Source organism: Hyperolius riggenbachi, chromosome 10 (assembly GCF_040937935.1).
Source record: "Hyperolius riggenbachi isolate aHypRig1 chromosome 10, aHypRig1.pri, whole genome shotgun sequence".
Lineage (NCBI taxonomy): Eukaryota > Metazoa > Chordata > Amphibia > Anura > Hyperoliidae > Hyperolius > Hyperolius riggenbachi.
Window position 1 is genome coordinate 195,151,105 of NC_090655.1, and position 136,111 is coordinate 195,287,215.

The following is a 136,111-nucleotide window of genomic DNA, read 5'->3' on the forward strand; positions in this document are numbered from 1 at the left end:
AATAGCTACCTATACTGGGGCAACTATACTACCTATACTGGGAGCAACTATACTAGCTACCTATACTGGTGGCAACTTTATTACATATACTGGGGCAACTATGCTACCTATACTGGGGCAATTGCCCTCCCCCCCCCCACACACACACAAAATCGGGCAACGGTCTCCCACAAAATACACATAATCTGACAGCAGTTTCCCACAAAATGCAATAGATTGGCAACTTTGACAAGATTCCCAGTCCCTGCCCTGGCCACACAGCCCCACATCATGATGGAACCACCACCATATGTTACTGTAGGTAGCAGGTGTTCTTCTTGGAATGCTGTGTTGTTTTTCTTCCATGCATAACACCCCTTGTTATGCCCAAATAACTCAATTTTAGTTTCATCAGTCCACAGCACCTTATTCCAAAATGAATCTGACTTGTCCAAATGTGCTTTAGCATACCTCAAGCGGCTGTGTTTGTGCTGTGGGCGGAGAAAAGGCTGAATGATGCACAGTGACTCCATCTGCAGCAAGATGATGTTGTAGGTCTTTGGTGCTGGTCTGTGGGTTGACTCCGACTGTTCTCACCATTTGTCGCTTCTGTCTATCCGCGATTTTTCTTGGTTTGCCACTTCAATCCTTAACTTGAATAGAGCCTGTGGTCTTCTATTTCCTCAATATGTCCCTAACTGTGGAAACAGACAGCTGAAATCTCTGAGACAGCTTTCTGTATCCTTCCCCTAAACCATGATGGTGAACAATCTTTGTCTTCAGGTCATTTGAGAGTTGTTTTGAGACCCCCATGTTGCTACTCTTCAGAGAAAATTAAAAGAGGAGGGAAACTTACAATTGACCCCCTTAAATACTTTTTCTCATAATTGGATTCACCTGTGTATGTAGGTCTGGGGTCATTGAGCTTACCAAGCCAACTTGAGTTCCAAAAATTAGTTCTAAAGGTTTTGGAATCAATAAAATGAAAACTGTGCCCACATTTATGCACCTGCCTCATTTTATTTAAACAATTATTGTGCACTTTCTGAAAATCCAATAAATGTCATTTCCAGGCATGCTCAGATGTACCAAAATTCGGTTCGGGTACATTCGAATTCGGGTCTGCATGACATTCGAATTCGCCTTCGACCACGAAATTCGGTTTGAGTTCATATTCGGTTCGAGGTTACGCCTAAAAATTCGTTAAAAATTCGTATTCGTGAATTCGGGGTTTTTTTGTGTGTTTTTTTAAAGTGAATTCACATTGAAATAGGTGTACTTAAAAAAACAAAACTGAAAACGTGATGTGTGGCACTGACAGCAGGCAATGCATAGTGTGGACCCTGGTGGTGGGACCACTGACAGCAGCAGGATAAATACAACAGCAGCAGGAGGAGGAGGAGGGACGTGTGGCACTGACAGCAGGCAATGCATAGTGTGGACCCTGGCGGTGGGACCTCTGACAGCAGTAGGATAAATACAACAGCAGCAGCAGGAGGAGGTGGAGTGACGTGTGGCACTGGCAGCAGGCAATGCATTGTGTGGGCGGTGGGACCACTGACAGCAGCAGGATGAAAATGAGCGCAGTGTAATATGTTGCCGCTTTAGAAATACAATAAATACATAAATAAATTGATAGGTAAATCAATGCAGCAGGCCAGCAGGAGGAGGAGGAGTCCGGTAGAAATACAATAAATAAATAAATAAATACATAAATAAATTCATAGGTAAATCAATGCAGCAGGCCTGCAGCAGCAGCAGGAGTCCGGTAGAAATACAATAAATAAATAAATACATAAATAAATTGATAGGTAAATCAATGCAGCAGGCCAGCAGGAGGAGGAGGAGTCCGGTAGAAATACAATAAATAAGTAAATACATAAATAAATTGATAGGTAAATCAATGCAGCAGGCCAGCAGGAGGAGGAGGAGTCCGGTAGAAATACAATAAATAAATAAATACATAAATCAATTCATAGGTAAATCAATGCAGCAGGCCTGCAGCAGCAGCAGGAGTCCGGTAGAAATACAATAAATAAATAAATACATAAATAAATTCATAGGTAGATCAATGCAGCAGGCCTGCAGCAGCAGCAGGAGTCCGGTAGAAATACAATAAATAAATAAATACATAAATAAATTCATAGGTAAATCAATGCAGCAGGCCAGCAGGAGGAGGAGGAGTCCGGTAGAAATACAATAAATAAATAAATACATAAATAAATTCATAGGTAAATCAATGCAGCAGGCCAGCAGGAGGAGGAGGAGTCCGGTAGAAATACAATAAATAAATAAATACATAAATAAATTCATAGGTAAATCAATGCAGCCGGCCAGCAGGAGGAGGAGGAGTCGTCACGTATGGCAGGCAGCAGGCAATGTATTGTAATTCCCAGGCAGGCACCTCATGTCCTCCTTTCGCCGACAACAGGTGCCAGGAACGTGCCTTCTATCCAGGCCTGGTTAATCTTCAAAAATGTCAGTCTGTCCACGCCCTCTGTGGACAGACGAGAGCGTTTCTCGGTGACCACGCCACCGGCCGCACTAAAGCACCTCTCAGACAGCACGCTGGAAGGGGGCAAGACAATACCTCCAGGGCGTACTGCGCAAGCTCCCTCCAGATGTGCAAGCGCTCCACCCAGTACTCCATGGGGTCCACAGGCTCTTCGCTGCCGGTGTCAAGCCCACTGAAGGACCCCATGTAGTCGGCCACCATCCGGATCATGGGCTGGCTGTGACTCTCACCGAAGAAGGCTGCTGCCCGCACCTCCTCTCTCGGCTGCTGTACCTTCATGTAGAACGCCTGCGTCAATGACAGAAGGTCTCCTGGGCGCCTGATGCTGCTGCTGGCCGCAGGCACCTGCTGCTGTGCTGCTGGCTGCTGGACAGGGACAGAGGGAGTGGAAGGCGGGGGGAAGGCTTCCTCCAGTCGCCGAACAAGGATCTCCTGCAACTCCCTTGCTCGCTGCTCACGGTCTCTGGCAGGCAGAAACTGATCCCACCTCCCCCTCAGCCATGGGTCCAGGATCATGCTGATGCAGGCGTCCTCCCTCGCTTGCATCCGCTTGACCCTGGGGTCTGTGCGCAGGCAGCGCAGCATGTGCACTGCCATGGGGAACAGGGTGGACCATCTAACAGAGACATCAGGGTCAGCGTCCTCCTCCTCCTCCTCTTGCCCCTGAGACTCTTCCTCCTCTCTCCACCCTCGCACCACTGCTGCTGCGCTCCGATGTTCCCCCACAGCAGCAACGTCCAGCACCTCCAACTCCTCCTCCTCCAGGGACTCAAATACCTGCGGAGCAGTGGACTGCACAGGCGGCTGCTGTTCCAGCTGCTTTAGGGCCTCCTCTCCCAAATCCACCAAATCGCCAAGTGCCCTGTCCAGCAGACAAACAAAAGGCACCCACTGGCAGAGGGATGCCCGTTGTTCACTCACCAGGTTGGTTCCCTGCAGGAAGGGAGCCAACACCAAGCAGACCTGCTCTGTGCAGTGGCTGTCTGGCTCTGACCACTGCCTGCACCACTTTGCATAAGCTTCTCCAACTCATTAAAGTCCTCAAAATGTCTGCTCTGTAAGTGGGTCTGCAGGCACGAGGTACTCAATTTGTGGATATCGCGACCTCTGCTGAGACTGAGATTGCAACTGTTGCAAATTGCACGGGTCGGGTCCACTGGGCACTTGGTGAAGTACCGCCAGACTGGGGACTTCAACCTGCTCTTTGCGCTTGAGGGCTGGGGTTTTTGGGTGCCCTTGGAGGATTGTGCTTTTTTGGTTGTAGTTAGAGGTTTGCTGCGAGTGGTGGTAGCGACTGAAGCAGTAGGCTGTGGCTCCTGCCTTCCACGCCCTGTGCTGGCCGCCTTGCTGCTGCCGCGCCTCTGCGCCAGAGACGCCTCCTCCTCCGATGATGAGCTGCCTTCAACCAACTGTGCTGGTGGTACTGGTGGCACATAGGAAGGATCTATCAAGTCATCATCATCAACCCCAAACAAATACTGTGAGCCCGACTCAACCAACTCCTCTACCCCAACATCCCCTGCATCACGCCCCTCCTCCTCAGCGCCAACAACAAACTTCTGCACCTGTAACTCCTCCTCCTCCTTGCATGGCCCCATCATCTCCAACTCATACTTCTCCAAAACATCCCTGTACATGGTCACAGTCTCAGGGGAGAAGAGCGTGCTCTTTGAGGACAGGCTGGTTGATGGGGTCACCGTGACCATGGCCTCAAGCGCTGGTGGAGGCCTGCTGCGGACAGGAGTGCTGGTGGCACTCGTCTCGCTGCTGCTGGAGGCCTGGCTGGAAAAGGTGGCTTCCTGCCCCGCCATCATTTCCACCACAGCCTGCACCTGACTCTCCCCAATGGGCCGTGGGCGACGACCCGTCTCAAAGTGGGCGCAATACGCTGCTGTTGCGCCTCTGCTCCCTCCTCCCTGTGGTCAGTGGCTGGTGGCGCACCAGTCCCAGACCTGCTGCTGCTGGCAGTGGCTCCTGCAATGGCGCTTCCTCTCCTGGTGGTGCCTCTATACTATACAAATACAGTAAAAAAAAAATAAGTAGAAGAGGGCGGGAAAGGGTGTAAACTTTAATAAAAGTCTGTGTTGGTTTGGTGACTTGGTGGTGACTAGTACTACAGTAGTAGACACTAGTAGTATGCACGCACGCAGGTAACTAAGAAATACCTAGCGTAATAGGCTACAAGTAAGTCGTGCGGCAGACAATCGGTGACAATTACAAACGGTCACACACGGTTAGACGCAATCAATCAATAGGCTCGGGCAGGTGAGGTGATAGACAGTCACAGGTCACTCACAACGGATGCTGGTGTGGTGGCCTGTATGTGTTGTAAGTAACTCTTATTTATTACACACACTACGGATGATAATAAAATCACACAGTTAAATTGAAAAAAAAATTAGTGAACGGGTACTAGACTAGTAGTGTAGACAGTAGACACTAGTAGTATGCACGCAGGTAACTAAGAAACACCTAGCGTAATAGGCTACAAGTAAGTCGTGCGGCAGACAATCGGTGACAATTACAAACGGTCACACACAGTCAGACGCAATCAATCAATAGGCTCGGGCAGGTGAGGTGGCAGACAGTCACAGGTCACTCACAACGGATGCTGGTGTGGTGGCCTGTATGTGTTGTAACTCTTATTTATTACACACACTACGGATGATAATAAAATCACACAGTAAAATTGAAAAAAAAATTAGTGAACGGGTACTAGTCTAGACTAGTAGACTAATAGTATAGTAGTAGACACTAGAAGTATGCACGCACGCAGGTAACTAAGAAACACCTAGCGTACTACGCTACAAGTAAGTCGTGCGGCAGACAATCGATGACAATTAATAACGGTCACACACGGTCAGACGCAATCAATCAATAGGCTCGGGCAGGTGAGGTGACAGACAGTCACAGGTCACTCACAACGGATGCTGGTGTGGTGGCTAGAGTTGGGCCGAACGGTTCGCCTGTGAACGGTTCCATGCGAAGTTCAGTGGTTCGCGTTCGCGTCCCGCAGGCGAACCTTTGCGGAAGTTCGGTTCGCCCCATAATGCACATGGAGGGTCAACTTTGACCCTCTACATCACAGTCAGCAGGCCCAGTGTAGCCAATTAGGCTACACTAGCCCCTGGAGCCCCACCCCCCCTTATATAAAGCAGGCAGCGGCGGCCATTACGGTCACTCGTGTGCTGCCTGCGTTAGTGAGAGTAGGGCGAGCTGCTGCAGACTGTCTCTCAGGGAAAGATTAGTTAGGCTTAACTTGTTCCTGTCTGGCTGCATACCTGTTCAGTGAACCCACCACTGCATACCTGTGCTGTGAACCCACCACTGCATACCTGTGCTGTGAACCCACCACTGCATACCTGTGCTGTGAACCCACCACTGCATACCTGTGCTGTGAACCCACCACTGCATACCTGTTCAGTGAACCCACCACTGCATACCTGTGCTGTGAACCCACCACTGCATACCTGTTCAGTGAACCTGCCACTGCATACCTGTTCTGTTCAGTGGACCCGCCACTGTATACCTGTTCATTGAACCCACCACTGCATACCTGTGCTGTGAACCCACCACTGCATACCTGTTCTGTGAACCCACCACTGCATACCTGTGCTGTGAACTCACCACTGCATACCTGTTCAGTGAACCTGCCACTGCATACCTGTTCTGTTCAGTGGACCCGCCACTGTATACCTGTTCATTGAACCCACCACTGCATACCTGTGCTGTGAACCCACCACTGCATACCTGTTCTGTGAACCCACCACTGCATACCTGTGCTGTGAACCCACCACTGCATACCTGTTCAGTGAACCTGCCACTGCATACCTGTTCTGTTCAGTGGACCCGCCACTGCATACCTGTTCTGTGAACCCGCCACTGTATACCTGTTCTGTTTAGTGAACCCGCCACTGTATACCTGTTCTGTTTAGTGAACCCGCCACTGCATACCTGTTCTGTTCAGTGGACCCGCCACTGTATACCTGTTCAGTGAACCCGCCACTGCATACCTGTTCTGTTCAGTGGACCCGCCACTGTATACCTGTTCAGTGAACCCGCCACTGCATACCTGTTGTGTTCAGTGAACCTGCCACTGCATACCTGTTCTGTGAACCCGCCACTGTATACCTGTTCTGTTTAGTGAACCCGCCACTGTATACCTGTTCAGTGAACCCGCCACTGCATACCTGTTGTGTTCAGTGAACCTGCCACTGCATACCTGTTCTGTGAACCCGCCACTGTATACCTGTTCTGTTTAGTGAACCCGCCACTGTATACCTGTTCTGTTTAGTGAACCCGCCACTGCATACCTGTTCTGTTCAGTGGACCCGCCACTGTATACCTGTTCAGTGAACCCGCCACTGCATACCTGTTCTGTTCAGTGGACCCGCCACTGTATACCTGTTCAGTGAACCCGCCACTGCATACCTGTTCTGTGAACCCGCCACTGTATACCTGTTCTGTTTAGTGAACCCGCCACTGTATACCTGTTCTGTTTAGTGAACCCGCCACTGCATACCTGTTCTGTGAACCCGCCACTGTATACCTGTTCTGTTTAGTGAACCCGCCACTGCATACCTGTTCTGTTCAGTGGACCCGCCACTGTATACCTGTTCAGTGAACCCGCCACTGCATACCTGTTGTGTTCAGTGAACCTGCCACTGCATACCTGTTGTGTTCAGTGAACCTGCCACTGCATACCTGTTCTGTGAACCCGCCACTGTATACCTGTTCTGTTCAGTGAACCCACCGCATCAGTGCGCATACCTGTGCAGTTAAGTGAACCCACCTACCTACGGGAGTGCACGCAGTGTGATATACCACTCCGTGCATACCCGATATGGACAAAACAGGTAGAGGAAGAGGTAGTGCCAGAGCCAGAGGAAGGCCACCCGGCAGGTCTGCACGAGGTCGTGTAAATGTAATTTCGTGTGGACCTGGCCCACAGTACAGTGCTCGGAAGAAGGCATGTCCCATCACCTCCCAAGATTGTCAGGACGTGGTTGAGTATTTAGCGACACAGAACACCTCATCTTGCTCAGCCACCAGCGCTACTACTAGCACCACTTCCGCTGCATTTGACACTTCGCAAGAATTATTTAGTGGTGAAATCACTGATGCACAGCCATTGTTGTTACAGCCAGATGAATTTTCACCAGCTCATATGTCTGAGTTACGCGGCAACACTATGGATGTAACGTGTCAGGAGGATGAAGGACCTACTGATGGTGCAAGTTTGGATTTGTCTGAGGCAAGCGAAGCTGGGCAGGATGACTACGATGATGACGGTAATAGGGATCCTCTGTATGTTCCCAATAGAGGAGATGAAGAGGGGGACAGTTCAGAGGGGGAGTCAGAGAGTAGTAGGAGGAGAGAAGTTGCTGAAAGAAGCTGGGGCAGCTCTTTGTCAGAAACAGCTGGTGGCAGAGTCCGGCACCATGTATCGCCACCTATGTACAGCCAGCCAACTTGCCCTTCAGCATCAGCTGCTGAGGTCCCCATAGTGCCCACATCCCAGGGTGGCTCAGCGGTGTGGAAATTTTTTAATGTGTGTGCCTCAGATCGGACCAAAGCCATCTGTTCGCTCTGCCAACAAAAATTGAGCCGTGGAAAGGCCAACACTCACGTAGGGACAAGTGCCTTACGAAGGCACCTGGAGAAAAGGCACAAACAGCAATGGGATGGCCACCTGAGCAAAAGCAGCAGCAGCACACAAAAGCAAAGCCACCCTCCTTCTCCTCTTCCTCCTCCATCAGGTGCATTATCTGCTTCTGCCGCTTTCTCCCTTCCACCTTCACAGGCACCCTCCTCCACTCCGCCTCTGCCCTTGAGCGGTTCCTGCTCCTCTGCCCACAGCAGCAGTCAGGTGTCCGTGAAGGAAATGTTTGAGCGGAAGAAGCCAATTTCGGCCAGTCACCCCCTTGCCCAGCGTCTGACAGCTGGCGTGGCGGAACTGTTAGCTCGGCAGCTGTTACCATACCGGCTGGTGGACTCTGAGGCCTTCCGTAAATTTGTGGCCATCGGAACACCGCAGTGGAAGATGCCAGGCCGCACTTATTTTTCGAGAAAGGCCATACCCCAACTGCACCGTGAAGTTGAGAGGCAAGTGGTGTCATCTCTTGCGAAGAGCGTTGGGTCAAGGGTACACCTGACCACGGATGCCTGGTCTGCCAAGCACGGGCAGGGCCGCTACATTACCTACACAGCCCATTGGGTGAACCTGGTGGTGAACGATGGCAAGCAGGGCGCAGCGGACCAAATTGTGACACCTCCACGGCTTGCAGGCAGGCCTCCTGCCACCTCCTCTCCTCCTGCTACATGCTCTTCGCTGTCCTCCTCCTCCTTGGCTGAGTGGCAGTTCTCCTCTCCAGCTACACAGCCCCAGCTCCGCAGGGCCTATGCTGCATGCCAGGTAAGACGGTGTCACGCCATCTTAGACATGTCTTGTCTCAAAGCGGAGAGTGACACTGGAGCAGCTCTCCTGGCTGCTCTTAAGAAACAGGTGGATGAGTGGCTGACCCCGCACCACCTGGAGATAGGCAACGTGGTGTGCGACAACGGCAGCAATCTGCTTGCCGCTTTGCATATGGGGAAGCTGACACACATACCCTGCATGGCACATGTTATGAATCTAGTGGTTCAAAGATTTGTGGCAAAGTACCCTGGCTTAGCGAATGTCCTGAAGCAGGCCAGGAAGTTCTGTGGGCATTTGAGGCGGTCTTACACAGCCATGGCACGCTTTGCGGAAATTCAGCGCAAAAACAACATGCCGGTGAGACGCCTCATTTGCGATAGCCCGACTCGCTGGAACTCGACCCTGCTCATGTTCTCCCGCCTGCTAGAACAGAAGAAAGCCGTGACCCACTACCTCTACAACTACAGTAGAATGAAACAGTCTGGGAAGATGGGGATGTTCTGGCCCGACAACTGGACACTGATGAAAAATGCATGCAGGCTCATGCGGCCGTTTGAGGAGGTGACCAACCTGGTGAGCCGCAGTGAGGGCACCATCAGCGACTTAATTCCCTACGCTTACTTCTTGGAGCGTGCTGTGCGTAGAGTGGTGGATGAAGCTGTGAATGAGCGTGACCAGGAACCGTTACGTCAGGAACAGGCATGGGACCAATTTTCATCAGACCCAGCTGTTTCCTCAACACCTGCGGCAGCACAGAGGGGGGAGGAGGAGGAAGAAGAGAAGTCGTGTGCAGAAGACGAGTCAGACTCAGAGGATGATGAGCAAGGTGTTTCTTTGGGGGAGGAGGAGGAGGAGGAGGGGACAGCGGCAGGAGAACAACCTCAGCAGGCATCGCAAGGGGCTTGTGCTGCTCAACCTTCCCGTGGTATTGTTCGCGGCTGGGGGGAGGAGGTTGACTTACCTGACGTCACTGAGGAAGAGCAAGAGGAGATGGAGGGTACTGGATCCGACTTTGTGCAGATGTCGTCTTTTATGCTGTCCTGCCTGTTGAGGGACCCCCGTATAAAAAACCTCAAGGGGAATGACCTGTACTGGGTGGCCACACTACTAGACCCTCGGTACAGGCACAAAGTGGCGGACCTGTTACCAACTCACCGGAAGGTGGAAAGGATGCAGCACATGCAGAACCAGCTGTCAACTATGCTTTACAATGCCTTTAAGGGTGATGTGACGGCACAACGCCAGCAAGGTACCACTGCCACTAATCCTCCTCCCGTGTCCATGCAGTCAAAGACAGGACGCTCGAGCGATCTCATGGTGATGTCGGACATGCGGACGTTCTTTAGTCCAACGCCTCGCCGTAGCCCTTCCGGATCCACCCTCCACCAACGCCTGGAACGGCAGGTAGCCGACTACCTGGCCTTAAGTGTGGATGTAGACACTGCTGTGAACAGCGATGAGGAACCCTTGAACTACTGGGTGCGCAGGCTTGACCTGTGGCCAGAGCTGTCCCAATTTGCCATCCAACTTCTCTCCTGCCCTGCCGCAAGCGTCCTGTCAGAAAGGACCTTCAGCGCAGCTGGAGGCATTGTCACAGAGAAGAGAAGTCGCCTAAGTCACAAAAGTGTTAAGTACCTCACCTTTATCAAAATGAATGAGGCATGGATCCCGGAGGGCTGCTGCCCGCCCCAAGACTAAGTCAGTCCCCGCACACACAGCATCTCTGCCTGCACGCCGTGTGACTGGCTGCCTGGCCTGCCCCAAGAAGACTAAGTCGCTCCCAGTTCCTCCACACAGCATGTCTGCCTGCAGGCCGCTTGACTACCTTCTCCGCCACCACCAACAGGGTCCGGGACTCCAGGCGGATTGCTGAATTTTTTAGGCCGCTGCTAGCAGCGGCCGCTGTAATAATTTTTCTGGTGCGTGTACGTGACTGCCTAATTTTTCTGGCTGCACTGCGGGCAGCTGCAACAACAAAAGAAAAGGCATGTACATGCGCCCATTCCCCTTCGTGATCATTACCTTGCCGTGGTGAAGGGGCTTGCGTATCACAATGAAGCAATGACCGGCGCCTAGATGAGTGTCTCGGGGGGCACACCCACGATAATAAGGTCGTTGCCTCATTGTGGTCAGACCAAATTTGATCAGCTGGACAGTCACTGTTCTGTCATTCAGCTACATCAGCCAGGCGACCATATGGGCTGTAAAGCCACCAAAACCTGCACTCTCGCCATGGTGCGCACCAGTCCAGCACGGCCGTCACTACACAAACAGCTGTTTGCGGTGCGTTACACGGTGAGTTTGGTGTGTCAGTGTGAAGCAGTACCTTAATTACACTACCTGATTGATGTATACACATGCAAGATGTTTGAAAGCACTTTAGGCCTGTCATTTAGCATTCAATGTGATTTCTGCCCTTAAAACGCTGCTTTGCGTCAAATCCAGATTTTTCCCCGGGACTTTTGGCATGTATCCCACTCCGCCATGCCCCCCTCCAGGTGTTAGACCCCTTGAAACATCTTTTCCATCACTTTTGTGGCCAGCATAATTAATTTTTTTTTTCAAAGTTCGCATCCCCATTGAAGTCTATTGCGGTTCGCGAACTTTAACGCGAACCGAACCTTCCGCGGAAGTTCGCGAACCAGGTTCGCGAACCTAAAATCAGAGGTTCGGCCCAACTCTAGTGGTGGCCTGTATGTGTTGTAAGTAACTCTTATTTATTACACACACTACGGATGATAATAAAATCACACAGTAAAATTGAAAAAAAAATTAGTGAACGGGTACTAGACAAGTAGACTAGTAGTATAGTAGTAGACAGTAGACACTAGTAGTATGCACGCAGGTAACTAAGAAACACCTAGCGTAATAGGCTACAAGTAAGTCGTGCGGCAGACAATCGGTGACAATTACAAACGGTCACACACGGTCAGACGCAATCAGGCACGTGCACAGGGGGGTGCTCTGGGTGCCCAGGCACCCCCCTTTTTAAAATCTTAAAAAAAGCCCCTCTCGTCGCGCAAAATAAGCCCCGCCCCCGATCGCGATAAGCCCTGCCCACCCGCGGGAAGCTTTGCCCCCACCTGGAACACTTTCAAGTGAAGAGGCCCAGACAGAAATCCTAGTGTGGCATACTGACCTCTCCCTCCACCTAGGACCCATACTGACCTCTCCCTCCCCCAGCACCCATAGTGACCTCTCCCTCCACCTAGTACCCATATTGACCTTTCCCTCCCCAGTACCCATAGTGACCTCTTCCTCCACCTAGTACCCAGTGACCACTCCCTCCCCCAGCACTCACAGTGACCTCTCCCTCCACCTAGGACCCATAGTGACCTTTCCCTCCACCTAGTACCCAGTGACCTCTCCCTCCACCTAGGACCCATATTGACCTCTCCCCATTACCCATAGTGACCACTCCCTCCACCTAGTACCCAGTGACATCTCCCTTCACCTAGCAATCACCGTGACCTCTCCCTCCACCTAGGACCCATACTGACCTCTCCCTCCCCAGCACCCATAGTGACCTCTCCCTCCACCTAGTACCCATATTGACCTCTCTGCCCCCAGTACCCATAGTGACCTCTCCCTCCACCTAGGACCCATAGTGACCTCTCCCTCCACCTAGTACCCAGTGACCTCTCCCTCCACCTAGGACTAATATTGACCTCTCCCTCCCCAGTACCCACAGTGACATCTCCCTTCACCTAGCAATCACAGTGACCTCTCCTTCCACCTAGGACCCATACTGACCTCTCCCTCCCCAGTACCCACAGTGATATCTCCCTTCACCTTTCACCCACAGTGACCTCTCCCTCCACCTAGCACCTACAGTGACCTCTCCCTCCCCAGCACCCATAGTGACCTCTCCCTTTCCCAGCACCCACAGTGACCTTTCCCTCTATCTAGCACCCACAGTGACCTCTCCCTACCAAGCACCCACAGTGACCTTTCCTTCCATCTAGCACCCACAGTGACCTCTCCCTCCCCAACACCCACAGTGACTTCTTCCTCCACCTAGCACCCACAGTGACCTCTCCCTCCCCCAGCACACACCGTGACCTCTCCCTCCCCCAGCACCCACAGTGACCTCTCCCTCCACCTAGCACCTACAGTGACCTCTCCCTCCCCAGCACCCATAGTGACCTCTCCCTTTCCCAGCACCCACAGTGACCTCTCCCTCCACCTAGCATCCACAGTGACCTCTCCCTCCCCAGCTCTAGCAGTGATCCTGCCTACCCCAGCACCCACACTAACCTATCCCTCCCCCAGCACCCACAGTGATTTTTTTCCTCCCCCAGTGGCTACCCTCCTGTCCCCTGCAGCACCCACAGGGACGTACCGTCCCAAAAGCAGCACCTATAGTGACCTCTCCCATAGCCAGCTCCCACAGTGGCCTCTCCCAACACCCAGCATCCACTCCTTCCTCCAGTAACCACACTGACTTCTCCCAGCACCCACAGTGACCTCCCCTTCCTCCAGCACCCATACTGACCTCTACCTTCCAAAGCACCCACAGTTACTTCTCCCCCCAGCACCCACAGTGACCTACCCTTCCCTCAGCAACCACACTGACCTCTACCTCCCCTAGCAGCAACTATGCCATTCATAGCAGTACCCACAGTGATCTCCCACCCCTTGCACCCACAACAATCCCACCAATATTCAGCTCCCACACACATTACACTCAACCAGTAACCCCCACTATAGCAAGCACCCAGTACTTGCACCGAGCACCCTGCACCCAATACTCACATCCGGCCTCAATATGGCACTTAGTACTTTCATCAAACAGCCACATGACACCCAATACCTGCACCCCTTCACCCTATAGCTGGCACCCAGTACTCACACCTACATGGCACAGTACTTGCACCCAGCCCCAACATGGCACCCACTACTCACACCTGCACACAGCCTCCACATGGCACCCACTATCTGCACCCACATAACTAATACTAGCACCCAAAGTACCTACACTCAGAACCCACATGACACAATGCCCAACCATAGCTAGCACCCAGGCATGGCACCAAGTATTTGCACCTATGTGATACCCAACACCCACATGTTTCATCTGCAGTAGTTCCAGTTGCACTAAGCCTCCACCTGGTGCCCAGCACCCACACCAAGCACTCACATATGACATCCAGTACTTGCACCGAGAACTCACAAGGGACTGAGTACCTGCAATCAACACCTACATGATGGTTGATACACACCCATACTGCCAGAATCCACATGACACCCTGTGCCAGCACCCAGAACCCACATGGCACTCAGCATCTGCCTTTAGCACCCACATAACAACAAATATCCCACTAGCCAGCACCCATATGTCACCATGTACTCGCTCCCAGTACCCACTTGGCACTCAGTATTTGCACCTAAGACCCACATACCCCCATAATCAACACCCACATGGCACAGTACTCACGTCACCAAGTTTCAAAGCCATTATATGCACCTAGTACCCGTCCATGGCCAGCACCCAAATAGCACCCAGTACCCATCCTTGGTCCGAACCCATATGAGACACAGTACTCTCCCATGGCATACATCCAGACCACACATGGAACTCCCTACTCACTCATGTCCAACACTCACATGGCTCCCTGTACCAATTAGCACTCACATGGCACCCACTACGGTTTATCACCATCTGCTACTCATTCAGCACCCAATACAGCATAGCACCCACTGCAACTAAACACCCAATACAAACTGGACCTTGGTACCCAAAGCAGCTTGATACAGACTTTACTGCTAACTTGCTAACACTTAGCGCCGGTTAGTGAATCAAGCCCCAAGTATCTGCACCCAGGCCTAAAATTGCACCCAGTACACACACCTGCACACAGCTTCCACATGGCCCCCGCTATCTGCACCAAGCACCTACTTAACCAGTACCTGCACCCAAAGTACCTGCATTCAAAACCCATGTGATGCCCAAAGCCCACCCATAGCCAGCACCCAGTACAGGCATGGTGCCAAGTATTCACACCCATGTCACATCCAGTACCTGCACCTAGCATCCACATGACATCCAGTACATGCACCAAGATCTTACATGGCACTAAGTATTTGCAATCAACACCCGCATGAAACTCGATACCCAACCATAGCCAGAACCCACATGACACTCAGTACTTACACCCAGAACCCACATGGCACCCAGCATCTGCATTCAGCAGCATGACAATCAATACCCCTAGCCAAAAATGAGGTGTGGGGCATGCGGGGAAAGGCATTGACAGGCCCCTTTTTTTAAATTTGAGCACCCCCCACTTAAGGACCCTCTGCACGGCCCTGGACGCAATCAATCAATAGGCTCGGGCAGGTGAGGTGACAGACAGTCACAGGTCACTCACAACGGATGCTGGTGTGGTGGCCTGTATGTGTTGTAACTCTTATTTATTACACACACTACAGATGATAATAAAATCACACAGTAAAATTGAAAAAAAAATTAGTGAACGGGTACTAGTCTAGACTAGTAGACTAGTAGTATAGTAGTAGACACTAGAAGTATGCACGCACGCAGGTAACTAAGAAACACCTAGCGTACTACGCTACAAGTAAGTCGTGCGGCAGACAATTGGTGACAATTAATAACGGTCACACACGGTCAGACGCAATCAATCAATAGGCTCGGGCAGGTGAGGTGACAGACAGTCACAGGTCACTCACAACGGATGCTGGTGTGGTGGCCTGTATGTGTTGTAAGTAACTCTTATTTATTACACACACTACGGATGATAATAAAATCACACAGTAAAATTGAAAAAAAAATTAGTGAACGGGTACTAGTCTAGACTAGTAGACTAGTAGTATAGTAGTAGACACTAGAAGTATGCACGCACACAGGTAACTAAGAAACACCTAGCGTACTACGCTACAAGTAAGTCGTGCGGCAGACAATTGGTGACAATTAATAACGGTCACACACGGTCAGACGCAATCAATCAATAGGCTCGGGCAGGTGAGGTGACAGACAGTCACAGGTCACTCACAATGGATGCTGGTGTGGTGGCCTGTATGTGTTGTAAGTAACTCTTATTTATTACACACACTATGGATGATAATAAAATCACACAGTAAAATTGAAAAAAAAATTAGTGAACGGGTACTAGTCTAGACTAGTAGACTGGTAGTATAGTAGTAGACACTAGAAGTATGCACGCACGCAGGTAACTAAGAAACACCTAGCGTAATAGGCTACAAGTAAGTCGTGCGGCAGACAATCGGTGACAATTAAAAACGGTCACACACGGTCAGACGCAATCAATCAATAGGCTCGGGCAGGTGAGGTGACAGACAGTCACAGGTCAGGTCACTCACAATGGATACTGGTGGTGACCTGTCACTCACAGTCAGTAACTAACTAACACAGTACTGAAACTAATAAAGTAACAGACTACAGCAGTAATAATTAACTAAACTACTACTACTAGTACACAACTAACTAGAATCCCTAACCTACCTAAGCTAGTAGTAGTCTAAGGCTACCTAGGCTAGCAGGCCTAGCCTGCTCACAGACTAACACTAGCCTAGCACAGTATACACTATACACTAGCTGACTAAAAACAATCATAATACTAGCTAACTATATAAGACAACAATAAATGTGTTTAGGAGGTGTTTAGGAAGCAAAACTCTAGGTTTAGCAGTGAAAAGCACTTGCTCAGACACAGCACAGCACTGGAGAATCTCTCAGTACCAGCAGCAGTCACACAAGTGCGTGGCTCCGCAACATGGCCGCCGCCTTATATAGAGGAGGGGAGGGCCAGGCTCCCCTCCTCTGATTGGTTGCTAGGGTTGCCAGCTCCTCGGCAGGAGGACTTCTGATTGGCCCAATCGCGTCATCCCCGAATCCCGAAGCCGAAACCGAACCCACAGCTCCATCCGGCTGAATTCCAGCGCGCCCATTCGGCATGCTTCGTATTCGGGTTCGGCTTGGAATCGCAGCATTCGGGTTCAGATTCGCATGCGGTAAACCTAAAAAACACCCGAATTTTTCGGGGAAACTTCGCCATTCGGGGTCCTGCTGAGCAACCCTGGTCATTTCACTTCTCAAATATCACTGTGTATGTCTCCTGTATGATATATTTAACTGACATTTTTTATCATAACAACCAACAATTTATACAGGAAAATCATTATGATTAACAAGATTGCCCAAACTTTTGCGTGTGTGTGTGTGTGTGTGTGCGTGCGTGCGTGCGTGCGTGTGTGTGTGTGTGTGTGTGTGTGTGTGTGTGAATAAAACAATATATATGTATGTAGTTTACAGTGAAGGCTAGAAAGAACACTATCAGTGGGTCAAATGGACAGGAAGTGGGGTTACGCTTTTTAATGAGGGCACAAAGAAGTGTATAATGCTGTGACTGAAGGGGAGAAGGTTGCTTTATTTAGCAGCCTTTCTAAAAAAAAAATCATAACAGCAGTAACTAAGACTTCAAAACGAAACTGTTTGGCAGATTTTTTTTTCTGTTGGAAAGCTGGGGGAGGAACTTTTTAGCAATCACTGGATTTACGGGAATTTGGTAGAATGTTTATCTAACTGTCCTGGCCAATGAATATTTGCAAAATGTGCCTGGGTGTCACTGACACTGCTTGAAATGTACATTCTACATTTCCTGTAGAGATAAAATAGGGGAGATACGCCAGAGGACAATCTTTAGAAGATTTCTGGCTTAAGGCTATTTTTTATCTCTTTCATTTGTTGTTTTTCTTTAAGTTTCTGAGATGAAGTTTTTGAGCAGTATTCTTATTCTTCTAACTGCTACAAGCACAGCCAGCGGACTTCATGCATCTGAATTCGAGCTCACAGAAAAGGTCCATCAACCAGAAAAGGTCAGAAAACTAAGCTCATTGTTTAAAAAATGATAAATCTTTACAAGCAAAGAGTAATTGTGCCCTGGATTCTAGAAAGGTAAGTGCCAACATGCAAGCTCTTTTGTGGTTGCCCAAAGAGTGAGAACAGTGAGTACAAGGCCTGTTTCTAGCGGTGAGGTGGATGCCGCACCTCCAATATGCAGTGTGAAGCCAGCCTCAGAATAATTTTAGTAGTACTGTATATTCTGGCGTATAAGACTATTTTTCAACCCTTGAAAATCTTCTAAAAAGTTGGGGGTCATCTTATATGCCGGGTGTCATTGATGCCAGGTGATACGACGAGCGTACGTGATATGTTGATGTTTAATTACCAGGTGCTGGTCACTGTATATGCTGGAGGGAGCTCATTGCTCACCCTGCAAGGTCTGGGACACCCAGGGTATGGAAGAAAGAGATTGCGCTGTGCCCATAAAACACGCCTCTTCCACACGTCTGGCCCGCCCTATCCTGTTACCGCATGTGCGAGATCTGAGAGGCAGAGAAGGAGGTAAATAGGATATAAGGGAAGGCCAGAAGGGTGAAAGAGGCATGTTTTATGGGCACAGCTCAATCTATTCGTCCATACCGCTCTGATAAATAGGGAAAACTGACTACTCCTGTTGGAGACAGGTAGAGCTGACCGTGAACAATTCATTTAGGGAGAGTTGACCAATCCAACCAGTCAGTCACCTATATACTGTTATATACTGGGTACCACATACAGTGCAGCACCAGTATCTGTTCATACATAGAACCAGTACCATATATACTCGCAAGCAAGCCGAATTTTTGACCCCCCAAAAGTGGGCCAAAAGTTGGGGGGTCGGCTTGCTTGCGAGTGATGTGGTCCGTGGTCCCCTCCCCCATCTGCTCCCCCCCCCCCGCCCCGCTCCCCCCGCGGCCGCCGCTGCAATTAGCTTACCCGGCGGCTTCCTCTATTCCCGTCTCCGTGCAGGCATGTAAACAATTCACAGCAGCTCGCCCCACGACGGCTGCTGTGTGATGAGGGAGGAAGCTGTAGGGAGAGCGGTTCCCATAGTAACGGTGATACACATCGCCGCTACAGGAAGCCGCTCTCCTGCTTCCTCCCTCATCACACAGCAGCCGCCGTGGGGCGAGCTGCTGTGAATTGTTTACATGCCTGCACGGAGACAGGAATAGAGGAAGCCGCCGGGTAAGCTAATTGCAGCGGCGGCAGCAGCGGCCGCGGCGGGGGGACCACCTACACATACTGGGCACTACCTATACTGAGCACTATACTAGCTCTAATGGGGCACTATACTAGCTATACGGGGCACTATACTAGCTATAATGGGGCACTATACTAGCTATACTGGGGCACTATACTAGCAATAATGGGGCACTATGCTAGCTATACTGGGGCACTATACTAGCTATACTGGGGCACTATACTAGCTATACTGGGGCACTATACTAGCTATAATGGAGCACTATACTAGCTCTAATGGCTATAATGGGGCACTATACTAGCTCTAATGGGGCACTATACTAGCATACTGGGCACGATACTAGCTATGCTGGGCACTATACTAGCTATACTGGGGCACTTTACTAGCTATACTGGGCACTATACTAGCTATACTGGCCACTTTACTAGCTATACTGGGCACTTTACTAGCTGTACTGGGCACTTTACTAGCTGTACTGGACACTATACTAGCTATACTGGGCACTTTACTAGCTATACTGGGCACTTTACTAGCTATACTGAGCACTATACTAGCTATACCGGGACACACTGGGGGGATCACGTGGCCAGCATTTCCTACCCCCGGCTTATATGAGGGTCAATCATTTTTTCCTGTTTTTTCGGGTAAAAGTTGGGGGGTCGGCTTACATGCGGGTCGGCTTGCTTGCGAGTATATACGGTATATGTTTTTTAAATTTTTATTTGGTGTGCGTTGGAAAAGAGGGAATCTTATACGGCGAGTATATCCCAAAATCTACATTTTAACTGGAAAAGTTGGGGGGTCGTCTTATACGCCCAGTCGTCTTATACGCCGTAAAGTACAGTCTTTTTTCACCTACTTTTTGGTGCTTTTTCAATTGCAGAGTGCTGAAAATTTATTTGATACATAAGATGAATATGTATCTCCTAGGAGAAAACTTTGGAGAAAAACTAAATTGAATGAGGGCTTTGATGTAACACATGTATCTATTATATTTTGTCCCTTACAATTCAAATGAATGTTGTGTTTAATGAAATATATTGCCAAAAACACGTGTATTTGTTTGTACCAAGGAAAAAGTGTAAGTCTGGCTGCACAAACACAAAAAATCTCAGTTCAGACATTGCTCATAATATTTTAACTGTTTTAGAGTCAATAACACCAGAGAGATCATGAGCACAGGAAAATGTTGGGAATTTTCACAATCATGTATTGTGAAATATCTGCAAATGATTCACCACTGAAGGCTTTCAAAGCATACATGCAACTCAACATCACTTGGGTTGGGGGAGGACTTTGCAGTTTTCTGACAATACTAGTGACTAAATAAAAAGGATCAGTTGAAGCAGCAGGGACAGATATACTATCCCAGGGAAAAAACACAAATAAGTAGATAAATACTTGTTCTACTTACAAAACATATGTATTGTACTATCCACATATTTCACTGAATCATACTTAGTAAATAAAAAAAAAAAAAAACAGATTCAGGCATTTTACATTTTTTCTGCCTCTGACTGAAGTGAATCCTGATGTAATTTTCTCCCTCTTTTTTTCTCCTACAAACTGCACTGTTATATCTAGCTTGCATTGTAAACACATGTGAGCACAGCATAGATCATATTTCAGCAGCTTCTGCAAGGGGGTAAGGTGTATTTCCCTTCTCAGCCTCGTGTCACGCTGAACCGCCCTCAGCCAATCAGTGAGGAGCAGGAATGTGGGAGGGGAGATAACAAGCAACCATCTCCTCAGCAATCTACCAAATAGAGCCAGGCTGACTGAGATAAGTTTTATTACAGCAGAAACACTTATGATTATATTGGAATGCTTGCAATGCAGGCTCAGGTTGTAGACTGCATAATAAACACAGAGCAGTGGGTAAATGGAATTTGATTTTATGGCTGACAATCCCACATTAAAGCTGTCTTTTGACTTTGGTATATTGAAGGTAATAACAGAAAAGTTAGGGAAGGAGATGTAACAGTGATTTATTATGACAATATATTATACAAAATGTAATACAAAATTTATTTAAACAATATAAAACTTTTATTTGGTGAACAGTGTCACTTTCAACATGTATGCTGTGAATTTTGCCTATGTGTATTGTATAGCTCAGTTACTACAGTATGTGTCAGGCCAGCATACGTGGGGGCTGATTCATAAAACCCATATATTTTAGCTTACTGTATATTTATTTTTCACCTTATCTATGCCCTAACTATCTAAAAAATAAACAAACGAATAAATATTACTCTAAATAGGTTGTTCCTGGTTCCCTAAACTTAGATGTTGTTTATCTTGCCTTAATTTTAGTTCCTTTCAATTTGTTGGATGGTTTAAAGATTTTGTATAGCTGAGATACAAAACAAAAAACACATATGGGACTAGATTCACTATTAGTAACAAGCTGCAACAGCATGAGTTGCGTGTTCTTCCGCTTGCTAACCTGCCTGGCGTTCTATTAAAATCGCCAGGGAGGCTGCGGGAGGGTTTTTTTTTAATAAAAAAAAAACTATTTCATGCAGCCAACTGAAAGTTGGCTGCATGAAAGCCCACTAGAGGGCGCTCCGGAGGCGTTCTTCCGATCGCCTCCGGCGCCCAGAATAAACAAGGAAGGCCGCAATGAGCAGCCTTCCTTGTTTTGCTTACATCGTCGCCATAGCGACGAGCGGAGTGACGTCATCGACGTCAGCCGACGTCCTGACGTCAGCCGCCTCCGATCCAGCCCTTAGCGCTGGCCGGAACTTTTTGTTCCGGCTACGCTGGGCTCAGTCGGCTGGGGGGACCCTCTTTCGCCGCTGCTCGCGGCGGATCGCCGCAGAGCGGCGGCGATCAGGCAGCACACGCGGCTGGCAAAGTGCCGGCTACGTGTGCTGCTTTTTATTTGAGCCAAATCGTCCAGACCGCCCAGCAGGCTAATAAATCAGTGCGACTTAATGATCCCTTGAGGCCAGGGCACTCTATGCACGTTTGTGGAAGCGTAGCGTGTTACCTAGTAATGGCCGATACTTTCAATAGCCGTGCAGTGGTGACATATTGCTACTGTAAAACCTCACTAGCGCGGCCGGTACTACGTTAATTAATATACATCACTACGACGCGGGTATTGAAAGTAAACGGCTAGCTAGCGTGCATTACCTAGCTGTTACTAGGGATCATTAAAGGGATACTGTAGGGGGGTCGGGGGAAAATTAGTTGAACTTACCCAGGGCTTCTAATGGTCCCCCGCAGACATCCTGTGCCCGTGCAGCCACTTACAGATGCTCCGGCCCCACCTCCGGTTCACTTCTGGAATTTCAGACTTTAAAGTCTGAAAACCTCTGCGCCTACGTTGCAGTGTTCTCGCTCCTGCTGATGTCACCAGGAGCGTACTGCACAGTCGCAGACCATACTGGGCCCACGCAGTACGCTCCTGGTAACATCAGCGGGAGCGAGGTCATGGCAACGCAGGCACAGTGGTGTTCAGACTTTAACCTCCTTGCTGGTCTAAAAAATCCGGCAAGGAGGCAGCGCCGCACATTTTTTTAATTTTTTTTTTTTTTAAATCATGTAGCGAGCCCAGGGCGATCGGCGATCTCCGATCAGGAAATCCCGTTCAAAGAACGGGATTTCCTGGAGGGCTTCCCCCGTCGCCATGGCACGTCGGGACGTCATTGGGAGTCCCGGGCCTTCCCTCGGCGCTGCCTGGCACTGATTGGTCAGGCAGCGCACGGGGTCTGGGGGGGGGGGCCGCGCGCCGCACCGGATAGCGGCGATCGGGCGCGCGGCAGCGGCGATCGGGGTGCTGGGGCAGCTAGCAAAGTGCTAGCTGCGTCCAGCAAAAAAAAAATTAAACAAATCGGCCCAGCAGGGCCTGAGCGGCACCCTCCGGCGGCTTACCCCGAACGTAGTTCGGGATTACCGCCAAGGAGGTTAAAGTCTGAAATTCCAGAAGTGAACCGGAGGCGGGGCCGGAGCATCAGTGAGTGGCTGCATGGGCACAGGATGTCTGCGGGGGAACATTAGAAGCCCCGGGTAAGTTCAAGTCATTTTCCCCCGACCCCCCTACAGTATCCCTTTAAGTTGCGCTAATGTTTTAGTGTGCAGAAGAACAGGTAACTTGTGCTGTTACAGCACGTTACTAATAGTGAATCTACTCCATGGAGAGATAATCCATGAAAATCCATCCATTTCTGAATCAACTCCTTAGACACTTAGGGCTTGATTCACTAACCGGCGCTAAGCTGGTTAGTGTGCCCTAAGTGATAGTGTGCGCAAACCACGGCGTTAGGGCCAGCGGGTGCAACTTTCTTGTCGCACCGTGCACTAATATCGGCGCACCCGCGCTGCACGCGCACTGCACGGAACCATGTGCAAAGTAGGTTTTGCGCACACTAGCGGCCAAAAAGGGCTTTTCACACCGGCGCCAACACTTAGCACTGGTTAGTGAATCAAGCCCTTAAAGTGTATCATAGCTCCCCCCCCCCCCCCAAAAAAAAAAGATTTATACATACCTGAGAATTCCTCCAGCCCCATCAGCTTGGATCGCTCCCATGCCGCCGCCCTCTGGTGTCTGCAGCGCCGGTACCAGGTCCACGCACTTCAGTCAGTCGGAGCTAGTCTGGCGTAAGGGAAGTGTGCCCTCTATGTATCTCTCCAGCAGCTTCTGGAGAGATACGCAAAGAGCACACGTCTCCTGCATAGACTGGAGCCGACTGACGGAAGTGCGGGGACCTGGTACCGGCGCTGTAGACATTGGAGGACGGCAGCGTGGGAGCGATCCAAGCTGATGGGGTTCCAGGTAAGCTCCAGGTAAGTATAAATCTTTTTTTCTGGAGCTCTGAGTCCCTTTAAAGAACAAGTGACACCCATGTTAACCTAGCAATAAAAAACACATATATAAGTAGATAAATACTAGTTCTACTTACATAGCCGATGTATTGCACTGTCCATGTTATGATTCCTGTGAATTTCATAAAGGAAAAACAGAGAATCCTATTCTAGGCAGTTTCCATTTTTGTTTCTCCTGTTGCTAATTGTGTATTGGTTACCCGCCCTCCTCCCAGAGTCTTCAGACACTCCCACTGAGGTCTATACTAGGAAGTGCACTGTCTTGTAATTAGAAGGAGAGGGAAATAAAGGGAAGAGGAGGAATATATTATAGATAAAAAGATCCCCCAGCATGCAACTGTTTGGCAATGGCTATTAAAGGGCCAGTGCTCCTAAGGTTTGTGATAACTCCAAACCATAACAGCAGAAAAAGTTTTGAATACAGGATTAGCATCTGTATCACTCAATACATTCAGACCAGTTGCTGCTGAAATTTGATTTTTATGGTGACAATCCTGCTTTAAGGTGAAACGATAAAGAAGGGGGGGGGGGGGGGGGGGGAGACACTGAGAGTCCAATATAGTGTAGTAAGCAAAACAATGGGTTGGAAATGAAAAGTATATAGTATATATACTCACAAGTGTGGGTTACCACCTAGGTAACCACTGTACAGGCAGGTGAGGAGATTAGACCTGTCCTCACTCAGGATTAAAAGTCACTCTCTGTAGATAAGGAAAAAAAGATGGGGATCGACCCCTCCACCAGGGGTGGATATTGATAATGTAAGAGTGAACAGAGGCTCCAACAGGATAAAAAGTACTAAAAAGCTTAAAAATCTTCAGGAGGTGGTGGTGGACTCGCCTCCCCGAAGTAGACAGGATACCGTCAGTTTTTATAACAACAGATTTATTTATATACTCCAAAAACAAACAGTGCAACGTGTTTCACGGGTATATTCCCGCTTCCTCAGGCAATAAACAGATAGGAGTACACAGTATAGTCTCAAGGTCACGATAAGCGCCTCTGTCACCGACCATTTTCTGATTTGAATATTAAAGGGATACTTAAGTCTGGCCAAAAAAAATGAGTTTAACTCACCTGGGGCTTCCCTCAGCCCCCTGCAGCTGATCGGTGCCCTTGCAGCTCCACTCCGATGCTTCTGGACCCGCCGGCGACGACTTCCGGTTTTGCCGTCACCGGCCGACAGGCATGGGAACGCAAATGATTGTTCGCGTTCCCAGCCACAATAGCACCCCCTATACTACTATTGCGGCCTTCTTGCCGCAATAGTAGCCTAGGGGGTGCAATTGTGGCTAGGAACGCAAACAATCACTCGCGTTTCCATGCCTGTCGGCCGGTGACGGCAAAACCGGAAGTCGTCGCCAGCGGGTCCAGAAGCATCGGAGCGGAGCTGCGAGTGCACCGATCAGCTGCAGGGGGTTGAGGGAAGCCCCAGGTGAGTTAAACTCATTTTTTTGGCCAGACTTAAGTATCCCTTTAAGGGACTGAGTCTCCTATCAGGTCCGCTCTAGGACCCCGCCCACACTGGGTCGGAGTATTTAAAGGGGTATCTATCTCACTTTTTTATGGCTATCAGCAGCTTGATAAAGGTTTTGGGAACAGTCTGTCACTGCTGCCACTGAGTGGTATTAAAGAGCTTTCGTTACAGACAGCGGTGCCGGTCTTTTTTGTTTTACTTGGACTGTACTCCTCAGGAGGCACTGAGGAGAGACCTGGGCACACTGTTTTCTCCTATTGGAGCGGTGCTCCCTTCCTTCTGTTTTTGTGCTTGATCCCTTGTGTTACAGTTCAGGGCTGAGTGCAGCACAGATGCATCACTGGCCTACAGGATAGTGATGCGATCACTTGCTATGGATGGGTGGAGTGGAACAATGCACTCAGGCATTGCTAAAGATCCCATGTGCTGAATCTTTATGCGGCATCAGGGAACACTTGTACACACACTAAATTCTCAGCCAAGACAGTCCTAAACAGCCGCATCAGTTGAGTACCATCTAGCATGTTTACCCAGCTTTACCTAGCTGTTTCACAAGAGTAAAGGAGGCAGGTCCACTATGTACATCTATGGACCCATCTCTTTCGGCCCAAAGTTTTTCTTGGCTGCACGCTTCAAACAATACAGTTACTAGAATATGGCCAGAACAACTGCCTGAACCAGATACAGTATACCAGATATACTGGAATTATACAACAGTGGGTGTGGGAGGCACCCACAGAAAAAAAAAGGATTTAAAAAGTAAAGCATTGATTGAATATCACTGTTAGATTTGCTTGCCATTCAATCGAATAGGCCCAGATTGTTCAGGTCGATGATTGATCAAACAGCAAATTTAAACACCATCAGCAACCAGCTCTGTTACAAGTGACAATACAGGCCCTTTGAGTAGAGGGAGAGGACCCTGAAGGGGTTCCTCCAGTCAAAAAATTAGCCAGGTTTCCCAGCTCTGTTACAAGTGGTATACAGGCCTCTGAGTAAAGGCAGAGAACCCAGAATAGTTAATGTGGTCAAACAATTAGCTAGGCTTTCAATTAGCTAGGCTTCACAGATCCATTACAAAATGATATACATGAGTAGAGGCTAGACCAGTTTAAACCCACAGACTTTCCAGGCGGTGGCCTGGAGTGCAGTGCTGGGAAAAAACGCAGTATATTATTGTCAGCCCAGAGAAAAAGAAATTCCCTGTCCTATGAGACAGTGGTAAGGGTCCAGAGAGAAATCTGCACAGTCACTGATAAGGAATCACAGAGTTTGGAGTTGTAGACTCATCCAGCTCAGAAGGTCTTGTTTACAGCTGCCCTACCCCGCAGCCTGTCCACCCCAATCCAAGTTCTGTGTACTGTAGTGATGCTAGGGGAGTTTGGCTTACAACTGCTCTACTGGAGGAGGACAGAGTGAGTGGAAGAACAGCGGCAGAAAGCACACTTGTCAGTTTTTTTTTTTGTGAGTTTCTGCATGTTTTTTCTGCACATCATGTGTGTCTGTATGTGCTAAAACACCCAGTTTTATCACAGAAGCTAATATAATTAATAGAGAAAATGCACTGTCTGTTTTTTTTCTGCATAGAAAAAACGCATTTAAAGAGGAACTCCAGTGAAAATAATGTAATAAAAGAGTGCTTCATTTTTACAATAATTATGTATAAATGATTTAGTCAGTGTTTGCCCACTGTAAAATCTTTCCTCTCCCTTATTTACATTCTCATATTTATCACATGGTGACATTTTTACTGCTGTCAAGTAATGTCAGTGGAAGGAGATGCTGCTTGCTTTTTTTTGGCAGCTGGAAATAGCTGTAAACAGCTGTTATTTCCCACAATGCAACAAGGCTCCCACAGTTAGATGACCATGGTCATGACAGAACACTGAGGGAGGGGGTTTTACCACAATATCAGCCATACACAGCCCCCTAAAGATCCGTTTGTGAAAAGGAAAATATTTCTCATGGGAAAGGGGGTATCAGCTACTGATTGGGATGAAATTTAGTTCTTGGTTACGGTATGCACTATAATACAATAGTGCTCTCCACTATGCCTCTATTCTGCTCATATCTATCGGCTAATCCATGCCATCAATTCTGACTTTCTACTTCCCTTCTTCCCTCCATTCTACTTCTCTTTTCTTGTCTCACACTACAAATACATTGCAGCAGCACTCCAGCATAGGTTATAAATCTTTAAACTATCATACCATCTCAAGGGCCAGCATTTCCACTAAGTCAAAGGGGGCAATTGCCTTGGGCCTTAGAGTCCATATGGGCCCCCCAAGTGTCTGTCCCCCCTTTAAAAATTAAATTTGTGGTGAAGCTGGTCGCAGGGTCCCATGGCTTGTGGCAGGGAGGCATATACTTTACCATATTCCACGCTGGTGTGGTTGCCATGGTTTCCTCCACCTCGTCTTCTGCCTTCCTCCTTTCTACTTGGTGGTGAAATGCACGCACTGTGTCCCCAGGCATGTGACATCACATCAGTATGTCTATGCCTGCGAGTAGGTGTTCTGCTGTTGCCGCGGTGCTGCATGCATTTCACCACCAGCAAGAAACGTGCAAGGCAGAAAGAAAGGCGGAGAAAACCATGTATTACGTAAAGTATATGTTTCCCTGTTTGCTGCTCACCTCAAAGAAGCAGTTAGGGGGGATTGGCTGGGGACTAGCCCTCGGAGTGGGAGGGGGCCCCCCAGCTTAAGTTTTCCCTAGGGCCCCTTAAACCGGCATTGACCATCTCACTATGTCAGCTCTTCAATGTCATGATATACCCACTCTAGTCACATATTTACATATCCCATAATGTTTGTGAAAAGTATGATAACCCCTTTTAAAAAATCACATGATGAAACCAGTCAGGAATTAGTGAGCAGAGAGCCACTGGGGAGCAAACAAGGTTGCGGAATGAGAAAGAGGGAGCCGGGGCCGAGTGGAGTGGAGTGGTTGTCCGCATTTGTTCTAATAACACCTGAGCTGGACTGTATGTCTGTGATGGACATACATTGTGAACTGTTAATTTTTAATCTGTATGTTTTTATGGGAGATTAAAATACATTATTGTTTAATTAACTGTCCTTGCGGACTTACTTATCTTGGGAAAACTATACAAAAACAAAAAGAGGATGGCTTTACATAAATTCAGCATTACAAATGGCAATATGGAACAAGTTAGCTCAGAAAATGTTTGTAATGCTAATCACCAAGTTTGACAATTAAAAGAACATGTAATAGAAGAGGTAACATGCCCATACAGAGGAGGAGATAACAAAAAATAGTTATTCAAATTAGAAGGCTTTTGCATAAAAAATAGGTCCTGGTTACCTTGCTGGTTTAAACAGAGAATATAATTATTGTATTTATTGATCTAATAAAGTGGTATGGGGGAGTGCTGCTGTTGTACAGGAGTTGAGGGATCATAATATTATTAGGTTATTGATGGAACAGATTATACAGAATAAAGTGTAGGAAATAATAATTTGGTCCAATGCTACATTTGGATGTTTACCCACTTACAAATGAAGAAATGAACACTGGATGATTTGAATGTTTTATAGTAGTTTTACTTTAATTGAGAGAGACATCAACCAAAAATCAAAGAAAAAAAACATATAACGTAAAAGTTATAAATTGAGTTGCATATCTTAGAGCAATACGGATTTGATCGCCAGCCAAAACATGACTTAGTACTGAGTGGAGAAACCCTTGTTGGCAAGCACATCGATAATCATGAGATGTGTCTTCTAGTGTGTTACCAGGTTTGCCCACATCTCAGGAAGGATTTTGGCCCACTCCTCTTTACAGAAACTCTGTAAATCCTTTAGGTTAGGTTTCTCCACGGATTTTCTATAGGAGAGACTGGCGTATCAAGAGGGGTGCAGGCATGACTTGTGCCATGGGCGCCATGCCTGCCCCCACATCATCCCTAACTGCCTCACCCGCCTGAGCCCCCCCCCCCCCCCCCCCCCCCCCCCTCCGCCACCTCCTCCTCCTGAGCCTTCCTCTCCAGTCAAGTACCAGACATGGCGAATATGGCGATAGGATTTGCTGCTTCTGGTACTTGAATGGAGAGGGAGGCTCAGGCGGGGATAGCACTGGGGGAGTCCGGAAGACCGGTCACCGCTGATCTGAGGTCTGTAATGTCATCCAACCCTAATCTGCACCCTGCCTCTGCCTGTATCCAGTACCCTGCTGCTGCCTTCACACAGCACTAGTCTGCACCCAACCCCTACCAGAACCCAGACCTAGTTTGCACCGAGCACCCTGCCCCTGCCTGCACCCAGCACTAGTCTGCACCCAGCACCCTACCTTCATCCAGCATCCTGCCCCTACCTGCATTCAGAAACCTGCCCCTGCCTGAACCTATCCCTAATCTGCACTCAGCACCCTGCCCCTACCTGCACCTAGAACCCTGTCCTTACCTGCACCCAGCCGCTGCCTTCACACAACCCTAGTCTGCACCCATCAACCTGCCTCGACCTGCACCCAGCCCTAATCTACACTCAGCTCCCTGCCCCTGCCTGGATCCAGCATCCTGCACCGGCCTGCACCCAGCCCTAGTCTGCACCCAGCCCTAGTCTGCACCCAGCACCCTGCCCCAGCTGCACCCAGCACCCTTCCTGCACCCAGCTACCCTGCCCCTGTCTGCACCCTGCACCAGCATGCACCCAGCAACCTGCCCTAGTGTGCGCACCTAGCACTCTGCCCACAGACTGCACCCTGCTCCTATCTACACTCAGCCCTAGACTACATCGAACACCCTGCCCCTGCCTGCACCCTGCCCCTGTCTGCACCCAGCACCCTACCATAGACTGCACCCAGCTCCCTGCCCACGGACAGCACCCTGCCCCTGCCTGCACCCAGCACCCTACCATAGTCTGCACCTAGCACCCTGCCCCCAGACAGCACCCTGCCCCTGCCTACACCCAGCCCTGGTCTGCATCCAGCTACCCTGCCCCTGCCTGCCCCCTGGCCCTGCCAGCACCCTGCTATTTTTAGATGGGAGAGGCGCAAATACAGTGTTTGCCATAGGCTCCATAATACCCAGATACGCCTCAGTAGGCAACAAACTCCAATGTCATTTGCGGGGGCTTTCTGGTGAAAACTTGTGACCACTTAGACTCCACCTTCAGAGTGATCATGGGAGACATCTCAGAGCTCACTCCAACCTGAATTATTTGCAAATACCTTCTGTTTTAAGAAGGCAAACTTTTGTTTTAGTTTTAAAGAAAGGGATACCTTTTGATTGGCTATATTTATTTTTTTGCATTTACCGCCGATGGATGCCTGGTCTTTTGGGTCAGTGTAGACTTTTACAGTGATATATTTGTCTCAAGGCTAAGGAATAAAATAATTGTACAAATACAGTTTCAGATTCTGTTCTAGCATACAGGATCAGTTTTTTGAATTTCACATGGACTTTCAGTCTTTCTTGCCAAATTGCATTGATGTCTATGGTGCTAACATTCAAATTAATTTCAAAGTCCCCAAACATACTGGACCATATGCAATTCACTTTTTCTCCTGAGTTTTCTCCTAGGTGATATTTTTAAACTTGTCAATAAAATGCCTTTTAAGCCACCAGAATGCAAGAAGATACTCAAAATAATTTTGATAGTACTTTTTCACCTACTTTAAAAAGTGCTGGAAAGTTATTTTAAATTGAAGATGACAGTTTATCTCCCAGGAGAAAACTCAGGTGAAAAAGTGAATTGCATATGGCCCACTGTCATTAATTTGCCAAGTATGACAGGGCCAGTTGTATAAACAGGCGCCAGAAAGAAAAAACTTTTGCCGTTTTTGCAACAATTGGTTTTAAAGTTTTGGCATTTTTTAAACCCAGATTGAGGGTCATTAACCCATTCAGGTTCCGTCGTTTTCACGTGAGAAATGTTCACCTCCCATTCATTAGCCTATAACTTTATCACTACTTATCACAATGCACTGATCTATATCTTGTTTTTTCCGCCACCAATTAGGCTTTCTTTGGGGGGTACATTTTGCTAAGAGCCACTTTACTGTAAATGCATTTTAATAGGAAGAATAAGAAAAAACGGAAAAAATTCATTATTTCTCAGTTTTCAGCCATTATAGTTTTAAAATAATACATGCCTCCATAATTAAAACTCACGTATTGTATTTGCCCATATGTCCCGGGTATAACACTGTTAAAATTATGTCCCTATCACAATGTATGGCGACAATATTTTATTTGGAAATAAAGGTGCATTTTTTCCGTTTTGCATCTATCACTATTTACAAGTTTAAAATAAAAAAAAATATAGAAATATTTCATCTTTACATTGATATTTAAAAAGTTTAGACCCTTAGGTAAATATTTACATGTTTTTTGTTTTTTTTATTGTAATGTTTTTTTTTTTATTGTAAACATTTTATTTGGGTAGTTTTGGGAGGGTGGGAGGTAAACAATAGATTTATAATGTAAATGTGTGTTAATTTTAATTTTTTTTTTTTTACAGGTGTAGTATTACTTTTTGGCCACAAGATGGCGGCCATGAGTTTGTTTACATGACGTCACTCTAAGCGTAACATACGCTTACAGTGACGCATCGGGAAGGGAACGGCCAGAAAAGGCGCAGCTTCTGAGAGAAGCTGTCGCTTTTTCAGCGGGGGAGGGGAATCAATGATCGGGCACCGTAGCCCGATACATTGATTCCCTGGCTACCGAACCCGCGGCCGGGAGTGCGCGTGCACGCGCGCGATCGGCCGCGGGAGCGCGCGGTAGCGCGCATGGTTCCTGGACGTAGAAACTACGTCCAGGAACCAAAATAGGTTAAGAGGCAGTTTTGTGCTCATTAGCTTCCCCATGCTTCAATCTATATATTTTTTTCAAGTCAATTGGTGACGTTTTCAAAAATTAATATAGCAGTACTTATCTGATAAAGCAAACAGTGTGAGGTTCCTGCTACCAAGTTCCACCACCCCTTATCTAGAGATTTCGCAAACCTGCGGATTTTGGTTTGCGAACTACAATCGCAAACTTGCGAAAACGTTTGCGAACCTGCGAACATCACGAACCGCAATAGACTTCAATGGGTAGGCGAACTTTCAAAACTACAAACACTAATTCTGGACACAAAAGTGATGGAAAAGGGGTCTAACACCTGGAGGAGGGCATGGTGGAGTGGGATACACGCCAAAAGTCCCGGGGAAAATTACGGATTTGACGCACAGCAGGGAGTAAAATCCCTAAAGGGCAGAAATCACATTGCATTCCTAAATTGGAGGCCTAAAGTGCTTGAAAACATCTTGCGTGTGTATACATGGATCAGGGAGTGAAATTAGCAAAAAACTAAACAACATCAAAAGTTTTAAATCACTAAAAACCATGATGAATAGTTAGGCTCCAGCAATAAAGAGTATGAATGGGGAGTTTTAAGATACAAATAGTTCCAATGCATAATCCTTCTCTAAAGTAGCTAGTAAAAAATGTCACGTGCAATAAATAAAGGATAATTCGTTTGCTAAATACAGGAATGTAAACACTTGGGCAATTAACTTTCTCTCCTGAGTTTTCTCCTAGGAGAGAATTTTTCATCTTCAGTTTAAAATAACTTTTTAGCAATCTGCAAACAAAAAACTACTAAAAAGTAGATGCAAAAGGACTGTCAAATTTGTTTTAGTATTTTCTTGCTTGCTGGTGGCTTTATTGATAAGGTGTGAAAATACCCCGAGGAGAAAATATAGGTGTAACGCTCAGGGGTGCCTCTAGCCATTTTGTCACTCCAGGCGAGAAAACCTGTGGCGCCTATGTTGCCGTTTCACTAGAAAAGAATTGTAATGCGTCAGCGTTTCACCACAGTCAGTAACATGACTGTACTCTGTAAAGTGCTGCAGAAGATTTCAGGGCTATATAAATACATAATATTAATATGGAAGGACATTAGACTATGACTATGGTAGGGATTAGATTGTGAGCTTGTAACGATCGGTGTAACACAGAGAGGATCTGATTACCGGTGAACTGCAGTTTCACCAGGAATACAGATTATACCCGATTATTGGTGATCTGCAGTATCACCGATAATCAGATATATCTACTAACCTCTGGACACCAGAGAGAACAAGTGAGTGTTAGAGGCAACAGTATACTTTGAGTACTTCTCCAGAAGTATGTTCCTTCCTATGGCCTAGACTCTCCAGGGGGGAGGAGCTAGGCTGAGGGTAGGAAGGACAGAGCGTGAGTGACACCCGAGAGGGAGGGTGTCACTAACAGGTCTGGGAACTGCCTCTAATAGTAAGGCCAGTTCTCGAGGTCGGCAAGCCAGGTCGTTAACACACAGACAGATAAGGTACAGACTCAGGAGGCAGATACGGAATCCAATAAACAGACAGGGTTTGGCAACGGAGTATCAGAATAGCACAGTACAGAATCAGGAGGCAAATACAGAGTCCAGGAACGAGCAGAGTTTGGCAACAGGATATCAGAAATAGCAAGGTACAAGATCAGAGTTCAGAGGAATAGTCAGGCAGGCAGAAGGTCATAACAAACAATACAATTCAATGTTCCTAATACTAAGGTGTGAGCTCCTTGATGTCAACACCTTTGGAAACTATGCTAGAACACAGATACAGACAAGGTCTGAGTGCTACCATGTTGTGATCGCAACGGCAGACAACCAGAGAATGACCAGCACCCAGTATATATAGTAAAGCGCTGTCCAGCGCCTCCCCTAAGTGCTGGACCAATGGCAGGTGGTGAAATTGTCAGCTGACCCGCCTGGTCAGCTGACCCTTTTCTGGCTGTCATATAAGCTCTGCCTCTCAGCGCGCGCGCGCGTCCTTCTGAACCTATGTGGACTAGCAGTCCCAGCCACACCAGACATGTCTTGCAATGTAACCCTTGACTCAGGCGCGGTGACCGCCGCCCCGCTCTCTAAGCGAGCGGCGGTTTCCCCGCGTCCGGCCGCAATGTCAGCTGCTTCACCCTGCGTGCAATCCGCCGCCTCCAATGCGGAATCCGCCGCTCTGCCCATGCGGCATGCAGCGGTTTCCCCGCGTTGTGCCACCATGTTAGACGCGGAAACAGCCGCCTCACTCTGAGTCCTTGTGGCGGCTTTTCCGCGTTTCCTCACAGTGCTCCTCTGAGGACAGTCAGTGACATGACTATGTATTCTATAAAGTGCTGCAGAAGATGTCGGTGCTATATAAATACATAATAATATTATGGTAGGACATTAGGCTGTAACCATGTTAGGATTAGAGTGTGAGCTCCTCTGAGGACAGTCAGTGACATGAGTATGTACTCTGTACAGTGCTGCAGAAGATGCCAGTGCTAGATAACTACATAAAAATAATAATATGGTATGACATTAGACTATGACTATGGTAGAATTAGATTGTGAGCTCCTCTGAGGACAGTCAGTGACATGACTATGTACTCTGTAAAGTGCTGCAGACGATGTCAGTGCTATATAAATATATAATAATAATATGGTAGGACATTAGACTATGACTATGGTAGGATTAGATTGTGAGCTCTTCTAAGGACGGTCAGTGACATGACTATGTACTCTGTAAAGTGCTGCAGAAGATGTCAGTGCTATGTAAGTGCATAATAATAATAATTTGGTAGGGCATTAGACTATGACTATGATAGGATTAGATTGTAGGCTCCTCTGAGGACAGTCAGTGACATGACTATGTACTCTGTAAAGTGCTGCAGAAGATGTCAGTGCTATATAAATACATAATAATAATATGGTAGGACATTAGACTATAACTATGGTAGGATTAGAGTGTGAGCTCCTCTGAGGACAGTCGGTGACATGACTATGTGCTCTGTAACTATGTAAAGATAGATAACATGACATGACAACAACACTATGAAATAAATGCATTATAATCTTTGAGAGCCTGAGCTGAAGCTCGGGTTCACAAAGAGATACTTAGCCAAAGAGAGGGAAGCCTCAGGATCTTATTGAGCTTTTGAGGCTTCATTCAGCGCCGTCTGCTCTCCCACTACCAAGTGCAGACTCCCTACACATTATGCTATACATGTGCGGCTCCAGCTTGCTGCACATGCGCAGTGGCTGCGCTGATGCCAGAAGAGGAGAGGAGCTGCGCATGGCAAGGGTGGACCGCAGAACTCTGAGGGAAGCCTCAATAGAATCCTGAGGCTTCCCTCTCTTTAGCGAAGTATCTTTTGAACCCAGCTTCAGTTTAGGTACACTAATACAGGGCAATAAACAAGTTATTTAAAGGAATACTTAAAGAGACACTGAAGCGAAAAAAAAATTATGATATTATGATTTGTATGTGTAGTACAGCTAAGAAATAAAACATTAATGCTGGATACACACCATGCGTTTCCGTGTTCGATGCGGCCGTCGATACGCGTCGATTCGATTATTTCCGACATGTCCGATTCAAGCTTTGATGGATTGTTAGGTCGATTTGCCATACTTTACATGGCATTCGACCTAAAAATCATCGAAATTCGTTCGGAAATGTTCGGAAATAATCAAATCGACGCGTATCGACGGCCGCGTGCGACGCGGAAACTCATGGTGTGTATCCAGCATTAGATCAGATACATCAGTGTAATTTTTTCCAGTACAGGAAGAGTTGAGAAACTCCAGTTGTTATCTCTATGCAAACAAGCCATTAAGCTCTCCGACTAAGTTAGTCGTGGAGAGGGCTGTTATCTGACTTTTATTATCTCAACTGTAAGTGAACTGTTTTCTTTTTCTCTGATAGAGGAGAGGTCATTACTTCACAGACTGCTCTGAAAGACTCATTTTGAATGCTGAGTGTTGTGTAATCTGCACATATTATAGAATGATGCAATGTTAGAAAAAACACTATATACCTGAAAATAAAAGTCTGAGAATATTTTCTTTGCTGCTAATCTTCTAGTAATTATTCATAGTACACAACCAATTCACTATATCATATTTTTTTTTCGCTTCAGTGTCTCTTTAAGTCTGATAAAAAAAAAGACTTTTACTCACCCGATGCTCCCCTCAGCCCCCTGCAACTGAACGGTGTCCTCGCCGAGTCCCTCCGATGCGCCTGGTCTCGCCGGCAGCCATTTCCGGTTTGCCCGTCACCGGCCGACAGGCTGGGAACGCGGCTGATTATCCGCGTCCCCGGCTGCAATAGCGCCCTCTATAATGCTACTGCGGCTGGGGACGCGGCTAATCAGCCGCGTTCCCAGCCTGTCGGCCGGTGACGGCCAAACCGGAAATGGCTGCCGGCGAGACCAGGCGCATCGGAGGGACACGGCGAGGGCACCGTTCAGCTGCAGGGGGCTGAGGGGAGCCCAGGGTGAGTAAAAGTCTTTTTTTTATCAGACTTAAGTATTCCTTTAATGAGATAAAGGAAAGTGAGAAAAATAAGTGAAAGACACAGCAGACTAGGAGAGAAGGCATGGAGATAGAGGGACAATAGGAGATGGCAGAGAAAGATGCAGGAAAGTGGGAGAGTGTCATAAAAGAGGTGAGGTACAGGAAACATAGATTGGGGGGGGAAATACATAGGTAAAAGGGAGAGATGCCAGAAAATGGAGAGTCAGAGTGAGTGTGGGAGAGACAGGGTCAGATTGAAGCACTGGGAGGGGGTACATAAGGAGGGAGGGGGATGGAATATATGGAGCCAGAGACAAGCAGGACCATCACAGGGAATTCAGACACAGGATCGTTTCAGCCAGCCATGATTACAGTTTATGTAAACTGTGCATGTACCTTCTAAGGTGCTTCCCTGCTCCTGTCCCTATGGCTGCCTAGGACTAGGATGCAGAGGATTGCTGGCAAGATGGAGCACACAGCAAGACACAGCTGATCTCTCCTACTTCCTGCTCCCCGTGGTGCAGCTGTGTCCCTCAGGCAGCCCTGTGATGGCATCCGTGCATGTTATCACTGATGCCTGAAACTTTGAAACTCCCCGGGAATGAGAGGGGGCGGGCACACAATCAGCCATAGAGCAGGAAGCTCTCTGATGTTCTCTATGTGTGCCACATCCTTCCCCCTGGGCGGAGCAACGGCACTCTCTTGTGCTATGTGGATCAGCTCCGTTCCTGGCTGCCCTCCTATGATGCGGGGCGGGGTTTAGCTTCTCCATGCAGCCAGGCTGGTTGTCTCTTTCTCCCCCTTCGTTGCCGCTTGGTTAATTATGCGGCAAGAAGAAGAAGAGCAGCCAGCAGATGATACCGCTGAGCTACCGCGGTTTAAAGGGGCCATGCCAAGGGAGCATAAATGACAGAAAAGTGCGCCTTTGAACTGGATGGCGCTCTAGGCAGATCGCTGTAGTGCCAGTGCCCAAAGGCGGCCCTGGTAACGCTGAGGGGTCATATTTTCTGACCAGCCAGCACAACAAGGCTGAGAGTTGAAGTATGGAAGAGGCTACACAGGCTGCCCAGAGCAACTGCAGCTCTGGGCTTCTGATAAGACGTAATGACAGTGTAGTGCGATGTTGCGCTGCTCTTGCGATAGCAAACATTCAGATAGATACAAGACAGACTGGAAGGAGGTAGCCAATAGCAACCACAGCAATGGCTGCCTGCAAGGACAGGACTAGAAGGACAGAGGCTGACAGAATGAATGCTTGCTAAACTAATCACTATCTCAGTGACAGCAAGCATTCACACAGACAAGAGTGAGGTAGCCAATAGCAACCACAGCAATGGCTACCTCGCAAGGACAGGACTAGGAGGACAGAGGCTGACAGAATGAATGCTTGCTGATCTAGTCTTCGACTTCAGGAAGGCTGCTCCCACCCCACCCCCAATTTACATTGGCGGCAATGAGGTAACCAGAGTGCCCTGCGCCCGGCTTCTAGGTACTACCATCTCCAATGGCCTCAACTGGAAGCCCAACATCACTGTCACCCAACGTAAAGCCCAACAGAGACTCTTCTTCCTCCGCCAGCTGAGAAAATTCAGCATGACTCAAGAAATCCTAACCAACTTTTACTCCGCCACCATTGAGTCGATTCTCTGCTCTTCCATCTTGGTGTGGTATGCTGGCGCCACTGTCAAAGATAGGGACAAACTACAGAGGGTCATCAGGGCAGCAGAGAGGATCATCGGGTGCCCCCTCCCCTCACTTGCCCTACTACACAGCAAAAGACTAAAAACCAGGGCACTGAGGATTGCAAATGACCCCTCACACCCTGGCCACCGCTACTTCAGCATTCTGCCCTTGGGACGGAGGCTACGAGCCATCTCCACTAAGACCACTAGACACAGGAACTAGTTCTTCCCCTCGGCAGTCAACCTCCTAAACTCCCTCCACATTCTACCATCAAAGTAAGCTTCAACGAGCGGCGAGGCCGGCGGCGTTAAAGCCGAACAGTCGACCAGCCCACAAGACTAACTATCGACATATCAGGGTCACACTGGGATTGTGATGTTTTCTTTTTTGTTTTGTTTTACAATGTAGTGTTAATCTGATATCTGTTGTACCTCTTTATATGTACTCTTTCTTTCTCTTTTCCTTCTTCCTCTTTCTATGCACTCTTCCTGAGCCATTGTATTGTGCCACAAACAATTCCGGGCATGTCCCCTCATGCTTGGCGAAATAAATGATTCTGATTCTGAATAAATGATTCTGATTCTTAGTCACTATCTAAGTGACAGCAAGCATTCACAAAGACAAGAGTGAGGTAGCCAATAGCAACCACAGCAATGGCTACCTCGCAAGGACAGGACAGAATAGTCAGGAAATAGCAGAATCAAAAGGCAGGTGTGAGAAAACGCGGAAAAGCCGCCGCGAGTATTCAGATTAAGGCGGCTGATTCCGCGTTCAACATGGCAGCTTGCGCGCATGGGCCTGCATCCACTAGCCTGACGGAGCGCGGAGAAACCGCCGCATGCCCAGTGAACAAGGCGGCGGATTCCGCGTCCGATGCGGCGGTCCACACAGGTTCAGAAGGACGCGCGCGCGCGCTGAGAGGCAGAGCCTTTATGGCAGTCAGAAGGGTGTCGGCTGATCTAGCCGATCAGCTGACAATTCTATCAGGTTTCATTGGTCCAGCACTTAGGGGAGGCGCTGGAGAGCGCTGGTGTATATATACTGGGTGCTGGTCATTTCTCTGGTGTCTGGCGTTGAGATCACTACGTGGTAGCACTCAGACCTTGTCAGTATCTGTGATATTATCTGTGTTATTATCTAGACCAGTTCCTGGGTGTTGATGATCAAGGACCTCACACCTCAGTCTACGGAAAACTGTATATTATCTGTGTTATTATTTAGACCAGTTTCCAGGGTGTTGATGATCAAGGAGCTCACACCCCAGACTAGGCATTGTTGATTATTTGTTATGACCTTCTGCTTTCCTGACTACTCTTCTGATCTCTGATTAGGTACTTCGCTATATCTGATACTCTGTTGTCGAACTCTGCTTGTCTTAGGATTCCGCTTCTGTCTCCTGTCTCTGTCCCTGATCTGTCTGTCTGTTGCCGACCCGGCTTGCCCGACCTCGAGAGCTATCTCCTCAGTCAAGAGATAGCTCACAGACCTGGGGGTGACACCCTTCCTTGTTGTCACTCACACTCTGTCCTTCCTACTCCTAGCCTGACCCCTCCCTCGGGAGAGTCTCAGGCTTGCGGAAGGAACGTGTTACTGTGCAGTACTCCTTACTGCTGGGCACTTGCTCCTCAGGTGCAGTCCTCAAAGTATTTCTGTTGCACCAAACACTCTTATTACCCAGGTGTCCAGAGGTTAGAGATATATCTAATTATCGGTGATACTGCAGATCATCAATAATCGGGTATATATCTGTATTCTCGGTGATATTGCAGATCACCGGTAATCAGACCCTCTCTGTGTTACACCGATCGTTACAGAACGCCAGAGCGAAAAATGCAAATGGACGCACACACCAACTGTCTGGGCGCACTTACCACTTCGGTGGATACCTTCAACCAAGTGCTGGGTAATCACCGGGCATTAATTGACGCTTTGTCCGGGTCTTTACAAACCCTCCAGACGGCTGTGGATAAAGTGCGATCTCCTCCTAGCACAGACATACGCATGCCTGTACCTGAAAAATGTTCTGGTCACAGATCTGATTTCCGAAATTTTAGGAGTAGAGTGTTATCATACTTTGAGTTGAGACCTAGATCTTCAGGAACTATGGCCCAAAGGGTCACATTTATTTAGACTTTGTTATCAGGCGATTCTCAGACCTGGGCGTACAGTCTACCCGCTGGAGACTTAGCCCTAACCTCTGTAGATTAATTTTTTTAAGCCATGGCAATAATTTACGACGATCCAGACATTGCCTCGACTTCTGAGCGGAAGCTCAAGTTGTTACGTCAAGGCAAGAGTCTGGTCGAGGAGTATGCTGCTGAATTCAGAAGGTGGTCAGTATCAGCCAGGTGGGGCACCTTTGCCCTGTTAGATTGTTTCTTATCAGGATTGTCAGATGAGGTCTCTGATCTTATGTTAAGTCAGCCTGAACCTAAGACCATTGATGAGGCCATTTCATCGGCCATCAGGATCGATCGTAGGCTACGCTATCAGAGACAGACCCGGGGTAGAAACCATGTAAGGAGGGTGTCCTACACTGCGCCTCCTGTGACTCCACCTCCTCCCGTTTCACCTCCACCCGAACCAATGCAGATTGGTCGGTCAAAGTTGTCTCAAGTGGAGCGGAGACGCAGGATTTCAGAGCAGTTACGTCTTTATTGTGCAGAGGGGAGTCATAGAGTACAGAATTGCCCTAAGAAATCGGGAAACGCTACTGTCTAGGAGTAGTTGGGGGTAATACCCTAGGCGTACAACTTTTACCCCTAGATGATAAAAGGTTGCTTCTTCCTTGTACGATTACATGGGAAGATAAATCTGAAGTCACTGAGGCCTTCGTTGATTCGGGCTCAGCGGCTAATTTTATGGATTACGAATTTGCTAAGAAATTGGGTATTCCGCTCACCCCGGTAACACCACCTATCCAGTTTGCGGCAGTGGATGATTCCCCCCTGCAACGTAACCGCCCTCTGTCTCAGACACCAGAGGTGGGAGTCACTATAGGGGTGCTGCATAGGGAGAAGTTGTTTTTTTTTGTGTTACACATGACAACCTCCACTATCATCCTTGGCATGCCTTGGTTACACCTTCACTCCCCTCAGATTAATTGGGCCACTGGTCAGATAACAAGCTGGTCAGCCCATTGCTTTCATCATTGTTTAGTGAGGGTAACCTTGGGTCAGACCAGGATTCATGTGGAGGGAGTACCGGAACAATATTCTGAATTTTCAGATGTGTTTTGTCCCAAAGCTGCAGAGAAACTACCTCCACATCGCCCTTTCGATTGCCCCATCGATCTCCGATCTGGTTGTATGCCCCCTAGAGTTCGTCTCTACAATTTGTCTGGGCCAGAAAAAGTGGCCATGCGAGAGTACATCCGTGAAAACTTAGCTAAGGGTTTCATTCGCCCTTCCCGGTCACCTGCTGGAGCAGGTTTCTTTTTTGTAAAGAAAAAAGACGGAGGCCTTCGGCCATGCATTGATTACCAGGGCCTGAATAAAATCACAGTAAAAAATCGCTATCCATTGCCTTTGATAGACGATTTATTCACTCAGGTCACCAATGCTAAGATTTTCTCGAAATTGTATTTGCGGGGTGCATACAACCTGGTGCGGATCAGAGAGGGCGATGAGTGGAAGACGGCCTTTAACACACCCGATGGGCATTACGAGTACCTGGTGATGCCCTTCGGGTTGTGTAACGCCCCGGCCGTCTTTCAGGAACTCATTAATGAAGTATTCAGGGAGGTGTTGGGTAAATTTGTTCTGGTATATCTGGATGATATACTAATCTTCTCAGATAACCTATCTGAGCACAGGGCTCATGTCAAATTTGTGCTGCACAAGTTAAGACAGAACATGCTTTATGCTAAATTGGAGAAATGCATTTTTGAGGTAACATCTGTCACTTTTCTGGGGTACATAATTTCCATCTCGGGCCTTTCTATGGATCCTGCTAAAGTCTCTGCTGTCCTGGAATGGCCTCAGCCAGTGGGACTAAAATCTCTCCAGAGATTTTTAGGATTCGCTAATTACTATAGAAGGTTCATAAAGGGGTACTCCACAGTCATAGCACCCCTCACCAGTCTTACAAAGAAAGGGGCAGATACAAACCACTGGTCACCCGAAGCTCTGGCTGCTTTCTCCACTTTGAAAGAATTGTTTTGCTCTGCACCCATTTTGAGACACGTCGACACCTCCTATCCCTTTATTGTGGAGGTGGACGCCTCAGAGGTCGGGGTAGGGGCTGTGCTGTCTCAGCGTTCTGGGTTGCAGGGAAGATTACACCCGTGTGCCTATTTCTCTCGTAGGTTTTCACCAGCAGAGAAAAACTACGATATAGGCAACTGGGAGCTCCTAGCCATTAAATTGGCCTTCGAAGAATGGCGTCATTGGCTAGAAGGAGCAGAACATACGATTACCGTTTACACTGATCCCAAAAATTTGGAATACATTGAGGGGGCTAAGAGATTGAGTCCCCGTCAGGCTCGGTGGTCACTGTTTTTCTCGAGATTCAGATTTGTAATTACGTACACTCCGGGTAGTAAAAACATTAAAGCGGATGCTTTGTCCAGATGCTTTGAGCCAGAGACAGCACAGCCCTCAGACCCAGAGACTATTATCCCACAGAGAGTAGTGTTGGCAGCCACAGAGACCTGGAAAAACTCGATGGAGACTTTAAGTCCCTTCCAGCAGGATGTCCCTGAAGGAAAGCCTGAAGGGATGATGTTTGTACCACTGCCATTTCGTCTCCAGATATTGCAGATGTTCCACTCCCACAAAAATGCTGGACATCCTGGGGCCACCAGAACACAGGACCTTGTTGCTAGGTGTGCTTGGTGGCCTTCATTGGCAACTCACTGCAAGGAGTATGTTAGAGAGTGTGCAGTATGTGCAAAAAGCAAACCATCCCGTCTGGCACCTGTGGGAACGTTGCAGCCTTTGCTTACCCCGAGTGAACCATGGACCCATTTGTCCATGGATTTTGTGGGTGAGCTTCCGAGGTCTGAGGGCATGTCGGTCATTTGGGTGGTAGTCGACCGTTTCAGTAAAATGGCCCATTTTGTGCCCCTGAAAGGACTCCCCTCGGCCCAGGAGTTGGCCGATCTTTTCATCATCCACATTTTCCGGCTACATGGCATTCCGGAAAACGTTGTGTCAGATCGGGGAGTCCAATTTGTTTCTACATTTTGGAGGGCATTTTGTCATCAAATGGGCATGGAACTGTCATTTTCGTCGGGCTACCACCCACAGACCAATGGTCAGACTGAGAGAATTAATCAGTCATTGGAACAGTTTCTAAGGTGTTATGTTGCGGATGCGCAAAATGATTGGGTCAAGTTCTTGCCGTTTGCAGAATTTGTGCACAATAATTTGAAAAGCTCTTCCTCTCTGTTTTCTCTGTTTCAGGTGGTAACTGGAAAGTTGCCTAAGTTCTCCCCACTGCCAGTAGCTTCCACTCCGTTTCCAGCTTTGGAGGCTTGGCAAAAGTCTTTCAAGAACATTTGGGGGATCGTGAAAAATAATTTGGAGAAGGCTTTTCAAAGTCAGAAAGGTCAAGCTGACAAGAAACGCTCCTTAGAGTGGAAGTTCCGGCCAGGAGACTTGGTCTGGGTGTCCACACGTCATTTGACCCTGAAACAGCCCTCGCCTAAGTTAGGACCCAGATTTGTGGGCCCTTTTCCAGTGACCAGGAAGATCAACAATGTTACTTATGCCATTGATCTCCCTGCCAGCATGCGTGGTGTAAGATCCTTTCATGTGTCCCTGCTTAAGCCAGCAGTTCATGTAGGTTCCACTCCTCCTCCTCCTGTGATGGTAGATGACCAACCTGAGTACGAAGTAGAAAAGATTTTAGACTCACGTGTTGTACAGAACTCAGTGCAGTATCTAGTTCACTGGAAAGGGTATGGTATTGAGGAGAGAACATGGGTACCTGAGTGTCGCATGCATGCGGATAAATTAAGGAGGGAGTTCCACGCTTTATATCCTGAGAAACCGGGTAGGAGCTGTCCGGAGTCCACTCCTCGGGGGTGGGGTTACTGTGAGAATTCAGAGTAAGGCGGCTGATTCCGCGTTCAACATGGCAGCTTGCGCGCATGGGCCTGCATCCACTAGCCTGACGGAGCGCGGAGAAACCGCCGCATGCCCAGTGAACAAGGAGGCGGATTCTGCGTCCGACGCAGCGGTTTGCACGCGTGGGCTTACCACTAGCAGTATGGCTGAACGCGGGGAAACCGCCGCATGCTCTGAAAGCGGTGCGGCTGGCCCCGCGTTCAAACCAACAGATGCATTACAACACATGTCTGGTTTGGCTGGGACTGATAGTCCACACAGGTTCAGAGGGGCAGAGCCTTTATGGCAGTCAGAAGGGTGTCAGCTGATCTAGCCGATCAGCTGACAATTCTGTCAGGTTTCATTGGTCCAGCACTTAGGGGAGGCGCTGGAGAGCGCTGGTGTATATATACTGGGTGCTGGTCATTTCTCTGGTGTCTGGCGTTGCGATCACTACGTGGTAGCACTCAGACCTTGTCAGTATCTGTGAAATTATCTGTGTTATTATCTAGACCAGTTCCTGGGTGTTGATGATCAAGGACCTCACACCTCAGTCTAGGGAAAACTGTATATTATCTGTGTTATTATTTAGACCAGTTTCCAGGGTGTTGATGATCAAGGAGCTCACACCCCAGACTAGGCATTGTTGATTATTTGTTATGACCTTCTGCTTTCCTGACTACTCTTCTGATCTCTGATTAGGTACTTCGCTATATTTGATACTCTGTTGCCGAACTCTGCTTGTCTTAGGATTCCGCTTCTGTCTCCTGTCTCTGTCCCTGATCTGTCTGTCTGTTGCCGACCCGGCTTGCCCGACCTCGAGAGCTATCTCCTCAGTCAAGAGATAGCTCACAGACCTGGGGGTGACACCCTTCCTTGTTGTCACTCACACTCTGTCCTTCCTACTCCTAGCCTGACCCCTCCCTCGGGAGAGTCTCAGGCTTGCGGAAGGAACGTGTTACTGTGCAGTACTCCTTACTGCTGGGCACCTGCTCCTCAGGTGCAGTCCTCAAAGTATTTCTGTTGCACCAAACACTCTTATTACCCAGGTGTCCAGAGGTTAGAGATATATCTGATTATCGGTGATACTGCAGATCATCAATAATCAGGTATATATCTGTATTCTCGGTGATACTGCAGATCACCGGTAATCAGACCCTCTCTGTGTTACACCGATCGTTACAGCAGGCAAATATAATACATAGACAAATATACAACAGATATGATTTCCTACCGTATTACAATTTACAGCTTTCAATGAAACTACAGACGTCTGACTAACATATGTAAATATCGGCGATATATAACATAAGCAAGGAACACTGGCTAGGATCAGGAGCAATACAGCGAACAAGACTAGGCAAAACAGAATCTCTATACTAGAAGGAGTAGTATATATGTCCCCGTGGGAAATATATAACGTAGCTCCACAGGATAACTGAACTAAGACAAGGAATATATTTTACAATATCAAGGGACCCAGTTACAGCCTAGACAGAGCTGAAACTATGACGGGTCAGGGTCTAGCAGGAGAAGCAGGCCTTTATGCTGGCATCAGCCAATGGATGCAAGTATGCAAATCTCCACACAGCTGAATGGTAATCACTCAATCCTGTGCTGGCCTGAATCCCATTTGCCAGCTGAAAGAACATCACAACAAATGCATGCAGTGCTATGCAAGAACATGCATGCAGGAAATCCAGGGCTATCTGGCTGCAGCTCAGCTGTAGTAAGCCATTGGTGGAATGATGACAGTATTCTAAGCTGTCCAGACCTGCAGAGCAATTGCAAATGACAAAGTGACTCACTGCGAATGCACAACCGAATGCAGACTGACAACCAGAACTGACCATTTGCGGCTCCACCTGCAATGGACAGAACACGTCACAGGAGGAATCCTAACAGGAGGAGAAAAAGAGAATTGCATATGGGCCATTATATCAAAGTGCAAAACCTGCCGAGACAATAACTGGCATTACATGGAAGTTTCAAAATTTTGAGTAAAAAAAATAAACAAACAAACAAAAAATGAACATCAATTTTATTACAGTTCCTTCATTGGTTGCCTAGCAGCTTCTTTGCCTGACAGTGTGACAGTGCAGTCTACCATTGCAGTCTACGGCAGTGTCCAGATTCCCTGCTTTTTGGTAAGGGCACCTGGAATACAGTTTTACATGTTTGTGTGCTGTAATCCCAATTCAAATATACAAACACATTTGTAAACATTTGGCTTTCTTCTTTTTCCCAACACAAATAAGCATGAAGCATCTGCTTATGAACATTTTCTACTTTGGAGAAAGACCTTTGTTGTCTTAATTTTTTTATACCTTACACTTGTATGTATTTGCTTATTTTTTTATTTCCTAGGAACATCTGTCCAAGTCAAACTATACTTCCATAAAGTCTGCAAACTGTGATGCTACAGATTTTTCAACAGAATGTACAGAAAATGAAGTTGGAAAGCCATTACAAAGTACAGTTCAGCCTGAAAAACAACATACTGAGTCTCCAACAACCATACATACACTGAATGGACAGCAAAAAATACCAGAGGAAAACCCAACACAATCAAAACTTTCCAGAAAAAATGAAAAAAATGAAGTTCCAAAAGTAGGCGAAGAGGTAACATACAGAGGAGGAGATAACAAAAAAAAGTTATTCAAATTAGAAGCCTTTTGCATTAAAAAAAAATAGGTACTGTTTACCTTGCTGGTTTAGACAGAGAATATAATTCTTGTATTTATTGATCTAATTAAAGGTGGCTACACACCTTATAATTTTTTAAATATATCTGTTCAATTTAAGAATTGCAATCAATTTTTCTGACTGATTGTAACATTTCAAAAACCTGACCAATGTACCACACACCTATGTTCAATTTTTCCCCAATTATGATAAAAATGATTGGAAACTCTGAGAAAATTGCTTGGGTGTGTATATTAACCACTTGCCGACCGCCCACTGCACAGAGGCGGCTGGCAAGTGGATCCCGCAAGGACCGCCGCATGTACAATTGGCGGCGGTCCTTGTACGGGCATGGGCGGAGCGATCGCGTCATTCGTGACGCGATCAGCCACCGGCGACTGGCTCTGCCCCCCTCGCGCTGTAACCCGCCGGCCGTTCGGAAGCGCCGGCGGGTTACTAGCACCTGGATCGCCCCATAAAAAGTGTATAATACACTTTGTAATGTATACAAAGTGTATTAAACAGGCTGCCTCCTGCCCTGGTGGTCCCAGTGTCCGAGGGACCACCAGGGCAGGCTGCAGCCACCCTAGTCTGCACCCAAGCACACTGATTTCCCCCCCCCTGCCCCCTGATCGCCCACAGCACCCCTCAGACCCCCCCCCCTGCCCACCCCCCAGACCACTGTTTGCACCCAATCACCCCCCTAATCACCCATCAATCACTCCCTGTCACTATCTGTAAACGCTATTTTTTTATGCCCTAAACTGCCCCCTGCTCCCTCCTGATCACCCCCCACCCCTCAGATTCTCCCCAGACCCCCCCCCCAGACCTCCCCCCCCCCCCGTGTACTGTATGCAGCTATCACCCTGATCACCTGTCAATCATTTGTCAATCACCTGTCAATCACCCATCAATCACCCCCTGTCACTGCCACCCATCAATCAGCCCCTAACCTGCCCCTTGCGGGCAATCTGATCACCCACCCACACCAATAGATCGCCCGCAGATCCGACGTCAGATCACCTCCCAAATGCAGTGTTTACATCTGTTCTCTACCCTAAACACCCACTAATTACCCATCAATCACCCATCAATCACCCCCTATCACCACCTGTCACTGTTACCCATCAGATCAGACCCTAATCTTCCCCTTGCGGGCACCCAATCACCCGCCTACACGCTCAGATTGCCCTCAGACCCCCCCTTATCAATTCTCCAGTGCATTATTTACATCTGTTCTTCCCTTCCCTGTAATAACCCACGGATCACCTGTCAATCACCCATCAATCACCCCCTGTCACTGCCACCCATCAATCAGCCCCTAACCTGCCCCTTGCGGGCAATCTAATCATCCACCCACACCAATAGATCGCCCGCAGATCCGACGTCAGATCACCTCCCAAGTGCATTGTTTACATCTGTTCTCTACCCTAAACACCCACTAATTACCCATCAATCACCCCCTGTCACTGCTACCCACCAGATTAGACCCCTTTCTGCCCCTAGGGCACTCAATTACCCGCCCACACCCTCAGAATGCCCTCAGACCCCAGCCCTGATCACCTCGCCAGTGCATTGCTTGCATCTATTCCCCCCTCTAATCACACCTTGAGACACCCATCAATCACCTCCTGTCACCCCCTAGCACACCTACCCATCAGATCAGGCCCTAATTTGCCCCGTGTGGGCTCCTGATCACTCGGCCAAACCCTCAGATCCCCCTCAGACCCCCTTCCGATCACCTCCCCAGTGCATTGATTGCATCTATTTTCCCCTCTAAGCACCCCCTGAGACACCCATCAATCACCTCCTGTCACCCCCCTAGCACTCCTATCCATCAGATCAGGCCCAATACAACCTGTCATCTAAAAGGCCACCCTGCTTATGACCGGTACCACAAAATTCGCCCCCTCATAGACCACCTGTCATCAAAATTTGCAGATGCTTATACCCCTGAACAGTCATTTTAAAACATTTGGTTTCCAGACTACTCACGGTTTTGGGCCTGTAAAATGCTAGGGCGGTATAGGAACCCCACAAGTGACCCCATTTTAGAAAAAAGACACCCCAAGGTATTCTGTTAGGTGTATGACGAGTTCATAGAAGATTTTATTTTTTGTCAAAAGTTAGCGGAAATTGATTTTTAATGTTTTTTTTCACAAAGTGTCATTTTTCACTAACTTGTGACAAAAAATAAAATCTTCTATGAACTCACCATACACCTAACGGAATACCTTGGGGTGTCTTCTTTCTAAAATGCGTTCACTTGTGGGGTTCCTATACTGCCCTGGCATTTTAGGGGCCCTAAACCGTGAGGAGTAGTCTAGTAAACAAATGCCTCAAAATGACCTGTGAATAGGACGTTGGGCCCCTTAGCGCACCTAGGCTGCAAAAAAGTGCCACACATGTGGTATCGCCGTACTCAGGAGAAGTAGTATAATGTGTTTTGGGGTGTATTTTTACACATACCCATGCTGAGTGGGAGAAATATCTCTGTAAATGGACAATTGTGTGTAAAAAAAATCAAACAGTTGTCATTTACAGAGATATTTCTCCCACCCAGCATGGGTATGTGTAAAAATACACCCCAAAACACATTATACTACTTCTCCTGAGTACGGCGGTACCACATGTGTGGCACTTTTTTACACCCTAAGGGCTCGATTCAGTAAACCGTGCTAAGTGTTAGCATGCCTGTGAAAAGCCCTATATCATGCCTAAAGTTAGTTTAGGCATGATAAATTCACATCTAAAGACTTTAGGCATGATAACTAGGGTGCTAACAGGGTTAGCACCCTTTACTAAATTCACATCGCGCGCACAGTCCCGCACGCAAAACTTTGCGTGCGCACCGCGAAAACAGCGCACCCGATGCGCCTATAAGGTCGCATTGGGTGCGACCTTAACCACTTTACCCCCGCGCGTACGGATTTCTCCGCCCCTTTTTCCATCCTTTCACCCCCAGGGACGGAGAAATCCGTACTCTGCGCACTCCCGCCGCTGTCCGCGCTCCCGCTCGTAAACACGCCGCCCGCCGCTAGTAAACACGCTGCCGCCCGCTCGCCCAGAGATCAACGAACGGGAAAATCCATTCCCGTTCGTTGATCTAAGCCCTGCAATGATCTGCTGCCGCTCGGCTGAGCAGCGCGATCATTGTGAAAAAATAACAAAGTCCCAGCCTCTTTCTACTTCCTGCAAGCGTCCGGAAGGACGCTTGCAGGTCGCATGAAACAAATTGGTAATGTTGCCATCTTGTGGCCAAATAGTAAAACTACACCCTAACCATTTTTTACACACAAATAAACTTGTTTTACACAAAAAATTAACTCCTTACCTCCCACACTCCCCAATTTTTTTTTTTTGTAATTAAAAAAAAAATAAAAAATTTAAAATTTAAAAAAAATACATAAATAGTTACCTTAGGGACTGAACTTTTTAAATATTTATGTCAAGAAGGTATAACACTGTTACTTTATAAACTATGGGCTTGTAATTAGGGATGGACGCAAAACTGAAAAAAATGCACCTTTATTTCCAACTAAAATATTGGCGGCAAACATTGTGATAGGGACATAATTTAAACGGTTTTATAACCGGGATAAATAGGCATATACATTTAATGGGTTTTAATTACAGTAGCATGCATTATTTAAAAACTATAAAGGCCGAAAACTGAAAAATAATAAATTTTTTCCCACATTTTTTCCTATTTTACCATTAAAACACATTTAGAATAAAATTATTCTTGGCATAATGTCCCACCTAAAGAAAGCCTAATTGGTGGCGAAAAAAACAAGATATAGTTCATTTCATTGCGATAAGTAATGATAAAATTATAGACGAATGAATGGAAGGAGCGCTGAAAGGTGAAAATTGCTCTGGTGGTCAGGGGGTAAAACCCCTCAGTTGGGAAGTGGTTAATGTCGCACCATGTGACGTTTAAGTCGCACGCAATGCGACCAAACTTTAGGCGCATCAACGCACCGTTTTCGTCGCACCGCGATGCGACATTTCGCGCACACCGCGCTGTGGGCACGCAAAGTTTTCAGTGTGGGACTTTGCGCGCGATGTAAATTTAGTAAACAGTGCTGACCCAGTTAGCACCCTAGTTATCACACCCAAAGTCTTTAGGCGTGCTAACTGGGTTAGCACCGTTTACTGAATCAAGCCCTAAGTGCACTGAGGGGCCCAAAGTCCAATGAGTACCTTTAGGATTTCACAGGTCATTTTGCGATATTTGGTTTCAAGACTACTCCTCACGGTTTAGGGCCCCTAAAACGCCAGGGCAGTATAGGAACCCCACAAATGACCTCATTCTAGAAAGAAGACACCCAAAGGTATTCCGTTAGGAGTATGGTGAGTTCATAGAAAATGACACTTTGTGAAAAAAAAACAATTAAAATCAATTTCCGCTAACTTGTGACAAAAAATAAAATCTTCTATGAACTCACCATACTCCTAATGGAATACCTTGGGGTGTCTTCTTTCTAAAATAGGGTCATTAGTGGGGTTCCTATACTGCCCTGGTATTTTAGGGGCCCTAAACAGTGAGGAGTAGTCTTGAAACAAAAATGACCTGTGAAATCCTAAAGGTACTCATTGGACTTTGGGCCCCTTACAGTTAGGGTGCAAAAAAGTGCCACACATGTGGTATCGCCGTACTCAGGAGAAGTAGTATAATGTGTTTGGGGGTGTATTTTTACACATACCCATGCTGAGTGGGAGAAATATCTCTGTAAATGGACAATTGGGTGTAAAAAAAAAATCAAACAATTGTCCATTTACAGAGATATTTCTCCCACCCAGCATGGGTATGTGTAAAAATACACCTCAAAACACATTATACTACTTCTCCTGAGTACGGCATTACCACATGTGTGGCACTTTTTTGCAGCCTAACTGCGCTAAGGGGCCCAAAGTCCAATGAGCACCTTTAGGCTTTACAGGGGTGCTTACAAATTAGCACCCCCCAAAATGCGAGGACAGTAAACACACCCCACAAATGACCCCATTTTGGAAAGTAGACACTTCAAGGTATTCAGAGAGGGGCATGGTGAGTCCGTGGCAGATTTCATTTTTTTTTTTTTGTCACAAGTTAGCAGAAATGGAAACTTTTTTTTTTTTTCTTGTCACAAACTGTCATTTTCCGCTACCTTGTGACAAAACATAATATCTTCTATGAACTCACTATGCCTCTGAGTGAATAATTTGGGATGTCTTCTTTCCAAAATGGGGTCATTTGGGGGGTATTTATACTATCCTGGAATTCTAGCCCCTCATGAAACATGACAGGTGCTCAGAAAAGTCAGAGATGCTTGAAAATGGGAAATTTCACTTTTTGCACCATAGTTTGTAAACGCTATAACTTTTACCCAAACCAATAAATATAGGCTGAATGGGTTTGTTTTTTGTTTTTTTTATCAAAAACATGTTTGTCCACATTTTTCGTGCTGCATGTATACAGAAATTTTACTTTATTTGAAAAATGTCAGCACAGAAAGTTAAAAAAAATCATTTTTTTGACAAATTCATGTCTTTTTTGATGAATATAATAAAAAGTAAAAATCGCAGCAGCAATCAAATAGTACCAAAAGAGAGCTTTATTAGTGACAAGAAAAGGAGCCAAAATTCATTTAGGTGGTAGGTTGTATGAGCGAGCAATAAACCGTGAAAGCTGCAGTGGTCTGAATGGAAAAAAGGGGCCTGGTCCTTAAAGAGAAACTCCAACCTAGAATTTAACTTTATCCCAATCAGTAGCTGATACCCCCTTTTACATGAGAAATATAATGATTTTCACAAACAGACCATCAGGGGGCGCTGTATGACTGATTTTGTGCTGAAACCCCTCCCACAAGACGCTCTGAGTACCGCGGTACTCTGGGCAAACTGCCACAATGTAACAATGTTCACAGACAGGAATTAGCTGTTTACAGCTGTCTCTAACAGCCAAAACAGCTACGAGCAGCTACATAACCTCAAAAAACAAAGCAAGCGCTCACCAACATGGGCTGCAACTGAATGACTCAACACCTCATATGCACTGCTTATATAGCTCAAATACACACTCAGCAATCAGACAGATACAAAACATATGCATAACTACATACTTACCATGCAAAACAGGATAGCACACTGGGTGCAGCTAGCCTGGTAGTTACAGAATTATGGAAATAAAATAAAGGTAGAAGGCTGCGCATCCCTGACCCAATACTGTACAATTGAATGGTTAATCGCTGTGGCGCACACCGCCCCCCCTGGACTGAAATGTACGCCCGCATCCAAACAATGCAATACTGGTCTATGGAGAAATAGTAGCTTCCATGATAGTTTTGCATGCAAAAATATAATATACTGGACATCTGCACCAACGTTGAGGTAAATCTCCAGAGCAGATGTCCTAACACTAACTAACCTAAGTTAAAAGCAAATGTTTTTGCCCTGGGAGCAGCTACGCTAAAATGTGTAACTTACATTCAATACAAACAGCAAAAAACAAAGCAAGCGCTTACCAACATGGGCTGCAACTGAATGACTCAACACCTCATATGCACCGCTTATATAGCTCAAATACACACTCAGCAATCAGACAGATACAAAACATATGCATAACTACATACTTACCATGCAAAACAGGATAGCACACTGGGTGCAGCTAGCCTGGTAGTTACAGAATTATGGAAATAAAATAAAGGTAGAAGGCTGCGCATCCCTGACCCAATACTGTACAATTGAATAGTTAATCGCTGTGGCGCACACCGCCCCCCCCTGGACTGAAATGTACGCCCGCATCCAAACAATGCAATACTGGTCTATGGAGCGTACATTTCAGTCCAGGGGGGCGGTGTGCGTGTGTACAGTATTGGGTCAGGGATGCGCAGCCTTCTACCTTTATTTTATTTCCATAATAGTCCAATAGGGAATAATCTGTGCACAAATAATTTACTGAAGCTAATACCTTCCTTTGTTATACCTGTTTGAGTACTAGTTGTATAATATTGTCCAGTTTCTGGAGCTCTGCACATCCATGCAGGTAGATCATGTGGGTACAGCCTCTGTATGAAAGCGCTGCCATGTCTCCCGCTGTATAAAAGTTATACATTGAGTTGCATATCATATCATATCAAATCCAGATTTGATCGCTAGGCAAAACATGACTTAGTACTGGGTGGAGAAACTCTTGTTGGCAAGCATATCGATAATCATGAGATGTGTCTTCTAGTTTGTTACCAGGTTTGCCCACCTTCCACGAGGGATTTTGGCCCACTCCTCTTTACAGAAACTCTGTAAATCCTTTAGGTTAGGCTCCACAGATTTTCTATAGGATTGAGGTCCAGAGACTGGCTTATCAAGAGGGGTTCAGGCATGGCCTGCCCCCACACCATCGCTAGCTGCCTCGCCGTTGCCTCACCTACCTGAGCCCCCCTCCGCCGCCTCCTCCTCTTGAGCCTCCCTCTCCAGTCAAGTACCAGACACGGCGAATATGGTGATAGCAAAGACAAAGAGGGCGGCGGGTGCACACCCTACCTGTGCCTGTTGTATGGACTCTAAAATCAAGAAGCGACAGGTGATGTCATCCATCACTTCCTGCATTTGGAGTCCAAGCAGGTAGCGTTTGCGCCCACCGCTCTCTTTGTCTTTGATATCGCCGGATTCACTGCATCTGGTACTTGAATGGAGAGGGAGGCTCAGGAAGGGTAGCACTGGGGGAGTCCGGGAGACCGGTCGCCGCTGATCTGAGGTCTGTAATGTCATCCAACCCTAATCTGCACCCTGCCCCTACCTGTTTCCAGTACCCTGCCACTGCCTGCACACAGCACTAGTCTGTACCCAGCCCCTGCCTTCACCCAGCCCTAGTCTGCACCCAGCACACTGCCCCTGCCTGCATCCAGCATCCTGCCCCTACTTGCACCCAGACCTAATCTTCACCCAGAAACATGCCCCTGCCTGCACCCAGCCCTAATCTGCACTCAGCACCCTGACCCTACCTTCACCCAGCACCCTGTCCTTACCTGCACCCAGCACACTGCCACTGCTTTCAAACAACCCTAGTCTGCACCCTAACCCTGCCTGTACCCATCAACCTGCCCTTGCCTCCACCCAGCCCTAATCTACACCCAGCTCCCTGCCCCTGCCTGGATCTAGCACCCTGCACCGGCCTGCACCCAGGCCCTGCCTTCACCACGCACCCTGCCCTAGTCTGCACCTAGCACCCTGCCTTAGTCTGCACTCAGCTACCCTGCCCCTGCCTGCACCCAGATACCCTGCCCACAGAAAGCACCCTCTCCCATTTGCAGACAGCTCACTGCCCCTGCCTGCACCCAGCAACCTACCCTAGTCTGCAGCTAGCACCCTGCCCACAGACAGCACCCTGCCCTAGTCTGCACCCAGCTACCCTGCGCCTGCCTGCACCCTGCCCCTGCCAGCACCCTTCTATTTTTACATGGGAAAGGCACAAATACAGTGTTTGCCATAGGCACCGTAATACCCAGAAATGCCTCTGTAGGCAACAAACTCCATTGTCCTTTGCAGGAGATTTCTGGTGCCTCTGATATGGGACAATTTTAGTTTTGAAGAAGTTACAAACGACCGAGCAAGCTCATGGTGAACCAGAACACCTAGGAGTGTGTAATGGGCAACATGCTGGATTATTGTGGCTCTGTACAATTAACAAGCTGACACATCATTGCATTCCAGTGGTTCTGGAGGTGTGGTTAGCTTGCAGGGACAGCAAAGGATGATTTGCATATTCAGTAGTGATGCATCATGGGAGACATCTCAGAGCTCACTCCAACCTGAATTATTGCAAATACCTTCTGTTTTAAGAAGGCAAACTTTTTTTTAGTTTTAAAGAAGGGGATACCTTTTGATTGGCTATATTTATTTTTTGCATTTGCCGTCGATGGATGCCTGGTCTTTTGGGTCAGTGTAGACTTTTGCAGTGATATCTTTGTCTCAAGGCTACAGAAGAAACAATAACAACAGAGACAATAACCGGCATTACATGGAAGTTTCAAATTTTTGAGTAAACAAAATAAAAAAACAAACAAAAAATGAACATCAATTGTATTACTGTACCTTCATTGGTTGTCCAGCATGAGCACTGCATTGCAGGCGATTTACGTGCAGCCGGCAATACCATAGGCCGTAAAAGGAATTACGGCTATAGCTGTGCTCAGTGAGTAATTTGGGTGCAATCAAGAGACGGAGCACAAATTACTACAGAAACACTGTAATTCTGCCACCAGCAAAAGCTGGAAGCCGAATTACATATTTCCCCCCACTAAACATGGTGGCCTGGAGGGGGGATTGTAATTAGTGCCGCCAGGATTGTGCAGAAGCAGGGTGAGCTGTTTAATGGCTTTACCCTGCGCCCAAATCTCCCGGCAGCCTTTTCATAGATACGCATCCATTAGCTTCTCTGCCTGACAGTACAATCTAACATTGCTATCTATGGCAGTGCCCAGATTTCCAGCTGGCCATGGCCACCCAAATTCCCTGCTTTAGGTAAGGGTACCTGGAATACAGTTTTACATGTTTTTGTCTTGCGGTCCCAATTCAGGTTTGCAAACAAATTTTTAAACATTTGGCTTTTTTCCAACACAAATTAGGCATGGAGAATTTGCTTATGAATATTTTCTGCGTTAGAGAAAGACTGTTATTGTCTTAATTTGTTTTCATACCTTACACTTGTATTTATTTGCTTATGTTTTATTTCATAGGAACATCTGTCCATGTCAAAGAATACTCCCATAAAGTCAGAAAACTGTGATCCTGCGGATTGCACAAAAAATGAAGTTGTTAAGCCATTACAAAGTACAGTTCAGCCTGAAAAACAACATACGGAGTCTCCAACAACCATACATACACTGAGCGGACAGCAAAAAATGACAGAGGAAAAACCACCACAATTCAAACCTTCTGAAAAAAATGAAGTTCCAAAAGTAGACGAACGCTCTGCAATCACAAATTGCACTTACAAACCAGAAATGACGTCCACTAAGCAGACAGCATCTCCTACAAAGGCCACTACTACACCTAAGGTGGAGACAACATCAGTTCCTTCATCTTGTACCCGGGTTTGGCCAAAATGCATGAAGGACCAGCTTGATACTACATTTAATGAAACTGTAGCAGATATGATGACTTTTACACTAAACCTGTTCCAAAAGATCTCTTCACGTGATTCTAGGCCAAATCTGGTGATTTCTCCAATTAGCGTTGCTCTCGTATTGTCACAGCTAATGCTAGGTAAGATACATGCGTAGCTTTTGTTTAAAAAAAATAATAACATTAATCAGCGGTTTCTTAAACTGACCCAGTATGCACTGCACTTCTATACTTTGGAATTTGCACTCTCTAAATCAGCGCATATAGCCCAGTTTTTCCTTCACATCCACAAATAGGCATCAACATCAAGCAGGAGACTTGGCTATTTTCAACTCCTGCACTATTTGAGTAACTGAAAGTAGAATGAAAAGTCCCATGTTTATAGACTGTAGTGGGATAATGGTGGAAGGGCTGGGCATTTGTGTTCTCAGATTTAAAGTGGAACTTCAGCCTAAACAAACAAACTGTCATTAAGTTACATTAGTTATGTTAATTAAAATAGATAGGTAATATAATCTCTTACCCACCCCGTTTTAAAAGAACATGCAAATGTTTGTGATTTCATGGGGGCAGCCATATTTTTGGATGAACGGAGGTGACAGGGAGCATGAGACACAGTTCCAACTTTCCTGTCTCCTGATCTCCCAGCTGCCGCACTAGGCTTCAAATCTCAAATTAAAAATTAAAAAAAACAAATGTGTGACAAAACAGCAGAAGGAGAACAACAACATCAAAACTCCCATCATGCTTTGCACAGCATCTGGGGAAAATGCCTGGGCAGTTTTCTTCTGTGCAGCTTAAAATGAGGCTTGGGTAAGAAAAACAAAGATCTGATGCTGTGAAACTCTAAAAGAAACACCAGGCCTTTTCAGTGCTGCTGAGTAGATTTTTAGTCTGGAGTTTCACTTTAATGCAAGCAGTTCAAAATAATATAATAATAATCTTTGACATTAATTCTGGTATAGTGTATAGGGATTGCTTATTTCTCAGCAAAAGTGAATTCTTACTGTAAGTCCTAAGGGGCAGCTTTCAGATCGTTAGAGCCAATTAATACCTACTAAAATACAGGTGAAACTCGAAAAAATTAGAATATTGTGCAAAAGTCAATTTATTTCAATAATCAATTTCAACTTAAAATGTGAAAATAGTATATGAAATAGACTCATCCAAAGTGAGATATTTCAAGCATTTATTTGTTATAATGTTGATGATTATAGCTTACAGCTTATAAAAACCCCAAAATCTAAATCTTAGACCACTAGAATATTGTGAAAATGTTCACTATTCTAGGCTCAAAGTATAAAGACTCCAATCAGCTAATTAAATCAAACATCTGAAAAGGGTTCTTACTGTATTTCCCCTAAAATAAGACCTCCCAGAAAATAAGCCCTATCTTATAATTCAAGCAAGCTTGAAATATAAGCCCTCCCCCCAAAATAAGCCCTAGCTAAATGAGAAGCTATGTGTATGGGTAGGTGTGTCACAATCAATGTACGCTGGTAACACATCAGCGCTCTCATGCACATTGATTATGACAGAGGGGAGTGCGGTCACAGAGCCTGTGCGGAGATGGGTCAGAGTGCTGACCAGCTATGATACCAGAGCCATTATATGCAAATAGAGGGGGGCGCAGACACAAGGGAGGTATGGTAAGAGACTACAGCCCTCCCCACACCCTAATATAGAGTCTACCCTCCCCTTAAGAATGTATGTACTTAAAAACAAGATTTAATTACAGCTATTGCCAATGAACTTTTTATATTATGTATAGAAGGAGGTCATTTTCAATCATGGGGGAATCATACTGCAATCTAGAATAGAATGGCACACTGGCATCTTCCTTTGCATCTTATTTTAAATAAGCCAGATTTAAAATAAATCAGAGCACCTCACAAGGAATGATGGGCGTCTACCCATAGCGGACAATACACTACTTTGTTGCCTAATCAGCACCAGGTCACGGTCCAGGTATTGCCACACAGGAGACAGAGAGAACAACAAAGTCTACTGTGAAAGGTATGGAGAAGCATAGTCGACAACAGGCCAAAGGCAGGTGCAGTCGGAAACAGGCCAAGGGTCAAGTCAGGTAGCAGACTAGCATAGTATGAAACAGGACAAAGGTCAAGGCAGGTGGCAGACAACTGGAGGACAGGAATAAGCAGGATTGGCAATGGGAAAGTAGATCAACTGAAGTCACAAACTAGCTGGGGTCAGGAATGAGAGATCAATACTGGTAAACTGGCTCTAGAAAAAACTGTATCTAAGCTGCTGAAAGTAGCAGCACTTTAGCTCAGTAAAGCGCTGCCTGTACAATTTTCTGAGCGTTTTTGCTCAATGGAAGGTATAGGGAAATTGCAAAGCGCTTGAAAAAGCGCTTTGTGTAGCGATTTCCCCAGCGCTTTCATGAATAAGTACATTGTATTTATCCATTACCGGATGAAAGAGCTCACTTCCTGACTGTCAGGAAGTGAAAAAACGAATCGCTCTGCAAAAGCGCTTAGAAAACAGATTTCTCAGCGCAAAGATCAGGGAAAAGCGGAGGAAAAAAACTCTTCATGACTCTTCATAAATCGCTCAGCGCTTGTGATAGCGCTGGCTATTTATAATGTGAACAAAGCCTCACTGCATGCAAAGACTCCCTCACACTGCATAAAAGAAAGAATGCGGAAGTGCCCGCAGATTCTGGGGACAGTTACCATAACGGCTACAATGTAAGTTCATAATTTGCTCTGTATGTCAACATCTTCTTTTAAATACACTTACTTTGTACAGACATTCAGCATCTTGAAAATATTTTAAAATTCAGTGAAATCAAAAGGCTTTTCTCTTAAAGGAGTCATCAGGGGAAAACAGGTAAAATAAGTGGTACTTACCGGGGGCTTCCTCCAGCTCCAAGCCCCCAGGACGTCCCTCGCCGCAGCTCTGCCCGCAGCCGTTCGCCGCAGGTCCGTCCCGGTCCCCGGCAATGACGTCAGAGCGACCCGGAGGTCGCTCTGTACTGCGCCTGCGCGAGCTGCACTGTCAATCATCGCCTCCAGGTCGCTCTGATGTCATCGCCGGGGACTGGGACGGACCTGCGGTGAACGGCTGCAGGCAGAGCTGCGGCAAGGGACATCCTGGGAGCTTGGAGCTGGAGGAAGCCCCCGGTAAGTATCACTTATTTTACCTGTTTTCCCCTGATGACTCCTTTAAAGGACAAATAAAGTGAGAGGGATATGGAGGTTGCCATATTTATTTCCCTGTAAACAATGCACATTTCTTGGCTGCCTTCCTGCTGATCCTCTGCCTCTAATACTTATAGCCATAGACCCTGAACTAGCGTGCATATCTCAGATGTTTCTGACAAAAATTTGACAAGATTGGCCACATGCTTGTTTCAGGCGTGTGACTCAGAAATTACTGCAGCCAATGAAATGCGCAGGACTTTCAGGTAACTGATGATTTAGGATGACTCCTGGTAGTTGAGCTTCCAACCGCCAAGATTCTGTAATAAGAGAGACTAGGAGCCCAATGGTGCAGTATAGTTAGGTATATGGATAGGAACAGAGTAATAAAATATACTCACAAAGACGGGTTGCACTCCTGAAACCACAGACAGAGCCTACATGAAATTAACAGTTCCCGTTCGGAATCCCAGATCCGCTAAGCAGGTACTGGCTGGCCGCTCTCCTTGGTTAATTGAAACACGTGGTGTCCAATACTTTACCCCGAGAGGTTGAACTATTGCTAAAAGGAACTGTAGGAGGCGCCCAAAGATATTCTATTCTCTAAATCATAACATATAGGAGTAGATTTGGTCTTACCTCTATAAAAGAACAAACCAATTGGGTAGATACATTTTAATGATGCACAAAAGACAACGCGTTTCACGGTTACTGGTCCGCTTCCTCAGGTCAATAACAAGTGCCTCAGTCTGCAGCAGTCACGGGTGTGGACGCCTCTTATTTCTTAAACTTTGTCTATTGTGCATCATTAAACTTTATCTACCCAATTGGTTTGTTCTTTTATGGAGGTAAGACCAAATCTACTCCTATATTTTATGATTTAGAGAATAGAATATCTTTGGGTGCCTCCTACGGTTCCTTTTTAGAGGCAAATGGTATTGTCTGAAAGGAAATAATCATGGAAGTCTATTATATTTCAAATTAACTGTTTGCCTCCCACACCTTAAAAAAAATGTTTTACTAAAAAAAAACAACAACATTGCAATTAAAAAAAAAACAAAAAATACGTAAATAGTTACCTGATGGACTGAACTTTTTAATATGCATGTCAAGAGGGTATATTACTATTATTTTTTACATTATAAGCTTGTAAATAGTGAAGGACGCAAAACCGAATAAAATAAAATATTGGCGCCAAACATTGTGATAGGGACATAATGTAAATGGTGTAATAACCGGGAACAAATGGGCAAGTAATATATGTAGATTTTAATTATGGTAGCATGTATTATTTTAAAGCTATAATGGCCAAAAAACAATAATGATTTTTTTCATTTATTTCTTAATATTCCCTTAAAATGCATTTAGAAAAAAATAATTCTTAGCAAAATGTACCACCCAAAGAAAGCCTAATTAGTGGTGGAAAAAACAAGATAAAGATCAATTAGTTGTGAAAAGTAGTGATAAAGTTATTGGCGAATGAATGGGAGGTGAAAATTGCTCGGATGCATAAGGTGAAAAACAACTGAAGGGTGAACTGGTTAAGTAGTAAAATATCAGTAATTTTACCAATATTTTGGTAAGCAGCAATATCCAGCTTCCTTTTTTCCAGTCTGCTTTTTTACATGTACAATGATGCTATATAATTGTCTGGTAATAATACCCTGATAATAACAGTAATGCCCTTTGTGATGAACATTACGGAAAGTCGTGTGTAATCACCAACGACTTTCGTAATGGTCCAGCCCCATTACTGTCAGTCGTGTGTAGATGTACCACAGATGTCTCTCCCCTCTCTTCTGAATGAAAGAAAACCCCTCACCCACCTTCCCATATCCTGCATTAGGTACAGAGAGGAATGTCCCACGTGGCTAGACCTCCTGAGGAGACCATTTGCTGCCTACAGCTCATCCCCAAAAACCAGGTAGAACCAGCATAGATAAGGGATTCCCTCTGAAATCTTAGAACCAAACAAAGAGAACTTTAATGTATTTGTAATTCAAAATAGGCTTGTCACAGAAGACAAAAAATAAATTTTCTGATACCCATAAACCAGTTCTATCATCCACCCGAATTACAATTTTCTAACTGTTGGGGGTCAATCAGGAAACTGCTTTATTCAGCATGCGCAGACCGAATGCGGTAGACTAGGCATGTGTACCCTCATTTGATACAGGATCGCGGGCCGCTTGTGAATATAGCCTCGGATTTGCGATACGCCAATCTGGGGCGGAGTCACACAGATGATTAATAAATGTTACATTTTCTGCTCTGAGTTCTGGGGGCTGCGACCTTGCTGACCAGGAGGTACCTTCGCCTTAACCCCACCTAGTTTGGAGGTAATCCAGCCCCAATTCTAAGATTGTATAAATCTGGGGCCAGCATTGCCCGCCTTGTCTTTCACCATTTCATCTGCTAAAGAAGAGTTTCTAGCATGCCTTTCTACAGAAGGACCGAACGCATGCATTGTTCCAAAGACTCTTACCATTATCCGGTTCAGCACCGCAGTGCCGAAAATCTCATGCATCCGAGCAACGTTCACCTCCCATTCATTTGCCTATAACTTTATTGCTACTTACCACAATGAATTGATCTATATCTTGTTTTTACCGCCACCAATTAGGCTTTCTTTGGGGGGTACATTTTGCTAAGAGCCACTTTACTGTAAATGCATTTTAACAGGAAAAATAAGAAAAAATTGAAAAAATTCATTATTTCTCAGTTTTTGGCCATTATAGTTTAAAATTAATATACGCTACCGTAATTAAAACGCATGTATTTTATTTGCCCATCTGTCCCAGTTATTACACCATTTAAACGATGTCCCTATCACAATTTATGGTGCCGATATTTCATTTAGAAATAAAGGTGCATTTTTTCAATTTGCGTCCATCACTATTTATAAGCTTATAATTTTAAATAATATAATAACATATTCTCTTGACATGCATATTTAAAAAGTTTAGACCCTTGGGTAACTATTTATGTTGTTGTTTTTTTTTTCTTTATTGTTTTTTTTTTTTTTTTTAATAAAAAAAAGTGTATGTGGGTAATTTTTGGTGTGGGAGGGAAACTGCTAATTTTAAATGTAAAATAATATTTTTTTTTATTAAAAATGTATGTGGGTGCAGTTTACTGTTTGGCCACAAGATGGCCACAGTGAAAAAAGTCCTGGATGCGAACGATCTCGCATCCAGGAACTAAAATGCTGGGGAGAAGTTTCCTGGGGGCAGAAATACCGCGCTCTCTGGAGAGAAAGTGTCGGTATTTCTGCGGGGAAGTTAGATCGGTGAATGGGAATTATATTCCCATTCACTGATCGGGGGGCTAGCAGCGGGTAGCGGGAGCGCGCGCGGGGGCGCGCCCGATCGCGCACACGAGCCGGCGGCAGCAGCAGTGCCTATCTGGACGAGGACGCTCGTCCAGATAGGCCGAACTGGTTAATGCCTAATTTAAACCGGACTCTTTTCTTCACTCTCCAAATGGACTGCTCAGCCATAACTAACTAATTCTAATTTTATCCCTTTTATTTTTAGCTATGTGTCTATGCGTTGATCTATATAAATGTATGTAATGCAACTTTATTATTAAAACATTTTAAAATCGTTATGGTTACGACCTGCTCTGAATACAAACGTATCTATTCTCCTGAAACCGCTACCCTGTGTTTAATAGAAGTGTACATTTATAACCCGTATGCGCAGACCCGGCTCAGATATTCAGATCTGACCCAGATTCCTGCATACTGCAAAGGGTTAACAGAGCGTTCTCGAAGTAGTAGCATAATTACAGTAGCGGGCTGTGTAACCCGCTTGGTGGCAGATCTTTGAATTGTATGTGTGTGGTGAATCCTTTGGCGTCCGAACATTCCCTCCGCTAGTTGGTTCATCAACCTGCGAAGTCGGTTACGCTTCGTAATGAGCAAAATGACAGTGTGAGAGGATTTCTGACTCCGATCGATTGACCCAATCGCAGACCGGCCCTTGCGGTTTGTGACACGCCTCTTATTTATAACACTATGAGCAACAGCTGTGTAATGTTATACTGTATGTAATTGTAGATAATAACAATTTTCTTTATTGATCCTAGAATACATTTATACTTTGTGAATCTGCGTGAACTCTAATATTTGAAGAGAGCAGTCAGAAGAAAAAGGAGCCAAGCCTATGCCATTACTGACCTTTATTTAAAAAAAAAATGTAATTTTAGTCTATGCATTTTTCAGCTAATACTTTACTGTATAACCTTCAGGAGCTGATGGAAAAACTAAGGAAGTCTTGCTGTCTACATTGTACAAGGGAGTGAAAGACCATGATTGCATACACAATGCACTTCAGAGCCTGACCATCAATGATGCATTTCTAAGTGCATCTGAGATTTTCTACAATAAAGGTGAGAAGCAAAAAAGCAGACCACAAACAGCAGTAATGTAGCCTCCTTAAAGGACCACTTCATTGAAAAAAGTGAGCAGTTAAAATCTAACAGAACTGACAGGTTTTGGACTAGTCCATCTCCTCATGGGGGATAGTCAAGGCTTTTTTTTTTTTTAAAAGCATTTCCTGAACGACAGTTGCTAAGTCTAACTGACAAAATAGTGAGTTGGAAAGCTGGCCGGTATCTTACTATTTTGGCAGTTAAATTGCTGTTCAGGAAATGCTTTAAAATGAGGAAAAGAAATAGACTAGTCCAAAACCTGTCAGTTCTGCCAGATTTTAACTGCTTACCTAAAATTACAGTGGGTTGCAAAAGTATTCGGCCCCCTTGAAGTTTTCCACATTTTGTCACATTACTGCCACAAACATGCATCAATTTTATTGGAATTCCACGTGAAAGACCAATACTATGTGGTGTACATGTGAGAAGTGGATCGAAAATCATACATTATTCCAAACATTTTTTACAAATCAATAAGTGCAAAGTTGGGTGTGCGTAATTATTCGGCCCCCTGAGTCAATACTTTGTAGAACCGCCTTTTGCTGCAATTACAGCTGCCAGTCTTTTAGGGTATGTCTCTACCAGCTTTGCACATCTAGATACTGAAATCCTTGCCCATTCTTCTTTGCAAAACAGCTCCAGCTCAGTCAGATTAGATGGACAGCGTTTGTGAACAGCAGTTTTCAGATCTTGCCACAGATTCTCGATTGGATTTAGATCTGGACTTTGACTGGGCCATTCTAACACATAGATATGTTTTGTTTTAAACCATTCCATTGTTGCCCTGGCTTTATGTTTAGGGTCATTGTCCTGCTGGAAGGTGAACCTCCGCCCCAGTCTCAAGTCTTTTGCAGCCTCCAAGAGGTTTTCTTCCAAGTTTGCCCTGTATTTGGCTCCATCCATCTTCCCATCAACTCTGAGCAGCTTCCCTGTCCCTGCTGAAGAGATGCACTGTCAAATATGGTGGTGGCAGCATCATGCTCGGGGGGAGCATGATGCTGCCACCACCATATTTGACAGTGGGGATGGTGTGTTCAGAGTGATGTGCAGTGTTAGTTTTCTGCCACACATAGCGTTTTGCATTTTGGCCAAAAAGTTCCATTTTGGTCTCATCTGACCAGAGCACCTTCTTCCACATGGTTGCTGTGTCCCCCACATGGCTTGTGGCAAACTGCAAACGGGACTTCTTATGCTTTCTGTTAACAATGCCTTTCTTTTTGCCACTCTTCCATAAAGGCCAACTTTGTACAGTGCATGACTACTTGTTGTCCTATGGACAGAGTCTCCCACCTGAGCTGTAGATTTCTGCAGCTCGTCCAGAGTCACCATGGGCCTCTTGATTGCATTTCTGATCAGCGCTCTCCTTGTTCGGCCTGTGAGTTTAGGTGGATGGCCTTGTCTTGGTAGGTGTACAGTTGTGCCATACTCCTTCCATTTCTGAATGATTGCTTGAACAGTGCTCCGTGGGATGTTCAAGGCTTTGGAAATCTTTTTGTAGACTAAGCCTGCTTTAAATTTCTCAATAACTTTATCCCTGACCTGTCTTGTGTGTTCTTTGGACTTCACGGTGTTGTTGCTCCCAATATTCTCTTAGACAACCTCTGAGGCCTTCACAGAGCAGCTGTATTTGTACTGACATTAGATTACACACAGGTGCACTCTATTTAGTCATTAGCACTCATCAGGCAATGTCTATAGGCAACTGACTGCACTCAGATCAAAGGGGGCCGAATAATTATGCACACACCACTTTGCAGTTATTTACTTGTAAAACATGTTTGGAATCATGTATGATTTTCATTCCACTTCTCATGTGTACACCACTTTGTGTTGATCTTTCATGTGGAATTCCAATAAAATTGATTCATGTTTGTGGCAGTAATATGACAAAATGTGGAAAACTTCAAGGGGGCCGAATACTTTTGCAAGCCACTGTATGTGGCCTGTAAGTAAGATAACAACCACTTAAAGCAAAGCTGTGGGATTATTAGGGCAAAAATTCAGATACTTACCCTCTCTAGAGGCTTCAACTGGGATGCGTGAGGGTGCATGACAGAAAGGTACCGAATGTTTACTCATTTATGCATTTATTTATTTTTATTATTCTGGTTGGACTTGATGGATAGATGCCCTTTTTTCAGCCAAACTATGTAACTAAGTAACATATAGCAGGGATATCTCTAGGTTGGGAGAAAGGGACAGTGGTTCTACTCTAACAACTAGGGAAAACATTAACAACATAAGATATAAGCAACAATACATATACAGTGCTGCCCATAATTATGCATACCCCTGGCAAAGTTTGACTTAAGGTTACTTTTATTCAACCAGCAAGTAACTTTTTGACAGGAAATGACATAGTTGTCTTCCAAAAGATAATAAGACTATACACAAGAGGCATTATTGTGGGGGGGAAAAACATTTCTCAGCTTTTATTTACATTTGAGAAAAAAGTGTCCAGTCCACAATTATTCATATCCTTCTCAAAAACCAATAGAAAAGACTTCATTGGCTATTACAGCAATCAAACGCTTATAATTGCAGACCAGCTTTTTTGCATGTCTCCACAGGTATTTTTGCTCATTCATCTTTAGCAATGAGCTCCAAATCTTTCAGGTTGGACGGTCTTCTTGCCATCACCCTGATCTTTAGCTCCTTCCACAGATATTGGATTCAAGTCAGGACTCTGTCTGGGCCATTCCAAAACGTTAATCTTGTTTTCTGATTTCTTCACTACTTTTGCTGTGTGTTTTGGGTCAGATGCAATGACCAGCTACAGACCTGTCTCTAACCTTCCCTTTCTGGGCAAGCTAATTGAAAAAGCTGTTTACCTCCAGCTAGAAGCCAAAATCCTACAAAACAACAGTTATGACCCATTCCAGTCTGGCTTCAGGAAACACCACAGCACTGAAACGGCCCTCATCCAAATATGCAACCACCTGCTCATGGCAAGAGACAGAGGAGAGTGCTCCATCCTCATACTGCTAGACCTTTCTGCAGCCTTTGATACAGTTGACCATGACATCTTGATAAACAGGCTACAGGAATACTGCGGCATTGATGGCATAGTTCTTCAGTGGTTCCAATCCTTCTTGAGTGGCAGAACCCACAAAGTGTCTATGGGGCCCTTCCTGTCCACCCCTGTATCACTTAGGTATGGGGTGCCCCAGGGCTCAATCCTCTCTCCCCTGCTTTTCACGATTTACATGTTACCGCTGGGAAAACTAATCCAAAAACATGGCCTGACATACCACTGCTATGCAGACGACACTCAACTATATCTTTCCTTCAAGCCTGGTGTGACAGACCCAACTCTAACTATAAACGCCTGCTTACGTGAACTACAGCAATGGATGAATGACAACTGGCTGAAACTAAATGCAGACAAAACTGAAGTCCTTCTGATAGGAGGGCAGAGCATGATAACAAAACAACTTAACTTGCAGTCTTCACCACTGGGAATAGGAGGCACGGATCTGCGCAGCTCTGATCATGTGCGTAGCCTGGGAGTTCTAATTGATTGGGATTTAAACTTCAGAACTCAAATCTCTGCTGTGGTGAAATCGTCCTATTTTCACCTGAAGAACATTGCAAAAATCAAGCACCTCATACCCCCAGAAGATCTGCCAACCTTAGTCCACGCCTTCATCACATCCCGACTGGACTACTGCAATGCTCTCTACACTGGCCTTCCAAAAAAGGTCTTGTACCGACTACAGCTGATACAGAATACTGCTGCCAGACTGCTAACCAACCAACCCCGTCACTGCCACATAATGCCAGTCCTGCACTCCCTTCACTGGCTACCTATAGAATGGAGGGTCCTATTCAAGATCGGCCTACTGACATTTAAATCCCTGAATAATTTAGGCCCTGGATACATGAAAGATATGTTGCAGCTGCGTAGCAATCCCCGCATTCTCAGATCAACAGGTTCTAATAATCTAGTCATACCCAGAGTCCACTTGGAAACTTTTGGTCCCAGAGCCTTCTGTCATGCTGCCCCTACGTTTTGGAACTCCTTACCTCAACAGATCAGGACAGCTCCATCCCTGGACGTGTTTAAATCCAGACTGAAAACCCACCTGTTCAGTTTGGCATTTGCAGAAATATAACTTTTGTTGTGTGAATACTTCATCCTACTAATTACTGAATCTGAGAGAGCCTAAGCGCTTTGAGTCCTATGGGAGAAAAGCGCTATAGAAATGTTATTGTATTGTATTGTTATTGTATTGTCATGCTGAAATGTCCACTGGTGCCCAATACCAAGTTTCTCTGCAGACTGCCTGATGTTGTCATTGAAAATCCTCATGTATTGCTCTTTTTTCATGGTGCCATTTACGTGATTAGGTTCCCTGGTCCATTGGCTTAAAAACATCCCCAAAGCATTAGGTTCTCACCACCATGTTTGACAGTGGGGATGGTGTTCTTTGGGTTGAAGGCTTCTCCTTTTTATGCCAAATGAAGGAAACATCATTGTGACCATACAATTAATTTTTTTGTTTCATCTGACCATAACACAGAAGACCAGAAGTCTTCTTCTTTGTCCAAATGACCATTTGCAAGGGCCAAGCGAGCTTTTGTGTGCCTTATCTGGAGAAGTAGCATCCTTTTTGGTTTGCATCCATGGAACCCAGCAGTGTGCAGTGTCTGTTGGATTGTCTGCCTTGAGACATTGACACCAGCAGAGCCCAGATTCACCAGGATGGCCTTGGTGGTGATCCTTGGATTCTTTTTCATCTCTCTCACTATCCTCCTGGCCAGCGCAGGTGTCACATTTGGCTTCTGACCACATCCTCTGAGATTTTCCTCAGTGCGGAACATCTAGTATTTTTAAATAATACTTTGCACTGTAGCCACTGGAACTTGAAAACATTTAGAAATGGCCTTGTAGCCCTTTCCTGACTTGTGAGCTGCCACAATGCGCAGCCGTGGGTCCTTACTGAGCTCCTTTGTCTTAGCCATGACTGTCCACAAACCAACTGCAGAGTTCACCTGTTGAATTGATTAAAAAAAGCTGTTCCCAAATAATTAGGGTATTTGCGATGCTTTAGAACAGCTTGGACTATTTGGTATAGAACTATATATGGTATAGAACTTTGGATTTTCCCACAGACTGTGACAGTTTGTGAAGGGTATGAATAATTTTGGACTGGACACTTTTTGCTCAAATGTAAATACATAGTTTTATTATCTTTTGGGAGACACCTATGTCATTTCCCGTCAAAAAAAATACTTGCTGGTTGAATAAAAGTAACTTTAAATCAAAATTTGCCAGGGGTATGAATCATTATGGGCAGCACTGTAGGTAAATACAGCCAAGAATGCTGTACACAGACTCAAAAAATATCAAGTATGCTGGCTAAAGACCAATGCATGGAATAAAGCAAAAATCCAATGACAAGGTTAAAGACAGGAAAAATGTTCCATACTAAGCATCAAAGTAACAGGTCAGGAACAGGAACACAAATAGAGATGGCCCGAACCTCCGATTTTTGGTTTGCGAATCCCATTTGCGAACTTCCGCGGAAGGTTCAGTTCGCACGAACTTTCGCGAACCGCAATAGACTTCAATGGGGAGGCGTACTTTGAAAACTAGAAACATTTATGCTGGCCAGAAAAGTGATGGAAAAGATGTTTCAAGGTGTCTAACACCTGAGCTCTTTCAGTGACTACAAGAGGGGAACATTTTTTTTTCAAAAAGACCTTATAGTTTTTGAGAAAATCATTTTAAAATAACTCCTTCTGACCGTGGGAAAATTAAACGCCCGCCGACTTTAGCAGTTAATAGCAAAGCCCCTTTAAAAGCTAGAAACACCAAACTTGCAGGAAATGTTAAGAAGAACAGTGGGAAAAAAAACTATAAGGTCTTTCAAAAAGACCTTATAGTTTTTGAGAAAATCTATTTTAAAGTTTCAATGTAAATTCTCCTTCTGACCATGGGAAAATATACCCCCGCTGACTTTAACGGTTAATAGCAAAGCCCCTTTAAAAGCTAGTAACACCAAAATTACTGGGAATATTAAGAAGAACAGTGGGAACAAGAGAAACATTTTTTTTTTCAAAAAGACCATATAGTTTTTGAGACAGTTTAAAAAAAATAGTCGATTTATTAAAAAAGAACGATTCATTAAAAAGATCTGGCTCATTCATGAGCCGTTAGTATTGCAGAGAATGCGTCCTGAGCAGGACGTGAAGCTGCTGGTTCCCGCTGCTGTCTCTACCCACCTGCCTGCACCAGGCAGGTGGGACGCATTCTCTGCTATGTGGGGGGCTTCGGAGATCTTCAATCAACATAATTGAAGATCGCAACATAAGAGGATACTGTAATTCGTTGGATGGTTTACCGAGGATATTGGCGTGGGAATTTTTTTTAAAGCTACATGTAAGTATTTCTGGTTAATTAAGAAAATTAAAGAACTTTTTCGTGGTTGTGTTTTTATTTCATTTAATCCTTTGTGGAAATGGGTAAGGGGTACTTTGTACCCCTATACTCCCTATACAAATTTCTCCTGGGAGGGGGTGGGCATCTGGGGACCCCTTTTTAAAGGGGACTCCCAGATGCCACCATGAATCCCCCCCCCAGGGAGTCGTCGCCCCCACCTCCTCTTGGGGCACTGGAGGTGGGGAAGAGCCCCTTGTCCATGGATTGGACAAGGGCTCCGGGGGGGAGGGGAAGGCTTGGCCGCCCCCGCCCCCCCCCGGAGTCCCCCCATACCATGAGGGCTGGTATAGCTCAAGGTGCGAAGCCCCAGTTGGCCGAGGTTCTGCATTTTGGCTATCCCAGCCTGCATGGGGGACAAGGGGTTACAGAGGCTCGGGAGGGGGGACCCCACATCATTTTTTTTTTCAGATTTCCCACACTCAGCACATAAAAATAATAATAATAAAAAAAAAAAATATATATATATATATATATATATTTATTTTTTTTAAAGGACTTACGAGGCCACAAGTATGAAAAAAGTTAAATACCATTTCATAATCCAGATTCATGGAGGACGCCATCCGCCCCCTCCCGTTCATTCCACCATGGCACTCGCAGTAATACGGGCCCCGGTCGGGTCCCGACCCCTCCAAACGGGTCGGGTTCTCATTCCCCCCTCAATATGGCCGCCACAGATTGCCGCGGCTGCGCAGTCCACATAGACGCAATTGCGGCTGCGCAGCTCTAGGGCCTCCTCCAGATGCGTCCAATGTATGCATGCATATCCTCCTTACCATGCATACCACCTCCTCACCTGTCACCCTCATCTCGCCTGGCACCCGGTGCACCCATGGGTGCACTGGGTGCCAGGCGAGGTGAGGGTGACAGGTGCTGGCAGGTGGGGAGAGACAGCAGCGGAGCCAGCAGCTTCACGTCTTGCTCAGGACGCATTCTCTGCTATACTGACGGTTCATGATTCATCCGGTTCTTTTTAATGATTCGGTTCTTTTTTTTATGAATCTACTCATTTTACTTTGAAACTTTAAAATTGATTTTCTCAAAAAGTATAATGTTTTAAAATGTTTTTCCTCTTGTTCCCACTATTCCACTTAACATTCCCAACAATTTTGGTGTTTTTACTATGTAAGGGGACTTTGCTATTAACCGCTAAAGTTGGCGGCCATTAAAGTCTATAGGCAAACCAAACTTTTTTGAAAAAAAGTTCCTGGTTCACTGCGAACGCGAACCACCCAAAGTTCGCCGGCTAACCGTTTGAGCCATCTATAAACACAAATACAGGGGACCAGAAATTAGAAGCACTCAGAGAAGTCCACAGTGTTTTTTGACACTTCTATTTAATTCAATTCAAAAAAGCTTTATTGGCAGGACTAAATACATGTAGCCTTGCCAAATCAATACAGAGTAATGCACGGGAGAAGGTGGTTGTGGGATTATAGGGGTGGCGTGTGTAGGGAGCAGTCTAAGGGCCTTTTTCCACTACCCTGCGATTTGTGATTTGATTCTGATCGCAAATTGCAAGGTACAATAAACTAATGGAAACAGCAGCAGCAATTTCCATTAGTGCAATCTGATTGCAATGTGATTTTGGTCCAAGCGCAATCGTCGTCCTGCCGTGTTTTGGATGCAATTGAGCTTTACTATACGGAGTATAGTAGCTCATTAGCGATCTCAATCGCATGGTGGAAATTGAAATGCGATTGTGATTGCGATTGCAATCACATTTCGTATTGGAAAAGAGCCCTAAGGGGTATACTTACTGACTAGAAATCCAGTCTTTACATGGGGGATAGACAGATATGTCTGCTGACACAGCTGCAATATACAGTAGGACAACTACTGACAGGAGGTGGAAGCTCAGACTAGTTCACAATCACAAACTGCGTACGTTAAAAAAGGGCGCCGGGAAAAAAGGGCGCAGGGTTTTATACGATAAGCATGAATAACGTTTTAAAAAAATGTGCTATATTTGGTTTAAAAATAATGTTTTATAAAGTTATAAATCATTAAATAATGTGTATGAAATTGGGAATTGTAAAAACGTTAATCTTCCCTGTTTAAAAAGTGAAATGTATAATAACGTTTTATAAAAGATTAATAAGAATGTTACTAAAACTATACTTAACCCTACTCTCACACAGAACCCTCCCTGTACCTACCCCTAGACCCCCCTGGTGGTGCCTAAACCTAAGACCCCCCTGGTGGTGCCTAAACCTAAGACCCCCCCTGGTGGTGCCTAAACCTAAGACCCCCCTGGTGGTGCTTAAACCTAAGACCCCCCTGGTGGTGCCTAAACCTAAGACCCCCCTGGTGGTGCCTAACCCTAAGACCCCCCTGGTGGTGCCTAAACCTAAGACCCCGCTCGTGGTGCCTAAACCTAAGACCCCCTTGGTGGTGCCTAAACCTAAGACCCCCCTGGTGGTGCCTAAACCTAAGACCCCCCTGTGATAAACATTAATAACGTTTTAAAAAATATTGTGCTGTTTTTCGTTTAAAAATCATGTTTTAAAAAATTATTGTACTGTTTTTCATTTAAAAATAATGTTTAAAAAATTATAAATCATTGAATAATGTGTAATCATGAGAAGCAGTTATAAAACATTAAAAGTCTCCGGGCGCCGCTTGTAAAACGTTATTTTTCTCCGCCGCCCTTTTTTCCTGTTGGGCGCCCATTAAACGATATTTATTATAGGAGTGAATGGCGGCGCCCTTTTTGTCCACCTGCCTCATGCGCCCAAATTTCCTGCTTCCTCACAAACCATGCAGAATTACAGGCCAGTTGAGAATGGAAAACAGCCACCTACTGGCGAACAGGGAAAGTTCAACAGTATGGCAAATAGTGCCACCAGTAGGTAAGTCAAAATATCCAAAGTTCCTAAAAGTAATATCTATTTTTCAGACTTTCCTGAAGAAAATCTTACTGTCACCATAAAATATTACTGTATTAAAAGTACCCTTTTAATATTTTAAGTATGCCCATAAATAATATTATCCACCACTTTCTTTCTTAACTGGTGATGGTTAACACTATACTCTTCTACTGCCAACAAATCATCAAGTGAATCTGCCTAAATATAGTTTGGAAAAAATAACTTTGTGAGAAACATTTAAATATATTACCAGCAGCAAAGTTCCAATAATAAAAAAAAATTATATTTTTTTATAAATACACCCTCCCCTTGTACTTCTTGTCTTTTGACTGTATATATGCATTTTGATGACTCTGAGACTGGTGATTAATTGGTTTATATTGCTTAAATGACCTTTTACTTTTTGAGACTAAACAATAACCAGAGGCAATCAAAAATAAGATAAAAAGTACTGTAATTCAATGATCGAGACTTATTTATTCAAATATTGCACAATAACGACAGGGTGTTTCACGGCTCATAGCCCCTTCCTCAGGTCAAGAACAAGTGCCATTTATCCACTTCAGGACCGCCCCCAGCCGATGGGCGGCGGCAAAGTCCGGGCCTAAATGACCGCAATACGCCCATCGGCGGGGGAGGCGGGCGGGCGTGGTTAGGCGGCGATCGCGTAATTCGTGACGCGATCAGCCGCCGGTGACTGGCTCCGCCCCCCTCGCGCTGTAACCCGCCGGCCGTTTGGAAGCGCCGGCGGGTTACTAGCACCCGGTTCGCCGCTGCCTGTATGTATAATAGGCTTTGTAATGTATACAAAGCCTATTATACAGGCTGCCTCCTGCCCTGGTGGTCCCTCGGACCCTGGGACCACCAGGGCAGGCTGCAGCCACCCTAGTCTGCACCCAAGCACACTGATTTCCCCCCTCCTGCCCCCTGATCGCCCACAGCACCCCTCAGACCCCCCCCCCCCGCCCACCCCTCAGACCACTGTTAGCATCCAATCACCCCCCTAATCACCCATCAATCACTCCCTGTCACTTTCTGTCAACGCTATTTTTTTTTTTTACCCTAAACTGCCCCCTGCTCCCTCCTGATCACCCCCACCCCTCAGATTCTCCCCAGACCCCCTCCCAGACCCCCCCCCCCTGTGTACTGTATGCCTCTATCCCCCCTGTAATAACCCACTGATCACCTGTCAATCACCCATCAATCACCGCCCTGTCACTGCCACCCATCAATCAGCCCCTAACCTGCCCCTTGCGGGCAATCTGATCACCCACCCACACCAATAGATCGCCCGCAGATCCGACATCAGATCACCTCCCAAGTGCAGTGTTTACATCTGTTCTCTCCTCTAAACACCCACTAATTACCCATCAATCACCCATCAATCACCCCCTATCACCACCTGTCACTGTTACCCATCAGATTAGACCCTAATCTGCCCCTTGCAGGCACCCAATCACCCGCCCACAAGCTCAGATTGCCCTCAGACCCCCCCCCCCCCCTTATCAATTCGCCAGTGCATTATTTACATCTGTTCTTCCCTGTAATAACCCACTGATCACCTGTCAATCACCTATCAATCACCCCTGTCACTGCCACCCATCAATCACCCCTGTCACTGCCACCCATCAATCACCCCCTGTCACTGCCACCCATCAATCAGCCCCCCCTAACCTGCCCCTTGCGGGCAATCTGATCACCCACCCACACCAATAGATCGCCCGCAGATCCGACACCATTTCAACTCCCAAGTGCAGTGTTTACATCTGTTCTCTCCTCTAAACACCCACTAATTACCCATTAATCACCCCCTATCACCACCTGTCACTGTTACCCATCAGAATAGACCCTAATCTGCCCCTTGCGGGCACCCAATCACCCGCCCCACACGCTCAGATTGCCCTCAGACCCCCCCCTTATTAATTCGCCAGTGCATTATTTACATCTGTTCTTCCCTGTAATAACCCACTGATCACCTGTCAATCACCTATCAATCACCCATCAATCACCCCCTGTCACTGCCACCCATCAATCACCCCGTCACTGCCATCCATCAATCAGCCCCTAACCTGCCCCTTGCGGGCAATCTGATCACCCACCCACACCATGAGATTGCCCCAGACCTACCCTCAGATCACCTCCAAAGTGCATTGTTTACATCTGTTCTGCCATCTAATCACCCACTGATCACCCATCAATCAGTCCCTGTCACTGATACCCATCAGATTAGACCCCTATCTGCCCCTAGGGCATTCAATCACCCGCCCACACCCTCAGAACGCCCTCAGACCCCAGCCCTGATCACCTCGCCAGTGCATTGCTTGCATCTATTCCCCCCCTCTAATCACACCTTGAGACACCCATCAATCACCTCCTGTCACCACCTGTCACCCCCTAGCACACCTACTCATCAGATCAGGCCCTAATTTGCCCCGTGTGGACTCTTGATCACTCGGCCAAACCCTCAGACCCCCTTCCGATCACCTCCCCAGTGCATTGATTGCATCTATTTTTCCTCTAACCACCCCCTGAGACACCCATCAATCACCTCCTGTCACCCCCCTAGCACTCCTATCCATCAGATCAGGCCCAATACAACCTGTCATCTAAGAGGCCACCCTGCTTATGACCGGTTCCACAAAATTTGCCCCCTCATAGACCACCTGTCATCAAAATTTGCAGATGCTTATACCCCTGAACAGTCATTTTGAGAAATTTGGTTTCCAGACTACTCACGGTTTTGGGCCTGTAAAATGCCAGGGCAGTATAGGAACCCCACAAGTGACCCCATTTTAGAAAAAAGACACCCCAAGGTATTCTGTTAGGTGTATGACGAGTTCATAGAAGATTTCATTTTTTGTCAAAAGTTAGCGGAAATTGATTTTTATTGTTTTTTTCACAAAGTGTCATTTTACACTAACTTGGGACAAAAAATAAAATCTTCTATGAACTCACCATGCCTCTCACTGAATACTTTGGCATGTCTTCTTTCCAAAATGGGGTCATTTGGGGGGTATTTATACTATCCTGGAATTTTAGCACCTCATGAAACATGACAGATGGTCAGAAAAGTCAGAGATGCTATAAAATGGGAAAATTCACTTTTGGCACCATAGTTTGTAAACGCTATAACTGTTACCCAATCCAATAAATATACACTGAATGTTTTTTTTTAAATCAAAGACATGTAGCAGAATAACTTTCGCGCTCAAATGTATAGGAAATTTTACTTTATTTGAAAAATGTCAGCACAGAAAGTTAAAAAAGTCATTTTTTTGACAAAATTCATGTCTTTTTTGATGATTATAATAAAAACTAAAACTCGCAGCAGCAATCAAATAGCACCAAAAGAAAGCTGTATTAGTGACAAGAAAAGGAGGTAAAATTCATTTAGGTGGTAGGTTGTATGACCGAGCAATAAACCGTGAAAGCTGCAGTGGTCTGAATGGAAAAAAGGCTCTGGTCCTTAAAGGGGAACTTCAGCCTAAACAAACATACTGTCATTAAGTTACATTAGTTATGTTAATTAGAATAGATGGGTAATATAATTTTTTACCCACCCTGTTTTATAGGAACAGGCAAATGTTTGTGATTCATGGGGGCTGCCATCTTTGGCATGGGGGCAGCCATCTTTTTGGTTGAAAGGAGGTGACAAGGAGCAGGAGACATAGTTCCAACTGTCCTGTGTCATGATCACCCCTCCCAGCTGCACACGCTAGGCTTCAAATGTCAAATTCAAAATGTAAAAAAAAAGAAAATCCCATCATGCTTTGCACAGCAGCAGGGGAAAAATGCCCGGGCAGTTTTCTTCTGTGCAGCTAAAAATGAGGCTTGGATAAGAGAAACAAAGTTCTGATGCTGTGAAACTGTTAAAGAAACACCAGGCCTTTTCAGTGCTGCTGAGTCGATTTTTAGTCCGGAGGTTCACTTTAAGGGGCGAAAAGACTGTGGTCCTCAAGTGGTTAAAGAAACACAGTCTCTAATGGGGAGTCTGGAAAACCACCTTTGAGCTGCGATCAGGCAGCCAGGTTTTAGGCAGAAATCCACTGTGTAGAAGAGAGAAAAGAGAGAGAGTGCTCTGAAGACAATTTTTTTCATTAGTTTTGTACCTTTTATTATTATTATTATTATTATTATTTTTACTTATGAAGTGCCAGCATATTCCATATCGCCAGGGCCGGCGCTACCATTAAGGCAAAGGAGGCAGCTGCCCCAGAGCTTGTAGGGGCCCCCAGTGGCTACAAGAGGAAAAAAAAATTTTTCAAATCGGCCTTATAGTTTTTGAGAAAATCGATTTTAAAGTTTCAAAGGAAAAAAAAACACACTTAAAAACCTGCCGACTTTAATGGTTAATAGCAAATCCACCTTAATTGCTAGAAACCCTAAATTTGCAGAATATATTAAGGAGATCATTGGGAATAAGAGGAAAAAACAATTTTTCAAAAAGACCTTATAGTTTTTGAGAAAATCGATTTTAAAGTTTAGAAGGAAAAAAGTATACTTTGAAAGGGATACTGTAGGGGGGTCGGGGGAAAATGAGCTGAACTTACCCGGGGCTTCTAATGGTCCTCTGCAGACATCCTGTGTTGGCGCAACCACTCCCCAATGCTCCGGCCCCGCCTCCGGTTCACTTCTGGAATTTCTGACTTTAAAGTCAGAAAACCACTGCGCCTGCGTTGCCGTGTCCTCACTCCCGCTGATGTCACCAGGAGTGTACTGCGCAGACACAGACCATACTGGGCCTGCGCTGTGCGCTCTTGATGACATCAGCGGGAGCGAGGGTACGGCAACGCAGGCGCAGTGGTTTTCTGACTTTAAAGTCAGAAATTCCAGAAGTGAACCGGAGGCGGGGCCAGAGCATCGGTGAGCGGCTGCGTGGGCACAGGATGTCTGCGGGGGACCATTAGAAGCCCCGGGTAAGTTCAGCTCATTTTCCCCCGACCCCCCTACAGTATCCCTTTAAATGCGGTAAATGTCACTTTTAGTAGCAAGCCGAACGGTAGTGTAATTTTACATGCATCAAACAAAAGCGCAATAAATTTCCTGACGGGGTTTCCAGGGGGTCTATACGCAGCCACAGCGCTTTGGCCAGGGATCGCTATACAGCCGCAATATGGCTGTATGAAGATCCCTGGCATTTTTTCCTATTTTCCCATTTTTTTTTAATGTTTAGAGTGTGGGAATGTTTTTTTTTTAAAAAAATTTAAACTTTTTAACCCCTTGTCCCCCATGCAGGCTGGGATAGCCAGAATGTGGAGCTCTGACCGATTGGGACTTCACACCCTGACTATACCAGCTGCAAAAAAGGTCCCCTAATGCCGATTTTTGTTCCGGGGTATATGTTGGGGGGGCCCCCCAGGTTTATTTTGCCCTGGGGCCCCATTGTTGCTTAAACCGGCCCTGCATATCGCTATACAATGTGCAAAACGTACAGTAATGGGGGAGCATAGATAAATGAGCAGTTCAACATACTGTACAATCAGGACAACCAGTGACTGGGGATGATCAATGATATTCAATGATATGCAAATACTTCCAAGTTTACGCAAATTTATGTAACTTTTTATGCAACTATATGCAGTGTGAAAATGGACCAATGGATTTAAACCTGGGTGGGACTTGATTTTCAAGTTGCATATATTTGTGTAAACATTTACATACATTTGCATAAAATCAGAAGTATTTGCATATCTTTTATCATCCCTACCAGTGACACAAGTACCTTTTCATTTTTTTCACATACGGTGCCCTGAACTTGCACAATACAGAAACCAACATGTGTCACAGTATTTGGGAAGAAACATTTGAACACATGTAACTATATCTTGCCCAAGTGTAATTCTCCATAACATTTCTTTCTCTCTCCACAGAACTACATATAAATAATGAATTTCTAAATCAGTCCCTCAGATTTTATAATACTAAGGGCAAGCCATTATCCAAAAATGAAAAGGAAGGTTTGGAGACGATTAATTCATGGATATCTTCAAAGACAAATAAACTCATCCCATTATTACTGCAAGAGCTTCCTCCTGACTTGCAACTGCTCCTTGTTAATGTCCTCTACTACCAAGGTACGTAAACCGTACACTGACATAATAAAATACAAATGTACCACTTTTGATAGGTACATTATTGCTGGGAGACAAAAATAGCTTATTGTCTTCTATTGAGAATGAATAATTATAACATGCCACATGTTGCAGTGAAACTGGTTTCATAAGGTTCTTCAATGATAAACATTAGTGACCTAGCAAACCTGCCCTGGATTTATTAAACATTGACTATTGCATAGCAAAATTTGCCACCTGATAGCAGATGATGTTTAACAAACCAATGCCCGGTGTTATGGGGGCTGAAGAGGCATTTAGCAGATGACCACATTTTGCAACAAATACTGAAGACCAGACACCAAAATACAGTGAAATAATGATTATTGTGAAAAGTGCAATTATTTGCAAATGAAAATGCAGCAAACATGAGTGGTACAACAATACAGTAATACTAGAAACAGTGCTGCCTGAACATTGTTGTGTTTAATGTGTCAATAATTCATCTTAACAAGTCAGAATTTATGGTCTAAACAGAAACAGTGTCTGAATCAATTAAAGGAATACTGTAGGGGGGTCGGGGGAAAATGAGTTGAACTTACCCGGGGCTTCTAATGGTCCCCAGCAGACATCCTGTACCCGCGCAGCCACTCACCGATGCTCTGCCTGCGTTGCCGTGTCCTCGCTCCCGCTGATGTCACCAGGAGCGTACTGCGCAGGCACAGACCATACGGGGCTTGTTCTATACACTCCTGGTGACGTCAGTGGGAGCGAGGACACTGCAACGCAGGCACAGTGGTTTTCAGACTTTAAAGTCTGAAATTCCAGAAATGAACTGGAGGCGGGGCCGGAGCATTGGGGAGTGGCTGCGCGGGCACAGGATGTCTGCGGGGGACCATTAGAAGCCCCGGGTAAGTTCAACTCATTTTCCCCTGACCCCCCTACAGTATTCCTTAAAGTAAATGGTGAAAAGCTCTAGCAGCTTGGTAGGTCTAGAGAGAAACAGGCCACTACGGCACAAGTGGTTTCGGCACTGGTGTTTGGCTACATCAACACCAATGGAGACACCCAATCTATTGAATTTTTGCCTATAAATGGCTGGCAGTGCTACATACTCCTGGTGCTAGACCTCAGTGCTGGTGATGAAGACAACAAAATATTATGAATTAAGAAATCGCTGAAGACTGACACTGTAGTCTGTATAGGTAAATATTCAAAATTAATAGGGAGCCGCTCATCCACATGGGACGCCATGCCGCTACACTCTAGCATGGCACAGAGGTGCATGAAGGTCTCCTTGCCATCTGACCAGGCACGCTGCTCAGGCAACACCTCGTTCACCTGAGCCGCCACTGCAATCCTCCGTGTCCCTAGCCAATGCACATGCACACCACGGAATATCAACACTAGGCACTGTGTGAATACAGCCAGTGCACATGCACACCGCAGAATATCGACACTAGGCACTGTGTGAATACAGCCAGTGCACATGCACACCGCAGAATATCAACACTAGGCACTGTGTGAATACAACCAGTGCACATGCACACCACGGAATATCAGCACTAGGCACTATGTGAATAGTCTCTGTGTATTGGAAGACACAGGTGACTGCCCTAGCCGGCTATCATTGCATATCGTATGTAACCAGGATTGGGTGAGACCGCATATATGAAGCCAACTTGTCTTTATGTCTATATATGATGCCTCTTGGCTATGTTGGAATTGTTATGCTTAGTGCACTATACAGGGAGATCCTGTTGCTGCTTTCTCCCTAATAGCTGTTGCTGAGGGTTCTGTTGTGCACTGCATAACATAATATACAGGAAGATTTTGCTTCTGCTATTGCTTCTTGCTTGTGCTGTTGTTGAAGCTTCTTTTGACATGTCATTTTAAGGGACCCTTTTTGCCCATATACCTGGACTGTTAGTGCTGGTGGAGGGTAGGAGAGGTCAGTGGGTGGAGGCAGAGGGTAGGAGAGGTCAGTCGGTTTTGGAGGAAGGTAGGAGAGGTCAGTGTGTGCTGCGCTGCTGGAGGAGGGTAGAAGAGGTCAGTGGGTGCTGGCAGAGTGTAGGAGAGGTCAGTGAGTGCAGGGGAAGGGTAGGAGAGGTCAGTGGGTGGAGGCAGAGGGTAGGAGAGGTCAGTGGGTGCTGGTAGAGGGTAGGAGAAGTCAGTGAGTGCTGATGGAGGGTAGGAGAAGTCAGTGGGTGCTGGCAGAGGGTAGGAGAGTTCAGTGGGTGCTGGGGGAGGGTAGGAGAGGTCCGTGGGTGGAGGCAGAGGGTAGGAGAGGTCAGTGGGTGCTGCTCTGCTGGAAGAGGGTAGGAGAGGTTAGTGGGTGCTGGCGGAGGATAGGAGAGGTTAGTGGGTGGTGGCAAGTGTAGAAAAGGTTAGTGGGTGCTGGGTTACTGGTGGAGAGTAGGAGAAGTCAGTGGGTGCTGGCAAAGAGTAGGATAGGTCAGTGGGTACATGGTGGTGAAGGGTAGGAGAGGTCAGTGGGTGCTGGGCAGCTGGCGGAGGGTAGGAGACGTAAGTGGGTCCTGGGGGAGGGTAAAAAAGATCAGTGGGTGCTGCTGTTACTTACTTAGCTTGGGCCTGGGACAGCAGCAGCACTTCTAGTCATTGCGGTGGTGGCGGGTGGTAGCGTGCTTCATCGCAGGCTTCTTTCATGTGGCTCTTCTGGCTCCTGCCTCCCCCAGTGCCCCAGGCAACTACTGCAGGCTGCAGGCACATGAGGGATGGAGGCAGGACTGGCCGGGGGTGAGTGAGTGTGCAGTGCCTGCCTGTCACCTAGGGCACCCTATGTAGAGTCAGCGCAGCGGGTGCCTGATCAGCAGCACTCCTGCTACAGGCTCCCGTGGTGTTTCCCTGTGTTCAGGACCACTTGCTGCTCTCTGCCCACCCTATATACTGCACCTTGTGTAATCACGTGATGTGCAGTAGAACCAGGAAGTAGAGAGCAGCCAACAGGTACTGAATACAGGAACACATCGCAGGAGCCTGTAGCAGGAAGCAAGCGCTGCTGATCAGGCGCCTGCTGCGCTGACCCTGCATAAGGCGGGAGGGAGAGGCAGAGAAAGAGGAATGCAGAGTCGGTGTCTTAGCAATGGACACTGGTGCTGCTAAGGTTCAGGCACTACGATGGGCACTATGTGCCCTGACATTTGGGTCACAGTGGCGGAGATTCGGGGCTAGAGCCCCAAATCCTCAGCCGTATTGACGCGCCTGTTTATTGTAGCTGTGAGAGACAGAATAACAACAAAATAACCTTTCAAAACTCGGTGCCCAAAATTTAGAGCTTGATGTGTATTGTAATAAGTAAAATAAGTATTTGATACCCTGGTAGCTGGATAGTGTAATGGTTAAGGGCTCTGCCTCTGACACAGGAGACCTGGGTTCAAATCTCGGCTCTGCCTGTTCAGTAAGCCAGCACCTATTCAGTAGGAGACCTTAGGCAAGACTCCCTAACACTGCTACTGCCTATAGAGCGCGTCCTAGTGGCTGCAGCTCTGGCGCTTTGAGTCCGCCAGGAGAAAAGTGCGATATAAATGTTCTGTGTTTGTTGTCAGAGGACAGACATTTTGTGCAGTTGGACAAAAGGTTCAAGTCAGTTTGGTTTCCAGGTTAATGTGTGGCAGCTTGAACTTTCAGCTCCTTTCATAGATTTTCTAGTGGATTAGGGTTTGGAGAATGACTAGGTCACTCCAGGACCTCCTTTGATGTATTTGCCATGTGTTTTCAGTCATCGTCATGCTGAAATATTCATCAAAAACCCATTTTCAATTCCTTGGCTGAGGAAAGGGGGTGCTCACCTAAGTTTTGATGGTACATGGCCCTGTCCATTGTTCCTTCGATAAAGTGACGGTACCCCCAAAGCATACTGTTTCCAACTCCATGTTTGACCAAGGCGATGGTGTTCTTGAAGTCATAGGCAGCATTCCTCCTCCTCCAAACATGGGCAGTTGAGTTGATGCCAAAGAGCATCAGCAAGAGCAGATGGGCCTGCACATGTGCTGTCTTGAACTGAGGGACCTTGCAGACTCTACAAGATTGATTATTTCATGGCGTAGTGTGTTACCAATTGGTCTGAGCTGCTTCATCACTGTTCTCAAGATCATGGCAACTTCACAAGATAAGAACTTTTCTGAATTATTACCCCAGCTGTTGTCACCTTCTCACCAAGCTGCTTGGTGATAGCCTTTTAGCCCAGTCCAGCCATGTGAAACTCTACAATCTTGTCTCTGATATCCTTGGACTCTGCAAGGTCAAAGGGTAGGAAAAAGAGTGCACTTAGAGAGCAAGAACTGCAAACTGGGCCAGCCGACCATAGAATGATCTCATCTGAGGTTGTTGTTGACAGACCTGTATGGGTTTTGTCAGCTTGCAGACTTTTGTCCCTCTCAGACTGGGGACCAGGTGCCAGAATCTGTAGTTCTTCTGAAGTTATAAAGTCACAGGAATAATGCAAGAGCTTCTATTGCAAGAGCAACAGAAATAGTAGCCCAGCGTGTAGCAGTTTGACTGGAATGTCTAAACGTAGGGTCTGCAGAGGACTCAATCCAGGAGGGAGAGTCCTGCTTCAGTGGGAAGCACTTATGAATGAAAGAGCGACCCAAGGTGATATGCTTTGATGGCTCTTTGGTCTTGGCCTTGGTGTTTTTTTCATGTGCTGTAACAAGCTGGGATTAGGAGCACTCTCTTACAGAGGTCGCACCTAATCTCAGCTCATCCACTTAGAAAGAATCACACACCTGTATGGGAGTGAGCCAGCCCTGGTGCTGGATCCTTAAGCAAAGTTTAAATAAATCCAAGAAAGGGTCTGCACACTGGCTGATTGCAGGAACAGTGCAAATGTATTACCCCATCAAACACACATGTAAAGACATCTGACCATTCTCAAACAATCATTTTGGGGCCAATTTAATCCTTTGTCAAGGCATGAGGCAGATAAACATGTACAAATATCAGTGCACGAAATCCTAAATAAAAAACCTTTCTGTAATTTATACACCTACAATTACCATTAGCATTTGGCATTGCATTTGAAATGTATTGGTCTGTAGACCCATCCATCTAGGAGACGTACCCATCAGGGAGTCAAGAATCATTCTATCTGGCATGAGGTCTTACAGAATCACCATGGCGATTGGTGATCTGGTGGTTGGCAGAGCCACAGGCACTGAGCATGACCTAGGAGAAGGACCAGGAAGGTCCCATTGTCAGGAACCTTGTGTTGCCGCTTTCTGTCTGCTGGTGGCGACATGGAGCAGGACTGTCATTGACTTCTATTATTCCACCAGCAGATGGCTCTGAGGACCTTGCATTGTCCTGAAACTCCACCATCCACCAGCAGGGTCCTGTTAATGGTCAGGACAATGCCTGTTTTTTTTTTACAATTGGGTTTTTTGTCTGGCCTGTAGAGGCCTCTAATGGAACTCTCACCAACAGCTGCATCCTGTGTTTGCTATCACATGGACTATTTAAGGACTGCCTCGTCCCCCTGCTAATTGCCAGAACTTTAAGCTCCTAGGTCTGAGTTTCTGGACACCCTGGTTCCTGTTCCTTGCCCTGATTTCTGTGTATGCCTTCCTGTTGCCGAACCTGTTTATTCTGTCTGAGACCTTGCTTTTGCCTAATCCCTGGTACCGTGCTTCTCTGATAACCTGTTGCTGACCTTGCTCTCCTGCTGACTCTGATATTCTGCCTGATCCCTTTTGTACTGCGATTGTGTATATATTATCCTGTATATATTTTCTGTATATATTTAGATAGTTAGATAGTCAGCGTGTTATATATATTTACCACTGCTTTCCCAGGTTGTTGTATATATTGTGTGCTGTGCATGGGTTTGCATGATATTTGCATTTACGTTTGTATGTGTGCATTCTCAATAAATCATTATTTTTGCACCTTATTCCCTGGTTCCAGTGTCTGTATACTGCAAACTGTGGTCAAACCCTGTTTCTCTATTCACGCTTGTGACACCCATCCTCCTATCACGTGCCCAAAGAGGGGCAGGACAGGAGGGGGACTGGCTAGGGGCTGGATCATGTACGTGAATGGCTATGATAGAGGGAGCAAAGCCTTGCGTCATCCCCACGTGAACAAGTGTCAGGTCTCGTTGCTATGGTGATGTATGGGACTTGGAGTAACTCCGATCTGGGCGCATTTAGGGTGGAACACAAGCGGGCTCATGTGACTATATGGGGGAACCGGCTCTGGGTAGTGTTCTCGTCATCATGGTAACAATGCACCATTTTGATCAATATGCTTCTCTTTAAAGAATAAGTGGTTTATTGCTGTCATTCCCCCCCTCCCCCGGGTACCTGGATATGGTCAACGACTATGCCCCCCCCAGGGAATTTGGAAATGTGCTTTGATCCGGGGTCTTTCCTTGCTGGGAACCTTCAAGTCATTTCTGTGTTTCTGACACTTTTTTTTTTTAAATGGACCAGTAATTTTCTCCACATACTGTATACTACATACTCGGAATCACAATTCAAATAGTATTTAATGGTATATCTCTTTTTCTGAAGGAGTGTAAAATAATCACCAGTGTTCACTGAACCACAAACATTACATGTGCAGCAATTGAAACACCCAGTTTTCATGGAGAGTGCGGGTTTGGCTTTCGCATACTTTTGCCATGGATCAGCCAATACTAGAATGCATATCAAGCTGTGACTTTGGGGCACTGGGTTTTTGAGGGTTCTTTTATTGTTATTGTCTCCTGGCTACAATTAACCTACCAATTCAATTATAGACTGGTCATTTCTTGGTCAAAGGGCAAACAAGGAAATCCAAGTGAAAATAGAAGGGAAATCTTGTGCTGCCTTGAATAGAGGATCAGCTGGAAAACCAGAGATAAACACACTCTAGCGGCTCCTTAGCGCTCGGCTGTGAGGCGGACTGGAGAGAACAAAGCAAAAAGAGAAAGGGGCACTCCGTGGTGTGATATCATTTAGTAAGTAAGCACTTTTTTGCGCAGTGCAATTGCACTTACTAGATTGATGATAAAACAGGCATAACATGACATAAAGCCCTGTGGTAGTCACCCAGCAGATGCGCGCCCTGTGAACTGCAGTGGCCAGCAGCAGTGAGGGTCCAGGTGGTGAGTAACTCTCTGGTGTAGTCGTGTGCCAGTGACGTTGCAACACATTTCGGCGTATCCACGCCATTATCAGGTGATCTGATGAAGGCGTGGATACGCCGAAATGCGTCAGGCCGCTCATCTGCTGGATGACGACCACAGGGCTTCATGCCATTTTATGCCTGTTTTATCATCAATCTAGTAAGTGCAATTGTACACGCTTTTTTACTACTTATTAAGTGATATCACACTACGGAGCGCCCTCTCTCTTTTTGCTTTGTTCAAATGAACAAATCAGCAGGGGATCAGATACTACTTTCCTTCAGCGACGTCCCGAATGACATGGTGGTATACTTCTTATTTTGAATTGACTTATGCCTATTACACACCATGCAATTCCCCATCAGATAGACAGGTCAAATCGATTATTTTCGACAGGACCAATATGATTTCAGATCATTCTTCTCATCAATTTTGTATAGAAGTGATCAGAAAATTGTTCAGAAAAACTATTGGAAATCAGATCAGACCTTTCAGAAATAATTGATTCGACCCGTCTATCTGACGGGAATTTGCATAGTGTGTAGCAGGAAATAGGACGGTCAGCCAGAGTACGAATTGGTCCCACAGTGCCCACTCCCAATATAACATCTTTCAGGCACAATGAAACTATAGAATTGTTGTCAAATGTCAACATTAAATACAGGCAGAAAATGTTTAAAATTCTCCTCCTGACACTGGAACCTTTATGGAGATGGATGTCTTTTTAGAGGTAATGTTTTTGAATCTCAAGGGGATAGCATAGAAGGGAATAACTTAAGGTCGGGGTGTCCCCTTTTTATATTCAGGGATGGGCTCATGACTAAAATGGACTCGAATTTGTAAGTAAAATGAGCCGTAAATGCCGCAGATGTGCGGCTGGATGATAAGGGGTTATTTCCTCACAATTCCGCCATCCCGCCTGTGCTCCAATTAGCATGCATGCATCCTATTGGCCGTGTTGCAATCCTCACCACGGCGCACTTCCTCCTTCCGGCTTGAAGGAGGAAGTGCGCGTAGTGAGGCTTGCAACATGTCCAATAGGATGCATGCAAGCTATTTGGAGCGCAGGCAGGACAGCGGAATTGTGGGTAAATAACCCTTATCATCCAGCCCCACAGCTGCGACAATTACGGCTCATTTTAATTACGAATTTGACTGATTAGTTGTGAGCCCATCCCTGTTTATATTGAGCCCTGTGAAGTTGCTCTGTGAAGTTGCAAAGGTTGCACATACCAAATGTTAGTGCTGCCCATAATAGTTTTTTAGCTGAGAATTAGCTGGTGCTTTAAAATTATGAGCTCGGCCTTCATGAGTGTGCCTGTCTAGTTTCTGTTCATTGTTATAGTAGTCTAATCTCTACCTGTTGTTTTGTTTTTTCCTTCTGTATTTTCTCCTACAGGGAAATGGGTATCACAGTTTGACCCAAATCATACAAAAAAGGAGACATTCCACCGATCATCATCAGATTCAGTTAAAGTTCGCATGATGAATGCTCACAAGTACCCATTGCAGAGCCTTAGAGTCTCATATTTACATGCTCAGGTACAAGCAAGTTTAGTCACTAATAGTACTATGGGGATGATGCACTAAACGGCGCTGTTTGTGCACGGAAATAACTGTAACTACTAGCTGCTTGTCCCGTGAGTTACGCTATTAGCGTGACCCACAGTACTCGACTAGTACGAACATTGCTAAGGTAACTAACATTACTAACGGTAACACTCATTAGTAACGCATGTTACTATAGCAACTTCTGTGCTACTCAAGCACCACAGGTCCTGCTAATAGCGTAACTCATGGAACATGTTGCCGCTTGTAATGGTACTATTGCCGTACGCTATGTGTGCACAGCAATATTATCACAGTTAAGTGCATCAACTCCTATGTATCATAAAGGAACCATTATATCTATTCTCAGAAGCAGAAATATTGTAGACGTTCAAACTGGTCTAATCTTCATATTTTATATTTTTTAACTTTTTCAAGTATTGGCAATAGGCCTCGCTTCCTCCCATCTCTTACAGTGCTTAATCTATTATAAGACAATGGTTTGCTTCATCATTGCTTGTATCAAGGTCAGGAGATACGTTTTATTATAATATGTTCCTAATAACAGTGATCCTTACTGTAAAGAGGGCTGGCCGGCAATAAGCAAGAGGGCTAACTTCATATTTTCTTTGTTTGCTTCAACCTCTTCATACATTGATGTATGTTGCGGACGTTAATAACAAGATGATAACTTTTAAAGTATATGGTGTTACACATTAAAAGGTCCCTGTAGCGATGAAAAAGTAAAGGTCTGTACACATGCTAGATTAACATCGGAAAATTGACACCACGTACTTCCTGTGCGGCATGTAGTACATCATGGGGAAAGGGGGGGGGAATTACAGCAATTCCCATGTCGGCCCAGTCTGCCACAGGAGTAAAATGTTGGTAATGGTGTGGTGCGACGCACTGTGGTAGGATCATATGTCCTGATATGCCATGCGCAAATCCCACCACACCATACAGTGGAGGAAATAATTATTTGACCCCTCACTGATTTTGTAAGTTTGTCCAATGACAAAGAAATGAAAAGTCTCAGAACAGTATAATTTCAATGGTAGGTTTATTTTAACAGTGGCAGATAGCACATCAAAAGGAAAATCGAAAAAATAACCTTAAATAAAAGATAGCAACTGATTTGCATTTCATTGAGTGAAATAAGTTTTTGAACCCTCTAGCAATAAAATACTTAATACTTAGTGGAAAAACCCTTGTTTGCAAGCACAGAGGTCAAACGTTTCTTGTATCTGATGACCAAGTTCTGAGACTTTTCATTTCGTTGTCATTGGACAAACTTACAAAATCAGTGAGGGGTCAAATAATTATTTCCTCCACTGTATGTGAAGGGGGCCTCAAAATTTCACTAACTGGTTACAAACTGACGCATGGGGAAGATAATGAGCTAAAACAACCACAATCCAATTCTCCCACTGGGTTCAAAAATGCTTTTTCCTGCCAAAACTTTAAAAAAGCTTTTTGCAAAAAAACCACAAAGTCATTATTAATTTAATTTTTTATTGGCTTGTGTCCACAAATGACCCATTTATAACACATTTGGTGATCATAGCAATTTTGCACAGGTGTCAAAAACAACACAATCTAACCCTGCACTGGTTTAAAAACTAGTTTTTTTTAAATAAAAACTTAAAATAGATTTTTGCGAAGACTACGATGCCTTATGTATTAATTTATTTTGTACATGTTTAAACAGCTCTCACAATGACAGAGCATTACACCTGCAGAAGACCTCAAGTCAAGACTTAAAGGGAGCCTAATGTGAGAGGTAGAGGGAGGCTGCCATATGTATTTCCTATTAAACAATACCAGTGAAGCTTATCTTGTCAGATTTTAATCAGAAACATTTGATCTGCATGCTTGTTCGAGGTCTATGGCTAAATGTATTAGAGGCAGAGGATCAGCAGGATAGTCAGGCAACAGGTAGTATTTAAGCCACCAGCAAGCAACAAAATACTGAAAGTACTTTTTCACCTACTGTTACTTTTTCAATTGCAAAGGGCTGAAAAGTTATTTTAAACAGAAGATGCAAAACTATTTCCTAGGAATAAACTTAAAAATTGAATGTAATAAGGGCCATTTAGTGTGATTTGTAACACAAATCACTTAATTACAGTATTTCTGTTAGACAGAACGGTTCACAGTATTTACCAAACTATAAAACAGCACACAGTCCTATGAATTTGATAAGAGTGGAACATGTAACTGTGGTATGATACATTGTAAAAGGAATTGGTATGGTACAACTGACTCACTTCTTTTCACTTTTCAATAAGGTGGCACGTTTTCCCTTGACTGACAACAGCAGCCTCCTCATCTTTTTGCCCATATCACAGGATCCAAGTGCCTTGAATAAAATGGAGAAAAAACTCAATCAGGAGTTTGTGGAGGACCTAATTAAACAGCTGGAAGAAATGCAGCCTCGAGCTACATCTGTGTCTCTTCCTCAGCTGAAACTTGACAACAGCATTGATCTGATTGAGCCTTTAAGGTTGCTTGATAATGATGGTAAGTTAAGCATGAACTTATGTTAGGAAAACACAATTAGTTTTTTCAGCAGATTTACTAGCCAGTCGATTTTCCGATCATTTTTCTGATCGATTTCCATTCACTTCTATGAGAAAATCAGTCAGAAAAATAATCAAGATCAGATAGGACATGTCGGAAATTAACTATCGAGCCATCTATCTGCCCAAAAAACTCATTGTGTATTCCCAGCATTAAAGGCTTAAAGCTAATGGGAACCGGGTTAACAAAAAAAAAGCCAGATACTCACCTAAGGAGAGGGAGGCTCTGGGTCCTATAGAGCACTCCCGGTGCCCGCTGCTGTCCTGGCTCCCCCGTAGCAGTATTTTAACGTTTCGGTCAAATACTGCTGTCTCCTAGCCGAAAGGAGGCTTCTGAAATGCTTCGGGAGCCCGAGTACTCCCGAAGACGGGCTGAATAACACTGTGCACGCGCGCGCGCCCTCTATGACGCACTCGCGTGTGCGCCGCCTGTCTTCGGGAGGACTCAGCTCCCGAAGACTTCTGAAGTCCCCTTGGCGTGGGATGAGAACGGAGGAGCCAGCGCAGCACTGGGGCCACTGGGAGAGGAGAGGGATGGCTCATTAGGACCGAGCCTTCCCTCTCCTTAGATGAGTATCTGACTTTTTTTTTTTAACCACTTGATGACCCACCCTTTACCCCCCCTTAAGGACCAGCGCTGTTTTTACTGATCTGTGCTGGGTGGGCTCTGCAGCCCCCAGCACAGATCAGGTAGCAGGCAGAGAGATCAGATTGCCCCCCTTTTTTCCCCCCTATGGGGATGATGTGCTGGGGGGGTCTGATCTCTTCTGCCTGCTGGGTGATGCGGGGGGGGGCACCTCAAAGCCCCCCTCCGCGGCGAAATTCCCCCCTCCCTCTCCTACCTGCTGCCCCCCCGGCGATCGAGGCTGCACAGGACGCTATCCGTCCTGTGCAGCCAGTGACAGGACGTCCCCTGTCACATGGAGGCGATCCCCGGCCGCTGATTGGCCAGGGATCGCCGATCTGCCTTACGGCGCTGCTGCGCAGCAGCGCCGTACAAATGTAAACAAAGCGGATTATTTCCGCTTGTGTTTACATTTAGCCTGCGAGCCGCCATCGGCGGCCCGCAGGCTATTCACGGAGCCCCCCGCCGTGAATTGACAGGAAGCAGCCGCTCGCGCGAGCGGCTGCTTCCTGATTAATTAGCCTGCAGCTGGCGACGCAGTACTGCGTCGCTGGTCCTGCAGCTGCCACTTTGCCGACGCACGGTATAAGCGTGCGGTCGGCAAGTGGTTAAACAGGGGTTACATTAGCTTTAAAGTGTACCAGAGACGACTAATAATTAAAGATTTATACATACCTGGGGCTTCCTTTAGCCCCCTCCACACCAATCGCTCCCACGCCATCTTCCTCTGCCTCCTCATTGTGGGAGCGCAGTCGGCTGGCCTGCGCATGCATAGTGCGCCCCGACAGGCCAAGCTATCCGGGCTTCTAACAGGACAATGAGGAGGTGGAGGAAGATGGCATGGTAGCGATCATTGCAGAGGGGGCTGGAGGAAGCCCCAGGTATCTATAAATCTTTTATTATTAGTAGTCTCTGGTACACTTTAAAAGTCAAACAAACTCAGTATCAACTGCACTGCTATATATATGGGATTTCAGGAGTTAAGTATATATGTTGCAATCCATGGCTCTACTACGACAATATTAACAATATTGCATTATCATACTCAGTCTAAAAGTCTCGAAATTTCAAACAATTGTTTTGTAAGATATTGTAAGAAATGGGCAGGTGACAGATATACAGTAGTAAACAATTAAATGGGACTCGAACTCAGAACTTCCTCTCTGCTCTAAAAGATATTCAACAGCTTAAAGGGAAGGTTCGAGCAAAATAAAAAAATGAGTTTCACTTACCTGGGGCTTCTACCAGCCCCATGCAGCCATCCTGTGCCCTCGCAGTCACTCACTGCTGCTCCAGTCCCCCGCTGGCAGCTTGCCGACCTCGGAGGTCGGCGGGCCGTATTGCGTACATTTTTACGCATTCCCGCTAGTGCAGGAACATTAACACATACATTTTTACGCATTACTGGTTCAATGCCTAAAAAAAAATCTGAGGTCGGCAAGCTGCCAGCGGGGGACTGGAGCAGCAGTGAGTGACTGCGAGGGCACAGGATGGCTGCATGGGGCTGGTAGAAGCCCCAGGTAAGTGAAACTCATTTTTTTATTTTGCTTGGACCTTCCCTATAATAACCTTTAAAGAAAAACATTTTTATGTTACAGCTGATAAAAACCTGCAATTTGTCTACTTTCTGCTTTCATGGAAGCAGACATAGGGTTAACATCCTGTGTTTACAAATAAACAGCTCTGCCATGGCAGAGGAGATTCCTGTGCTGACACAAGCGATATATCAAATTACAGTGGTGGTTAGTCACAGATGAGGAGGAATTAGACTGGCTAAACTCTCTAAATACATACAGGGTGAATTTCTCTATGATTTCCTTCTGTCCTGTGCAAGAGTTCTGGACCACTTTAAAGTGCTACTAACAAACCTAGGTTGCCACTCTGTGCTACCACACAGGCGCCGCTGTCCTCACACGGGTACAGCATGGCCACACTTGTGCCTGAAGAGGAGCATGGCAAGGATCTTCTGGAGGGTCCCGGTGAGCAGCACCTGTGGTGAGGAGGACATAGGCAGGGCTGTATTTAGGGTTAATGCTGCCCTAGGCACCTCAGACCTATGATGCACCCACTCCCCACAAAAAAAGGTAATTGGTGGTGAAAGTGGGCATGTCCACACACAAAAAATGTAGTGGGTGTGCCCATAACATGCAGTGGGCATGGCCAATTAAAATTTTTTAGTAAGGGTGCAACCCAAAGTCAGTGGGCCTGTGTTTCCTCCCCAGATATGAGTAAAGTGACCCTTAAAGGGACACTTAAGGCTAGAAAAAAATGAGGTTTACTCACTTCCGTTTTTGGCGTCAGGCGCCGACAGGCCGCAATAGCGTCCTCTATACTGCTATTGCGGCCAGGAACGCGAAGAATCGCTCACATTCCCAGGCCTGTCGGCGCCTGTCGCTGAAAAAAGAAGTAGCTGCCGGTGGGGACAGGAGGATCCGAGCGAGACTGCATGTGCACCAGACAGCTGCAGGGGGCTGGTGGAAGCCCCAGGTGAGTAAAACCCATTTTTTTTTCTAGCCTTAAGTGACCCTTTAAACAAGCAAGTAGGAAATGTCCCCACCATACAAAAACATTAGCCAGTGTTCTTTCCCACAAAATGTTGGTAGGTATTAGATTGTGAGGTCCTCTGAGACAGTCAGTAACACGACTATGTTCGCTGTAAAGTGCTGCAGAAGATGTCAGTGCTATATAAATACATAATAATAATATGGTAGGTAGGACATTAGACTATGACTATGGTTTGATTAGATGGTGAGCTCCTCAGAGGACAGTCGGTGACATGACTATGTACTCTGTAAAACGTTGCAGAAGATGTAATTATTATAAAATTACATAATGACATACAGTTTGGTATTGGCGCAGTTTGATGGGAGCTGCAAAAGAGATTTGATTGAGTCCCAGCACTCAGTATGGGCAATAATTAAAGACAAAAGATTCTCCCGATGCTATTTTGCCCCAAAATACAAATAATGTGGCAGAGTTTCCACAACATAAATATAATGCAGCAGCCTTCCCCAAAATACACATAATGAGGCAGTGTTTCCCACAGGCATGGGTGCTCCAGTATAGGTAGCCAGGCATAGGTAGGGGGCTAGGTGCCCCAGTTTAGGTAGCCAGGCACCCCAGTATAGGTAGCCAGACATAGGTGCTCCAGTATAGGTAGCCAGGCATAAGTAGGTGGCTATCTGCCCCAGTATAAGTAGCCAGGCATAGGTAGATTCTCCCGATGCTATTTTGCCCCAAAATACAAACAATGTGGCAGAGTTCCCACAACATAAATATAATGCAGCAGCCTTCCCCAAAATACACATAATGAGGCAGTGTTTCCCACAGGCATGGGTGCTCCAGTATAGGTAGCCAGGCATAGGTAGGGGGCTAGGTGCCCCAGTTTAGGTAGCCAGGCACCCCAGTATAGGTAGCCAGACATAGGTGCTCCAGTATAGGTAGCCAGGCATAAGTAGGTGGCTATCTGCCCCAGTATAAGTAGCCAGGCATAGGTAGATTCTCCCGATGCTATTTTGCCCCAAAATACAAATAATGTGGCAGAGTTCCCACAACATAAATATAATGCAGCAGCCTTCCCCAAAATACACATAATGAGGCAGTGTTTCCCACAGGCATGGGTGCTCCAGTATAGGTAGCCAGGCATAGGTAGGGGGCTAGGTGCCCCAGTTTAGGTAGCCAGGCACCCCAGTATAGGTAGCCAGACATAGGTGCTCCAGTATAGGTAGCCAGGCATAAGTAGGTGGCTATCTGCCCCAGTATAAGTAGCCAGGCATAGGTAGGTGCCCCAGTATAGGTAGCCAGGAATAGATAGGTGATTTAGTATTGGTAGCTAGGCATATGTAGGTGGCTAGGTGCCCCAGTATAGGTAACCAGGCATAGGTAGGTGCTCCAGTATAGGTAGCCAGGCATAGGTGCTCCAGTATATGTAGCCAGGCATAGGTAGGTGGCTAGGTGCCCCAGTATAGGTGGTCAGACATTGCTAGGTGCACCATTATAGGTAGCCATGCATAGGTAGGTGCCCCAGTATAGGTAGCCAGGCATAGGTGCCCCAGTATACTTAGCCAGGCATAGGTAGGTGGCTAGGTGCCCCAGTATAGGTGGCCAGACATTGGTCGGTGCCCCAGTATAGGTAGCCATGCATAGGTAGGTGCCCTAGTAAAAGTAGTCAGGCATAGGTAGGTGCCCTAGTATAGGTAGCCAGGCATAGGTAGGTGCCCCAGTGTAGGTAGCTAGGCATAGGTAGGTGCCCCAGTATAGGTAGCCAGGCATAGGTAGGTACCCTAGTATAGGTAGCCAGGTGGGTGGGGAGCAGGGAACGGGACCGCATTTCTTGCTTGGAATGCGGGCCTGGACATAGGAAGCCTCTACAGCTTCCAGAGGCTTCCCTCTTCTTCATTGAGCATGTCTTTTTTTGCCGACTCGAAGAACTGTGCTATTGGAAATTGGCATTTCCTTAATGCCCAGCAGCATCATCCATAACACCTAGGGCCCTAATAAATGTAACCCCAAGTACTTGGAAGTACTTAAAAATTAATGAATGTTTGTGGGAGGCATTTAAACCCCTCATATTCCAAAATAGTACCTTCGGCATCTCACTGGTACCCAAATTGTACTAGCCATGGTTAAGGCACCAAAAGGGAGAGGCCTAGCCTAGCCTAAAAATGGGCCAACAGACAAAACTGGAAACAAATATGCAATCCTTCTGAGACAGCAACAGAGGCTATAACCTAAACCTATGTGGGTGTAGATTGTTTTTATGTGAGAGAGCCTAGGTGCGAGTGAAATGTATTCCCTGTGCAGAATGCACAAATGAGTATATGCAAAAACTTACCAGCATGCAAACAAAAGAACAGTGTCCGGGAAAAAAAATTAGCCAAACTGACAAAACAAGCAGAAACCAAGCATATACTAAGTCACCTTTATGATACCAGTGAAACTATGGATCAAACCTCTTAATTTCAGGCCTTCTTTGTTATGCTACTAAGTGCCCATTTGGTTGTTAAAATTACCATCCATTCCTTTCCTAATAGAACTAGCAGTCGGGTATAAAGAACAATGTGCAAAGAATAACTCTGTAGAGTCACCTGCTACAAGTGTCATCTTAGGTATAGCTGCCTATGCTTAAAATGCCTCTGACTACACACCTGAACATCATAGCATATGAGATGCCACAAAATACCTCATTCATAGAGAATTGGTTAATTCATGAAAGAAAAGAGTTGCAACCTGTGCACAGCATTAAAGGATATAGGGATTCATCCAGCCATGAAAAATTAACCTTCAAACTTCCAGACAATGTCAGCATGGTCGTGGATTTTGATAGAAACTGTGAAAAGAGGGGAAAAAAGGAGTGCTAGCAGCATGCATCAGCAAGTGATGGCACTCGTGTCCAGGAATCTCCTCCGACAAAGCTGTCTAACATTCAGTAACACTCTGAAGTAACAGTTTAGTGTATCAGTGTATGGCTGGGTCACCCACTATGCGTTTTAAGGCACCACCCCTTCATTAGGTGATCTCAGCAGACCCAGCCCACATTTAATAAGATGTCACGGAGTTGAAATTCATTTATAAAAATAACACCATGTATGCAAGTTCAATTAGCCCGTGAGCACTGAGTCAACTAGTGACTAAAAATATTATTATTTATAATTAGAGTTGGGCCGAACGGTTCGCCTGCGAACGGTTCCATGCGAACTTCAGTGGTTCGCGTTCGCGTCCCGCAGGCGAACCTTTGCGGAAGTTCGGTTCGCCCCATAATGCACATGGAGGGTCAACTTTGACCCTCTACATCACAGTCAGCAGGCCCAGTGTAGCCAATTAGGCTACACTAGCCCCTGGAGCCCCACCCCCCCTTATATAAGGCAGGCAGCGGCGGCCATTACGGTCACTCGTGTGCTGCCTGCGTTAGTGAGAGTAGGGCGAGCTGCTGCAGACTGTCTCTCAGGGAAAGATTAGTTAGGCTTAACTTGTTCCTGTCTGGCTGCCTACCTGTTCTGTGAACCCACCACTGCATACCTGTGCTGTGAACCCACCACTGCATACCTGTGCTGTGAACCCACCACTGCATACCTGTGCTGTGAACCCACCACTGCATACCTGTGCTGTGAACCCACCACTGCATACCTGTTCAGTGAACCCACCACTGCATACCTGTGCTGTGAACCCACCACTGCATACCTGTTCAGTGAACCTGCCACTGCATACCTGTTCTGTTCAGTGGACCCGCCACTGTATACCTGTTCATTGAACCCACCACTGCATACCTGTGCTGTGAACCCACCACCACTGCATACCTGTTCTGTGAACCCACCACTGCATACCTGTGCTGTGAACCCACCACTGCATACCTGTTCAGTGAACCTGCCACTGCATACCTGTTCTGTTCAGTGGACCCGCCACTGTATACCTGTTCATTGAACCCACCACTGCATACCTGTGCTGTGAACCCACCACTGCATACCTGTTCTGTGAACCCACCACTGCATACCTGTTGTGTTCAGTGAACCTGCCACTGCATACCTGTTCTGTGAACCCGCCACTGTATACCTGTTCTGTTTAGTGAACCCGCCACTGTATACCTGTTCTGTTTAGTGAACCCGCCACTGCATACCTGTTCTGTTCAGTGGACCCGCCACTGTATACCTGTTCAGTGAACCCGCCACTGCATACCTGTTCTGTTCAGTGGACCCGCCACTGTATACCTGTTCAGTGAACCCGCCACTGCATACCTGTTGTGTTCAGTGAACCTGCCACTGCATACCTGTTCTGTGAACCCGCCACTGTATACCTGTTCTGTTTAGTGAACCCGCCACTGCATACCTGTTCTGTTCAGTGGACCCGCCACTGTATACCTGTTCAGTGAACCCGCCACTGCATACCTGTTCTGTTCAGTGAACCCGCCACTGCATACCTGTTGTGTTCAGTGAACCTGCCACTGCATACCTGTTCTGTGAACCCGCCACTGTATACCTGTTCTGTTTAGTGAACCCGCCACTGTATACCTGTTCTGTTTAGTGAACCCGCCACTGCATACCTGTTCTGTTCAGTGGACCCGCCACTGTATACCTGTTCAGTGAACCCGCCACTGCATACCTGTTCTGTTCAGTGGGCCCGCCACTGTATACCTGTTCAGTGAACCCGCCACTGCATACCTGTTGTGTTCAGTGAACCTGCCACTGCATACCTGTTCTGTGAACCCGCCACTGTATACCTGTTCTGTTTAGTGAACCCGCCACTGTATACCTGTTCTGTTTAGTGAACCCGCCACTGTATACCTGTTCAGTGAACCCGCCACTGCATACCTGTTGTGTTCAGTGAACCTGCCACTGCATACCTGTTGTGTTCAGTGAACCTGCCACTGCATACCTGTTCTGTGAACCCGCCACTGTATACCTGTTCTGTTCAGTGAACCCACCGCATCAGTGCGCATACCTGTGCAGTTAAGTGAACCCACCTACCTACGTGAGTGCACGCAGTGTGATATACCACTCCGTGCATACCCGATATGGACAAAACAGGTAGAGGAAGAGGTAGTGCCAGAGCCAGAGGAAGGCCACCCGGCAGGTCTGCGCGAGGTCATGTAAATGTAATTTCGTGTGGACCTGGCCCACAGTACATTGCTCGGAAGAAGGCACGTCCCATCACCTCCCAAGATTGTCAGGACGTGGTTGAGTATTTAGCGACACAGAACACCTCATCTTGCTCAGCCACCAGCGCTACTACTAGCACCACTTCCGCTGCATTTGACACTTCGCAAGAATTATTTAGTGTTGAAATCACTGATGCACAGCCATTGTTGTTACAGCCAGATGAATTTTCACCAGCTCATATATTTGAGTTACCCGGCAACACTATGGATGTAACGTGTAAGGAGGATGAAGGACCTACTGATGGTGCATGTTTGGATTTGTCTGAGGCAAGCGAAGCTGGGCAGGATGATTACGATGATGACGATGATAGGGATCCTCTGTATGTTCCCAATAGAGGAGATGAAGAGGGGGACAGTTCAGAGGGGGAGTCAGAGAGTAGTAGGAGGAGAGAAGTTGCTGAAAGAAGCTGGGGCAGCTCTTCGTCAGAAACAGCTGGTGGCAGAGTCCGGCACCATGTATCGCCACCTATGTACAGCCAGCCAACTTGCCCTTCAGCATCAGCTGCTGAGGTCCCCATAGTGCCCACATCCCAGGGTGGCTCAGCGGTGTGGAAATTTTTTAATGTGTGTGCCTCAGATCGGACCAAAGCCATCTGTTCGCTCTGCCAACAAAAATTGAGCCGTGGAAAGGCCAACACTCACGTAGGGACAAGTGCCTTACGAAGGCACCTGGAGAAAAGGCACAAACAGCAATGAGATGGCCACCTGAGCAAAAGCAGCAGCAGCACACAAAAGCAAAGACACCCTCCTTCTCCTCTTCCTCCTCCATCAGGTGCATTATCTGCTTCTGCCGCTTTCTCCCTTCCACCTTCACAGGCACCCTCCTCCACTCCGCCTCTGCCCTTGAGCGGTTCCTGTTCCTCTGCCCACAGCAGCAGTCAGGTGTCCGTGAAGGAAATGTTTGAGCGGAAGAAGCCAATTTCGGCCAGTCACCCCCTTGCCCGGCGTCTGACAGCTGGCGTGGCGGAACTGTTAGCTCGGCAGCTGTTACCATACCGGCTGGTGGACTCTGAGGCCTTCCGTAAATTTGTGGCCATCGGAACACCGCAGTGGAAGATGCCAGGCCGCACTTATTTTTCGAGAAAGGCCATACCCCAACTGCACCGTGAAGTTGAGAGGCAAGTGGTGTCATCTCTTGCGAAGAGCGTTGGGTCAAGGGTACACCTGACCACGGATGCCTGGTCTGCCAAGCACGGGCAGGGCCGCTACATTACCTACACAGCCCATTGGGTGAACCTGGTGGTGAACGATGGCAAGCAGGGCGCAGCGGACCAAATTGTGACACCTCCACGGCTTGCAGGCAGGCCTCCTGCCACCTCCTCTCCTCCTGCTACATGCTCTTCGCTGTCCTCCTCCTCCTTGGCTGAGTGGCAGTTCTCCTCTCCAGCTACACAGCCCCAGCTCCGCAGGGCCTATGCTGCATGCCAGGTAAGACAGTGTCACGCCATCTTAGACATGTCTTGTCTCAAAGCGGAGAGTCACACTGGAGCAGCTCTCCTGGCTGCTCTTAAGAAACAGGTGGATGAGTGGCTGACCCCGCACCACCTGGAGATAGGCAACGTGGTGTGCGACAACGGCAGCAATCTGCTTGCCGCTTTGCATATGGGGAAGCTGACACACATACCCTGCATGGCACATGTCATGAATCTAGTGGTTCAAAGATTTGTGGCAAAGTACCCTGGCTTAGCGAATGTCCTGAAGCAGGCCAGGAAGTTCTGTGGGCATTTGAGGCGGTCTTACACAGCCATGGCACGCTTTGCGGAAATTCAGCGCAAAAACAACATGCCGGTGAGACGCCTCATTTGCGATAGCCCGACTCGCTGGAACTCGACCCTGCTCATGTTCTCCCGCCTGCTAGAACAGAAGAAAGCCGTGACCCACTACCTCTACAACTACAGTAGAATGAAACAGTCTGGGAAGATGGGGATGTTCTGGCCCGACAACTGGACACTGATGGAAAATGCATGCAGGCTCATGCGGCCGTTTGAGGAGGTGACCAACCTGGTGAGCCGCAGTGAGGGCACCATCAGCGACTTAATTCCCTACGCTTACTTCTTGGAGCGTGCTGTGCGTAGAGTGGCGGATGAAGCTGTGAATGAGCGTGACCAGGAACCGTTACGGCAGGAACAGGCATGGGACCAATTTTCATCAGACCCAGCTGTTTCCTCAACACCTGCGGCAGCACAGAGGGGGGAGGAGGAGGAAGAAGAGAAGTCGTGTGCAGAAGACGAGTCAGACTCAGAGGATGATGAGCAAGGTGTTTCTTTGGGGGAGGAGGAGGAGGAGGAGGGGACAGCGGCAGGAGAACAACCTCAGCAGGCATCGCAAGGGGCTTGTGCTGCTCAACCTTCCCGTGGTATTGTTCGCGGCTGGGGGGAGGAGGTTGACTTACCTGACGTCACTGAGGAAGAGCAAGAGGAGATTGAGGGTACTGGATCCGACTTTGTGCAGATGTCGTCTTTTATGCTGTCCTGCCTGTTGAGGGACCCCCGTATAAAAAACCTCAAGGGGAATGACCTGTACTGGGTGGCCACACTACTAGACCCTCGGTACAGGCACAAAGTGGCGGACCTGTTACCAACTCACCGGAAGGTGGAAAGGATGCAGCACATGCAGAACCAGCTGTCAACTATGCTTTACAATGCCTTTAAGGGTGATGTGACGGCACAACGCCAGCAAGGTACCACTGCCACTAATCCTCCTCCCGTGTCCACGCAGTCAAAGACAGGACGCTCCAGCGATCTCATGGTGATGTCGGACATGCGGACGTTCTTTAGTCCAACACCTCGCCGTAGCCCTTCCGGATCCACCCTCCACCAACGCCTGGAACGGCAGGTAGCCGACTACCTGGCCTTAAGTGTGGATGTAGACACTGCTGTGAACAGCGATGAGGAACCCTTGAACTACTGGGTGCGCAGGCTTGACCTGTGGCCAGAGCTGTCCCAATTTGCCATCCAACTTCTCTCCTGCCCTGCCGCAAGCGTCCTGTCAGAAAGGACCTTCAGCGCAGCTGGAGGCATTGTCACAGAGAAGAGAAGTCGCCTAAGTCACAAAAGTGTTAAGTACCTCACCTTTATCAAAATGAATGAGGCATGGATCCCGGAGGGCTGCTGCCCGCCCCAAGACTAAGTCAGTCCCCGCACACACAGCATCTTTGCCTGCACGCCGTGTGACTGGCTGCCTGGCCTGCCCCAAGAAGACTAAGTCGCTCCCAGTCCCTCCACACAGCATGTCTGCCTGCAGGCCGCTTGACTACCTTCTCCGCCACCACCAACAGGGTCCGGGACTCCAGGCGGATTGCTGAATTTTTTAGGCCGCTGCTAGCAGCGGCCGCTGTAATAATTTTTCTGGTGCGTGTACATGACTGCCTAATTTTTCTGGCTGCACTGCGGGCAGCTGCAACAACAAAAGAAAAGGCATGTACATGCGCCCATTCCCCTTCGTGATCATTACCTTGCCGTGGTGAAGGGGCTTGCGTATCACAATGAAGCAATGACCGGCGCCTAGATGAGTGTCTCGGGGGGCACACCCACGATAATAAGGTCGTTGCCTCATTGTGGTCAGACCAAATTTGATCAGCTGGACAGTCACTGTTCTGTCATTCAGCTACATCAGCCAGGCGACCATATGGGCTGTAAAGCCACCAAAACCTGCACTCTCGCCATGGTGCGCACCAGTCCAGCACGGCCGTCACTACACAAACAGCTGTTTGCGGTGCGTTACACGGTGAGTTTGGTGTGTCAGTGTGAAGCAGTACCTTAATTACACTACCTGATTGATGTATACACATGCAAGATGTTTGAAAGCACTTTAGGCCTGTCATTTAGCATTCAATGTGATTTCTGCCCTTAAAACGCTGCTTTGCGTCAAATCCAGATTTTTCCCCGGGACTTTTGGCATGTATCCCACTCCGCCATGCCCCCCTCCAGGTGTTAGACCCCTTGAAAGATCTTTTCCATCACTTTTGTGGCCAGCATAATTATTTTTTTTTTTCAAAGTTCGCATCCCCATTGAAGTCTATTGCGGTTCGCGAACTTTAACGCGAACCGAACCTTCCGCGGAAGTTCGCGAACCAGGTTCGCGAACCTAAAATCGGAGGTTCGGCCCAACTCTATTTATAATAAAATACTTGGATAAATGGACAAATGCCAAGCTATACTGTATACAATTGTGGAGATGAATGTAAAATTACAGAAATACAATTATAAATACACATGAAAACTCATTGGTAACTGCTGCGGAGTGCAGTGATTGGCCCATTGATGTAGCTGTGGTCCTGCCCATTGGCACCAGTCAAAGGAAAGTGTTTCAAGTAACCGTTCTTCCTTATAGCATGCTGAATCTGTGCTAGGGGACGCTGGTCCACTCTGATAGCTGTGAGCAAGAGAAGGACACAGGAGGACACAAGAGTTCACAGGGGGTCAGAGGGGGGCACAGGAAGAAGCAGAGGCATAGAGGACATCACAGGGGGAGAGTGGAGATCATAGGAGGACAGTTTTTTTGCAATAGTAGTCCTTTAGCTCAGGAAATTGTTTACATAGCTAGTTCCATCTTAACCATTATTTTAATTTTTTTAAACTAGCATCTGTGGTAATTAAATTCTATGTTGTTGTTTTTTTTAGGACTTTATTATCTGTTTGATGATCCAAATCTTTGTGCTCTGTCAAACAATACAAGCCTTGCTATAAGTGATATTCGCCATCGTGTTGTCCTGGAAGTCAAAGAAGAAGGGGTAAAGACTGCAGTAGCAACGACTGTATCTGTTGCTCGCACTATTACTGTCTTTGCTGTACGAAGACCCTTTCTTTTTATTCTAGTGTCTGGTAAAAGCAGAGTTCCAATTCTTATTGGACACGTTAATGACCCAAGTCAGTGACAGACTAGGGAGCGGATATTAGTGAGTAGGATGAACTCCCCATGTCTGAATTTAAAACCTGTTAATTATCTGCAAATAGAAGAAAAACATGAAAAACTGCAATGCTCATAATTACATGCTGCAACTTTTTTTTGCTTAAGTCATATATAATAAAAACCTTGGAAATGTGCTAATGTTTTTATTGCATCTTCAGTTCTTCTCCACAAACAAAGTTGGACAGATATGCATGTATGATCTGACTGCTTTCAGGAGCATTCTGTGGAGGTGACATCTCCTCATAAATCAGAGCTTGGCCAAGTGGTCCTTCTGTGGCTTCAATTCACTGAGGCCGGTTTCACATTATAACTAGAGTCAGCGGTGTGTTGCGTTGCGCCCGCAACACTGCCAAAAAGAGGCCTTCAGGGAACACTGTGTTAGTACACGATGTTCCCTGTCTGGCCACCAGCCAAGCAGGAAGTGATGCGCGCTTGCGGTCACTACCTGCTTTGGGTAGGTGGAATCGTATTGTAAAGATACCGGTCTGCGCATGCGTGCCGCGACAATGCAATGCCGCGTTTTAAAAAAACCTGTGTTGCCATAGAGTAACATGACTTCCGGTCCGATGCAGGTCGTCGTAGATCACGCACGGTAAGGTAGTTCTGCGCTAGTGTTAGATTAGGTACTTCCAGCACAGCGTACTGCAACGTGGGAAGTATGAGCTTCCTAATAGGGATACATTAGGCTGCAGTAGCAGTGCAGCAATTTGCTGCACAGCGCCAGTGTGAAAGGGCCCTAAGGCTGTTCGGTAACAAAATTAGGTCAGTAAAATACCGCATACGGTAATTTACACTTTTCTTCCAAATTTACTAAGGTTTCTACACATGCCGTTATACTATGGTTTGCCTCAATTCACTAAGATGTGCTTGGTAATGTAGAAGTCTCACTAGCTGAGTAACAGGTCTCTGCAGCCAATTGTGATTCTTCTACCAGTGGTCTGCATGGGCTGTTCCTGCTTCAGTCATGTGACAGCTTCGTACTAGAGTAAAGTAAACGGCTTCCTGCATCCCTTTAGATTAGTGATGGTCATATCTACAGGGCCATCCCGCCCATGATGCCAGGTGATGCCACTTCCTCAGGTGGCATCATGCGTCAGGTGAAATCCCTCCCACCCCCCTTTCTCCTGGCTGCTGGTTTTGGACAGCCACCTCCTGCAGCAGGACAGGCTGGCCGGGTCCCCCTCCCCTGCATGCTTGTAGTAGACCCCAGATCCACATGACCCACAGTGCTTCAGGAAGAAAGGGGAGCTGTTCCCATAGCTGCTCTCTTTTCTTCCTGCACGCAAATCTGAGGTCTACTACAAGCAGGCGATGGGGACCCGGCGAGCCTGTCCTGCTGCAGGAGGCGGCCGTCGCTTGTTTCAAGGTAAGTGGCAGCCAGGGATGGAGAGGGGTTACAGCAGGGTCAGGGGAACCTACCTCGCTTATCTATAGTGGGGGAACCTACTTCACTAACCTATACTGGGGGAACCTACCTGACTAACTTATACTGGGAGAACCTGCCTCACTAACCTTATACTGGGGGAACCTACCTGGCTAACCTTTGCTGGGAGAACCTACCTGGCTACCTTATACTGGGAGAACCTACCAGGCTACCTTATACTGGAAAACTTACCTGGCTAACCTATACAGAGGTCATCTACACCTGGCTTCCTATGTAAGTTGCACTTACCTACCTACCTACGTACCTATACTGAGGGTGGTGTTTTTTTGGTGATTGCACCGCAGATATAACATACGGTGCAAATTGTCGGGTACTGGGCAATTGTTACAAATGGGGAAGGGGGACACATCCTCACAAGTTTGCCTCAGGCAGCAAAAAGTCTAGAACCATCCCTGCCTATCTAGAGAACTCATGGAGAAGCATGTGATTTGTTTGATCAACTGATGGATTTGCAAAGCCCTGATTTGCTCTGATCACATCCTGCTTTTAGCACATGACTAGCAAATCAGAGGCTTACATATCTATCACCTGACCAAACTGATCCCATGCTTCTCCATGAGTTTTCCTAGACATGACCACTACTACTTTAGATGTGCACGCATGCCACTAGAGGGCCCTCTTCTGTGTATCAGTATATAGATCAGCACGTCTAATGGGATACATAAAAGCCTTTTTGAAGTACTCCTTCTCCTGCTTTTTTCTTTTCTTTCTGATGCCCACCCCTGCAATGCATCAGATCAAATGGGGTGAGTAGCAAGATCAAGTGGCTCTTCCTATCGGTTGTCTCCTTTGTCTGTTTGTCAGTTTACCAAATTCAGATTGCTTGTTTTACTGGCAGCTTCAGGCTGGTCTTAAATACTGAACATTTTAAGAATGCTCTAATTTTTGTGAATTTACATTTATTAAAGAGACTCTGTAACTTTAAAAAAAAAAAACCTCTGGGGGATACTTACCTCGGGAGGGGGAAGCCTCAGGGTCCCAATGAGGCTTCCCCATGACCTTTGAAGACAGCAAGAATCCAGCTCTGGCTCCCCCGAATGCTCCCCCGACAAGCTAAGATTTATTTACCTCTCCGAGATCCTGCGCAGGCGCAATAGCAGCTCTTCCTTTAGGTAAGGCAGAAATAGCCGAACCCGATCATATCTGCTGTACTGCGCAGGCACAAAGGACTCGTGCCTGTATAGTAGAGCGGATCCCATCGGGTTCGGCTATTTCCGCCTTAACTCAAACAGAAAGCCGTTAGTGCACCTCCTGCAGGATCGCGGTAGGTAAATATTTACCTCGCCACACTTCAGGGGACACGTGCAATTGAACAGAGGGACAGAGAAGGACGGGGGAAGCCTCCTTAGGATCCAGAGGCTTCCCCCTCCCAAGGTAAGTATCCCCCAGAGGGTTTTTTTCCCATTACAGATCCTCTTTAAGGTATTTACTGCATAAGTCAATAATTTACCTTACTTTCCTGTAATTTAACTTTTCCATGCAGTAACAGCCTTGTTACTTGGTGTTTAGCAAGATGCTTGTTACAATCAGCTGTTTTCTGCATTACCAAATGGGGTAATGCTTAGTGAATTGAAGCCTGTGTGTTTTGGATATAGGCTGTAGAAGAGCCATGCAAATTCTCACAAAGCTCTTTGTCTAGGGGTACAACAATAGCAGGTATGCAAGAATTTTCAACCTTCCTGACCACTTTCCTGCATAAATGCCTGCCACTTAGTAAGGCTAAAGATAGCCTGCTTTGGTGACTGTCTAGGTCTGTCTGTACATTACTTAACCATTTCAGCCCGCGGGGATTTTTCACTTTCTGCTTCAGAGCAATTTTCACCTCCCATTCATTCACTAATAACTTTATCACTACTTATCACAATTTATTGATCTATATCTTGTTTTTTCCGCCACTAATTAGGCTTTCTTTAGGTGGTACAATTTGCTAAGAATAATTTTTTTATAAATTAATTTTAACAGGATTAATAAGAAAAAAATTGAAAAAATGCAATATTTCTCAGGTTTCAGCCATTATAGCTTTAAAATAATCCACACTACCATAATTAATTACCTTAGGTAACTATTTCTGTCTTTTTTTTTTATTTTTAATTGTAATTTTTTTTTTCCATTAAAAATTTTATTTGGGTAATATTGTGGTGTGCGAAATAAACAGTTTAATTATATGTGTAATTTGTAATGTAATGGCCACCTTGAGTTTTTTTTTCCCCCTCCTTGTGCTTCTTGCTAAGCGGAAGCACAAAGGGGATGTGGAATTTTTTACGTGCAGAAAGACTGAAGCCTCTAGTAAGAGCGCTTAGGTTTTTCTGCTGGAGACACGGATCGGTGATCGGGAACGATGTTCGCCGAAGCGCGGCAGCGCAGCAGAGCAGCCGCCCAGACGTGAGCCTCACGTCCAGGCGGCAGAAATGGTTAAAGTAGTATGAGACTTTAAATTACTTTTTTGCTATAAACATTAAAAACACAAACACTGTTGCACATGACAGAAGTGGGACCCAGGCTCTGCCACTGCCCAGGACCCCCAAACACACACATACGACAGCAAGAGGGGGAGTGCAGGTCAGCCGCGGTACTCCCACCACCTGGGGATTCACCCACACTGCCTCTAAATGCTGAATGCAAAACACTAAAGAAGCAAATGCTCACTCCCAGCCAGAAATCTGCTATTTTAAATTGGTCCACAGACAGCCTGTCAGCCAATCAAGTGTAATGGTATATGCCTGTGTCTGTAGTACCAAATCTATCCTCGTTGTCAAAACCACTTAGGAGCTCACTATTTTCTTCTAACAATGATTCCTTCCAGTTCTGATTATATCCAGTTGCCATATCAGCTACTGTCTATTGTAACTGAAAGGACAACTGATGTGCAAGGTAATGTCCATGTTTCCCAATGATTTAAGTGGAGCGATATTACAAGTTAACCAAGTGCTGACTTGAAAGCTGTTACAGGGTCATCACTGTTTTTAAAATGGAGGACAGAGAATTCCATCAATCACAATGCACAAACAGGAGGATCCAGGAAAGATTGAGGAGTAGATTACACAGGAGGTAAGTGCATATGTTTATTTTGACTTTTATTTTTCAGTTTAGGTTTGCTTTAAAGAGAATCCGTACTGTCTGATTTGTACAATAAAAAACATACCAATCAAGTCACTGTGATCTCCTGGATTCCTCTTTGCCGGTTCCGCCGCTCCCCTCCGCAATCCTGGCTTTTAATCGACAGTTTTAGGCAGTGTTTACAAACAAAAAACATGGCTACTAACCAGGAAGTGATGTATGTGTATATATATATATATCATGTTACAGTATACTACAAGTTTTTATTACCAGTGAATTATCTGCACTCCTGTCAGGGATTCTCACAGTTTCTCAGCATGACAAGCTGAAACAGAGAGCAGAGGCCTGTCTGTGAAAGATAAACAAAGCACACACACAGAGCCTGCAGGGGGCCCGCAGAGGGCATGCATAACTTCTCCCTATCACAGCAGAAGCAGTGCATTCCTCTCTATGTTGACAAAGCCTGACAAAGGAAAGAAGATTAGTTATATTACAGAGACAGTGCAACTAGAAAAGGCTGCAGTAAGCCAGACCACTTTAGAACAGGTATAGGAACGTATAGGATAGAAGAAATAAGGCTGAAAAATTTGTTACAGTCTCTTTAAGTAACAGTGTAGTAAGTCAGTCACTAAGGCGCTGATTCACACAGCTGCGTTATGCTGTAACACATGGGTTTATGTGCATTATTTTAAAAGTAAAACATTTACCGTGATAAATGCACATTTAGAATACAGGCTTCATTGAGACAGTTAAATACACATTGAGCTTGGCACATTTAAATACATATCGGTTAACTAAAAACCACAATGAAAACCATATTTGATATATGATAATAGTAATTTAATACATTTAAGAAGCAAAGTATTCACATTGGCAAATAATAAATACTCATAAGACCCAAAAAATTGTATATTTATTAGGAAACATATCGAATTGATAAAAATAATTAAACAATTAACTGGTTCGCGTTCCACCGTTTTTCCCCCTTAAGGTTCCTGACATTTTTGACACAGCTGTAACTTTTTAAACTTTTTTCCCCCTAAATTTATTGAATGATTGTTGCTATTTGCTAGCAGCAATCACTTACAGGACCGTGCATATGGATATGTACAATTACGTCCACGATTACGTGCACGCGCATGAGTGTGCATGTGTGCGCACGTGCACGCACGGCTAAGGGTTTAATTGCAGGGTGTAGATTCTACATCCTAAAACCTACAGCAGCACTAATTAGGATGTAGAATCTACGTCCTGGAACCAAAATCAGTTATACGGTATAGGGATGCAGCAGGTTCAGAGTACATCCACTATTATAATAAACAATTAGGGTCTGTTTCCACTACATGCAGATTAGATGCAGAAAAACTGACTCCAATGAATGTCTATGGGCCTGTTTCCACTAAACGCGATTTTTCTGATGCAGATTTTCCCATAGGCAGTTTTTCTGCATCCATTCTGCATGTAGTGGAAACCGGCCCTTATAAACAATGATGGAATGTCACGAGCAAGTAGTATACAAAGAGCAAGGTCAAAATAGAAAAGTACTGTGACTGAATACAGAGTCGAAAGACAGATGAATAACCCCTCTAGCAGGGGCGTAGCAATAGGCCCTGCAGCGCCTGCGCCCGCGGGGGGGCCCGGCCCCCCCCTGGGGCCCGCTCAGGGCCGTTTTTTGGGGGCTGGAGGGGTGGCAGCATGAGGGGAAAGCCTTGCCCACAGTCGGCGGGGAGAGGGGAAGTTCCCCCCTCTCACTCACCTCAGGGCTCTCCCCTCTGCGCTCCCCTCCAGCTAGTTACCGTCTGTGGGCAGCGGGCAGCAGCGGCAGATACATACCTTCTTCCTTGCGTTCCATCGCCGCCTTCTCGCTCTAGCGGCTGACGTCACTTCCGGAAGCGGAAGTGACGTCAGCCGCTAGAGCGAGAAGGCGGCGATGGAACGCAAGGAAGAAGGTATGTATCCCGCTGCTGCCCGCTGCCCACACACATTGACTAGCTGGAGGGGGATTTTCAGGTGTCTGCTGCCCACATTACGATTTTCAGGTGTCTGCTGCCCACATTACTTTTTTCAGGTGTCTGCTGCCCACATTACGATTTTCAGGTGTCTGCTGCCCATATTACGATTTTCAGGTGTCTGCTGCCCACATTGTGATTTTCAGGTGCCTGCTGCCCACATTACGATTTTCAGGTGTCTGCTGCCCACATTACGATTTTCAGGTGTCTGCTGCCCACATTGCGATTTTCTGGTGTCTGCTGCCCACATTACGATTTTCAGGTGTCTGCTGCCCACATTACGATTTTCAGGTGTCTGCTGCCCACATTGCGATTTTCTGGTCACTGCTGCCCACATTGCGATTTTCTGGTGTCTGCTGCCCACATTACGATTTTCAGGTGTCTGCTGCCCACATTGCGATTTTCAGGTGTCTGCTGCCCACATTGCGATTTTCTGGTGCCTGCTGCCCACATTACGATTTTCAGGTGTCTGCTGCCCACATTACGATTTTCAGGTGTCTGCTGCCCACATTGTGATTTTCAGGTGTCTGCTGCCCACATTACGATTTTCAGGTGTCTGCTGCCCACATTGCGATTTTCAGGTGTCTGCTGCCCACATTGCGATTTTCAGGTGTCTGCTGCCCACATTGCGATTTTCTGGTGTCTGCTGCCCACATTACGATTTTCTGGTGTCTGCTGCCCACATTGCGATTTTCAGGTGTCTGCTGCCCACATTACGATTTTCTGGTCACTGCTGCCCACATTGCGATTTTTAGGTGTCTGCTGCCCACATTACGATTTTCAGGTGTCTGCTGCCCACATTACGATTTTCAGGTGTCTGCTGCCCACATTACGATTTTCAGGTGTCTGCTGCCCACATTGTGATTTTCAGGTGTCTGCTGCCCACATTGTGATTTTCAGGTGTCTGCTGCCCACATTACGATTTTCAGTTGTCTGCTGCCCACATTGCGATTTTCAGGTGTCTGCTGCCCACATTGCGATTTTCTGGTGTCTGCTGCCCACATTATGATTTTCTGGTCACTGCTGCCCACATTGCGATTTTCTGGTGACTGCTGCCCACATTAGGATTTTCTGGTGTCTGCTGCCCACATTACGATTTTCTGGTCACTGCTGCCCACATTGCGATTTTCTGGTGTCTGCTGCCCACATTACGATTTTCAGGTGTCTGCTGCCCACATTACGATTTTCAGGTGTCTGCTGCCCACATTGCGATTTTCAGGTGTCTGCTGTCCACATTACGATTTTCAGGTGCCTGCTGCCCACATTACGATTTTCAGGTGTCTGCTGCCCACATTACGATTTTCAGGTGTCTGCTGCCCACATTACGATTTTCAGGTGTCTGCTGCCCACATTGTGATTTTCAGGTGTCTGCTGCCCACATTACGATTTTCAGTTGTCTGCTGCCCACATTGCGATTTTCAGGTGTCTGCTGCCCACATTGCGATTTTCTGGTGTCTGCTGCCCACATTATGATTTTCTGGTCACTGCTGCCCACATTGCGATTTTCTGGTTACTGCTGCCCACATTGCGATTTTCTGGTTACTGCTGCCCACATTAGGATTTTCTGGTGTCTGCTGCCCACATTACGATTTTCTGGTCACTGCTGCCCACATTGCGATTTTCTGGTGTCTGCTGCCCACATTACAATTTTCAGGTGTCTGCTGCCCACATTACGATTTTCAGGTGTCTGCTGCCCACATTGCGATTTTCAGGTGTCTGCTGTCCACATTACGATTTTCAGGTGCCTGCTGCCCACATTACGATTTTCAGGTGTCTGCTGCCCACATTACGATTTTCAGGTGTCTGCTGCCCACATTACGATTTTCAGGTGTCTGCTGCCCACATTACGATTTTCAGGTGTCTGCTGCCCACATTACGATTTTCTGGTGTATGCTGCCCACATTAGGATTTTCTGGTGACTGCTGCCCACATTGCGATTTTCTGGTGACTGTTGCCCACATTACGATTTTCTGGTGACTGCTGCCCACATTGCGATTTCTGGTGACTGCTGCCCACATAAGGATTTTCTGGTGACTGCTGCCCACATTAGGATTTTCTGGTGTGTGCTGCCCACATTATGATATTCTGGTGACTGACTGCTGCCCACATTAGGATTTTCTGGTGACTGCTGCCCACATTACGATATTCTGGTGACTGCTGCCCACATTAGGATTTTCTGGTGACTGATGCCCACATGGCGATTTTCTGGTGACTGCTGCCCACATGGCGATTTTCTGGTGACTGCTGCCCACATGGCGATTTTCTGGTGACTGCTGCCCACATTACGATATTCTGGTGACTGCTGCCTACATTAGGATTTTCTGGTGACTGATGCCCACATTGCGATTTTCTGGTGACTGCTGCCCACATGGCGATTTTCAGGTGACTGCTGCCCACATGGCGATTTTCTGGTGACTGCTGCCCACATGGCAATTTTCTGGTGACTGCTGCCCACATTTCGATTTTCTGGTGAACTCTGCCCACATTACGATTTTCTGTCCCACATTACGATATTCTGGTGAACGCTGCCCACATTACAATTGTCTGGTGAATGCTGTCCACGTTACAATTTTCTGGTGACTGCTGCTCACGTTACGATTTTCTGGTGACTGGTGCCCACATTACGATTTTCTGGTGAACTCTGCCCACATTATGATTTTTTGGTGAACTCTGCCCACATTATGATTTTCTGGTGAACGCTGCCCACATTACGATTGTCTGGTGAATGCTGTCCACGTTACAATTTTCTGGTGACTGGTGCCCACATTACGATTTTCTGGTGAACTCTGCCCACATTATGATTTTCTAAAGGCCCACATTACGATTTTCTGGTGAACTCTGCACACATTACGATTTTCTGGCCCACATTACGATTGTCTGGTAAAATGCTGCCCACTTTACAATTAATTTACAGTGAAAGGCTGCCCCATTACGATTATTTGGCACCTATGGGGGGCCCATCCAAATATTCGCAGGGGGGCCCAGTGATTTCTAGTTACGCCCCTGCCCTCTAGTGATATGCAATATAGGTTGACTGCAAACTCAGTACAACAAAGTAATAGTCAATGCCTAATAGCAAAATTAAAAAGCATTGAAAGCAAATGCCTTACCCAAATGCTGGTGTGGTAGTCCCGCTCAGTGACACGCCCTGCCTGTGCCTGCCTCATACGACCTAAAATATACAGAGGTAGATAATAGAGAGAAACAAAACTCTCTTATATCCGACCCCAGATCGCTGCCACTAACGTTCACATAGCTGCAGGTCTGTGCACATGACATCACTGTGTGCAGCATAACCAGAGACCCATACACGCGGCGGCATCCCCTGTAAACTGTTACGCCAGCGTTCGGGTATTAAAGTTGTAAAGTTCAAGCTAAAGAGACGTAAAATCTCTCCAAAAAGCTATTGCGATTAACAGAAAGTCGAATTGCTGTAGTGGGAAATACGTTTCATGATTCCTATGTTAAAGCTGCAGCCTTAGCGATTTAAAAATTGCTAGCGTTTCTTTGCCATTTTAAGCAAATCACTCTCAGTGGAAAAGGGCCCGGCCCCTAAATCACATAGATACACGATAAACCAAAGTCAATATGCAATCAGAATACTAAGAATAATACTAAGGATAGAGAAAGTTAAAGACCATACAATGCTGCCATCTAGTGATAAAAAATGAAACACACTCAAATACAGAGTAATTATGAAATTCAGAAGGACAAGAAAAAGGGAGTAGAGGGGGACCTGGGATGAATACTCTTTCTTTGTGAGTAGTAATTTACAATCACTATATTACTTTTAGGAACTCTAGTTCCCAACAGGCTTATGGAAGAGTATATTCTACCAAAAGGGAAGGCAGCGCCAGGACACCCATGACGCCAAGTGAAACTTTGGCATCAGGCGGCGCCGGCACGGACGCTGGAGCGGCATCCTGCCCCCTTCCTCCTCCCTCCCTTCAGGGCCGGGCCGAGGCATAGGCTGGAGAGGCGCAGTGTAGGAGGGGGTGCACAATTCATTCAGCTGTCATTCCTAATTGTGTATGAAGCAGAAAGAAATAAGAAAAGGGGATACATAGCAGTGACTGCAAGCCAGATAACTAGATATTAAGGTGTTGGGGAGGTTGTGGACCCTGTGGCCCTCTTAGTCTAATAGCAATCAGTGTGTGACAGCTGAGGTGGGAGGGATGGAGGGGCGCACTTTGGTGTCTCAGCCTTGTGTGCTGGAGGATCTTGTCCCTGCTCTGCCTCCCTTTACTGTGGCCGCCACTACTTACCTTGTGAATTGTGAGTCGGCGGTTGCCTCCTCTATGAGAGTCCCCGGTCCTCCCCTGGCTAATAGATGTCAGTCAGCAGTGACCCGCAGTGCTGCTTTGAAGAGGAAGGGGGAGAGCGGTTCCCCTGGTAACACGCTATACAGGAAGTAAATACTTCCTGTATATGAGACGTTACGCTATGGGAGCCAATCTCCTGCTCCCTTCTTCAAAGCAGCGCTGTGGGTCGCTGCTGACTGACGTCTATTAGCCAGGGGAGGACTGGGGACTCTAATAGAGGAGGCGACCCCCGATCAATTCACAAGGTAAGGCGTGGCGACCGTGGGGAGGAAGGGGGGAGCAGGCTGATTACCTATTGGGGGCACCTACCTGGATATATATATATATATATATATATATATATATATATACATACTGGGGGCAACAATACTGTCTACCTATACTGGGGGCACCTACCTGGCTAACCTACTGTATATACTGGGGGAAACATTACTGTCTACCTATTGTGGGGACACCTACCTGGCTAACCTATATACTGGGGGCAACTATACTGTCTAAGTGAAAAGAGAGCGTTCCATAGTGCGTTATGTCTAAAATTCTACTTACAGGATAAACACCATATGAACGCATATAAAAGGAGAGGCAATCCACTGTATGCGTGATCTCTGCCCCCCGTCTTCTGATCACATTGTCACATCCGTCCTGGTTTGAGGCGTTCTTTTTCCTGCCCATCCAGCCTGTGGGCCAAAATGGCTCACTTTCGTGAACTTTGGGTCACAACGCTAGAAGATTAATCCTCTCATTCACAGCGTGCAGGGAGGCGCATTTTGAATAGGGAATCCCTCTCCCACATGTGAGATAGCGACAAATATTCTTGCTAATCTCGGGAGGCTACAGCGAGGCAGGGGGGCAGAGAGTGGCGGTGTCGAGACACAGAAGCATGTAATGAGGCAGAGAACATGCCTCTGTGTCCCACCTGCCCTCCAAAAAAACACCTTGGGTTCTCTTTAAAGGAAAGATCTGAGGTTAAAAAAAAAATTCTACTTATTCTGGGCTTCCTCCAGCCCCTGGTAGCCGATATGTCCCTCGCTGCAGCCCCGCCTCCAGCCGGTGGCCCAGGGTCCCCTCTATTGGAAATGCCGACGACCTCTCCGTGCCACTGGCGGTCACGTGGCTTGGAGCGAGAGACATACTGGCTGCCAGGGGCTGGGGGAACCCCGGGTAAGTAGACCTTTTTTTTTTTACCTCGGATCTTCCCTTTAACCACTTGAGGACCGTGGGCTTTACCCCCCTTAAGGACCAGGCACTTTTTTTCCATTCAGACCACTGAATGGTTTCACGGTTTATTGCTCGCTCATACAATCTACCACCTAAATGAATTTTGGCTCCTTTTCTTGTCACTAATAAAGCTTTCTTTTGGTGCTATTTGATTGCTGCTGCGATTTTTACTTTTTATTATATTCATCAAAAAAGACATGAATTTTGTCAAAAAAATGATTTTTTTAACTTTCTGTGCTGACATTTTTCAAATAAAGTAAAATTTCTGTATACATGCAGCGCGAAAAATGTGGACAAACATGTTTTTGATTAAAAAAAAACCCATTCAGCCTATGTTTATTGGTGTGGGTAAAAGTTATAGTGTTTACAAACTATGGTGCAAAAAGTGAATTTTCCCATTTTCCAGCATCTCTGACTTTTCTGACCACCTGTCATGTTTCATGAGGGGCTAGAATTCCAGGATAGTATAAATACCCCCTAAATGACCCCATTTTGGAAAGAAGACATCCCAAAGTATTCACTGAGAGGCATAGTGAGTTCATAGAAGATATTATTTTTTGTCACAAGTAAGCGGAAAATGACACTTTGTGACAAAAAAAAAGTTTCCATTTCTTCTAACTTGCGACAAAGAAAAATGAAATCTGCCACGGACTCACCATGCCCCTCTCTGAATACCTTGAAGTGTCTACTTTCCAAAATGGGGTCATTTGTGGGGTGTGTTTACTGTCCTGACATTTTGGGGAGTGCTAAATTGTAAGCACCCCTGTAAAGCCTAAAGGTGCTCATTGGACTTTGGACCTCTTAGCGCAGTTAGGCTGCAAAAAAGTGCCACACATGTGGTATTGCCGTACTCAGGAGAAGTAGTATAATGTGTTTTGGGGTGTATTTTTACACATACCCATGCTGGGTGGGAGAAATATCTCTGTAAATGACAATTGTTTGATTTTTTTTTACACACAATTGTCCATTTACAGAGATATTTCTCCCACTCAGCATGGGTATGTGTAAAAATACACCCCAACTACATCTCCTGAGTACGGCGATACCACATGTGTAACACTTTTTTGCACCCTAACTGCGCTAAGGGGCCCAAAGTCCAATGAGTACCTTTAGGATTTCACAGGTCATTTTTGTTTCAAGACTACTCCTCACGGTTTAGGGCCCGTAAAATGCCAGGGCAGTATGGGAACCCCACTAATGACCCCATTTGAGAAAGAAGACACCCCAAGGTATTCTGTTAGGAGTATGGTGAGTTCATAGAAGTTTTTATCCCTTTGTCACAAGTTAGCGGAAATTGATTTTAATTGGTTTTTTTTCACAAAGTGTCATTTTCCGCTAACTTGTGACAAAAAATAAAATCTTCTATGAACTCACCATACTCCTAACGGAATACCTTTGGGTGTCTTCTTTCTAGAATGGGGTCATTTGTGGGGTTCCTATACTGCCCTGGCATTTTAGGGGCCCTAAACCATGAGGAGTAGTCTTGAAACCAAATGTCGCAAAATGACCTGTGAAATCCTAAAGGTACTCATTGGACTTTGGGCCCCTTAGTGCACTTAGGGTGTTAAAAAGTGCCACACATGTGGTACCACCGTACTCAGGATAAGTAGTATAATGTGTTTTGGGGTGTATTTTTACACATACCCATGCTGGGTGGGAGAAATATCTCTGTAAATGACAATTGTTTGACACACAATTGTCCATTTACAGAGAGATTTCTCCCACCCAGCATGGGTATGTGTAAAAATACACCCCAAAACACATTATACTACTTTTCCTGAGTACGGCGGTATCACATGTGTGACACTTTTTTGCAGCCTAGGTGCGCTAAGGGGCCCAAGGTCTTATTCACAGGTCATTTTGAGGCATTTGTTTTCTAGACTACTCCTCACGGTTTAGGGCCCCTAAAATTCCAGGGCAGTATAGAAACCCCACAAGTGACCCCATTTTAGAAATAAGACACCCCAAGGTATTCCGTTAGGTGTATGGCGAGTTCATAGAAGATTTTATTTTTTGTCACAAGTTAGTGAAAAATGACACTTTGTGAAAAAAAAACAATAAAAATCAATTTCCGCTAACTTTTGACAAAAAATAAAATCTTCTATGAACTCGTCATACACCTAACAGAATACCTTGGGGTGTCTTTTTTCTAAAATGGGGTCACTTGTGGGGTTCCTATACCGCCCTGGCATTTTACGGGCCCAAAATCGTGAGTAGTCTGGAAACCAAATGTCTCAAAATGACTGTTCAGGGGTATAAGCATCTGCAAATTTTGATGACAGGTGGTCTATGAGGGGGCGAATTTTGTGGAACCGGTCATAAGCAGGGTGGCCTTTTAGATGACAGGTTGTATTGGGCCTGATCTGATGGATAGGAGTGCTAGGGGGGTGACAGGAGGTGATTGATGGGTGTCTCAGGGGGTGGTTAGAGGGGAAAATAGATGCAATCAATGCACTGGGGAGGTGATCGGAAGGGGGTCTGAGGGGGATCTGAGGGTTTGGCCGTGTGATCAGGAGCCCACACGGGGCAAATTAGGGCCTGATCTGATGGGTAGGTGTGCTAGGGGGTGACAGGAGGTGATTGATGGGTGTCTCAAGGTGTGATTAGAGGGGGGAATAGATGCAAGCAATGCACTGGCGAGGTGATCAGGGCTGGGGTCTGAGGGCGTTCTGAGGGTGTGGGCGGGTGATTGAGTGCCCTAGGGGCAGATAGGGGTCTAATCTGATGGGTAGCAGTGACAGGGGGTGATTGATGGGTAATTAGTGGATGTTTAGGGTAGAGAACAGATGTAAACAATGCACTTGGGAGGTGATCAGACGTCGGATCTGCGGGCGATCTATTGGTGTGGGTGATCAGATTGCCCGCAAGGGGCAGGTTAGGGGCTGATTGATGGGTGGCAGTGACAGGGGGTGATTGATGGGTGGCAGTGACAGGGGGTGATTGCTGGGTGATTGACAGGTGATTGACAGGTGATCAGTGGGTTATTACAGGGAAGAACAGTGTTAGAACCTGTTCTATATCACCTTGCTTCGACACCACCGTCTCACAGACTGTGAGATCACTTGACTCTCAACACAGCAAGTAGGAGATAGACTTCCTCAGGCTTCTTCAATGTTTACGTTATTTATTCAAGTAACAGAAATACAGATAGATACAGTTTATCATCTCCTGGCAAAGCAGACTTCCATGTTGTGTTACAGCTGCGTGAGTACCTTCCTGCTGAAGGTACCCAGGTCTTCTTGTATCTACTCTATGTTACATCTAGACTACCTATGTACAGCATACATTATATCAGATTACAGAGAGGAAAAATATACTTAGAGGTCCCAGTCAGCCTTGCTAGCTAGTGCGAAAGTAAGAAGCAGAATGAGCTCTGATCGCCCCCCTCGGTTTTAATACCGACTAGGAAAGAGTTAAATGTGACATCATATTTGCCCTCCCCTAGACCAGACTATTGGTTGGGCCACCTCGTGGTGTCATAATATCCACCCACTCGATTAATAATCAATGAGGCATTTGACCTACATGCAGGAATGTGGATGTTTACAAAACATGGCTGATGTTTATTGTTCTAGTGGTGGTACATGCCCAGGTCAGGGAGACCTGCGGCCTTGTTCAGAGAACAGCTTCTTGGTATGTTCTAGTTCTGCTGACAGAACTGCAGATTTTCTCTCTAAGGGAAAATCCCCTTAAAGGGCAGGTCTGCTCATCAAGCCTTTTTGCCTAACTCAGTCCAAATAACTGAGGCCTACTTAAATTATAACAATCCCCCCTAAAAAGGCTTGACCCGCAGATCCCAGCTTCTGAACCCACCCGTACCTGGTTTCTTTTCTTTATGTTTCACTTTTCGATGTTCGTGCTCACACACCTTCTCTGCTCTCGGTGGTTACCCCTTGAAGAGAGAGAGCACGACCTCTTGGTCTTCCTGTAACCAGGCTCTCTGGGGAGGCCCTACTTCTAAGTCCCTCTATACCACATGCTCAGCATTTGCGTCACTTGCCTATCACTCACAAACTTGCATGACCACAGAAAAGTGAAACTCGTTTGTTTGTTACTCAATGGAGCAGTGCCAGGTGCCTTCTAGAAGAACGCCTTTATACAATCAACTCCATCACCGGTACTACTAAACCTATACCCGTAAACTGTATATCCCTTAATTTAAAAATATTGGTTCAGGAGATTGTTTATGAGGCACCAATCTCTTGACCAGGTTAATTTGTTTTACGTAATTGTAACACGTAACCTCACCTGGATAATGATGCCTAAAGTTGTCATCCCCATCCAGGCGACCAGTGGGTGTAGGAAGAACTTTGGAACTGCAGAGGCCCAGTCCGAGTGTCCCTGGAACATCACCGGAAACCTTTTCCACCAGGTCAGACTGGAACTCACCTGCTTATTTGTGTGTTCTACCTCGTTAAGATCACCTGGATCATGGTGAAATCTTACCTCTAACTTAGTGTACTGTTTGTTTAACCTTTGTAACAAAATGTGGTCGTCTTGGGTCAAAACCTGTTCCCCTTTGTCCTATGTCGTGTTCTCTTTCAGGACGGGAACTACCCGTGAAACTTTGCACTTTAGAGTTCTCTTAACAATTTGAGAAACAACGTCATCCAACCTGGATGACTGGATCCATATGGGATCTCCGCTCCCACAATATGTTCCCCTTGGAAAATCCCCCTTATCGGAACAATTATGAGAATATACCTTGAATGTCTCATTAGACCTTATGTTAAAAAACCAAACCTTTCCTTCAGCCACCGGAACTATCGGTTGGGCTTCAGGGTGGATCTTTTGAATGGTAGCCTCGCCTTCTGCGTTATTGAGCCCGCAGGCTTCTTCACTGAATTTGGCTTGCCCCGGCCAACGCAGGTACCTCTGTGAGAATTGCCCGCATGAGGACAACTCTACTTGTTTCACCTCCCCGTCTAGCACCAAAAAAGGTTGACCTCTCAGGTCCTGGTGTAAGACATGTGTTGAGGTGGGAACTAAGGAAGTGGCGGTGCTTAAAGGAATGTTGCACCGTTTCCCTTTGTTCACCCAAACATCTCGAAGCTGCCATGCAAAAGATCCTTCTCCAGAAAAATCGATATACCTCCCCTTGTCCAATCTCAGTTGTACAGGATCTTTTAGCATCTCCCTGACAAAATATGTCTCCAACTGTCCTGATTGGACCTCTTCCCCCCTTATGTCCTGAGGCACAATATGTACCTGAGGTTGGGAAGACTGTACTCTCTGCAATCTTTCAATTAAGAGTACCTCTTCACTTACCCAACTATCATGAGGATAAGCTGCTGCATATGGACTGTGTAATATCGTCCCCTGTTGTGACCCGTGTAGTGTGGATGGGGTTCCCTGTGTTGGCTTTCCCTCCCCTGGGATCGCTCTCCCCACCCTCTTTGTCACCTGGAAATGTGGCTTGATCTCGATTTTTACTTCTTGTTTCGAGAACCACAAACCCTCGGCTTTCCAGCCTTTACGTGGGTATAGTTGTTTCAGAGGCACTCTCTGTTGGTAGCTCCAGAGTGTGATGTTGTCCCCTGCGTCTCTCTGGTAGGAGAATTGACGCCTCCTGCTCGTTCCTCTCCAATCTGGAACCATCTCACTCTGCATAACCAAGACAAGGTACCTCTGAATCACACACTCCACCTTTTGCATGTACCCATTGTACTGCAATGTACCTTTTAACAAACCTTTGGATCGGTGCATCGATTCTGGGAGTGTAGCATTCAATAGCAGATTTACACTGCCATTCAATTCCCACTGCCCGCACACCTGACCCTTCAGACCTTTCACCCACATTGTGCCCTGAAATCTGTTTTCTCCTGGCACAAGTGCTCTTTTCCTCCATCCCTGCATGGTCCATCTGTGCCAAGCGAAAGGAGGTGTGAAAGGATTAGTACCTTTGTCACCCAACATTAACATGCTTGGGCCTTGCATTCTCATTAACCCCTTATTATACATGAGAATGTCCTCTCTTCGTTCTCCTAGGACGAAACGGCAACCTAGGATCACCATCAGCATGGTACTCTTCATTATAAAAGCACCACCTTGGGAAAGAAAAACATTAGCAATTTGCACTATGCTTTGCTCAGTCAGTTTTTTTAGATGTTTTCCGATCTCAGGAATCTCGTGTTTTAGTCTCTTTCCAATTTCAGGAATCTCGTGTTTTAGTCTCTTTCCAATTTCAGGAATCTCGTGTTTCTCCAAACTTAGATTGGCATCTGGAACCTTTCGCTTATCCGACTGACATCTCCATCTTTGCTGCTAGCACTGCAGCTGTCTCGATTCCATATTGCCCAACTCCTGAAATCAAAATACAAACAAATCAATTCTTATTAATGATTTGGGATTCGCCCTGCGGCTTGTACTCTGTACACTTTAAATTGATCAATATATATCGTAATTGATCTCGTTGCTTTATGGTTCTCATGAACTCTGTTTACTCTTTTTGGTAGATTGGAGTTAAACTTCACCCCCCTACCTCAGTACTATCCTCAGTACATACCTGTTTAAAATATGCTCCCGCGGACTTCACCTCTGGAAGCTCACACCTCATTGCAGCTCCTTCCACATCCCCCCCATCTGTCCATGCGCGGCCGTCGCATGCACAGATTACGGTTGCCACATCGGTTGCTGCTTTGCAGGTGAGCCTGCAATGCTCTTACTCATTTTCGCATTAACATATCTAGAACTTCATCGCGATACTAGCTCTGCTAGAAGTTCTGTGTGTTGTACCCTCTGATCAATGTTTGCCGTGCCACTACCTAAACTACAAAAAAAAATGGCTGCCTCCCTGTAGGAAGGAGCATTTAACACTTAAACTACACAGGGTGCAGGGCTAAGCATACCAGCGTCACATGCCTGTATGCAGATCCCCGAATGCCCACGTGGTAGGTAGTCATATGGCGAACACCGTACTGATACACTGTCACTCTGTACATGGCAATTCTTTCATTTGTATAATTGCCCCATGAACTGCTGTCAGTTCTTGTTCTTTGTGCTACAATGGATAGGAGCTGGAAAAAACATTTGACCAATCAGTGGACGAAAAAACGCACAAAAAAAACAGCCCCAGCCCAGCATAGACCTCTTAGTCAAGCTCTGGCCCTGTCCACGACAGAAACCGGAAAAAAACGTTACCGCTCTGCAGCAGCGGCGACGGAAACCCGGATTGGTCAACTCCCTTTTTCCCAACTCCGGCACCCCCTTGCTGCACTGTTGGGAACTCATGCTGCAACACCCATTAAGGTGCCCCACTTACAGGAATAATCCCATAAGCAACTCAGTACAGACCCTTTCCTGATCTGCGCCGTTCCCTGTCTCCCTGCCCCTAGCTGGGAAACAATTCCTATCCGTGGCCATGCTAGTCTTACAGTAATAGCTTGGTGCACGTATTCTGGCATTCCTTTCCATGGACCCAGGGAAAAGCTCTGGGGAAATACTTTGAGAACCGAGACACACAGTAGAATGTCTCTGTATTTCTACCCCCCTCCCTGTCAGCTGCTCTGCCCGGAGCCGCGAGCACAGCCTGACGAGACGTGCATCCCCCAGCCCCTCCTCCCCCCTACCATGACGTGTGGGGGCCATGACTCTTGGGGGCGGGCCCTCTCCACTGCCGCCATTTTGAGTCCTGGACTGCCAGTTAAGATGGCTGCTCCCATAGCAGCCTCTCTCCTTAGGAGAGAAAACAAACTCACACCGAACATACATTTTATGCACAATTACACAGAATCGATACACAGTGCAGAGAAAAACAACAAATCAGCATTCCGCCACACACACTGTCTTCAAAACCGGAGAAAACACTGTCCCAGCTGCAATTATTCACCCAGGGACATGGAAAACTCCCTCTCTACACAAATCATCTGCAGCTTATCTCTGCCATAACTCCGAACTACTAAAGTGTGCAGCATAACTCTAAACCACATTAACAGCTAGTACTTCTGCACATTTATCAGCCCTAGCTGACTAAACACTATTAAACATATGCAGACATTTACAAACCTTTAAGCAGCTCTGACTGGAACAAGATAAGCTTGCTGCTCTCACTACGCTTTTCCACTACGCTCCTCTCTATCCCCTCTCCCTCCCATCCAGTACTAACAGACTGAAACACCGCTAGCTTATCTCCTGCTGCGGGGGACCATTTCCCAGTCTCTGTAGAGAAGGGAAGAGAAGAAAAAAACCCATCGACATCTGACCAGCAAAAAAAACATGCCTGAGACAAATATAGAAATACCCACCATATAAGCTGTAACAAACATCACAGAAACATTAAAGCCCATACTATGTACGCTCTAGCAACACAGGAACATTGAATCCTAAGAAAAATCAAAGCACATAAACTCTGAAAACAGCACCACGTATTTACCACGGAGCTGCTCCTAACCTCACCCCTCCCACCCCGCACGGGAGAGATGAGAAGCCCGCAGCCTCCACGCTGCAATTAACACAGAATGTACATATAAACACATTATCCTCTCCTTGTTATAACACCAAATACAACACAGATAACGCCATATAACAACATAAATCATACATGCCTGATCAGCGGACTTCGTACGCCTGCCAATTCGACCAGCTTTTGGTAACTTCTCCACGAAACTGAATGGATCCCTGGAACTCCTGAGCGTCATCTCTGTGTACATACACTGGCTCAGCGGATCGATATCCAGCGGCAGCTGCCAGCCGGCCTCGGAGCGTTCCAGTCGCCTGCGATCCGGTTTAGGCTATTGACTGCTGTGCACTTACAGTCAAAGTTTAACATCCAAGAGTTTCGCCGCTGGTTTCCTCGAATTGCAGCCGTGCGTCGGCTCACGCACACCACTTATCAGGGTGATAGGCTTTTCCAGTCCGCGTCTATTCCGCTTGTTTTGCTGTGGACTATCTTGAAAACTTCTTCGGCCCCCGGCCCCTGTCTGCCTGTTTTGCTAGGCAGGGAAGGGTTTCAGCACCACTGTTAGAACCTGTTCTATATCACCTTGCTTCGACACCACCGTCTCACAGACTGTGAGATCACTTGACTCTCAACACAGCAAGTAGGAGATAGACTTCCTCAGGCTTCTTCAATGTTTACGTTATTTATTCAAGTAACAGAAATACAGATAGATACAGTTTATCATCTCCTGGCAAAGCAGACTTCCATGTTGCGTTACAGCTGCGTGAGTACCTTCCTGCTGAAGGTACCCAGGTCTTCTTGTATCTACTCTATGTTACATCTAGACTACCTATGTACAGCATACATTATATCAGATTACAGAAAGGAAAAACATAGTTAGAGGTCCCAGTCAGCCTTGCTAGCTAGTGCGAAAGTAAGAAGCAGAATGAGCTCTGATCGCCCCCCTCGGTTTTAATACCGACTAGGAAAGAGTTAAATGTGACATCATATTTGCCCTCCCCTAGACCAGACTATTGGTTGGGCCACCTCGTGGTGTCATAATACCCACCCACTCGATTAATAATCAATGAGGCATTTGACCTACATGCAGAAATGTGGATGTTTACAAAACATGGCTGATGTTTATTGTTCTAGTGGTGGTACATGCCCATGTCAGGGAGACCTGCGGCCTTGTTCAGAGAACAGCTTCTTGGTATGTTCTAGTTCTGCTGACAGAACTGCAGATTTTCTCTCTAAGGGAAAATCCCCTTAAAGGGCAGGTCTGCTCATCAAGCCTTTTTGCCTAACTCAGTCCAAATAACTGAGGCCTACTTAAATTATAACAAACAGATGTAAATATTGCACTGGCGAATTGATAAGGGGGGGTCTGAGGGCAATCTGAGCGTGTAGGCGGGTGATTGGGTGCTCGCAAGGGGCAGATTAGGGTCTGATCTGATGGGTAACAGTGACAGGTGGTGATAGGGGGTGATTGATGGGTGATTGATGGGTAATTAGTGGGTGTTTAGGGTAGAGAACAGATGTAAACACTGCACTTGTGAGGTGATCTGACGTCGGATCTGCGGGCGATCTATTGGTGTGGGTGGGTGATCAGATTGCCCGCAAGGGGCAGGTTAGGGGCTGATTGATGGGTGGCAGTGACAGGGGGTGATTGATGGGTGGCAGTGACAGGGGGTGATTGATGGGTGATTGACAGGTGATTGACAGGTTATCAGTGGGTTATTACAGGGAAGAACAGATGTAAATATTGCACTGGCGAATTGATAAGGGGGGGTCTGATGGCAATCTGAGCATGTAGGCAGGTGATTGGGTGCCCGCAAGGGTCTGATCTGGTGGGTAACAGTGACAGGTGGTGATAGGGGGTGATTGATGGGTAATTAGTGGGTGTTTAGGGTAGAGAACAGATGTAAACACTGCACTTGTGAGGTGATCTGACGTCGGATCTGCGGGCGATCTATTGGTGTGGGTGGGTGATCAGATTGCCCGCAAGGGGCAGGTTAGGGGCTGATTGATGGGTGGCAGTGACAGGGGGTGATTGATGGGTGATTGACAGGTGATTGACAGGTGATCAGGGGGATAGATGCATACAGTACACAGGGGGGGTCTGGGGGGGGGGGTCTGGGGAGAATCTGAGGGGTGGGGGGTGATCAGGAGGGAGCAGGGGGCAGTTTAGGGCATTAAAAAAAATAGCGTTGACAGATAGTGACAGGGAGTGATTGATGGGTGATTAGGGGGGTGATTGGGTGCAAACAGGGGTCTGGGGGGTGGGCAGGGGGGGGGTCTGAGGGGTGCTGTGGGCGATCAGGGGGCAGGGGGGGGAAATCAGTGTGCTTGGGTGCAGACTAGGGTGGCTGCAGCCTGCCCTGGTGGTCCCTCGGACACTGGGACCACCAGGGCAGGAGGCAGCCTGTATAATACACTTTGTATACATTACAAAGTGTATTATACACTTTGTATGCGGCGATCCGGGTGCTGGTAACCCGCCGGCGCTTCCGAACGGCCTGCGGGTTATAGCGCGAGGGGGGCGGAGCGAGTCGCCGGCGGCCGATCGCATCACGAATGACGCGATCGCGCCGCCCATGCCCGTACAAGGACCGCTGCCATTTGTACATGCGGCGGTCCTTGCGGGGTACACTTCCCGGCCGCCAATTGTATATATGGCGGTCGGGAAGTGGTTAAGTAGGCCATACATCTAACAAGGGATGATCGGAAAGGCCGATATCTGATTCCGCGGAAATTCTGAATTCTGTCAGAACAAAATTCAGTAACCGTTTCATTCTGGCGGAATTTTGCGGAATTCCACGTTCCGGCGGTACAAATTCAGTAATCTCATTTAAAACCTTGTTTTTTTTAAACATCGTAGGCCATGGGACCTAGTGGCTGTTCCACCGGTCATTTTTTTATTTTTTTTTTAATTTTATTTTTTTTGGGAGCAGCAGGAGTTGTCGTGGGCCATGGGACCTAGAGGTGGTTCCACGGCAGTCCTTAAAAAACTATTTAGGAGCAGCAAGAGTTGTCGTAGGCCATGGGACCTAGAGGTGGTTCACGGCAGTCCTTAAAAAATTATTTAGGAGCAGCAGGAGCTGTCGTAGGCCATGGGACCTAGAGGTGGTTCCACGGCAGTCCTTAAAAAATTATTTAGGAGCAGGCTGAGCAGCAGGAGTTGTCGTAGGCCATGGGACCGAAAGGTGGTTCCACGGCAGTCCTTAAAAAATTATTTAGGAGCAGCAGGAGTTGTCGTGGGCCATGGGACCTAGAGGTGGTTCCACGGCAGACCTTAAAAAATTTTTTAGGAGCAGGAGGAGTTGTCGTAAGCCATGAGACCTAGAGGTGGTTCCACGGCAGTCATTAAAAAATTATTTAGGAGCAGCAGGAGTTGTCGTAGGCCATGGGACCTAGAGGTGGTTCCACGGCAGTCCTTAAATATTATTCAGGAGCAGCAGGAGTTGTCGTGGGCCATGGGACCTAGAGGTGGTTCCATGGCAGTCCTTAAAAAATGATTTAGGAGCAGCAGGAGTTGTCGTAGGCCAATTACTGTAGTCATCTTATTATTGTATATTGGACTCATTCTCTTATGCAGTGCTGTCCAACTTCGCGGGCATGGAGGGCCGTTTTTTTTTTCAGACCACATGGTGGAGGGCCGGCAGACCGACACAATCCCTCAAACCCGTCGACCCCCCCTCCCCAGGAAAAAAAACAAAAAAAAACTAGCAGCAGATTTCCCCACAAAATAATATTAGAGTGATAGCAGATTCCCCACAAAGTACAACCAGATTGGCTGCAGATTTACCCAAAAAATACGTTCAGATTGGCTGTAGATTTACCCACAAAATATGTTCAGATTGGCTGCAGATTTACCCACAAAATACACAAAGATTGGCTGCAGATTTACCCACAAAATACGTTCAAATATTTGCTGCAGATTTACCCACAAAATACGTTCAGATTGGCTGCAGATTTACCCACAAAATACGTTCAGATTGGCTGCAGATTTACCCACAAAATACGTTCAGATTGGCTGCAGATTTACCCACAAAATACACAAAGATTGGCTGCAGATTTACCCAAAAATACGTTCAGATTGGCCGCAGATGTGCCCACAAAATGCACTCAGATTGGCCGCAGATGTGCCCACAAAATGCACTCGGATTGGCTGCAGATGTGCCAACAAAATGCACTCAGATTGGCCGCAGATGTGCCCACAAAATGCACTCAGATTGGCCGCAGAGCTAAAATAGTTACACACCCTCTGCCCCCCTCATTGCCCCCCGTGCTGCCGCCTGTAACTCACCTCAGCTCAGATCGGCAGCGGTGGGCAGGAGATCGGAGCCACTCAGACCGGCGCATGGCAGCCGCACGGTGAATTTGAATGGAAGAAGTGACATCATCGGTCACGTCCAGCACTTAAAGACCCCCGTGCGGCTGCCATGCGCTGGTGTGGCTGGTTCCTATCTTCTGCTGCTGCCGCCGCCGATCTGTGGTGTTAGAGGTGGTAGCACGGGGGACAAAGAGGGGAGAGGCTGTAAATATTTATAATCCGCAGCATAGGGGAAATGTTTTGTTTAAAAAAAAAAAAAAAAAGTTGCACTGCCACAGCATGGCAGGGGGGCCGCGGCAGGAGGCCTGGTGGGCCAGATGCGGCCCATGGGCCGCCAGTTAGACAGCACTGCTCTTATGAATCAGTGAGAGGGGCCTTGTAATTGTCAGTGATCCTTGACTCATTCATTTTTATGAACGTTAGTATATCCACATTGTCTGTGGACAGACGGGTCCGTTAGTCGGTGACCACCCCACCTGCAGCTCTAAATAATCACTCAGAAAGAACACTGGCGGCGGGGCTTGCAAGAACCTCCAGTGCATACTGAGCGAGTTCAGGCCAGGTATTCAGTTGTTTTGTCCAATACTCCATGGGGTCATCATTACTCTCCATATTGTCTGGAGCACTGGCTGACCCCAAGTAATCATTCACCATATGGGCCAGCCGCTGGCGGTGACCACTTTGTCCGCTGGTGGTGCTGCTGCTAGAAGAATTATCTGGTATTGGCTGGTAAAATTCCTTCAGCATACTCAGCAGGTTCACAGATTGGATATTGGTGCTGCTGCTGGGAGTGGGACCACCAGACTTTTGCTGAGTGTGATGAGGCTTGGTAGTTTGGGCCTGGGATACAGGTGCAGGAAATGCATCTTCTACCCAACGAAGAAGGACATCCCGGATCTGGCTCATCCTGGTGTCTGCTTGGGAGCGGGGTATGAACTGGCGCATTTTCCCCTTGCACTGGGGATCTAAGATGGTGGACACCCACATGTCGAGCCTTGATTTTAAAGTTTTAATCCGGGGGTCCTTACGGAGGCACTGGAGCATATGTGCAGCCATAGGGAAGAGATGTCTGCCATTTATCACCTCTTCTTGGCTGTCAGACCCAGAACTGTCGTGCTCAAGCTCCACATCATCTGATTCTTCTTCTCACCCCCGGACAATGGGCTCTTCCACTTCCACAAGCTCTGCCTCCTCATCCAGGACTGGAGCATGCCTACTCACTCCCCCACTTGACTGACCACTGTTCAGTAGGGCTTCCTCCCCCTGTTAGAGCAGTTTGTCAAGAGCCTTGTCCAGCATGAAGACAAGAGGGAGCACCTCTGATGCTGCAGTGCTCCTCACTGACCACTTTTGTTGCCTGCTCAAACGGCTCCAAGACTTTGCACACCTGTCCAATCAGCTACCACTGGTCCCCAGTAATGTAGTCCAGTGGCCCTGTTCTGGTGGAAGATGTCTCAGACAGGTATAGCCTGATTCCATGCGCTGCTCCTACAACCTCTCCAGCATGTGGAGGGTGGAGTTCCACCGCGTCGGACAATCGGAAATAAGTAGGGATGGGACGAATCCACAATCTCTTCAAATCCGAATCCGGATCCGAATCTAAAAAGGTTCTCGAATATCTCGAACCTTTCGAATCCCGAATCTAACGAATCCTGCACATAAGAATTGTGCGATCCATGGTATAGTTGCCCGCAGTATAGGTACCCAGGCATAGGTAGCGAGGTAAAGGTGCCTTCAGTATAGCTAGCTAGGTATGGGTGCCTTCAATATAGGTAGCTTTCAGTACAGGTAGCAAGGTATAGGGGCCTTCAGTATAGGTAGCAAGGTATAGGGGCCCTAAGTATAGGTAGCAGGGTATATGGGCCTTCAGTATAGGTAGCAGGGTATATGGGCCTTCAGTATAGGTAGCAGGGTATATGGGCCTTCAGTATAGTTAGCAGGGTATATGGGCCTTCAGTATAGTTAGCAGGGTATATGGGCCTTCAGTATAGGTAGCAGGGTATATGGGCCTTCAGTATAGGTAGCAGGGTATATGGGCCTTCAGTAAAGGTAGCAGGGTATATGGGCCTTCAGTAAAGGTAGCAGGGTATATGGGCCTTCAGTATTGGTAGTTAACTAGGTATAGGGGCCTTCAGTATAGGTAGGTAGGTAAAGGGACCTTCAGTATAGGTATATAGGGTATAGGGCCTTAAGTATAGGTAGGTATGTAGGTAGGTATAGGGGCCTTTAGGTAGGTAGGTATAGGGGCCTTTAGGTAGGTAGGTATAGGGGCCTTTAGGTAGGTAGGTAAAGGGACCTTCAGTATAGGTAGCAGGGTATAGGGCCTTAAGTATAGGTAGGTATGTAGGTAGGTATAGGGGCCTTTAGGTAGGTAGGTATAGGGGCCTTTAGGTAGGTAGGTAAAGGGACCTTCAGTATAGGTAGGTATGTAGGTAGGTAGGTATAGGGGCCTTTAGGTAGGTGGGTAGGTAGGTAGGTGTAGGGGCCTGTAGGTAGGTAGGTATAGGGGCCTTTAGGTAGGTAGGTAGGTATAGGGGCCTTTAGGTAGGTAGGTATAGGGGCCTTTAGGTAGGTGGGTAGGTAGGTGTAGGGGCCTGTAGGTAGGTAGGTGTAGGGGCCTTTAGGTAGGTGGGTAGGTAGGTGTAGGGGCCTTTAGGTAGGTAGGTAGGTAGGTATAGGGGCCTTTAGGTAGGTAGGTATAGGGGCCTTTACGTAGGTAGGTAGGGGGGCCTGTAGGTAGGTAGATGGGTGGGTAGGTATAGGGGCCTTTAGGTAGGTAGGTAGGTATAGGGGCCTGTAGGTGGGTAGGTAGGTATAGGGGCCTGTAGGTAGGTATACAGGCCTTTAGGTAGGTAGGTATATAGGCTCAGCAAAGGCAGATTGGTCTTGGACAGAACAGGTAGCAGAGGGAAGTAGAACAGGCCTCCCCTGTCACAGACCGCAAGGCCGGTCTGCGATCAAGGTTAATCGATTGGCGTCAGAAATCCTCTCACACTGTCATTTTGCTCATTGCGAAGCGTAACCTGACTTCGCAAGTTGATGAGCCGACTAACGGAGGAAGCGTTCAGACGCCAAAGGATTCACCACACACATACAATTCAAAGATCTGCCACCAAGTGGGTTACACAGCCCGCTACTGTAATTATGCTAATACTTCGAGAACGCTCTGTTAACCCTTTGCAGTATGCAGGAATCTGGGTCAGATCTGAATATCTGAGCCGGATCCACGCATACGGGTTAGAAATGTACACTTCTATTAAACACAGGGTAGCGGTTTCAGGAGAATAGGTACAATTGTATATGTTCAGCAACAGGTCATAACCGCTAAATGATTTTTAAACATTTAATAACAGAAATGCATTACATACATTTATATACACTAATTAACATATACACACAAAGCTTAAAAATAACAGGGATAAAATCAGAAAGTTCTTACTTTAGTTGTGGCTGATAAGTCCATTTGGAGAATGGAGAAACAGAGTGCGGTTTAATGTGGGGTTACCTCCTAATCAGTAAGCTTGCCGCCCCCAGAACTCAGAGCAGAAAATGTAACATTTATTAATCATCTGTGTGACTCCGCCTCAGATTGGTGTATCGCAAATCCGAGACTATATTCATAAGCGGCCTGCGACCCTGCATCAAATGAGGCTACACATGCCTATTCTATCGCGTTCGGTCTGCGCAGGCTGAATAAAGCAGTTTCCCGACTGACCCCTGACAGTTAGAAAATTGTAATTCGGGTGGATGATAGAACTGGTTTATGGGTATCAGAAAATGTATTTTTTGTCTTTCTGAGACAAGCCTATTTTTAATTACAAATACATTAAAATTCTCTTTGTTTGAGACTAAGAGTTTGGAGGGAAGCTCTTATCTCTACTGGTTGGATCTAGTTTCTTTGGGAATGCTGTGCCAGCAACTGGTCTCAGCAGGACGGCTAGCCATGTGTGAAATTCCTCTCCGTACTATCAGGACACTGGGGAAGTGGGTGAGGGGTTTCTGCTTTCATTGGGAAAGGAGGGAAATGCATCTGTTTTAAAAAGAACACAAAAATGTCATTCTGTTCTGCTGTGCCTAAACGATACAGAATCGCTAATCGTCTCGATGTCGGGATCATTCATCACACTTCAACCCACGTGGCGGTACCACCTGCTGAGATGCCCCAGATCTTGCACCCTCCTCAGCAGCACCATAGAGGGTGACCCAATGGGCGGTAAAAGTGACATACTTTCCCTGCCCATGCCTGCTGCTCCAGCCATCCATAGTGAACTAAAGTGCACCTTGCCACCGACAGCGTGATCCATAGACTGGCCGACGCACTACACAATGTGCTTGTGAAGGGCAGGGATAGCATTCCTGGCAAAATAATGGCGGCTGGGGATCCGCCATTGTGGAGCAACACTGTTCATCAGTCTGCAGAAGGAAGCACAGTCGACAAACTGGTAGGGCAGCAGCTGTTGGCCCAACAGCCTTGCCAGGAGCGCATTGTTTTTGACAACAAAAGGATCACTTGTAGGGAGCATTCGCTTCCTCTGCAACATTTCTGGCACAGGGGCCTGACGCTGGAACACTGGTGATTCAGAGGAAACCAACAAGGGTGATGATGAGGTGCTTGCCGAGGTCTGGAGTCCTCTTCCATCCTGGTATGCAGAGGGATTTGAACTGGAATGGGACTGAGCAGGTTGGATTGGGACAGGACGAGTAGAAAAAGAAGAGGAGGGGCCTGTTGCTGCTGCTTTTCCTCCACCCATCTGATTGTAATTTTTTACATATTCAAACTCCCGTCTGTGGTGGTTGCGCAGATGACTTTTCAGCCCTGAAGTGCCGAACCCGGTGCCCGATTTGCCTCTGCTCACCGATTTACGGCACACAAATCTGCCCTGGATTCATCCTCTTCCAGAACAGTGAAATAATTCCATGCAGGGGACGTGCGTGCACGTCCAGCAGTGGTGCAACCTGTTCTAGCACCTCGATGCTCAGCATTGCACTGGTGGCAGGTACTGACAGACGGGAAAGCACTTGCAGGCTGCTGGCCAACCGTCTGCTCTGTTTCTACAAGCTGCTCATGCCTGCTAGTGCCTAAACCAACAGGTGGCAACCACGTTCGATCAGCCACCTCATCATCCAAAATATCATCCAGTTCAATAAGTGACTCTTCTGGACCCTCCACCTGGCCACCAAACACCTCTGTAGTTGAGTGGTGGTGATGATGATGTTGACTGGTGACACTGGTGAAGAAAACACAGTGGCCATTTCTGTCACCACAGAGAACCCACCACTTCTTGGGAGCTTGGTCCCATGGTCTCCTCCAATGCCTCCTCCCAAACCTTCTCCACATCTCTCTCAGCGATGTAGGTGTGCTTTACTTCTGGAGCGGAGTACTGGGAGGAAACAACCTCGTCAAGAGAAGCAGCTGCGGTCGGGTTCTGGTCATGAGGAACCTGGTGGCCGGTGCTGCTGCAACTGGCTTCAAGTGCCTCAGACTGGTTAGAGGGTTCCTGATCTAAATAATCCACAACTCTCTTCGCCTCCTGCTCTGTCAAAATTTTCCTGCGTGCTGCGAACAAAAGGAAGACATCTCTGACCAGGGGGGAACGCTTCCTGCTGCTGCTGCCACTCTCAACCTGATCACGTACTTGACGTGATCCACCAACACCACCATCACTCCATTTCCTTTTAGGAGTGGCAGGAAATTGCTGCTGCTCTCTCTCCATTATTTTGGGGCCACAAATTTTATTGGGGAAGGGGTATGAGCGACAGAACAGATCAGAAAGTGAGTGGGTGAAATAAAGAAAATAAATAAATAAATAAAAAACAAAATAAAGAAAACAAACAAAAAAAAAATTAGAAAACAAAAAAAAACTTGCACTACACTCACTCAACTAATCAATCACTAATCAATCACCTAACTCACTCTCACTCTGTCAAACACTAAGGGCTTGATTCACAAAGCAGTGTTAACTGTTAGCACGCTTGTGAAAAGCCCCTCTTCATGCCTAAACTCAGTTTAAGCGTGTTAAAAAGAACTTGCGCGCAAAACGTCGCACCGCGATGCACCTAAAAGGTCGCATGGAGTGCGACCTTAACGTTGCATGGTGCGCATCGCGGTGCAACATTTCGCGCAATCTAAATTTACAAAATGGTGCTAACCTAGTTAGCACCCTGGTTAGCATGCTCAAAATCTTTAGGCGTGCTAACTGGGTTAGCACCGCTTTGTGAATCAAGCCCTAAGCCTGCAGCCTGGCTGGCTCTGAAGCAACTGCTAGCACACTACAGTACAATCTATCACTCAAACTAACAATCTACTGTCACTCTCTCACAAATACACCTAGCTTACTACTACTAATATAGCTCACACTCTAACTCTCTCTCCGGCCTGGAACCCACTACAAATCGCAAATCGCTAGTACAATCGCTAGCATTTTTAATAAGCGATTTGTAAGCGATTTCATGAACGTTTTCCACGCTTTTGGGATCGCTTTTAAAAAGTGTAAGCTTTTTGCCAGCGATTGTGTAGCGATTTGCGATTAGTGATTTTGATTCTGATTGGACCTTTCAATGTATCATAATTTTATTTACAGTTTGCAATCGCACTCAAATCGCTATGTGTAGCGATTCATGAGCGATTTGCCAGCGCTACAGTACATTACATTGAAGCGCAAACGCTTTCAAAATGCTGCATGTCCTGTGATTGCGATTTTGCTCATCGCAATCGCTACTGTGGAATTTGTTACATATATTTACATTGCCAGAGCATTTAGGGAAAGCGCTAGCGATTCAAAGTGCTCCCCAAACGCTCAAAAAATCGCTCTAGTG

The 136,111-nt window shown here is 46.5% G+C and overlaps 1 protein-coding gene across 2 annotated transcripts; it reads left to right on the top strand.

Moving 5' to 3' along the window:
* The first annotated feature begins 17,494 nt into the window (after window positions 1-17,494).
* Window positions 17,495-104,666, top strand: SERPING1 (serpin family G member 1). Of its 2 annotated transcripts, XM_068255536.1 has the most exons (8): window positions 17,495-17,768; window positions 46,699-46,953; window positions 56,736-57,264; window positions 64,539-64,679; window positions 79,907-80,110; window positions 88,615-88,757; window positions 91,055-91,286; window positions 104,244-104,666. In XM_068255536.1, exons 1-8 carry the CDS (start codon window positions 17,661-17,663, stop codon window positions 104,495-104,497), a joined length of 1,866 nt encoding a protein of 621 aa, XP_068111637.1. In that variant the 5' UTR covers window positions 17,495-17,660; the 3' UTR covers window positions 104,498-104,666. The 2 variants fall into 2 exon arrangements, with proteins under 2 accessions (XP_068111637.1, XP_068111638.1); XM_068255537.1 differs by lacking the exon at window positions 46,699-46,953 and having other exon boundaries at window positions 17,497-17,768.
* The last annotated feature ends 31,445 nt before the right edge of the window (window positions 104,667-136,111 follow it).

Excerpts from the sequence above, each read along its gene's own strand:
- SERPING1 (XM_068255536.1), top strand. The coding sequence starts at position 17,661 with ATGAAGTTTTTGAGCAGTATTCTTATTCTTCTAACTGCTACAAGCACA. Across the intron at positions 88,758-91,054 it reads TCTCATATTTACATGCTCAG|GTGGCACGTTTTCCCTTGAC; the intron begins GTACAAGCAAGT and ends CTTTTCAATAAG. Across the intron at positions 91,287-104,243 it reads AAGGTTGCTTGATAATGATG|GACTTTATTATCTGTTTGAT; the intron begins GTAAGTTAAGCA and ends TGTTTTTTTTAG.